General features: G+C 35.5%; 1 protein-coding gene across 1 annotated transcript; it reads left to right on the forward strand.

Moving 5' to 3' along the window:
- The first annotated feature begins 24830 nt into the window (after positions 1 to 24830).
- On the forward strand, positions 24831 to 91822 carry LOC149529584 (uncharacterized). Its single transcript, XM_089810189.1, has 3 exons — positions 24831 to 25282; positions 25534 to 25688; positions 91267 to 91822. Exons 1-3 carry the CDS (start codon positions 25138 to 25140, stop codon positions 91489 to 91491), a joined length of 525 nt encoding a protein of 174 aa, XP_089666315.1. The 5' UTR covers positions 24831 to 25137; the 3' UTR covers positions 91492 to 91822.
- The last annotated feature ends 52357 nt before the right edge of the window (positions 91823 to 144179 follow it).

A 144179-nucleotide genomic window follows, 5' to 3' on the forward strand; every position in this document is an offset into this window, starting at 1 on the left:
GCCATTGCAAATATCTGTACCAACATCTAGTACTACAAAAGTTGCAAGGGCACCTCACTATGGAGACCCCGAATTAGATGAGGAGATAGTCATACCAGGCTATGACTCAAAAACTATAACCATTGATCAAATAAATGAGGTGCAGGAAGCACTAAATAGGAGAAAAAGACAAGAGATACTTAGGAAGGAGTATAAACAAAAGCAAACACTACATGAGATTAAGGACATGTTTATGGATGCCTTTAGTTTGCAATCACCAGATGAGTCAAAGCATATCACAGAGCAATTGATAGATATTGTTGACCATGTGACAAATGAAGACCAAGAGACAAATGCAAAACTTATGGAATGGTCTGAAAGAAAATTCTAGGGAAAAGTAAATGAGCAAATATCAAGTCAAATTGCACTTTCCCAGATTGAATTGGCAAAGCTAATTGACAAAGTGAAAAAGGTACTTGAGAATACATTCTCATTGTACAAAAAGTTGTGTGACTTTTCATACTTCACACAGGAGACTAGCCAAAAGACAATGAGCTTGGAAAGAAATTTAAATATTTCTAGCATGCAGCTACCTAAAGATCCAGCTCAAAGTGAGAAGCATTTTACCCAGACGCTTCACACTCAAAAAGAAATAGATGTGTTAACAGCAGAAGAGGCCAATATCAAGGCAAAATTGATACAGCTCCAGTCCTCCATTACCCCACATTTAGAAATACTCCATAAAGAGCAAGTCTATGCTAAAATTGTTCTCAAGAAAGACCCTAATCTTTCTACATCAGATGGACTTATTCATCTTGCTGCAGAGACTGCCACCCAGCATAAGTCACTAGAAATTGCTTTAAATAATTGGGATGCAGCTCTCAGGATGATTATGGAGGTAAACAACACATTTTTGGCTAAATATGGTCTTAAACCTTAAACATTCTTTGACATAAGTGTCAAAAAGGGGGAGAAGAAAAAGATATATAATAGGGGGAGATACAAATATTATGAAGATGAATTAATGAGGGAGAAAAGATAAAAGTAGGAGCATGATATACAGATAATGGCACAATCAACTCAGGGGGAGTTACAAAATTTTTGAGGTATATATTGTAAGTTACAAATTTTGATCAAGTTTTCTTTAAACTCTGTATATACCAAATAGATTAGTAAATGTACTCATAAGGTCAGTTAAGTGTTTTTGTCACTCATGTCAAAGGGGGAGATTGTTAACTTCATAATGTTTTTTGACACTTGAGTGCCAATACACTTACCTACTTTCTATATTGGAGCCGAGTACACCATGAATGCCGAGCCACAACATGAGTCGAGTTAGGAAAGACTTCAGGTGCTGAGTGATCTTCATGTGCCGAGTAGTTTTCAGATGCTGAGTGAAGATCAGGTGCCGAGTAAAGTTCAAGTGCCAAATGACTTTAAGTGCCAAGCAGAATAAAGTGTCGAGCAGAATAAAGTGCCAAGTGATATTCAAGTGCCGAGTCATAGATGATATCGAGTAATACAGAAATAAAACAAGTTCCGAGTAAGCCAGTTTTGTTTAGGTGCCAAGTTATCCAGGAAACAGCATGTGCCGAGCATCAGTAATGCTTCAGGAGCTGAGTAACTTAGAATTTCAGCATAAGAGTTTGTAATTGCACAAACTATGATGCAAACAGTTTTTGTAGCTGACATAAGGTAAATATCGAAGGATTAAATGATAAGATCAAATCTTTTATCTTTCCTATGCAATCTACATGCATCCAATAAGAAAAATGACGAAGGCATGCAACCAATGGAAGAAGTGCAAACAATGAGCGAAAAATAGAGATTGAATATGGATCGAAGATCCATATCTAACCCTAAATCCTCAAATGTCTTTATAAGGAAGACAAAATTTCATTATAAAATATATGAGCGGATATACAAGGGTGTATAAGGAAATCTACTTTCAGAACAAGGGTTATTAGATCACAAAGGATCAAGATCAGAGAAAGCAGAACAAGTGCTTGCATTTAGCAATCAAGGATTGTAATCTATCAGGTTCATTGTACCTAATACTTTCTAGCAATTGTATTAGAATGAAAATCCTATGGTGATAGGTTAGCTTAATAGCTATTTCGTAGATCCTTTAAATAGGTGATTAAATCTTTTAACAGGGTGACACTTCATGTAAAGTGTTTGTAAATCCTCTAACCAGGTCACTATTAACACAGTGTAAAGCCTTTAACAGGGCAGACCATCATAAGTGGTTGAACAATATTGCTGCAGTAATTTTTGTGGGTATCATCCCCACCCCAATTTTACCTTCTTATTCTTGGAGGGTTTATGGGTTACCAAATTCCAGTGTTATGTGTTGTTGATGCATGTCTTAGTTTCATGTTTACTTGTTGTATTTACATGCATGCAATTTACTTCCACCTAAAAAATTTATTGGTTAAAAGTGTGATACTTCTGATTCACACCCCCCCCACCCTCTCATAAGTATTCTTCCTATTTGAGTATTCCAACAAACAAGACTAATCTTGCAATGATGTGCTGAGTCAAATTCTCACAATGAGAAAAAAATTGATTTCTCACAAGAGGATTTGGAGGAATTTTCTCCAAAACCATAAAATAAACAAAGTGAGAAGTGAGAATAAACTCACTTTTAGCCAATATATGTACTTTTGCAACATGATATATAAATTTAGATTATTTCAATTAAACAATCTAATTGGCTCCCTTAACCCAAATTAAATCAAGTGATTCCTATGAAAAATTAGCCAACAACAAAATAAAGATTAAATCAAATAATTAAATCCTTCAACCCATTAAACAACATTTAATTTATCTTTTTCACAACCATTGTCGAATCCTATTGCATAGACACGCTCACGAGTCTAATCACATAATGCATTATGAATTCAGATTTACCAATTATCGAAGGACTAAAATGACAATAAAAGATACATCCCCCATACAATGACGATATTGGATCAACATGAAAGGTCTAATCACTAACTCCACATGTCACTGTTGGGGATATAAGTCCTACACAATAAATGAACAAAATCAAGTGTAGATGTACAACAATAATAGTTTAAGCGATAATTACGCAAAATTACGTAATCAAAGCATTTAATCAATTTCATTTAAATAGTCCATTTTGAATAAATTATTGAAATGAGCAAGGTAAATATTTGTAGCACATAACCAATGAATTCAAGATGGAAAATTCATTTATAATTATTTAAGCATGTAATAATGGAATTAATAATACTTTTTCAACAACTTAAATGATAATATACACATTTAAGTCAACATGGTCAAACACATGAGTAAACACTCCTACAAGAGCATAGTCAAATGTAGTAGGAAAAATAAAACACGGTGGAACCATTGTTCACATCTTAAGGTAATCACTGAAAAACATCATGATAGTAAATCAATCTAGGTAACCATTGGTACAAACCTCAATGAACCCATCTAGTACATCATAATCTCATAATCCTAACATAGTCGTTCACAAAGAAAGAGCATCAAGGTTGCACTCATCAAGATGACTTATATAAATCTAATGTGAGAGGAACTACATCTTGGGTTCAAGAGAAATCCATGCAATTTCATTAGAGAGGTATGCCTTAGAACTAGGAAACACCACTTGGTGAGTCCCAGGGGTCGACCTTAAAGTTATAACAAGCAAAGCTAGGTCTACACTCTAGGTGCTATAACATACTCGATATGGTTAATGTTGTACCAATAGTATTATTGTGTGATAGCTCTCCTCGAATACCTTTGTGGTGCGTCAAATCCCATTTCTCGATGCTAGGAGACCTTCTAAGGAAGTTTATAATTCACTTGTAGAATGGAGTGCCCAAATTAAACACCTTGTTGTAGTGGCCAAAATCCTTTCTATCCACTGGCTCAAGGGGCCACCCATGCCCGTGAAGACATCCCACATTCTCGCGGTCCTTAGTAGAGGCAACAATCCCTTGGGAAGTGATGACCCTTGGGAAGCAGACCTTAGTAGCCCTAAGAAGTGAGTGTGTTGTAAGGGGGAGCCTATGGTTCCAAGATCCTAGGTTGTCTACTCTAAATAAGTGCAACTAAACTTTGGTTTGAGTGGGAATTCAGTGGATACAGTCTTAAAGCCTTGGTTGTGATGTGTCTTTTAAGTTTAACAACAAGTAATCTTGTCTATTGTGTCGTGTGTGTGTGAATAACATTAATAAAGATAATCCCAAATTTACTTAAACACATTTAAACCTTGTGCAATTTCAAACATTGTCAAAACATTACAAACCTTTTTCCAAAGACTTGAGACTTTGAAAACATGGAGACTTGTAACCTTAGGAGTCATTGCATGAATTAGATTCCATCCTTTCATAGCATACTTTTGCATTTTTCATCTTTTGAGCCTCATACTTGCATTCCCTAGGCCTCATTTTGTACATTTTAGTCCTCATAGAGCACTCCTTATCTTTTATAATGCATCCCTTAGGCTTCATCTTGCATCTCCTAGCCTTTACCTTTCAACCCTTAATCTTCATCTTGCATCCCCCAACTTACATTCTTGCATATCCTAATCCTCACTTTGCACATCATAGTCCTCAATTATAATGTCTTAACTCACATTTTTCATCCTCATTCTGATCATGGCATTATCCCCTGTCAAATAACTCTCTAAAACAACACTATGGAAGTCACCAAGTCCACAATCACCCAAGTTTCAACCCACTTTACCAACTGTGCTCTAAAACTACCAACTGCGCTCTAACTATACCCCATGCACATTTGGCTCTGTTTGAGCAAACTCAGTTGCTAGAACATCCGATTTTGACTTCTTGATAGCATTTTAGGAACCTAGGATTGCCACCGGATGCCTGTATAGGTCCTCATTCTAATCATGCCCTAGATATCATTCCTGCATGTTGTAACCCTCATTTTGCACATCTTAGGATTCATTTATCATGTCCTAACCCTCATTTTACATCTCTGGTCTGATCATAACATCATCCCCAGTCAACTAGCCCTTTGGCATAACAATTTGACAGTCACCAAGTCCAGGATCAATAAACTTCCAACCCAGCATCCCATCTGTACTATGAAACTACCAACTACACTCAAACTGGTCCCAACTGCACCCTAGGTGTAGTTGGTACTATTAGAGTTGATGTAGGAGCATCATTGGTTGGCTAGCAATCTTGCATGTTGGTGTGGTTTAACCTTGGAGTTGGAGGACTCGGTCAAATAATGAAGGGTGACTCAGTCAATACTAAGTTGGTTTCATTGTTGTGTTAACTGAGTGACTCAGTTAATGAAGATGTTTGACGATGCTTGGGGCACTTAGCATATATTAGGAGCTTAGTTTATACTAGGAGCTCAGTTTGCACTAGGAGCTCAACAGTAGTGTTGCCCGAGTAGCTCAGTCAATGAAGGGGCTTGGTTTCTATTAAAGGACTTGACACATACTAGTGCTCAGTCAGTGAAGGAACTTGGTTATGTCTAGTAGAATTCTGACACTTGACATGGTTTTCTCAGACACTTAGTTTGGTCTTGGTTCCTATGGTTTCTAAGTTGTTAGTGGGCCAACTTTTGGCATTTAATTTGTGTATGGGTATTTAATTTGTGTTGCAGTCAACTTGTGGCTTATACAAATATTTAATGTAAGGGTTCATTTTAATTTGTAATGGGCTAGGCCAACTTGTGGCTTAGTTGGATATAAGTAAAGGGGTTTTGTGGAGTCTTAAAATGATCATTAAATCATCTATATTGGAGAAGAGGATGAAGTGTAAGAGAAAACTTTGAAGGGCTAGTAGTTGAGGAATGGTAAACAAGGAGATTGCTTGGTGGGCTTGCAAGCACAAGTTGAGATTTCCTTGAGTTTTTCTGCTAGAATGTGGATTTGGACTAGCTAGGATTAGTGTGGAGTTGGATCTTAAGGGATCTTTCCAAACTATGATTTCTTTTGTATTTGTCCCTAACCCTGAAGGCCTTACAGTTAGGCATATTGCATGTAAACAATTATTTTATGAATCAAGTATTGTGATTTGGTATCAGATCTTGCATTTGTGTTGTGTTTCTAACGTGTGGTTGTTTGTAGGGATCTAGATTACCTCTAATAGGGGTACCCTTAGATTCTCATTGCATCAGATGGTATCAGAACACAATTTTTCTTAAGTGTGTAGACTAAGCGCCAAAGTTGAGGTAGTTTACACAAGGACTTGGGTGAAGGCTGGAAGAGAAGGTTGATCTTGTGGAGGTGATTGATCTTCTAGATTTGTGGATTTATTACTTTGGGTTTGCAAAGGATCTTGGAAGATACCTCCAAGAAGATTAGACCCTGGGGAAATTGATGATCTTAGTGATGTTATGGAGGAAAGGATCTCAGAGAAGATTAAAGTAGAATTCAGATCTAAGATGGCATTGATGAAGAGTGACATGATTGTCAAAATTGTGAGTGCTTTGGGTGGTGTACCTCGACATGTAGGTACTAGAGATGGTTATGAAGAAGTTGTTGAAGACTTTGAAGTTTCTAGATCAAGTGGTGAGGATAGAATTGATCATGTGGAGAGACCTATGGGAAATAGGGTTGGTCGATTTTCTAGGCTTGGATCTTAGTTGAAGTTTAAGCATAAGATGGAGGTTTCTAATTTCTATGGTACTTTGGAGCCCAAAGACCTAATTTATTGGATTGGTGAATTGGAAGACTACTTTGAGCTTGAGGGTATTAGAGATCCACTCAGAGTAAGGTTAGCACACACTAATTTGAAAGGACGTGCTACTCTTTGGTGGAAAGAACTATAAAGAGATAGAGGGGAGGAAGGTAAAATGAAGATCACTAGATGGAGGTTTATGGTAACTAAGTTGAAGGCTAAGTTCATTCTTGTTGATGATGAACTGGAGTTGTTCAAAAGGTTGCATAATTTGAAACAGAAGGATATGTCTATGAAAGATTATACCGAGGAGTTCTACAAGTTGACTATTTGGTCTGGGCATAGAGAATTGTTAAAGGAGAAGGTAGCTCAGTACATTAATGGTTTGAGATTCAATATCCTAGATGAGGTTGGTATGTTGAAGATTGATTTAGTTGAGGATGCTTATCAATATTCCCTAAAGGCAGAAGATAAGTTGAAGAGGAAAAGTCAAGGTAATTTCAGAGGGAAGGAGAAGCAGGATAACTCGACAAAAGCTAAATAGAGTGATGAAGATGAACCAAAACATGTTGATCAGAAGAGAAGGATAGGTAAAGGTGAGTTTAAGGGTACTTGCTACAAATGTGGAGAAGTAGGACATAGATTTTATGAATGTTCTAAGGCTAGTGATAGAAGAGTTGTTTTTGTGAATGAGGTTTCATTAGATTCTGAAATGTAATTCTTCTTTTTACTTGTCCATGACACTAATATATTTCCTCGATAGAATTCTCATTTTCTTTTTCATTTCCTATGTTCAATTTTCTGGTTGAATTTGTATTTGTATATATATATGTCTTGAGATAAAAATATTCTTTATTTTCATACCATAATCCATAGTCTTGTGCACCTTTGAGATCTTTGAATATCCTTGTTACTACTGTCATATGTGAATCCTTAGAATTTCATGCAAATCTATCAATAATACTAATTTCATGTGCAATATCAAGTCTTCTATGAACAACATATTGTAGCTTTCCACTCATTGATATGTATAATGATTCATTCACTTCCTCACTTTACCCTAGATTGTTCTTCAATAATATCCTCTTATCTATTTGCCTATCCATCTTTTGACAAACAATCAAACCATCTAACTATCTCCATCATTATGTATTGTAACTCTTACCCAATAAGAGCCTTATTGACATGACCGCGTGCCATTCTCAACATTTTACAATTGCTTATGTTATGAAGATATGATATTTAGAAAAAAATAATATGTCAAGCAATTTTACATCAACAAAAAATAGTATAACAATATCATCTTTATCAATCATCTTCTTATCATCAACAACTTGACATCTTTAATAACTTCATCAACTAAATCAGTTATGCCAACACTTAAATATTGAAATGGTTTTTCTCATCAATCACTCTCACTTATTCATACCCTATCATACACTCTCACTTTTCCCTATGACAAACAGTTAAGTGGGTACTAAAATATAGGAGTTAAAAACAAAGTCAACTAAAATAACTTAATTATTTAAGAGATGAATGCCAACTATAAAAGTGCAAATGTTTTCCAATATCAGAAAATTTGTCAACATCAAACACATTTCCATCCATTATGGTTCCCACAATAAAAAAATCCTATCTACTTAATAAACCTTTTTTTTTACAAATATTTGCTATTATTATTAGGCCCACCCAACTAAATTTACAAAACCTAAAGTGCATATATCTCTCATTCACTAGTCAATTGGTCTTTAGGACATTTTGATTATAGACTTTCACAATCTTTTAGAAGTTTCTTATGATAGAGAAATTAATTGAAAGAATTGTGTTAATTATCACTATTTTTAATGGAAAGAATGTGTTTCAAAGTCATACTTAGTTATCACTATTTTTTAGTGGATTGGGTCTAATACTCTATTTATTTTCTCCTTGTGTTATGTAGAGCCAAAATGATGTGATTTAACTTGTAAATTGGACATCAAACTTTGTGTAATTTTTCAAATGACTAAGTGTTCCAATATCCCTCAAATACCCTCAAAGGTTCTAAACCTTAATCTCTCCCTTGATATCTTGTTTCAAAACCCTAGAAAGTGTTTTCATACTCTAGAAAATGTGTTCTAACTACTCAGAAAACCCCACAAATAGATCTTTGCACAAAACCCACTCTAGGTACTAAATTAGGCCTAAACCCTCACTTAGGTCTCAAAACCCTATTTTATGCCTTTTCCACTAGATTCTTCCAAAAAAAAATTACTTATTAGGATACTCTTTTATAAACTCTATAACATATGTCAAAATCAACTATGCTTGTTTTGTCACGTCTATATGAAATAGCCCAATTTGTCTTTGAACTAGGCCTAATTAGGCCATTTTTCTATTTTTGGGTGTCTACACTACTATGCTCACTTTAACTAATATGTCACTATCTCTTCAAGATCCTACCATTCACACCTCACATTCTCCCTTGTCCTTGGAAGTGACTCCATGTCAAGAGGATTCTCAAAATGATGAAGATATAAATGTCAAGATTAAGATCAAGCACCCTTTCATCTCCTTCAATATGTCACCTTTCCATATCCTATTTATTACCCATCTCCCAAGTATGATGAAGAAACCACTTCTAATACTTCTAATAAGATTATCAAAGACCAAAAAATAATCACTATGCCGATGTTATCCAAAGAAACTTGTCAAGGCCAAAGTACCCCCTTTTGTTCTACTTCTCCACTTCAAAACTATGCTCAAGCTTCAAATGCTCCTATCAAAGCTACTCAAGAGTCTATTGATGGCCTTGGTCATGTAGCTCACTCTAAAGATGCTTATATTCTTATCCACTATATATTGCATCTCTTAAGTCTATCCTTGGTCCTTATCCATCAAAGCTAAAGCCTTGAAACCTTCCATCCATATTGGGACCTTATGATCCTCAATCTCCTACTTACACTACTAGCTCATCCCCTACTTCTCCCATTATACCTCAAGACCAACAAAGACACTCATTCTTGACAAATCTTCATTCATCTATCCATATGCACCAGTCATATGAGCCTTATTCATCCACAAGTCCCAAGTCTTTTGGAAGCAATTTGGATCTACAACTTAATAACAAACACAACAATCCATTGAAAGTTGAAGATCATTATGTCCCATCTAATTAACATGTGAATGCAAAGCAGGAAAAAAATATTCAAGAAACCAAAATGGTCCACTAACCAAAGAGTGAAATCAAAGCAAATATGGGTTCTTAAACCCATCATTGAAGAAATACATTCAAAATCATCCAAAGAAAAATCAAAAGCTATATGGATTCCCAAGTCTCCTTCGAAAGACTTGAATATTGAAAACAAATCAAAGTTGACATTCGAGCTTCCAAAGGCTTTCACTCCATCTTTGTCCAAATATCTTCCTCAAAAGCTTCCAAAACCTTCCACTCCATCTCTCCCAAACGTCTCTTACCATCACATATATCAAAACCTCAAGCCATTTCCTCCATGATTTCTCAATCATTCCATCACCCTTCAAGGTGTGTGTCAATGTTGTCTTTCCCACTTTCTCACCTACACTTATACCATCTTTTGAAGCCTATGCTTACCTATTATCCATACTCCTATTTTTCCAAGGCATTAACTCTTATCCTCCATAACACCTTAGCACCTTATCAGTATGTTTAAGCATGCCTTTATAGGTTCTTGGATTATCATGACTTATCCTTCCAATAGGAACATTGTCCAAATTAAAAAATCTTGAACTCTTTCCGAAAATCAAAATAGAAAAATCTTAAAAAGAAAAAAATAATAATGAAAAATTGCCTTGGCAAAAACCTGGTAAATGGATACCTTGGTAGAAATAGTAAAGAGAAATAAATTCATCCTATGGTAAAAATAGCTTCTTGTGGCACCTTGGTTAGGTACCATGATGAAAACCTAACAAACATGCACCATACGTAATTCTTCCATAATCGATCTATCCCATCTTTCCTTTTTGATCTTGACAATGTTGAGCTATCCATGAGAATTGGCTATCTTATCTATTGCTTACCCTGTCATGATCCTTCTTACCCCAAATCATTCACCCATAGCCTACATATCAAACTCCATCCTATCGCTATCCTATGTAGTTAACTACTTGGTCTTGATCATAATGAAGAATAAAACATGGTTCTTAGAAACCTCTCAGTGGCATGTCCACTCTTTTAGGATGTACACTTTCATGACATCATGTCATTATCCTATATTTAAAATTTCTTGTTGGCTTCCACTGCTTATCCAATGTACTATCTTGCTTATTGATTTTAACTACTTATCCTACATGTTATCTCCTTTCTTTTCTTTCTTGGCTTATCTAAAACCTGCTTCATATGGCTATTTTACTCTTTCCCAACTTGGGTACTATTGGGGAGTCAATCCTTGAGGATCACATTCATCCTACTCCATACATTCTTGCCTATCCATCTTATCCACTAGCTTTCTAGTCCATCCTTCCCTACACCTTGCCAGACACTAGAACAAAACAATATGATCTTGCTTAAGAGCTAGTCAATCCTACCAATTGGTGAAAGCCTGGAAATAGGTGCTACTTGAGACCCTTGCATCTATGTCTATCAAAATTTTTCTTTGTGCTCATGAACTATCCATCTAATATTTCTTTTCCTTTTCTAGCTTGGAATTGTCTCTTGTCTTTGTTTAAGGGAAAAAATTGTCATGCTTATCAAGGTCTCTTACTTGCACTAGGGTTTATTTTGCATCTCTCCACAATAGTTATTTTTAACACTCCCCCTCTTGACATCAAGTGTTTCTCAACACTTTACAAATACTCTTCCTAGCCTAGGATATTACAATACTTCTGATTGGTAGACTTGACTCCTAACAAGACAGTCATGTGACTTTCACAAACACACTTAAATTGAAAACTTGTTGGCTTATTTTTCTTTGTGTATTGGCCATGGTGATTTTTTTTTTAGTGTTCCCTCCCTAATAGTCTCTTGAGGATGTCATGAACTAGAGGACTCATAGCATGGGACATGTTTTCCTTTGATTTTTGTCTGCAGGTGTTCTTTGTTAGATCTTAGGTGTCTTGAGTATCTTGCTTGGTCCCCTTGACACTTAAGATCTACAATGTATCATCCTTGTCTTTTTTTTTCAAGTGCATGCTTATGGTCATCTCAACATTTTGTGTCTCGATGCAAGCATAATCTTATTATATTAAACCTAGGGAATCTAACTGCACTATCATCTTGACCTTTATGTCTTTGATGCATAGGTTGGGTTCCCACATACCTATCCAATATAGATCATATTCATAGTTATGCTAGTGATGATTGTATGATCTTGCGATGTCCCTAATAAGGCTTGATGATAAAAATTAGGACCTATTTATACAATACTTACAATTGCGCCTTTGTATACTAGCTTGCATTTTAAGGTTCATTATAGCTTAGTTTTGCATTTGAATGTTGAGATAGTATTCTTCATCTTTCATGGACATATCAGCTAATTGTGTTCACCTCCTATCACTTCTTTTTGACCATATCTTATCATTTTACCTTGGTTGTCACTCACCTCTTTTACCATCTTGTCGTCATAAGGGGTTAATCTCATAATCATATCTAATGTATCCAAGTGCTAAGTTTTCAAATCATGAGTCATATTATAACATAGAGATAACATGTGAGAGAACAACATCAAATACATCTATGAACATATCAATATAAGTTGAGTATACATGAACATGAGGATACATATCAACATCACTTGGGAACATAAACATAAGTGTTGAACCATAGAGATACATCCATTACATTAGCATAAAGGAGCTTTAAAATAGACAGTACAAATGCTAAATCTAAAACTGAAAATCTCATTTATAAATGGTGGAATATCAAATGTCTATACCAAATCTAGATATATGTTTCAACAATGAGACATCAAAACTATTACAATGACACAGAGCCTATGCTAAACCTAAGACAATCTAGTTGAACTTCTTGCATTTGCCCAAAAGTTGCACCCCTACCTACTTTTGACACCTTGGATCCATTTTAAGGATTGAAATTGAAATCAAAGTTCATTTTGATGGTGAAAATTTTATTTTAAAGTTCTTCCTTCTTTTAAGAAGTTGGCTGACCTTTTCAAGCTTAATATTTGAATCTTTCTAAGGCATTCTTCATTTCTTCATCATTTTTACTCTCTTAACCTCTCTCATATTTTCATTCTATTTCATTTCATTTCACCTTTCTTCTTGTTTTGACTTAATTCCAATGCTATATCTTTCTTGGTCAAACTTAGTCAAATCGGGGCATATCTTCACTTCTTAGAGGTCATTCTTTGGTCTTAATTGCTTATTTGTCATCATGGAAATAGATTTTATCTCAATTTGATCAAATCTATCTCATTTACTCATCTCCTCTATCTCATTTTGATTTTGAATTTGAGGGAGCAAGAATACGCTATCATTGTTTTTCATTGTTGTAAATTGCTTTATTGCTAAGGCTATCTATTTGTTTTTAATTCATCTAGTTTCTTTGGCTACCTAGCTTGACATATCAATGTTCATCTCAAAAAATGATATTTTCTATCTCTCTCCTAATGCTTAGTTCTATTGCTAACTGATTGGGCATTCAGGATTGGCTATTTCTCTGTACTTCATTCTTTGGAGTCAAATATCTCCATCAACTATTATCATGTTATCTTCATTATTTTCTTAATGTGTTTCGAGATCAATCACACATTGGTCAAGAGGGAAAAATGTAATCACCCAAAAATGGTCATCTAAAGCCTTCTTTCTAGTATCTTTGGTTAATTTATCCATTGCTTAAGCTTGATAAAATCATCACTTTACTATTTAGTCAATTATAACCTATGGTTTGACCACCTTATCCTAAGTCTTTTATTTAATTGAAAAAACTTTCTTCCTTTTAATTAAATAAAACTCCCAAAATCTTAGTTATCCTAAGTGTGCACATGAAAAACATTATTCCTATTTTAAAAATAAAGGAAAAGGCATTTTTGTCTCACATGAGGTGCACACATTCCAAAGTGGATGAAATATTTATTATCCTCCACACATCTTTTGCCTCTTAAAGTCAACCATTGATCTTGCTTAGGTGAGATGTTTATGCACATGGATAACTCAAGATGCATTCTCCACCCTTGATTATGCCTCTTTTTCCGCTTAATCTCTATCATCCATTTATCTTTAAAAGAAGGATCTCTCCTCATCCTCTCAAGTTTACACTCACATGCTAGTGTTATGCTGCAGGTTTTCTTGGTGACTTAAGTGCTTTGAAGGACTTGGAGCATTCTTGTACTTTGAATCTCATACTTGCAATATGAAATTCTTAGTTTAGTTCTTCTTTTGTGCTCTAGATTAGTTGACATATCTTAATTAGGAGGATTTGTAATACTCTCATTCTTGTTAGCTTAGCTTGCATCTTGCATTTCATGTAGCTTAGATCTTGCATTTATATTGCATCCATTATGAATTCTTGGATACTAGCATCCTTGCTTTTGTCTTTGAATCTTCTATTCTATGGTGCACCTTGCAAGGGTTTGCATAAGATACATTCATGTGTGAGCCAACATCTCATATCTCTGGCACGTCATAGTTATGAAGCTATAAGTTGCCTCTTGAGATGCTCTTTATCATATTCTTGAGAATAAGGATTTATAAAAGTGTATCCACATTTTTGACATACGAGACCTAATAGATCCTCCTTGGCATTCCTATTTCATGACACAAAGCTCAAGGTAGGACCTACCCACTTGGATCCTCCCTTTCCTTCCTTCAATCACTTAGAATCTCTTTCCCACACCAAAATAAGGTTTTCTCGAGATCTACACCTGATTTCATGTAATCAAGACTTGTTTTAGGACCTCAAGGGATTCTTGATCTTGAAATTAGGAATGTAGTACATCCTTGATGATTTAGTGTATCCTTGATGACACACCTTATCCCTGATTTGGACCTATTTGTGGGTCCCCTTCTCAGGCCTTGTGATGGGGTTGATCGAAGGCATTCATTTTGAGTCTAGTCAACCAATAAGAGAAAGTTTATTCCCAACCCTTTATAAGACCATCCATTTTCTCCATTTAGCATCCATTACATGTTGGAATATACAAATAGGAAGATTACTTCTAAGAGGGTGGGTGAATCAGAAGTAACACACTTTAACCATAAAAACTTTTAGCTAAAATTAATTGCATGCATGTAAACATATCACATAAACATAAAGTAAAGACATGCATCACAACACATAACACCAGATTTTGGTCACCCAGAAACCCTCCAAAATTAGAAGGTAAAACTGGGGTGGAGATGACACCCACAAATGATCACTACAGCAATATAAGTTTGACCACTTCCAATGGTTTGCCCTGTGAGAGGCCTGCCCTGTTAAAGGCTTTACACTCTATTAAAAGTGACCTATTTAAAGGATTTATAAACACTTACTTGAAGTGTTACACTATCAAAGGATTTATCATCTTGTTAAAGGTTCTACAATGTAGCTGTTAAGCTAACCTATCAACAGTTAAAGGTTCTACAATGTAGCTATTAAGGTAACCTATCAACATAGGATTTTCATTCCTAATACGATTGCTAGAGAGTATTAGAATGTATTGACCTAATGACTTACAATCCTTTATTGTTGATTACAGGTTCTTGTTCTGATCCTTCTTGATCTGATATCTGTGTGAAACCCTTATGCTTTGTTCTGCGCAACTAAATTCTAGAATGTTGATCAACTTTCTAGGTCTTTACACCCCTGTTGTCATGCATTCCATGCAATACACTGTCTTCAACAACTCATAATTGTGGGGTCTTGACCTCCTTATGAAGGCTTCGAAGACTTAGGGTTAGGTTTGAATCCACAATCTTCTTTTCCCACTCAAATCTTTACACTTTTCCTATTGGTTGCATGCATTCTCCATTTTACTGATTGGTTGCATGCTAATTAAATAAGTAATGCAAAAGATTCATTCTCATCTTTAAGATCCTTCATGATTCATCCTAAAAATGGTTTAGATATGAGTTTGTGAAGGCACAAACTCATATGCTGATTCTGTGTTACTCGACACTTACTTACTGCTGATGCTCGACACATATAGGATTTCTAACTCACTTGGCTCCTATAGTAACTCTATCTTGCTCATCATCTATTCACTACTCAGCATCTATAGTGACTTGGCATCACTTATCACTTGGCACATGTATTTTTCTTAGCACCTATTGGATTTTTGACTCAGTACATACTGTAGCTCGGCATGTATAGTGTGCTCGGCTTCAACTTGAAATTGGTTAAGTGTTTTGACACTCAATTGTCAAAACCAATCTAAGACCAACAATCTCCCCCTTTGACATGAGTTTCAAAAACACTTAACTAAGCATTATGTATCTGATCTCTACGAGTATAGTATACATCCTATTTGGCATATGTACAAAACTTTAAAAACTTGTTCAAAATTTTGTATCAAACTATATACCTTAAAAAATTATAACTCCCCCTGAGCTAATGTGCCACTTCTTTATCCAAAAAAACTTACACTTTATGCTAGATTTGTCTCATGTTGATACTTCTTTGCCTTGTCTTGTTGTGCCTTAACTGACCTGTTATGTCTGCTCTGTTTTTGCCTATACTGTACTGACTCCCCAATTTATTCAGTCTCCCACTTTTATTATGTCTCCCCCTTTTGGCTATCATAGGGTATTTTCTTTAAAAATATATTATCACCCCCTTTTGATTTATTCTCCCCAAAAAGAATGTAAATATATTGTCTCCCCCTTAGTTTATTCTCCCCCTTTTTGACACTTATGTCAAAAGGATCCTAAGGATTAATGGATTATTTAGCCAAAAATGTTTTGTTTACCTCCAAAATTATCTTCAGAGTTGTCTAATGCAATTTCTAGTGCTTTAAGCTGGATAGTTGTCTCTACTGCAAGGTGTACAAGGCTGTCTAATGTTGAAAGATTTGGATCTTTCTTCAAGACATTCTCTGCATAGGCTTGTTCCTTGTGGAGTACTTCCATATGAGGGGTAATGGAAGATCGAATCTGTATTAGTTTGGCCGTAATATTAGCCTCTTCTGCTGGTAATACAACTAACTCCCTCTATGTTTGAAGAGTTGTTGCAAAATGCTTCCCACTCTGAGCTAGATCTTTTGGTAGCTATGAGCTAGATACCTTCAAGTTCCCTTCCAAACACAATATCCTCTAGCTAGTTTCTTGTGTGAAGTATGAGGGATCACACAATTTGGAGTATAGTGAGAAAATGTTCTCAAGTATTGTTTTAACCTTTTCAATCTTTTTAGCTAGTTCAACTTGGGTTAGTGCTATCTCACTAGATATTTTCTCATTTACCTTCATTTCAAACTTCTTCTTAGACCATTCTAATAATTTGACATTTGTATCAAGGTCTTCATTTTGTACCTGGTCCACTATGTTGGATAGTTGCTCCATAATAGGCTTAGTTTCATCAGGTACTTGCAGGCTAAAAGCATCAAGAAAGATATCTTTAATTTCTACTAATGCTTGTCTTTGCCTATACTCATTTCTAAGTATTTCCTGTTTCTTCCTCTTCCTAGTGCCTCTTGCACTTCATATATCTGTTCCAAGTTCATTGTTCTCGAGTCATAACTTGGTATGACTATTTCCTCATCAAGTGCAGGGTCTCCATAGTGAAGTACCCTTGCCACCTTGGTAGAGCTTGAGCTTGGTGCTAAGATTTTCAATGGTACTGCATTAGCGCTCAGCTACTTGGTAAGAGTCCCTGTAGTAGGCAAGTTAACCAATGTCTGTATCACCTCTTGTTCTTTCTCCTTAGGCGATTTCTCTTCTTCCTTGTCTTCTTCTCTTCTACCTTGATCAATAATGGTGATCAGAGGAGGTGCACCTTGACTTTGTGCTATAGGATCAAATGTGTCTATCTGTCCTATCTTCTCCTTGTCTTTCTCCTCAATAGTAGCAGTGACTATAATTATGGAATCAACTTTAGCTATTGCATCTTGTGCGTGTTGCTCTTTTGGTTGTCCACTAGTAGCTATAGGAGTTTGTGAAGGTGGTTCTTGTGTATTCACCTTCTCCTTTGTAATCTCAGCTACTACTTTTTGTAACTCCTCTACACTCACCATAACAGGTTTGAACATAACTGTGATTGCATAGTTGTTTGGTGAAGGATCTTTCTGAGATCCTTTGTAGTCAATGAATTAGTGTTCTAACCTAAAGTGTTAAGAACATCCTTTACAGTTATAGACTCTGTAGGTGTAGGAGTTGCATGTGGAGGACTAGGTAGTGGCAGTTGCATGTCTTGGACACTCTATTCCTGATGTTGTTCCTTAGTTGTTGCCTCCTCACCCTTCTGTGTTTCTTTCTCCAATGTTTCCTCTTCTTTCTCTTTCTCTTCTTCTCCTTCCTTTTCATTTTCCTCTTCTTCTTCCCCATCATTTCTTTCTCAAAGGGATCTTCTTGTCCTTGCTTTATTGTTTTCAATCCATATATAACTTTCCACATGAGTGTGGACTTTTTTACAACATCTTCAATATTATTTTGCAAAATGTTGAAGGCTCTGTATTTGGGTGCAAATTTGCTCCCATGTTTCTTATTAGCCTTGCTTATTTGACCTTTAGTTAGGTCAGGCATTACACGATCCAATGTTGACTACCTTATTTCCTTCTCCATATTTAGGCAGTAATGTCATTTATTCTCAACAATTGAACTCAACTCCTTAGGCATAGAATTGTCCAATTCAAGTGGAGTAGTCTTGAATTTGGCCATCATAGTGTAGATTGATTCTTCCACTATGTTCTAATCTTCTCTAGATAGATTATTGAAGTCAATTGTTTTCAAACCACTCAAATCTACATTATCTCTAATATTATCACAAATATTTTTAAGATTTGATTTGGTAGTGTGCCTTACCACTCTGAATTGATCAGTGTCAGATTCTGTCTTTTCTTCATTTGACTCTGGTGGTGCCACATATTTTCTTCTTTTCTTTTCTGTCGGCCCTCCCTTTTGTGTGGCTTTCTTATTTTCCTATTCTTTTGACACTTTAGTAGTTTCCCTTGTATCTTCCCTTGTTGTTGGTTTAGCAGGGCTTGGCTTGGTTGCCTTCTTCTTGGCTTTGGGTTGTGTAGCAGGTGGCTATTGTACTTTCCTCTTCTTGGGCTCTGCCTTGGGTGCATCTTGCTCGACACCTTCTTCTTCTACATCCTCACCCATTCCTTGAGTCAATTGTAATGGGTCTTCCCCTTGCTCATCTTCATCTTCTTCTGCTTCTTCATCTTCCTCCTCCTTAGCCTTTGTTGCCCCTTCTTTGAATCTAGCCTTTAGCTTCTTCACCAATATATCCTTCTTCTTGATGGTGGAAGAAGTCTTCAATTCCATGTCCACTTTTAATCTTACTACATCATAAGTCCCAAAATGCGGTGCATTCTTGTCAATTTCTTCTGCAAGCAAAGATGTGATTGTTGTAGATGCCTCACCAATGTTTATTTCATAGCTAAGGGGTCTTAGCCATCTAATCCTTGGTATGGCTAACTGTATATAGGTGTAGCCTATATCTACACGAAAACAAACATCATTCACATGCTACTCAACTAATGAAACAAGTATCCTCAGTCTTTGCTTCATGGTAATCTTAAAGTCTTCAAAATAACTAGTCATAAGTGCCTCAAAATTGGTTCCCATTTGCTCAATATATTCATTCACTTGGGCAACCACTGACCTGTTTGTTTTCCAGCTAACTTTTCCAAAGAATGGAAATTCATTCTCTACATAGAAGAATATGCAAACCAAATTTGCACCAAATTTGCATTGTGCACCTTTACTTCTCCTTATGGCTCTTAGGTTTTCATTGATTTGCTACAGTTGCAGCTCTGCAAGATCATAAGTATGATCCTTCTTGACTAATTTATAGCCAACATCTACTACAATGCATGGAACATTGTTGAGTCTGCTGGATTGATAAAATTTATGGGAAATGACTCTAACAAAAAAGTTAATGAGGGGATTCTGAATGGTGTCTATGTTCATCCCTCTTTTGTTCCATTTTGCTCTAGTATTTTTCTTAATTACTTCCTTGGAGTCTCTTCTAAGAGTCTTTGGCCAATCTAAGGTTGGGTACCCTATTACTCTGTGCAAAATTCTCTTTGAAATTTTGACTGGGCCATCTTCTAACCATAAGCTTCCATCATGGATCCTACTCAACACTAATTTGATCCATTTCATTTTGAAGACAATAGGGAATTCAAGGGCACGGGTCAAACCCTTCGTTTGGACAATTTTATATTCATCCTTCAAAACTCTATTTACACACAACCTGTCATAGGCTTCCTTGATTTCCATATCTCCAATAGCTCCTATCTTATAGTTATAACACCTTCTGACATCTTGGACCATAAAAACTTTGGGAGGAATAAAGGATAGGGCATTGATTGGGTCATTTTTGTAAGCAACTTCGGGAATAGGATGGAAATCTGGTTGCTTAACTTGGTTTGACACTAATTGAACCTCAAACGACTCTTTCTCCTGAGGTTTCCCAGAACTAGAGGCCATTTCTTCTTTCCAGGGTTTAATCATGAAGAAAACTAGAAACTACGTAACTTAGCACTAGTATAAATACCTTGAACCGATGAAATTATGCTGAATCATGGTTGAAATTTGCTCAAATGTTGGATTCTCTATTTGAAAATTTCTTTGTTCTCTTCTTTGTCTTCACTCTTTGATGGAAATGAGGAAAAATGATTCAAAATGCAATCAAATACCCTATTTTGCTACATTTAATGCTTAGTGTGATTACAACTATTCACTTGGCTTTTTAAGCATTTCTGCATTACTCGGCTTCCATTTTTTTTCAACCACTCGGCATCCGCTAAAGTTTCCCTCACTCGGCATCAACTAAAATTTTCTTTAGCTCGACATCCACTACTAACTCGACATCTTGAGGCAACTTGGCAATACTTGTGAAAACTTGAAGTTTGAACTTTGCATCTCTAGTCATGTTGATCTCTCCTTTTCAGTACTTGCTTGTCTTGGAACTGATGTATGATAAAGCTTTGTATATTAGTCCCATACTCTTTTTTAGTCGGATGAAGTGTGACCACTTGACCTTTTGGGTGAAGTGATCCCTCCTTTGGATGTGCTGCCTCCATCTCTTCTCTTCCTTGTTCTGTTCATTTCTCCTCTTATGTGTTCAACATCAAATTTTCCTTTTCCTTTGTTGAACTCATAATTGGGTGCCTTGGACTTGGTTGGGAAAAACTTGCTGATGTGTCCTATCTTTAGACAACTAAAGCATGTGGTTTGACTCAACCACCTATTGTAATTGCCATTGAAATGTGTTCTAATGCAATTCTCAGGAATGTGCTCATACTCCTAACAATAGTGACAACTCTGCCTAGTATTGTAGTCCCAATTGTAGTGATGTCCATGGCTTTTGGTCTTTGCTAGTTGGTTTGGTGTCCACATAGGCTTTGATCTACACTCAAAAGCTATATGACCATACTTCTTGCAATTGCAGCAGTGACCCTCAAATCTTGGTGTCCTTATAGTTTTGGTCCTACAATCTTTTGCCTGGTGTCCTTGCTTATTACATTTGTGACAACGACCCTTGTTCTTGGGTTTGTCCTATTGATTGGCCTTCTTACTCCAACATACATTAGAGGTATGTCCCTTTTTACCACAGAAATGACAAGTGGGTTTAGTGTTCCTACCTTTGTCACTTCTTTCTTCTGCAATCTTTGATGACTCTCCTTCTTCAATGCTAGTGAAACCTAGTCCTAAAGTGTCATTGCTGGATCTTGGTGATTTCAACAGTTATTCAAAATGCTTGATGGCTTCAATAGATTTTTTGAAGCTCTCTACAATCTCCTTCTATTTTCTCAAGTCATTCAACAACTATTCATTTTGCATTTTCAGGTGGAAATCTCAATGTCCTTGACATTTAGCTCATGATGTGCATTCATCATTTGGCTTAGGGTGTCTAGCTGGATGTTGGAAACTCTTCTATGGCTTCCTCCAAGTTATGTAGAATGAGTTGTATGTCAATCACCTGGTTCTCTATGACCTTCCCAAGTCTGTAGACTTCCATCTCTAGATCTTTTCTCTAAGCTATAAGGCTTCTCCTTGTGAGAACTCAACTCTAATACCAATTGTTGGAATATACAAATAAAAAGATTACTTCTGGGGGGGGGGGGGGGGGGGGGGGGGCAGAGGTGAATAAGAAGTAACACACTTTAACCATAAAATTTTTTAGCTGAAATTAATTGCATGCATGTAAACATATCAAATAAACACAAAGTAAAGAAATGCATCAAAACACATAACACCAAATTTTGGTCACCCAGAAACCCTCCAAAATGAGAAGGTAAAACTGGGGTGGGGATGAGACCCACAAATTATTATTGCAACAATATAAGTTTAACCACTTCCAATGGTCTACCCTATGAGAAGCCTGCCTTGTTAAAGGCTTTACACTCTATTAAAAGTGACATTTTTAAAGGATTTACAAATACTTACTTGAAGTGTTACCCTGTTAAAGGATTTATCACCTTGTTAAAGGTTCTACAATGTAGCTATTAAGCTAACCTATCAACATAGAATTTTCATTCCTAATACAATTGCTAGAGAGTATTAGAATGTATTAACCTAATGACTTACAATCCTTTATTGCTGATTACAGGTTCTTGTTCTGCTCACTATGTTCTGATCCTTCCTGATCTGATATTTGTGTGAAACCCTTATGCTCTGTTCTACTCAACTAGATTCTAGAATGTTGATCAACTTTCTAAGTCTTTACACCCCTGCTATCATGCATTCCACGCAATAAGCTCTCTTCAACAACTCATAATTATGGGGTCTTGACCTCCTTGTGAAGGCTTCGAAGACTTAGGGTTAGGTTTGAATCCATGATCTTCTTTTCTCGCTCAAATCTTTACACTTTTCCTATTGGTTGCATGCATTCTCCATTTTACTGATTGGCTGCATGCTGATTACATAGGTAATGCAAAAGATTCGTTCTTATCTTTAAGATCCTTCGTGATTCATCTTGAAAATGGTTTACATCTGAGTTTGTGAAGGCACAAACTCATATGCTGATTTTGTGTTACTCAACACTTGCTTGCTGTTGATGCTAGACACGTATAGGATTTCTGACTCTCCTATAGTAACTCTTTCTTGCTTGGCATCTATTCACTACTAAGCATCTATAGTAACTTGACATCTATAGTGATTCGGCATCTATAGTGACTCGACATCACTTATCACTCAGCACATGTATTTTTTTTGGTACCTGAAGTTCACTCAGCACCTATAGGATTTCTGACTCGGCACATACTATAGCTCGACATGTATAGTGTACTCGGCTTCAACTTGAAATTGGTTAAGTGTGTTGACACTCAATTGTCAAAACCAATCTAAGACCAACATTACGTACACATTCCAAGCATCTAAGATCCACAACCAAACACTCAAGCACTCAAGCATTTAAGAATTCAAACCATTTTCAAGTACATTCAAAATCCTTTTGTAAACTATTGGAGAGGATATTTCTTACATTCAAGGTGCTTTCAAGGAGCCTCAAGGAGTTCATTTGGGGGCTTCATCATCTCTTCTATGTTCACACCATACCCTTTCATAATCTATCTTCCTCCTTTGGTGATAGTGAAGCTTATCATCAAGAGAGTGTTTCTACATTCATCTTTCTTCTACATTCACATCCTCTTGATCCATTCAATTGGAAAAGTGAGTTCATTACGTTCAATTTGAGATATCCTGCTATTGTAAGGTGAATTTATGCATTTACTTTATATTTCTAACATTTCAATTATTTCAATTGCAAGGTTTATTCCTAAATTGGGGTTTGACCAAGGCAAACTCCCCATCAACAAAAAAATGTTTTTTTTTCGTAGGTTGCAGATTTTAGAAGGGAAAATAAAACATAGATTCAGATACCCTTTTTACAAAACTTCAAAGATTTACAAATTGTTTTGCAATTAGACATTGAAGATCAGGGACATAGTGTGACCCTGCTCCTCTAGATCGTCCTTGCTCTTCCAGATTGACCTTGATTAGAAGCCTAAATATTTTTGGGTTCAAAGATCTCTCTGTTTCAAAATTGGAACATGATTTTCTCACTATTCGGAGTTGCATAAGAATCAAAAAACCATATCCAATATTTTATCTCACTATTTAAGCTAAGTCATTTGTTTGCTATCTTTATTTCAGCACATCTAATTTTCATTGCGACAATATTAATTACATTTCATAGCTCTTGCTACATTAAGGTTTTTAAGAGGTTTTATATCCTGTCTCTAATTCTATAATCAATAGATTTTTGTTTGCATTAGTGCTCCTTCATCATTTGGTTTGCACTAATCTCCTTAGATCTAATTACCTCCAATCTCATTAACTTTCCTTTGAGGTGTAGGGTTGACAAATCTCTAAAATATGAAGTAATTGAGACCTTTTTTTGATTGCTTCACATTTTACCCTACATAGTTACAAATTGCACTGCTAGAGTCTCTCGACCCAAACCTCTTTCTAGGGTTTCAAAGAAGTGCTTTGGGTGAGAAATAAATTTTCGTAGGGGTTGGATTTACAAATCCCTTTACTCAGCTGGATCTTGCATCACAGGCTAGTGTTAATGGTGCCTTAGGGTTGCCTGATTTTTTCATAGCTTGTTTACCCAAGGAGATTTTATTGGCTAACAAGATTAGCCATATATTTTGTGCCCTATCCCTTGCCAGATTATTCCTCTGGTAGTGAGCCCTTCTAACTCTCCTTGGCACACCTAGTTCCCAACTTGTGTCATTTCCTATTGATGGAGGAAAGAGCTTGCCTTGGTAGATTGATCTAGGGTTTTCGTTGTAACCTACTCGACGTCATTTCTCTCCTATATACGAGAGTCTCATGTTGTCATCAGTAGATGGAGGTTCTTTGGAAAGACCAACAACTGTTATAAGTAGATCTTTAAAGCCAGAAAGAACAATGAACTTATTACCCTATACATTTTGATCATATGTTCTGTATAGCTTGAATTGCTTGAATTCATAGATTGCATATAACTTGCCGTACGAAGTATCTTCATATTATATATTTTTTAATAATTGTTCTAGAATATTTTAATATTTTTGAACTCATCAATTTTACTTGTTTACTAAAATTTTAGAACTCTCCTCATAAATAATCCTTATTACATATATTGCTATTTTTTTTTTTTTGTCACAAATGATATTCATAAGTTATTAAAAAGACTTTAGAAACAGATTTATGAATTTTCGTTGCAACAAATTTACACAACCATTGACAAAAAAGTTTACCATTCTCAAATAGAGAAACCCTACAAACCATAGCAACACAACAATATTACAATGTTTACAATGTGACAAAAGATGACCAGACAGGGAACCAAAATGAGGTTCTCTCCCCTGCCAAATCAAAACGCCAGTCCCACCATTTTCATTTGAAGAAGCGCACAGAGCTATTTGTTTATTTTCGAGTAGACAGAGAAGAAGAGTCCACTGGTTTCTCTACAATGGCCCTGCGTTTTTTCTTACGCCGGGGCCTGTCTGCTGCTGTGTGTTACGGACAGAGGCTTTCTCCGATCAACTCTAATGCAACTAACCGTTTTCATTTATTCGATTTGCCCAACATTTACAGGGAAAATGCATCGGTTCCACGTGAGCATTCGTTTTACTCACATCTGTTTTTAAGGCATTGCTTTTCTCTCTTGTTGCAAAATCCTTTCTTTGAAGTAACTCAATAATTTCCGTATAAATCTGCGGGGCAAGGAAGGAAGTATATTTCTCACGGTTTGCTGCTTTTACTTTGAGTGAAAAATTATTGTATGGATTTTTTTGAATTTGTTTCGCTGCCGTGTTTCCCTAAAAACTTGCAGTAAGAGTTATAACTCTTTATCATCTTTTCGCAGTAGCTTTCTTCAGACCCCTTTCCACGACCTCCATAAGGGCAGAAGCTGCTGGAGGCCAGAAACGTGGCTCTGCTGAGAAAAGAGCTCGCCAATCAGAGAAGAGGCGTATTCGCAATAAGTCGCGCAAGACGCTAATAAACACCCGCATGAAAAAGGTTCTTGTGACGCTTGGGTTCAAATTTTCTGATTTTATTTTGTAAATTACTCAATGCATCATTGATAATCAAGGCTCTTTGTCCTTGGAACTCTCAAGTTTCCCATTATGGTCAATGTGAAGGCTTTGCAATTTTAGGAAATTTTAAGTCAATATTAGATGCATCCACAAGGCTAGAACCCGTCTTATCCATTTGGTTCTATCCCTTTTTCATTCATTAATGGAAACATGGAACTCTGTGCTTTTAGAATATGTAGTATGTATCATAGTTGGGCAACTTAATTAGACCTTGTGTTTTTCGGACATGATATGGATCTGCAAGACTTCAAGTCTGTGTCAAAGACAATCGAGTGTACATCCTGCTGGCACATCCTGGATGGTGCTGTGCGTGCAAGCTGTGTGATTACATAGAAATCGAATTTGTAATAAACTGTCACGGGCACTTTTGGTGATATAGCAAATAGAATAGAAAATAAAGATTCGAACAATCCAAATCAAATTGATGATAGACTTTTTTCTTTATTGTAGTGTCAAGACTTAAAAAAATTACATTGCAAAAGCTTCCAACAGATTAGCACTTGCATTATTGCTGCAGTTGCTAGCACTTTTTTCTACCTGTTACAACCAGGAATTTCGCTAAATCAAGTTTTCTACTTCATTCATAAACTTGCTTTTAAATTCAAAACCACCTATGAGATGTCCTGGACAATTCAATTTACATCTCTGACCAAAATACAGATCTTCTTGCACAAAACCCACTAGAAAACAATAAAGTCCATAAAGTTAATCCATAGACCTTCAAATGACTGATGATGACAAACAAGACCCTGATGATCTAACAACCTGTCGTAAGTTCTCAGATCAGACCTCTGCAATGAGGAGATCATTAAGTTGGAAATCGCTTTCTCTACATCTCCTTTGAAACTCCATTTATCTCTTCTTTGCAATGATGCCTACAAATCAACTTGTTCACCAAATCAATATGAGCTAGCCCACCTAGGTTTCTTTACAGGTCCAATCACAACATAATGGAAACTGAAAGGAACTACTGTCACAAGTATTATAAGGGTAACCTCTCAACACTTGCTCCTTATCTCAAAGAGAGCGCAATTATTTAGGCTCAGAAAGGATTGTAAAACTCTGTTCGAACAATAACTTTATCCCTCTTTTGTGTCCACTCAAGATGGAAGAATAACCTTTCTCGCAGCATTGATTAGCTTTCTGTATTTATAAGAACTTGCCAATGTGGCCTTGAATTTACCAATACAAGAATGCAAAGTCAACATCGTCCCATCCAAGATGAACCAGCCCATACTAATTCTTCATCTTATAATCACAGCATTTCTCTCCAAAGATAATGAGCACCAAGAGATGACATCTCAAACACAGTCAGAAGTAAGTTGTGATTTCCCCTTCCCTAGAATCACAATGGCAACAAGTTAGGGTTAGGGTTACATCTTTACCAAGTAAATATCTCCTTGAAACAATATGGTCCTTGATTTAGATCCCACAACCATAACCAAGGGAACATAATACATATACATATCCAAGGGAACATATAGATATATATGCTTTCAACTATTAGGCTTAGATAATAACACATAGTATTCTTACAATATTTATATTACCATTTAAACATAGTAGGGTGTGGGAAAAGAAGGGAAGGGACATGATAGGTCCGCTTGAAGCCATCTTGCACTAAGCCCAAGAGTGACACTCACCCTCCTGGCCCTGACGGACAGGCAACATCGAAACCCACTCAGTAGGGTGCTTGTAGCTGCTTTCCTGATCTATGCTTCATCCTTATGGTGAATAGCCATCAGTGTAGAGTCGGAGAGGAGATTGTAATGTAGGCTTCTTGAGTGTCCTTTCTTAGCCCAAGAGTGGATCTTTGTCCTCTTGGCCCTAGGGGCAGGCAACAAGTGGAGGTTAGTATCGGCTTTCTTATCTTTTGCTTGGAGTTTGGTGTGGAAGAGTTGAGTGAGCTCTTTCCAGCATTTGAGCTAACACCAATCTAGTAGCACCTTGACAAAGACACAAGACAACCTATCATCTACCATGGAGCTACATTTGATCTGTATTGTTTTGTCTCCCATTCACGTCTTTCCCTTCTTAGCCCAACATGGTACTGACTTGCAATTTCCAATGCCCATCCACTGTAAGTACATTTTTATTGCAATGGGTACAATGCAAATTTTGCTTACCTTTTCCCTTTGTAGTAGTGGTAGTCTCCTTGCTCTTGCCTTTGCTAATTTCTTTATTGTACTAATCGGTCTAATCCCCTTGCTGTTGCTCTTGACTGCTTGTTGGAATAAATTCCTTTTCTTTTTCAACCAAATATAGTGGACCTGGGTACACATTTTATCAATATCCTGGGGAGGTCTCTGTTGGTGACCAAACAGCATACCTATGTACTTCTTCAAGACCTTATGAACCATGACATCCCTTCCTAACTGTTCCATTTTGTTCTTGAGCTTGAACATTTTTACCCTTGCCTTTGCTTCAAGTAATGCCAATTCATTGCCATTTCTTCCTTATGGTAAATAGGGTACTGTTTTCCTAGACACCCTTTAAAATTCTCTCAGTTGGAGATTTGTGACGCTTTAATAATCACCAAAGATGTGTATAACTCTCATAGTAAGGAAGAGCACGTTGGGACAACTTCAATCTTTCAAACCAAATTTGTTGATGAGGCAGCATTTTGTGGGTACTGAAGTCAATCCCCATTTGGTAAACCTACATATCCTACCTCTCAGAACTCACCTTTTATCCTAAAGTTGAATGCTGAACTTTTCCACAACTTTATAAAATTTCCCAGAGGTACATTCTCCTTTCACAATCAGCTTTTTCAGATTTTTTTCCTCACCCGTGCTCATGTAGAATCCTAAACTTTTCCATTAGGATCCACATAATAGAGCATCTGACAATTCTGCAGATAATGGTCATTGAGGATCTTATTTGGTGAACTGGAAGTGGTTATTGACAAGCCTTTTTGTGAGAATGTCCATTTACAAGATATGTCCAAAAATGAAAAATGAACCTCTGCATGAGGGTGAACTATTTGAAAACAATGGCGTAATAGTTGATGAGACAATACATTTGAAGATAGAGGACGATCCTGAACATAGTGTAGCTGAAAATGAGTCTAACATTTAAGAACTAGAGCAAGGTGATGTTACTATAGGGCCTGATTTGAAGGACCACTCAGAAATTCTATTTCAGGTTAATGATTTTGGAGTATATAATTTGGAGGATAAGCTGGAAGTATCAAATGATATGGTCATTGCAGTGTTAGTGCATTTTGATAACACCCATTAAAACATTGAAGAAACCACGTGGGAAATTAAAAGTGTTGTAAAGGAGAAGGGAATAATAAATGGAATCAATAGTGCAAACCTTCACACTCTTAAGAAGGCACTGGAAAGAATGAAACCAAATTACTTGAAGTTGCTCAAAGACAGGGACATGGTTATCAAACATGTTCAAGAAAAAGAGAGGGAGATAGATGAGTTATGTCTCCCACTAATTATGACACAACACTCATTATATCAGTCTGGAAATCAGGGACAGCTACTCACCAAGATGATGGTCAAGAACGTAAGGCTAAGGAGATCATACAAATAATAAAAGGGATTCACACCCTTGGTGAGAAGGAAGTAGATCACACTATATACACTTCACCTTATCAATTTGAGACACAATATGCCAAATAAGCCCTTATGGACCAGCAAGAAGTCAACCACAAGAATTCTGATTTTTATATCAGCAGATATACACATACGCACTTTCATTTGGATAAAGATAAACTGAGTGATACTACTTCGGAAGCTAAAGTGATGGTGATCATTTCATTGATGGAGATGTTGATTTAACTGATGCTGAAAATTCGTAATTGCCCTTAACATATAATGATGGTTTTCACAAGTTATCTTGAGATTTGTCGCTGAGTGCTCAAGACATGGCAGCAATTCACTTATTGGTTGGTGATTTTTTTCCTCATCCATACTTTAGTCATTAGTGGTTGTTCGGTTTGGTTACACATTGCATTTTCAGATTTGGCAAAGACTACAGGTGATATTGAGCTGCATGAGTATGACTCGAGATTAGACATGTTGGTCACGTAAAGATTGACATAAATTGTATTTGATTCCTCAATAAAAAATGCTGAATTGCCAGTGATTATCAAATCATCAACATATATGTCTGGAAGGACTATATCACGTCTTACCATATAGATTTGAGTCAGGACTCCTTTTGGGAACTCTAATATGTGAGGTACTTATCAAATTTCATGTACCATGCTCAAGGAGCCTGTTTTAAGCCATAAGCAGTTTGAGTACTTGGCGTTTATTGACAACCTTGAATCTAGGAGGCTGCGTTATGTAGATCTCTTCGTATAACTCACCGTTCAAGAAGACACTCTTGATGTCCATTTGGTGGACCTTCCAACCACATTAGGCTGCTATGACTAGGACTAATTTGATGGTGCATATCTTTGTTGTCAGAGAAAAGGTCTTCTCCTAATCAATTCTTTCACACTTAGAGAAGCATTTGGCAATGAGATGAGCCTTGTCCTTATTCAAATATCAACCTTATATTTAACCTTATACATCTATTTGCATCCAATTTGTTTCTTCCCTAGAGGAAAATTTGATAGAACACAAGTGTTATTTTTCAGCAAGTTGTGATACTCAATTGTCATAGCTTGTGTTGGAATAGTTAGAATAACTTTGGGGTGGGGGGGTGTGAATCAGTTATCCAAGGTCCAAATGTACAAATAAAACTTTTCAGTACTACAACATATGCTTATGCATTGATTCATCCAATATCTTAAACATTTGCATATTGCTGTCTTAGGTCAAAATAACTTTGCAAGAATGTAAACATGAAACATCCCAAAATCATTCACACATTTTTACACAAGGATTTAATGTAGAAACCCAATTTGGGAAAAATCACCAGTAACATGCTAACAATTTTCACTCTTCTAAAGTGAGCCCTGTGAGGAGCCAACACTGTTAAAGGTTACAATGCACACTGTTAAATGTGACTTTGATTAAAGGATTTCGATCACCTTGTTAGGAGTGAGCCTTATTAGAGGACTTTAGAACATTCCATTAGAATGTCACCCTGTTAAAGGATTTATTCATGTCTGTTAGGTCAACCTTAATCCAAAGGATTTATCCAAACTGGTACAGTTGTTAGAAACTAACAACAGGACTTGATCTGATAATAAAACAACTCACTTGTAGATTTCAGATCTCACATTCAATCCTCCATTCTGCTTGGCATTCAACACCTTCATTTCTAATAGCTTGTTCACCCTTCAAGCCTTTATCTCCTTAAGCCTTCTTGCTTAGTATGCCAATTGCAAGCTCTTCCAAAGCAATACCCTAGACTCCTCGTCTTTTTTTTCGCTCACACTTTGCTTCTGGCCTTGTATCTCCTTATATAGAGAATTTTGATCTTTTGCCCACAATCGTCCATTTAGGGTTAGGTCAGATTCATTGAATCTTCCCATCTTTGCATCTTGTTCCTTCTAGAAACTTCTCTTACATCTTTGAATTCGTCTCAAAATGATTTATCTTGAATTTTGTGCCGCCAGCCCATCAAACTTATCTTCAACACGCTTCACACAATTCAAAAAATCAACTTTGTTGGCTCAGATTTGTCAATCTTTGATTAAACTCGTTTTACTGTCACTCGGCAATAATATGTTGTTTGCTTAGCAAACACTGTCTTTGATACTCGGCCAACATTGGGTTGCCCGACATACACTAAGTTTTGCTCGGTTGCTACTTGCATTCTCTGACGCTCGACACATACTATAATTTACTAACGCTCTGCATATACCAAGGTTACAACTGTTTTTCTCCTCGGCCTGAACTGACTTGCTCGGCTTCCACTGTTTGCAGACACATTTCTTTGCTTAGTCTTCTTCATATCTTTGCTCAAATATCCTTTCATTGTAGCCTTAAGTAGAGAAACAATACACCATATCATCGAAGTCTTACTTGGTCTTAGTGCTCCTTTTATACATCATATAACTCAACTTTTCACTGGGTTCTCTTGTTATCTTTTCTTTTCAAATCCTCTTCATCAATCAATCAAATGATAACATTTAGACCAAATTAGCAATTGCCTCACCAACAAGTAGTAGGTTTGACATCAGTGGCAAAATAATGATTGTCCCATGATACACTCTTCCTCATTTCTATACTTAGGCATCCCTTTCGCTTTATTGTATGTTTGAATGCTCATACACACTGTGAATGTTGGCCATGAGAGAAAAACATACAAAATCAGAAGGTTTGTTCTTCTTTTGAGTAGTTTTACCCTCTACAAGCTTATTATCATGAAGATCACAAATCATCTTAGCCCACCATTTAGGCTTGTTGGTAAACAGATTTGTCACTGTGATAGTTACTTCTAAAACTGACTCTATTCGCCCTGTAAATAGTGACAACTGTGCCAACAGTTGGAGAGATTGAAACCAATCATTACCAGATTATAGTCTTCCTCTGCATTTGAGAGGGGCAGCTCCCTCGTAAGATAAATTTTTGATTTTTCAAACAAAGACAATTACAACTCAGAATAAAGGAAGGAAACTATTGATGACGAATGCACCACATGACTTCAATGTTTTCATAAAATTGATGTAAGCTGCTAATGAAAAACAAGAAGAATTATGCTTGAGAGCTATCATCAACACAATGCTGATTCGATAATTCATGAGCATTTGCACAATACCGTGAAAACACCAATTACAAAGAAACAATCAACATTTCAACGTTTCAGATATATAGAAAGGAGAACACAAAATGTACTTTATTTATTTCTTAGCACTAAGAACATAAGAAATGATTGATTACAAGAACAACAATTGTACGCAATTTCCAAAAATTGCCTTGTTATAAAAACATAAGTGTTCCTTGTCTCCAAGTCCAAAAAGTCCCCAATTACCTTGAGATTCGAGAATTTATAGCTATTCCGAAATGACCACCCTTTCGGGTTCATAACTACCTCAAAAATTAGAGTTTAGATATTTGAAATGCATATTACAACCAACTCTTAATCTTTTTACAAATCCCAGGTAAAAATTTTAACTTATGAGTTACAAGTGACATTTCTTGAACTTAGAATATGCAATTTTAAAGATATTCACGTGATTGGTTTTGCTGACTTAGCTTTCTATCTTCATCTGCCTCTTCTTCGTTTGTCATCAATTCACCACCTGAATAGTTAAATGTCTACAAGGTAGTTATGCCTGCAAAATGAGTGCAGCTTCTTTCCTCTATCCAGGAGTAATCTTGATAGCCAATTCATCTTCCATTGAGAACTTCATCTCACCATAGCACACACATCAATCTTGAATGATTTTGGGTTATTTAAAAGTTTGAAATCTTAAGGTGATCATTCCATTTCATAGCTTTCTAGATCATTTAAGCTTGATACATGGAGATTTCTGCTGATGAGATCAACCTCTTAGAAATCATAGCCAACACTCTCTCCTTAGATTGTAAAGGATCCTAATTATGTTTGAAGAGTTGGACGAATTACTCTGCTTTACATCCATTGGATACAATCATAATTTGTATAATCTTGATCATTAATTCTTTCACCTTTTTGAGAAAGACATGCACTCAATGAGCTTCCACCATGACTGGAATTCAATCAAACATTTCTTCATTTTCTATTTAATACAACCATGGTATTTAGATATCTTTGCGTATTTGTTGAATTTGTGCATTCATGCCTTACAAAAATTTGGTCAAATCATTTCAAGTAAGTGGACTGTTGTAATAACCCTCCTCAAATCTGCCCTCAAAAAATGTTGATGAAAGCTCAAGGAATTTCATCAAACAATTCATATGCAAGGGACGTATGACTGATATAGTTTTTCAGCTGGTTTTAAATGACTCTTTCTCAATTTGCATCAATGAGAATCTTGTGCTAGAAGACTCCAAATGGACTACACAATGGCCTAACATGAGTGTGCTACTAATTTTTGACAATATTCAGTGCATATATATGATCTAAGCATGAGAAATGAACAGCTACAACCAACTAGCATTTTAACAAACAGTTGGTGTACAAACTAACTAGCTGATAAATAATGATATTGAATTGCTTAAATGACACCAGCAACTATTATCTTCTTAATTTGCAATGAAATTTCTAATACAATGCTAATGAAATATGGCCAAGACTTTTGGCATTTACATGGATTACAAAATGATAATGCAGGTATAATGCACACTTACAGCTGAAACTTATAACACCCTAAAAAAAACAATACTAATAAAGGAACCTAGTTGTAGATGGCTGTAATAATTTTCTTCAATGCTGCCCCTTCTGTTTTGCTTTTCCGATTTGCTTTTTCGAACTGCTTTTTCGGCTTGCTTTTTCGGTTCCGCTTTTTCGGGCTGCTTTTTTGTATCTACTTTTTTCAGACTGCTACCCTGTTGAATCTCAAGACCATATCTTTCAATGGCGTCAAGATTTTCAGCTTGAAGGGATTTCATCCTTCAAACTATTGAGACATGATATCCAGAAAATTTTCCAATTTCTTTGATTTTCCCAAGCATGCTTAAATGAGAGCTATCCTCTTTCTTTTAATCCCTTCTTCACTTGCTTCACGTTTCCGTCTTGCCAATGTGGGATAATACATGAGTTTTAATATTACTTCTTTTTTTCCTTTTACAAAGTCCATGTATGTACTCAAAAGAGGAACTCTTGATTTTTTTTTTTATAAAGTGACTTTATAAAATATTTTATAATTCAAGTCACTTTATTAAATTAATTAAATATAAAGTTACCTTTTAATATTTATTTATTTGATAACTTTATAAATAATTAACTTAATACCACTTATTTATTTAGTTAGAATAATTAATTAGTCATCCTCATAAAATATTCATTATTTTGGACAACCTAATTAATTAAATTAATTAAATCAAATTGCTTCCAAAATGGGGACATGACAGTTTGCCCTTCCTAAAATTGCTTGTCCCCAAGCAATGGCTGAACAATAAACCAATCAATCCGCCTGGATCCCAAATGTAGTCATGAACTATACCACTGTTAATTAATATAGGCTCCTACAATATCTTCTGCAATATAACCAAGAGGAATCCATAATCAAACTGACAATTACAGCTCAACCAAATTCCAAAATCACAACTGCCATAGTCAGAAACCCACGAGACAGAAACTCTTAGAACATCAGAACTCAAGTAAAGTGGGCAAATCAAGCTGCCAACACAGTATATACCAACAACGCATCCCATTGGCCTATACGGAATGTATAATCCAACTCTGCAACAATGGTGAACGCTCCCGAATGAAACTGTACCAAGTATGAAAAATTCACTCACTGTACAACTCCTGTAGTCAACACAACTTTGCAGATCACCGGCCACTGTCTCATAACCATAACTCCCATGCACCACTGATGGCGAAAAGACATCACAAGATAAACAGCAAAAAATGGAACCCAAACCAAATTTGTCTGCCATCAACTCCTCAACACAAGGATCAAATGCTAACTGATGTACATACCCTGCAGTATAATGCTGATAAAAAGAACCAACCTCAGTCAACAACTCACCATGAACAAGTGATACAACCCACTGTGATTGATCACCAGCTAAGTCAGGAGATGTCATAGCCAAAGGAGTAGAATCAATAACAACAACCGCTAAAGCATCACTCCCAAACTCTTGCTCTAAGTCATGTATTATCAAGCTGTCAACCGCAGAACCTATCGCCATGTCATGCCCATCACAACTCTCATCCTGTGGCATTAAACCATCCCATAACTGATGACAAGCACTAGGAATCAAAGTATATCTCTGTATCATCATCTCATCAACATGGTCATCAAAGGTAAATTGATGAGCATACCTCACAGTGTAATGCCGATAGAATGCGCCAATCTTAGTCAGTGGCTCAGACTGCAACCCAGATGAAACTAACTGCAATCGATCACTAACCAAGCTGGAACTGACTACTACCTCCAAAGACATTGCCAAGGGAGTAGTATCACTAGCAGGAACCATGCCAACTGCCGGCTCACCAACTTCACACATAATCTTTGATACAACATCTCTAGTCTCTGTGCTATCAGTACTAGAGGCCACCACCATGTCAGGCATACCACAACAATCTGTTGCAACACCCAACTCAACTGAACCTGACTCTAGTGAGAACGAACCCGATATGCCAATGTTAGTATCAAGGATGGATGCATCCCCATCTCCATTGTCTCTGACAATCTCGACCATGGACATCCTCGGATCACCAAACACCACAACTTGTGACTGTACAGAATTTGGTAAAGATTGCAGTCGCTCTAACTCCATGGTCACCTTAGCCAAATGAAACTGTGACTCCTCGAAAGCCAACTGTGTACTCTCAAGAATCTCAGAAGTCACCTCGAGCTGCTAAGTAAGCTCACTCACCTCATCTTCCTTGGCCAATAATGCTTCGTATGCTGTACTCCCCCACTCCATAAGATAATCTCTGTCGGCTACCAACTGCATATAATTCTGTCTCAAAATCCGAATAGCCTCCCATAAAGAGTGGATCTCCGTCAAGGAAAGATAACTGCCTCCCTGCTCATTACTAGTAGGAGAACCCCATCCATAAATTGCTAACAACTGACGAGTAGCATCGAAATGCTCGCAAACGATAGCAATGTCTCGCTCACTAACTCTCAGCTGACTAGACACATGATTGTGCTGGCTGGTCAAACTCCTATACTCTACCCCTGGTACACTGTCCAAAGGAGTAACCTCATAATAGCTATCGTCTGTAATACTGCCATCCAAATTCTACAGTCCAACTGCTGAACTTGTATCATCAAACGGAGTGACTGAAGCATCAACATAAACCTCCGTATCAAAGGAAACTGTTGAGGAGACTAAGTCCTCAAAACTGTCCACAACATCTCCCTGGGTGTCATCTGTAAGGATCATATCCTGGGACTCTTTTGTAAACTTTGTCATATCTGAGAGATCATCAACCCATTCCAACAAGAATGGTCGACTGGATACATGAACAATGCCCAACAAAGGTGTGTAAAAACTAATTCCAGCATCAAACAAGCTGCTGGCATGGGTGAGAACTACACCTGGCAAACTACTAATCAAGTCCATGATGGTGCAACAGATACTACTACCAAAGAATGATAAATATCTCCGGTCAAAACGATCCCAAGTACTAAGATAAGGATCCCAACATCTAATCCATGAACGGAAACCAACTGGCAATTCAAGTAAACTTCTCACCTGAGTAATGTGAACAATACCAACTGACTTCACGAACTTGTCTACAGTCTCTAAATCCGGAGTGTGAATGCTAGACATACTCATATCATCATCAACATGTGACCCGATTGTAAAAGGAAACTGAGCCCTTGCTATATGTGCTAACTCCCGAACTGAACTCACCTCAAGACAACGCTCATCCACATGTCTCTCAGAATCCTGGAGAGCCAACTTCATTGCCTCCATGCCTTCCTTGATCTGCTGTAAGTCGTCACATGAAGAACTTGTTGTGACTCCTTTCTGTCTTTCTTGCAGTTGAATCATCCAAATGTGATTCTCAATCAATCCATGTATCTTATCATGATGGGATAAAGCCGTGACAATATTCTTGTCCCTTGTCTTCAGCTGGCTTGCCAAACCAAGTAAAGAGCTACTAGCCTCTATCTCATGTGAAGAAGCATCCAACTGTGCCTGATACTCACTTTCTGCAAAGTCCTGAACTGTACTATCCTCAATCTTGACAGTATCCTCAACTGCTGTAACTTCATCTAGCCCAACTGTACTGGAATCACTATCTGTGTCAATCACACAATCCGATGTGCCTGTGATATCACCTTTTGATGCAACTGGCTCAACCTGCACAACATCTGTAACCCCTTCTGCCTGTGAAGATGATGTAGATAAACCATTACCTGAAGATGTGCTAATGTCTCCCTGTATCGAATCAGCATGTTTATTAAACTCCTCATACAAGTTTCTGCTTGTCATAGGGAAGGTACGATCCTTAGGCCTATCAAAACGTTCAATCAGTCTCTCCTTAAACTCCACAAATGAGGTAATGTGTGCATGACCCATAGTGACCATACCATGATGCCACCACTCGTGTGCTAACCCATCTAGGTGAATTGCTGCATACTTAATAACTTCTTCCTCAGGCATAGGGTTCATTTGAAAGTATGTGTCAAGCCTTTGAACCCAAGCTCTTGCTGTAGACTTCCCCGAGCCATCATAATATGGTAACTTAAGTTTTCTTACTTTCTTCCGTAGCTCATAGCTCTGGTTTTTGTCATGTCCACGTGGCATATGCTTCATCCGCACATCTATATACTCCCTAAAGGTAATTGCAGCAATAAAATCTGGACCTTCGGCTTCCCAATCTCTCCTCAGCTTGTCCTGTATATCAGTGATTTGGGGCCCTGGTACGGGCTGCTCTGGAGCACTAGGAGGAAATGTGGGAATAATGGGCCTCGAATTCACTATCCTAGTTTGCTGGGGTGCATGACCAAAATTGTTCCCAACTTGTTCGCCTCCATTATGTGTCCCATCTTGATTATTACCATTCTGATTATTTCCTCCACCCACATTAGCATTCAACCCCATTTAACGAGCCATCATCTGCATCATAAGCTCCAATCTTTGACTCTGTTCCTGTGCTCTTTGCTCTGCTAATCGCTGTCCCTGTGCTAAGGTGTCTAATAACTGTAAGAATCTTTCCTCTCCCTGATTTGGATTGGTATACATTTTGGCAAACTCTTTCCCTTTATCTCGCTGTTCCAAATTCCCTATAAGAATTCCACAGGATGGCAGGACTAATAGCTCTGATACCACTGTAATAACCCTCTTCAAATCTGCCCTCAAAAAAATGCTGATGAAAGCTCAAGGGGTTTCATCAAACAATTCACATGCAAGGGACGTATGACTGATATAGTTTTTCAGCTGGTTTTAAATGACTCTTTTTCAATTTGCATCAATGAGAATCTTGCGCTAGAAGACTCCAAATGGACTACACAATGGCCTAACATGAGTGTGCTACTAATTTTTGACAATATTCAGTGCACATATATGATCTAAGTATGAGAAATGAACACCTACAGCTAACTAGCATTTTAACAAACAGTTGGTGTGCAAACTAACTCGCTGATAAATAATGATATTGAATTGCTTAAATGACACTAGCAACTATTATCTTCTTAATTTGCAATGAAATTTCTAATACAATGCTCATGAAATATGGCCAAGACTTTTGACATTTACATGGATTACAAAATGATAATGCTGGTATAATGCACACTTACAGCTGAAACTTATAACACCCTAAAAAAAACAATACTAATAAAGGAACCTAGTTGTAGATGGCTGTAATAATTTTCTTCAATGCTGCCCCTTCTGTTTTGCTTTTCCGATTTGCTTTTTCGAGCTGCTTTTTCGGACTGTTTTTTCGGCCTGCTTTTTCGGTTCCGCTTTTTCGGCCTGCTTTTTCGGCCTTGCTTTTTCGGGCTGCTTTTTCGTATCTACTTTTTTTAGACTGCTACCCTGTTGAATCTCAAGACCATATCTTTCAATGGCGTCAAGTTTTTCAGCTTGAAGGGATTTCGTCCTTCAAACTATTGAGACATGATATCCAGAAAATTTTTCAATTTCTTTGATTTTCCCAAGCATGCTTAAATGAGAGCTATCCTCTTTCTTTTAATCCCTTTCTTACTTGCTCCACGTTTCCATCTTGCCAATGTGGGATAATACATGAGTTTTAATATTACTTCTTTTTTTCCTTTTACAAAGTCCATGTATGTACTCAAAAGGGGAACTCTTGATTTTTTTTTTATAAAGTGACTTTATAAAATATTTTATAATTCAAGTCACTTTATTAAATTAATTAAATATAAAGTTACCTTTTAATATTTATTTATTTGATAACTTCATAAATAATTAACTTAATACCACTTATTTATTTAATTAAAATAATTAATTAGTCATCCTCATAAAATATTCATTATTTTGGACAACCTAATTAATTAAATTAATTAAATCAAATTGCCTCCAAAATGGGGACATGACAACTGTGATAGCATTGAACTATTCTTCGATGTGTCTACTTGGCTGCTCAGATGCTTCTTACTATGAATATATATCACTTCATGTGTGATGTACACGCATCTATATTTGCATCTACATCTTCAAATTCATTTGTCAAACAATTCTTGTGTCACCCTTTGCACATTGTCTTAATGGAACAAAATCTCCACTTGGCCTGCGAGATATAGGATAATCTCCGGCCAAAGTAGCGGATATTTTTAGAGGCTCTGACTTGGAATACTACATGGTACACATCCTTTACATTCTCGTCATTTCACCGAGCTAGTAGACTGTCATGTAGGCTTCACATTCCGTGGCATCTTATCAAAATAGTCTCTTTATGCATGAACTTTCTGGATGAATGGCATGTCGAGAGTTGAGAGTTGAGACATTCCATCATAGATGATACATGATATCTTCCTTTATATCACAGTTAGAGATCGAAGCATTTTGTTAAACATATGGCGACCAATACTGACTATACAGATATAATACTATGCACTTTGTTTAGAGGGCGTTGGGATGAATGTGAAAATATTCTGTCAAACAATTCCAGTTGCATTTGCCGCTGCATATTGGGGAGGCGTCTTGGCCCTCACATTGTTGCTGTCAAATACTGCACATGCCTTGTCTTATGTTATTATATTGGGCTTCTGCACCTTGTTACTTGAATCCACCGCTACATTCAAATGAAATGGATGATTCATCATCACTCTTTTTATGCATTCAATGTTCTCAAATGTGGTGCTTTGTGTATGCCTTGTCTATAATCAGGCTAATCATTCTGTCAAATAGTTCATGTCTTGGTTCATGGTCAATCTGTGGATGTAAAACTTGGATTAAACAACTCCCATGCTTGGTCTATGTTCTATCAAAGCTGCAGATCTGCAATAAGGACCTTTAATTAGATGGTTCATGTGCCTGGTCATGCCTGCGGCTTTTATTTACTTGAGAATATTTAACTAAACAATTCATATGCCTTGTCTTGCGTGCCCTCCACCATATTATTTGTATATGCCAATGCGCCAAGCAATTCATGTGCTACGTCTGTGCTTCAATTAGCTGTTGCGATAGTAGAGATGAAAGGCAATTGTTAAATGGATCATGTACCCTATCTATTGTTGACCACCGTTCTGAATTCCACAGGATGGAAGGAAGTAGAAGATGGGCCAAACATGATAATCAGTGTGTTCCATTGAATATTTTTCTTCTGCTCAAAACTTTCCTTTCTCATGGCTTGGCAACACAATTTCAAAGAAGTAACTTGGACTCACACCATGAATATAATATGACTCCAATGATCATTCTGTCAAATACTTCGCATGCCTTGTTTATATGTATCAAGGTAACATGAAGACATCAGAGTGACAAGAGCTATAATACTGTCAAAGACTATTACTCTAATTTTCTTCCAACATATGTAATTTTGGTTACATCTTCTCAAGATCAATGTAATTATGTCGCAGATCGGAAGGTGATGCTTGGATCTTGGTGCAACCTGCAAAGACTCCAAATTCTACCTTGACTGGTTTTAAATGTTTCACGAGTTGGGAACTAAAACACTCTATCATATAGCTATATAATTGTAAGTATGGCTTTCCCTACCGATGAAACTAGTCTTCTAGATTATATCTGTGCACTTTATTTCTGCCGGTGGTTGTTTTAAAGTTGGAGTTTGGGTTGGAAAGTTTGGGCTAGGATTAGGTTAAAAATTTTGAGTAAGTAGAGAGAGAGAGTATATTTAGTACGTGGAGAGAGAAAGTTTTGTGTGAGGGAAAGCAATCCAAACCCGAACTTCTCTCTAGAAGTTTTAGTACGTAGAGAGATGTAGTACGGGGAGGAGAGAAAAGTACGGGGAGAGAGAAGGTTTGAGTACGTGGAGAGAGAATATGTTTTGAAAACATGGAAAATAATCTCTCTCTCTCTCTCTCTCTCTCTCTCTCTCTCTCTCCTGCAATTAATTTAATTAACTCTCTCACAAAAATTATCCGGGTAACAAGGCTAGAGGGTAGAATTGCCAACATCAAAAGAAAGAGGTGCAACGAGATCAAGTTCATCAAACAAAAGACTGAATGAATCCTGAGAAAAACAAGGTGGTGCAGTTGCATATCTAGGTGATCCTGTAGGAGAAGGAACTTATTAAGGTGCATAAAAAGAATAAGTGAAGCCCCCCATTTGATGGACCTAGTGGAAGACAAACATCTAAGTCTCGATCCTTGAGAGATTGATCCTTTGAATCCATAACTGGAGGAGAGAGTTGAAATGATCCTCATTCCTTGTCAAAAACCACATCTTGATTGAAAATGACAATATCTATCTTAGCATCGATGAGAGAATAGGCCTTAAGATCATCACTCTATTCAGTTAGCAAAATATTTTGACTCTTGGCATCCAACTTAGTGCTCTTAGCATCGAGGATCTTGACAAAAGTTGCAGAGCCAAAATTTTTGAGATGATTGAGTATGGGCTTAAGACCTGACTAAACCTCTTTTAGAGTCATTTTCTTGACAACCACTCTAAGAGAGCGGTTAAGAAGATAGACAACGATGTTGATTGCTTCAACCCAAAATGTTTTTTGGAACTCTCTTGTGTTCAAGCATAGACTAGACCATTTGCGGGATCGTGCAGTTTCTCCACTCCACAGACATCATTTTGTTGAGGGGTGTAGGGTGTTGTTAATTGGTGCTTTATGACATGTTCTTCACAGAAGTGGGAGAAGGCAAAAGAATAAAATTCTCCCCCATTGTCAGTTCTAAGAGTAACAATATGTTCACTGAACTCTTTTTATATAGATGCTTTGAATTTTCAAAACAATACAAACACGATTTTTAATAAAGAACATACACCTACATTTTACAATTAAAATCATCAACAAAAAGCAAGAAATACATGGACCCAGTAATAGGAGTAGCGATAGGTCCACAAATATCAACATTGATTGGTTGTAGTACCTTAGAAGCTCTCTAGGAGTCGCCATATGAAAATGGAGCATGATGTTGCTTCGTAGCTTGACATGTTTCACAAACTCTAAGGTTTTGGGTTTGGATCTTTGGTAATCCAATGACAAGATCTACGCGGACAAGTTGAGAAAATGGTGCACATTTAAGTGCCCATATTGTTGATGCCAGAGTATACTAACAAAGGAGTGCTTGGTTGCCATGGCTAGCACTTGAGAATAACTATAGTCAATAAGTCCTAATAGATTGCGATTTTCAAGACTCACTACAAGAATAGATGGAGTCTCCTGAGCAATGATACTGCACTAATGTGAATTGAAGGTCACGTCTAGCTGAGGAGAATGTTGAGTTCCATTCTTGGAACATAATTTACATTGAGGAAAAGCAATTTCCTCCCACCAAATTGAATCTATATATTGCTCTTTTTGACAATAGTGTACTCTTCCCCTCCTCCAAGAATTAACATAATCTGTGAATGGTTGAAAGTTTGTGAACTAATCTTGATGAAGAGTGAAGTAGTGTGAGGCACTTGATCAATATATTAGACATAAGATTTCACATGGTTTGTAAGTTTTTTAGCGATGAAGGCGTAAAAGGCAAACTCACTCTGCTTAGTGTGCTTTGCTACATTTTCTTTAGGCTGCGAACCACTTTGCTTGGCTTGTATAATCAAGCGTTTAGGACACTCAAGTTCTATATGACTAAACTTATGGTAGTAGTTGCACTAGATGCTCCTTTTTGAGCCTTTTGATGCTGAAGTAGAGAATATGAGATTTGGCTATGAAGGCCTGTTCTTTGGAAGATGAACTGGTACCATTCCCAAATGATTGTTTTCAATGATCTTGTTGTAAAAGCATTTGGCATAGTTTGAAAAGCCTTAAGTCAACATCAGTTGAAGCAATGTTGAGTATCTCAACAAAGCGCTCATAGGAATACAATAGATTTTTCAAGGTGATCACCACCATGTCTTCTTCTATTTTGCGTTCAATTGTATCTAACCGTTTTCAAATGTCCTTGAATTTATTGAGATAATCTTGCAAGGACACCTATTTATCCATCTTGATCGTGAAGAGCATGTTCTTTAAGAAGAATGCAAGAGTCTCATCAGAAGTTTCATGCAAAACTTTTAAATGTAACCAATTTTTTGCAATTGTTTTGTTAGAAGGAATCTACAACGATAGATCATCAACAACCAAGAGATTGATGAGCATAACAATTTCCCAAATTTTTTTATCACATTTGTCAAGCTCCTTGCCTTCATTTGTGGGACGATCAGTCTTGCCCAAAACAATTTTGTCAACATAGTTGTGTTCAAAGATCATCATCTACATTGCTTCTAGGCATTGTAGTTACAATTGTTGAATTTGGGACTCTCAAGCAAAATATTCGACAAAGATGCCATCACAAAAAATAGAGGTCAAAGCTGGTTGACTGAGCTACAACATGAATATCAAGGCAAAATAAGTACTGAATAAAACTGAAATAGGAAGAATGCATTTATTTCGAGGTGGAAAAATAAATTTCTTAGCAAAAATCCCAATGGAGGAATTTTTGAAGACTTCGTAAATTTTGAGAGAAACCCAAAAACCCTCTTGAGAAACCTACGAAGATTTTGCAATCAAAATTTGAAGGTGACCAAAAAACAAGGGGTTTTAATGAAAAACCTTAGTTGGTGGACTTGAAGGTTGAAAATGGTAGAAAATAGAGATTTGATTGGCACGAATAATAGTGAGACGATTGTCATTTGTAGATAGACTGCATAAACGATCTATGACGATGAAAAAAACCCACAGAAAGGACTGTCATTGAGAAAAACCCTAGCCTTTTGTAGCAAAAACAAACACAATGATGATTAGAATCATAGTTCAAAATCTCGTCCTCTGCCACTTATCAACGAGGCAAAAAATAAAGTTCTTAGCAAATATCAGAGATAAATCAGCAACTTCTCGGGAAAATATTGGGAATTTTAAAAATGACGTAAATATAATGAGAAATGCATTTTTTTGCAAAATTCAATAGGATATGCATCTAATGAGTCAAGAAATGAGTAAACAAACCAAACAACCTGATCTAGACATATATAAAAACAATATGTAACAAAGTTGCATCCTCATGTGAATGGTGATGACTAGTAGCCATATTCAAAGACTTTGAACTCTAAAGAAAACTATAAATAGAAAATTGTCTTTGTAAAAAGATTAGAAAATTCAAATGTCAAGTAAAATATGATACTAATCTACATCTTCCTCTTCCCCTTCCCACTCAAAAGAAAAAGAATTTAGAAAACTTATTTCTGAATCTGGAATCTGCTTCAGATCCACTTGTCATCTATCTACAAGGCCGCCAAAAACTATATCTCTCTGTTGAAACCCTTCTCTCCTCCAAACACTCAAAATTCTAAAACAAACAATGAATGGGCAAGTTGTTGGGTATCTAGTTTCATTGGTGTCGCCCAAGAGTAGTAGTTAAGTTACGCAAGATGTTTGCGATTTATCGCAGAGAAGTGGCCAACTTATCGGTGAGAATTTGAGGTCTTCTCGGCTTGAATTTCTCACTAGAAAACCTCAAGTTTTCTTGTTTTGGAAAAGTTCTTGCCAGAAGTAGATATATGGACCACTTCTTAGAGAGGTTTAAATCTATGATTAGAATAACCATAAAATGTAAGAAATGACCATTGGTTTGCAAAAAAACGATCCAAAAAGGGTCGATTGGAAGGACTAAGGTTGTTGACTAGAGATGGAGTTGGTGACTTGTAGAGGTGTTGAGTAGACATAAACAAGAAAAACACGATTACAATCTAGAAAACAACCATTTCTAGATCAAAAAAATGGCATCCGACCCTTCTTTATTAGGAACGACTTCTATGGAAAAAAGGTGATGGTTTTATAGAGAAAACAACCCACAATTTGTGTAAGGAAGACGTGCGACCAGAAAAATCAAAAGTCAAAAACATGATATTGTGTTTTACTAGGTCGCAATGCAAGAGAAATCTTTACTAGGTCGCAATGCAAGAGAAATCTGTCTACAAAAAAATAGCCTCCAATCTCGTTGATGGGTTTCAAAAACCCTTGTTTGTTCTGAAAAAATAAAAAACTAATTTCAAACACAAAATTATAATTTTTTTGGAAAAGAAAATGTTAACCTCACCTTGGTACCATATTACACAAGTAATTGATAAAATATTGGATAAATTTATCAATGTTAGTGTATTTTCAGTCGGATAATATTGCACCGAAGATATTTGTATGTATAATATATATTAAATTCTTTGTGTATATGTGAAAGATATACCTAATTCATTATATATATATATATATATATAAAATCTTACTCTTAATTATGACAATAAGCAAAATTTTATTGATAACGAACGAGAGTACCTCTTAAAATTATGTATATATGTGTTGTGAAGTTTTCACACCATCGCCCCAAAACTTTGGGTACCCCCCTTTTTCAATCGCCTTGGCAAATTTTTTTTCTGAAGTCCAAAATTTTTCGATTTTAGAAAATTTTAAGTCTTGGATGCCTTCGGGCTTAGAGGGAGAAAGGTTAGACTTATTTTCACCCGATTTTAGCTTGATTTTCCAAAGTGGTCAATTTCATCCTTAGGCCAAATAAATTTCAAAGAACAACACTTGGCAGGATAAAATTGTAAATTTTGTACTTAGACGATTTTGTTTGAAAATTTGGATGTAATTGTATAAATTTGGATAATTTTCAAAAAAATGAAATTTTGTTAGATTTAAGTTTTTTGGAAAATCTTGAATTTCTTTGGTGAGAAATTTTTTTTCTTTTGTGAAGATGAAATCAAATTGCAAAATCGATTTTAGACTCTAGAAATGATTTTATTTTTGTAAAAATTTAAATTGCTTGGCAAAATTGATTTGAATTGAATTGCAAAAAATTGGCTTTTAACGGATTAAAATTGCCTTAAAAAATTTTAAGCCTTTAATGAAATTGGTAGTTTAATATTGAAAAATAGCTTTTAAGTTTTGGCTAGCCAAAATCCGATTTTAATGACATATTAATTGCTAAATCATCATTAAATAGAAACATTTAGCATCTCCAAGGCATTATTTACTTTCTTTTTGCAATTTTGGTCTAACTGGCAATTTTTTAATAGTAAATTTCATCTTGGTAAAGTTAATTTTTGGCTAAGCATTTAATTGGCGGCCAGTTTTGTGTTTTAATTAATTTATTTTTTGCTCCCAAGGTTCCAGTCGGCCAGCTAGGAGGGAGAGGCAAGTGGGGTGTAAGAGTAAGCTCTTTCCCCTTATTTCTTCATTCCTCACTCCTTTTTGGTGCTTAGGCGATTTTTGACTAAGGGCAAATTTTCTCTTCTTTGAGCGATTTTCCTAAGGCAGATTAGCGTCTTCTTTGGGTGATTTTTTCCAGCTAGGGCAGATTGGCATTATTGTTGGCAAATTTCTTCATGGTGGAGATCTCTATGTTTGCCGATTTTCTATGATTGAGGGCAGATCTGCACCACTGGCAATTTTTCATGATTAAATGAAATTTCCCATGATTGACAATCTTCTCTAGGGCAGATCTGAATTTCCCATTTTTGGTGATTTATTTTTGGCAAAGGAGAACATTTTCAGAATTGCAAAGTTGGGGGGCAGATTTGTTATTGTTTAAGTTAGATTTTATATTTGGTAGAGAGCTGCTATTTTTGTGGAGCTGCGAATTTTGTGGGAGCCGAATTTTGTGGGAGTTGAAATTTGTGGAAGACATAATTCCATAGTAACACGGGGACGCGTCCCCCCCCTTTTTGCCCGACGTCTCGGAGACTTCAACGCACCGGAGACTTGGGGACTCCGTCTCCCCGTCCCCAGCGGTGCCACTAGATTCCACCACCTCCACCGAGGATGGGGGACATCCTACTATTCACTATTTGCAAATTCAACTATTTATGTTTAATGTTCGATGTTCCAATTCAATGCAATGTTTCAAGTATTCACTCTTTTACATCTTTACATCCTATATTGCAATACATATTTTCATAACTAACATTTTTAAATACCATATGCATAGATATATACACCCCTCTTGTCCCCTACCGCCGTCCCCCCACCGTCCCCCCGCCGTCCCCAAATTAAGGCCCCTCTGCCCCCCCGTCCCGGAAACTTGTCCCCCCGTTTCGCCGTCCCCCCGTCCCCCAGGGTGGTGTAACTATGCATAATTCTGATTTTTTTGAGGGCTGCGATTTTCTCCCAAGCTTGGACAATTTTTTTGGGTTGAAGAAGAATCACATGATATTGGGCAAATGGTGGACAATTCTGAGAGCACTAAATTCTGATTTTTCCAGCTAGGGCATCAAGGTTTGCAAGGGATTTGAAATTTTCAAGTCTGATCCTAAATTACAAAAAGAAGACCCGACTATTGGTAAAGGTAATTTCAAATCATTTAGAGTTGAAAGGGGTCCTTATGTGGATTTCTCTCTTTTGTTCTTGTCTAGACATTGTCTCTCTTGGTTCTTTTCGCATTTATCATCCACCACTTCACCATCCCATCATAGGTTGACAAGATGGTAGATGTTAATGCAAGCAAGAATCCTAAGGGAACAAACACTAAGAAAGACAAAGAGGATATGATGCCCAAAACAACTTTCTTCTCGGAAATGAGGCGAATAACTGATACCAATGTTGGAACAGTAAATATGCTACAGGTAAAGGACATACTAAAGGAAGGACAATCCCCCTTAGCAAAGAAAATATATAGAAGGCGGTTGCACATCATAGCCTAGGCATCGACACTTCCATTACAACCATGATGAGCGACGTCAGAGCAACACTTGATTTTGAGAATATTAGAGAAGAGGATATCAATGAAACAAAGCTTGGATCAAGACTGGATGAGCTAGGAAAGGCTACTATCAAGAAGAAACATTTGGGCACCCTTTCCTCTCTCAACGCCCTTATTGGTTACGCAAAAAAATATGAGAAGGAACATGAGAAGACGCTACAAGCAACAAGCAGCATAGTGAAATCAGTTGAAATCAAGATGAAGTAGACACCTTGTCCTTCCGTGGAGGAAGTCAACGAGAGGCTAGCTAGGTTCATTGCCTTAGCTAAAAGAATGAAAGAAAAGGGGAGATTTATATTAGAAGATCATTTGATGTAAGCTCAAGTGGCAATTTCCCTTTCTTCTAGGATAGGACAAGTGTCTATTTTTGATTGGCCACCATTTTGGTGCTTTCTCATTGGTTGCTGCTTCTCCACTTTTTTCATTGGTTCATTGATGAGGTGGCATCTTCTCATTGGCCGATGGGGTAGCAACCCTAATTAGGGTTTCTAGGATTTAGTCTGGATCGTCGGTTTTGCCTCTTTATCTCTACCATTACATTTTGGCCTCTATATAAGGCCATTTCACTCTCATTTGTGAGGGAGTTATGTTGGAGAATTGTTGCCAAAATACTATCAAAATCAAAATTGTTCTCTATTCATTGTTGTGACTTGCATGGTGGATATACATGATCATTTTGATGTATTGCATGGTTCTTCTCATCTCTCAAATTGAAGTAGGATTTCATTCCATGTTGTTAGAGTAGAATTTGATGGATAGTTGCATGGTAACATTAGTAGATGTTTGATAGGGATCTATAATTAGGCCACTAGCATCCTAGCGGCTTGTTGGGAAGCCTTGTGTGATAAACTAGTTCTTTTCCTTTGAATCACTGCATCTATGGAGGTGGAGCCACTGGTAAACTATCATTAGATTCGATCCCCGTCCATTTGCTAATCTTTCCATTCATAGGAGTAGGAGTAGAATAGCAAGTAGTGGAGTAGTCGAAGTTTAGAAAAGCAAGTTAGGGAAGTATAAGTATCAGAGCACACTCACTCTCCATCACTGCCACTATCAACATCATCTAGCATTCATACCGAATCACCATCACCATCATCTCAAAGTCCAAGTTATCTTCGAATGAATAACGTAAGTCCGCCAACGTGATTACCAATAAATCACATCAATAATTGAGTTAGTATCCATAGGTGTAAGGAACATTGGAGTTATGCTTATGTCTTCATGAGTATTAACTTTTCAAGAGAGGAATTGTGTGTTTGATACTCCGTATCAGATATTCAATTGCTAATATGTTATGTAGTGGTACAAAACTCGCATCAACAATATGCTTTGAGAAGGTAACTTGAAACACACAGAAATATAGGTGTTATTACAAGTTACAACAATGACAAATCTATTAAACTTAACATGGTATCAGAGCAAGGCCTGGGAGGAGACTTGTCATTCCCTACAAATTAGTATATAATGAAACATTGTTATTTGCCTATGAGAATGACTTGACAATGAATGAAGAATTTTATAATAAACAATCCATGATATTTTGGCCTCTATTGTTCAGCTTAAAAAAATGATTGCAATATAGTTGTATCATAATCTTGGATGAGACTAGTTCAAATTGTAAGGGAATTAGGAATTTGTTTATTGTGCCTGAAATTATCACATTCGTGTGAGAGCTTATGTGATGGTGATGTACCTCTCTACATATGGATGGGCCATTTTCTTAAGGTAGAATAATAATTATTGAGTGGAGAAAGTGGCATGTGATTTCTATTGTGTCTAATGGAGGCTTTAACTACCATGAATTGCTTACATAAGGAAGAACCACCTATAACAAATATAGCGCTCAATATGGTTACAAAAGCAAGGGTTTTTGTTTTCTTTGGAAATATGCACACTTCAGATCATTTTGCTTTTGAGTATCATTTGGAGGGAGATGGGAAGTGTTGTCTTGCATTTTGTCACCACAAAATGTAGGTAACAGTACGAAACTTCTCTAACTTAGTTTCGTTTTTCTTTGAGTTAATTCATTATTTAATTGGATGACATTGATCAACCAATCAACTTCAATTGTTATAATGGATCCTTTTACTGAAGGTTTCATCAAGTCTTTTTAATTTTTCTATTTGTCGAAGCTATGCCTGATTTTTGAAGCTGTCATTGTCCTTTTCTTCATTTTTGTTTGTGTGTTTGTTAGCTTTTGGTCTTTTGGCTTTGCTCAGATCATTGCTTTCGGTTTTCCCTTCGATTCGATCTATCTTAGAACTTAATCAGAGTCGGCAATCGAAAGATATGATCATTTTAGTACCCAAAAGGTGGGCTCTCTAGGTGCAACTGCACAATTTAAAATATCATGTTAAATTTTAAAGTTGACATTTACTTTTTGAAAAATATAATATAAATCCACTTTATGTTATGTTTTTAAGCTAATTTATCACTTAAGTGACTATAGTGCACTTTATGTTATATTTTCATGTTGAGTTGCTTTTTAAATTTTTCACTTAAGTGATTATATTAACTATATAGTTTGTTTTAATTTTTGAGTTTTAATTCAAAACATTTTAGTAAATATTACTTTTTGAATGATATTTGCATATTATATATTAAACTATATAGTGTAAATATTATTGATGTTCCAATTAAATGATATTTCTTCATAAATTTAATAAACGAGTGCTTAATTGGTCATTTAAGTTTTGCAAACATGTCTTTTAACCCATTTGCATGTAAAATATGCAAAGGCTCCTAGAGAATGCGTTTTGAACTAAAGGCATGCAAATGCTTTAAACTTAAAATATGCAATGGACCTCCTAGAGTGAGCTTATGTATATGCAAGTTTTTAAAATGTGCAAAGGCTCCTAGAGTGCGTTTTGCACTAAAGACGTGTATTTGCAAGTTTAAAAAAAATTGCAATGCCCCTCCAAGAGTGCGTTTGCATCTTGAGGACATATTGCATATTTTTAAAACATGCAATGGCACTAAGAGATTGCATTTTACATGGGCAAGTTATATTACATGTTTTAAAATATGTAATAGCACTCCAAGAGTGCGTTTTAAACTAAATACATGTTTTTAAAACATGCAAACACCTATAGAGAGTGCGTTTTGCATGAGAAAGTCAAAAAACATATTTTTAAAACATGTATTTCCTCTCCATGGGTGTGTTTAGACTCTCAACCCATGCATTTGCATCTTGTCCAAGAGCAAAAACGTCCATGCTTGTGCTCTTGAAGAACACTTTTTTGGTGATTTTGCCTAGATTTGTCCATGGGATGTCTTGAAATCTCTTCCCCAAGAGGCTTTTTTGCATTTCCATGCATTCTCCTTGCAAAAATCGGTGCATTTTATGGTATTTTGAAACCAGGTTTTTGGAAAAAAAGGTCCACTTTTTGGTAATTTTGATTACGTTTTTGGTTAAAGAGGAGGCGTTTTGCCTTTTTGATCCATATCCTTGCTATTGAGAAACATGTTTTTACATTCCAAGGGTAAAAAAGATTCATGTCAAAGCTCCAAGAGACCGCGTTTTTGCTAAAAATGGGGTTTCCTTGAACATTTTGCCAAAAACGTCTATGCATTGGTGATAGTTGACCACGCTTTTAGGCATATCCATGAAAAATGACTATTCATTGCTCATTTCGAATTCATCATTGCAAGGTTGAAGAGATCAAAGTTTGTTTTGAGAATTTTTCAAAGTTGGAGCTTCTTTCTTTGTAATGTCCCCTTCTTCGCACTAGACCTATTGGCGCCTAGTTGGTCTATCTTTCCATTCGGATAGGCTAACGACATTTGTTTTAGGATGTCAGCCACTCACAAAAGTCTCTTAGTTTTAGTAGAGGAGATATTTAAGTGGGAAGTTCTAAGGCTAAAGTCACATTGCTTTATTAAGCTGATTTATAAAGTAGTTTATTAATTTAAAGTCACTTTATGACAAAATGACATTAAGTGACTAAAAGACGAAATAGTCTTTTATCTCACATTGCTAAGTTGTACACAGCTCCCCGTACTTTGTGGTTATAAAAGAAAAAGAGAGCAGTTGCATAGGGATTGTCACCACGAATTTATGTTATTTTCTAAATCCTAAGATTTGGTTAAATGTGATTGGATATTTCTTAAGGACAAAACCCCTTATGGAAAGGTGGTGAGGTTGGACGCAAACCTACTACTCACACTGCACTTTCAAGACTGAGATTCAAAGTAATACATTGATCTATAGGAAGTTGGAGTTCATGGCAGCAAGAAGTTTGGGGTGTCTGAATTAAGTAATGTGTGTTGGCACGCACAGGTCTTAACTGGCAGTTTGGTGCTTGACGACAGGCAAGGTGAGTAGACATCTCATAGCCGAAGGAGAGTTTAACATGGGTAGAGAAACCTTTATACTAGACTTACTCGAAAGTCGGGATGCCTACAATAGGGTATTTACAATTGGTGGTCATACACCACAACTTGCAAGGAGTATTAAAGACGACAGAGTTAGCCACTAGTAGACTGGTCACGGTAGAGGCATCTTCACTTACAGAGGGGTCGCGGGCTAGAGATATTATGCTAAGTTTGAATCCAGTGAATAGTGTGAGCGTTGGAGTGATTGGGAGTTGATAGTTCTGGAGTTGAGACCATTGGAGGCATGCTGTGAGCAACAGTGCAGACTTCCAACTCTATATTTTTTAGACCAGGTTCCATTTATTCACTCCATTGTGTTTGAAACTTGTGTTAGTGGTGTAAACATAAGTTAGCACGTTGTAATACATTCAGTTTTTATTCCTTTACGATTCAGGATAACTATATTATTATATAAGATGTGCTATAGTGGAGAATAGTATAATCTAGTACTGTTATTTCTCGAGTTTTCAGATTGTTTTGCAAATTCTTTTGTCATATTGTTGTATTTCCTAGATTCAGATTTCTTATAGCAGTATCAAAACTTAAAGACCTGGGATACATGCCAACCATTTGACAAAATGTCTCTAGTCCAAATTTGATTTTCTTTGACCAAAACAAATTCGGATTCTTACATTCTCCTCCATTTTTGGCTCATTAACCTTCAAGTAAGTGGACATTTTCCATCTTGTTCATTCATTTGTGCTTATCTTGCTGCTTTATTGCATGTTTTAGCTTGATGTTGCACACTTGTCCATAGAGATGCCATGAATAGTGCGATTTTTTTTTAAATATGATGAAAATTCTCATTTTCACACTTCTGTTGGATTTTTCCCAAACTCCAAATTCGAATTTGCACTTTAAAGTAACTTGCCTCTTGGCATGATTGAGTTTAAAACCAAAGGTACACATTTCTTTTGTGTTTGTTTTCGTTGTTTGTTTGCTTGCTTTCTTGTTTTTCTTCATTTGGAAGAAGTTGCAAGTTCTTTCCCAAGAACTTGAGCAGTTTCACTTCACTACACTTTCCATTGTCTCGTGCAAGTGCATCATTTCATTCTGTATCCACTTTCCATGTTGTAGCACACTGTATCTCATTCTCCACACTCAATTACATGTAACCTCACCCTCGATTTGCATTTACATGCATTGTCATCCTTCAAACCCAATTGCATGTCACATTTACATGTAATTCACTTTACACGTAATGACATTTTGAGAACCCGTTTTTGACTAAAGGTCACTCTTTTGAAGTGGAAATATATCATTTACACGCATTCCCATGTGTCCAACATTCACTTCTCAAACCTTTACATAAGGACTCATCCTTTACACATGCTTCCATCCTCCCAAGTTGTACTTCAACCTTGCATATGTGTGCCATCTCTTTTCAAGATCATCTCACTAGATCTTTGAAGTATTCTATCCATACTCCAAACCTTTCTTGCTGATCAAAAATCAACGCTTTTATGAAATCAAGATGATGTGTTCACATTTTAGGATTTTCATGTTGCAGCACAAGAAATGCCCTCATACACAGAGTCCAAAGGAAAGATGAAGTACCAATTCGACAAAGAGTTAGCTCATGTGACTGCTTCTCAGGTTTCGTCACCTCTTGATAATGTTTTTGACATAGAGATCAGGCATGTTGACATGGCTGATTTCTTACAAAGGGTTGAATCTCCTTCAACACATGAAATGAGGCACATAAAGAAAAGTAATATACATTTGGTATCTACTTTCCCTATGGCTGCCTTGGAACCGGAATTGTTTTGCGTTGTGCACGAAATTTCAGTCCAAAAACTAAGACAATAAAGAATGCAGATGGAAAGGTCAATAACCTTGATTCAGAGGTTATTGAACAAATCTTTAAAGTTCTTCAAAATGTAGTGTGTGGATTTGTCTAAAGATATGTCTTTAGAGTTGTGGAATGAAAAGAGGGCGGATTGTCAGAAGTATGTGAGTACATATCGGTTAAAGGTTAGAAGAAGCAATTTTTCAAGATGGCCTAAAACCATTCATAGGTCAAACTTTAATTTAGAATACAAAGACTTGATAACTCTTCTCAACAGGATATGCAACCTTAAAGATTCCAGCGACTTTGAGCCTTGGATGTATAAATTATTCTCTAGATCTTTGATAATGAAGAATCTATCTTCTGGGGAGAACTTATTAGCACTGCTATTTGTGAGCATTTGCTTAATGTAGGAACCTCAACACCATTCTATATGAATTCCTACCTAGTTTACATAGCTACATCAATGAGATCTTTCTCAGGACTTTCCACCAAAGGGGATCAATTACAAGTTCCTACCTGGGACTACTATGATCAAGTCACCCTATCGCACAACAAATATCGTTTTAGGAGAGTCCAAGATGCATTCTTTGGATATATTTGATGTTTGTTTGATAAAGAGCTGATAACCAAGCGAGTGTCAAATGAAGCTTGGAATATATTTAATCAGTTTGGTGCTATCTTTCTACAGTTTCCAACTTTCACCTACTTGAGGGTTGGTTACTTCAAAGGAGAGCCATATACTCTGCCAAGATATGCCACGGATAAGATAATATTAATGGAACTAGCCAGACAACTCATGGAAGTACAGTCTTATAAGAAATCTCTGCATAGTCCAGGTTTTGGTATCACTATAGCCAAACCCTTGGTCAATTTAGTTTATAAGGCAAAGAATATGGAGACAAAACTTCAACTTATCACATAAATAAGATTCAAGGCTAGGTTTGATTTTGAATATTAAGGAATGCATTCAATGATTAAGAGGGCGTTCGCTCATGTTCATTGCAAAGAGGATGTATGGATTGACCTGCGCACAAAACTAGATATTATGAGAATGGATTACTACAGGCTCACTCTACAACAAATCTTTGATCTTAACCTGCTTGAAATTCCATCTAATCTTCAGATAGAGGATGATGGTGATTTTCTTGATCCAAAATACCATCGTGCTGGCTTTGATAAGCAATGTCTTTTTCCTATATAGTGGCAACAGAAAGAAGGTATATCCATTTTCGATAGATTTCAATCCATCTTGGTGAATACCAATAAATGGTTGAAAATTAAAGGTCTCAAGAGAGTGAATCCCAAACTTGGGTTAGATTGTGGAAGTTTTGGGTCGCTTGGAAGGAAATCTCAGCTGGAAATCTCAAACAAAGATGGTGCATCTTCTTCTATTGCAATGCAATCTCTTAAGTTCAAGTTAAAAGGTGGAAAGGGGTCTAAGTCATCTTAAGAACCCTCACAAGCACCTATGCAGGCTCAAGAATTTGATGAGGAAGAAGCTGAAGAAGAAACTGCATCTGAAGAAGAATTTGATGAAGAGGAAGGAGAGGTTATGATCATATTTCCTTCGCAACCAATAAATCAGCAAGGTTCATCCATTCAGGAAACAATTTTTTTTATGGTGTCATAGATTATGACTTGGATTCATTCTCCATTGTTTTCACATCTACCATCCTTGCTTCCGAGGTGAATATATTGGTGCTTGCTATCTCCTCAACAACACCTCCTATTCTCATAGCTGAACAATGTGAGAACTTTGGGAAAGAGGATTTTCCTACATTCACAGAAGGTCAAGTTTCCCAACTTGATACTTCAATAACTAGTTTTGAAGCATTTATGACGGAGTCTTTGTGACAAACACCTCTTGGTACAACAATACAAATTGAATCTTGCATAGTTACTACAAAAATACAATTAGGATCAATGTGGATGGTTGTTATTGCTCCTGAATCAGCGGATAACGGTTTTAGTTTGCTTGCTTGGTTGGGAAAGATTACTATGAAGAGAAGGAAGGTTGTGCTGCCCCCAGATAATCTTCCTATTGAGAAAACCAAGTCTAAATCTTTGAAAGATAAGATTGTTTCAAGGATTGTAGTTGATTCTGATAAAACTAAGTTTATGGAGGTTGTTGAGCCATTGATGGACAAACCGGTTGAAGAACTTATCCGTTCAGATTATAAGTTCACCAAAATCGTACTTGGTAAGCAATCTTGGTTGAATTGTCTACAAGATGCTCATGATGCACTTGCTAATGTATCAAAGAGCAATCACGAGTTGTGGGAGAAAAAGAATCAGCTTAAGCAGGAAGTTGTGTGCCTGAATAAGGTTATTCAACAACAGCCTTCCATGATCCGTTTCTCTTGAGATCTTGGACAGCTCGAGAGAAACGGATCATGGAAGCAACGAAAACTTGGTTTGGAGAATTTGTCTCCGAAGGAGTTCATGGCATCACAGATAAGGTCAGAATTCTTGAGCGTATAAGAGAGACTGAAGAAATGTTGCTTGACTTGATTGCATCTTTGAATCAGGAAGTTGATACTCTAAAAGAAATTTTGAATGATTGGGATGAGATCGCCAAATCTGATTTGGATGCCATGGTCACATGTGATGTTGTTCCATCTTGTGAAATGTTCTATAGATGTCATGGACTCATAGGCTATAAAGAAGAAACATTAAGGAAACTTGTAAGAAAGTTGCAAGCAATCTTAGTAGAATGTCAAGCAATAGAAACTGGGATCATGTGCGACTTGGAGTGAATGGGATGTCAAGTTCTTGATGAGCATGATAATTTGGTTGCAATTGCGGAAATGACTTCGGAATATATAGTCAGAGTTAACGCTGATTTAGATTTTGAAAATTTTGGTTCTCATACAATGAATAAGTTTGCTTTGTACAAATCCTTAGCAGAGCACTTATATGATTCTCTTGTGGCAAATTGCAAAGTTGTGAAATCAACGTATGCCGATAGTATGAGAATAGAAGCTTTATCAAAGACAATGGAGATTTCAAATCTTCCTACAGGGCGTGATATTATCATCATGTTCAAAGCACTTAAAAATAATCCTTCGGATTGTTTCACTTCTTAGCCATCTTCTTTCTTCTCTATTTCATTTTTGTAAATTGAAGAGGATGTATTACATGAAAATGTGTAGTTACATGTAACACGATTTACATGTGTAATGACATGTAATCCACTAATTTCTCTTGTTAGTTAGACTAGATCAAAGTTGGTTGAGTTGCTCCCACTTTTTGCCCCATCTTTTTCTCAACTCCTTTGCCTCTATAAGGAGTGCCCCCCTTATTGTAAAATAATTTTTTGTTGTATGCAAGAGAGCTCTGAAGAAATTGTGCAAGCATAGCTTTGTTTGTGTAGTGTTATTTTGAAAGAAAAGTGAATATAAAAACAATTGAAGTTGATCTTTGATTGAGTGTAATTGTTGTGCAATTTGGAAGCTTTGATTGTGATTTGCATTTGTTATAGGTGATTTATGTGTTTTTGCATTCTTGATAATTGAGTATAAAGAGTTAGGAAGCAAATGGAGCTGAAGCTTTGACTGGGAGCGGTTGTAGACATATATAGACTAGGAGCTTTGACTATAGCTTGCATCTTTTTCTTAATTCACAAAATAGTTAGAATTCTTTACTTCTAGAAGTCTTAGTGCCTCAATAGTAAAGGTTATTCTTATAGAGTAGATTAAGACTGGACTTAGAGCCAAAATGGTACACTTTCAACTAGCCTTTGAGTTAGTGTTAGTTAATTGGTATCATTGTTTACAACTCTAGATAGAAGTGTAGTTCGAGGCTTCATCTTGCCCATTGCTCGCTACACGGGTAAGTGGATTCTTTTTTGAAAGCTAAGAGGAAAGATTATTGGTATTACCCTTTCAAATCTCTCGACTTCTTTCTTACCTTGAGTTGATACAAGGAATGGTGAGAAGGGGGAGCCTTCCCTTTAAGGTAGGAGAGACTATCCGTCATGGCTGGTCATCCTATTTTGTGATTGGATTTTATCCAAAACTGTCAGTTGCAAAAGACCCACCCAATAGGAATCACGATCTAAGAAAAATTGCAGAGGCGATTGACAGATCTTTGTATGTCATTGGAGAACGTGAGTGTAGAAAACAACAAAAGCATGAAACTAACACAAAAGTTTCTTCGACATAAATGGAAATTGGTAGTTTTTGGCCAAAGTCCTCCACCATCAAATAATATTGATTTCAAAAACTTTTTTATCTTTGAAATGTGGAATGACAAATGGTGATCATCTTGAAGATGTCATACACATTCATAATGTGGAAGAAACCCAAAACTAAGAACTTGCCTGATATACAATGAGAATTCAATAGGAAATGAAATTGAAGTAATGCCTATGTTGCAAAGACCAAATGTGAATCCAAGAGTGTCGAGGAGGGAATCTTATTGAATTTAATAAGCATAAATAGTGGAGTATTTAGGGAAAGAACTCAATTAGTAATAAGAACAATAACTGCGGGAGGGAATATATGCACTGTGATCAAGCATGAAATGAATAAATATTTATATGTTGGAACATCTAGATTATTGAAGAGTAGTCGATATTAATAATGTTAAAAGTTATCAGCGATAACAACAATGGTTGAAGAACAACAAATACGATGCAACAAATATTGTTGAAGAAAATAAAAGATACAATATTCCTAGTATCGATAATATGAGTTGTTGTAATTTGTCAAAGCATCATGATCAAACAACCATGATGAGTAAAGATATTAAGGGACATCATCTCTCTATGGAAACTCAAACTTACGCCAAGAATAAAAAGTCTTGTGTCATTCACCAGTGGAACCATCATGTCAATAATAATGAACACATCTCTTATTTACGTGGCATAAATTACACATTTAGAACCAACATAGAGCAATGTCTTGATTCTAGATGTCGTCCTCTATAGTAACCATTATAGGATAATTGACACCAACATGTATTTGAAACATGTATATAACTTGCAAACATCATCCAACACCACAGAGCGCAATTCCAACAAGGAAGTGCACAAAATATAGAATTAGTATTTGACCAAATCAAAGATGAGGTATTATCAGAGACTTCAATATAGGCTCTTTGAGGACATGGCAAATGAGCAGTAGTTTGGCCAACGTATGAAATTGTATGTTAGACAAAATAATTGAACTTCTGAAACGACTTAATCCCCTGCTTTGGAGAAACAACTCTATAATGTAGCAAGGTGTTTGGACTAAGGCTTATATAAAGAAGCTAGATGACTTTATTTTTGATGAAGAGAAATACTGGGAAGTGATGTTTTCATTTTCAAAATGCACATCAATTGGAGATTGATTCTCATTATTCATATTTATTATGCATATCAAGACATTTGAAGTTTTGTTAACATTCATATATATATATATATATTCGAGTTGTTTTTATTCATTGTGCAAATCATTGGAAGTTACATTCAAAGTGTTTGAAGTGTTGAAGATATACTCAAGGATTTCACTTTGGGCAGTTGTAATCCGTTGTCAACACTCACTCCAACTATACAAAAGAGAGTCATGGGATGGTTTGAAATTTGTGTCGTGGTCACAATCTGGAGATTATGCATCTTTCAAGTTGTTTTGACTTAAAAAAAAAAAAAAAAAAAAAAAAACGATAACATGCATATAAAACATTTGTCCTATGGCACTTACCAAATAAAAATATAATGAGTGGAGAATAATAACCAATGTTCCATTCCCATCTTTAGGGGGTAGATATCAAAGAAAGGACACCATCAAAGTTCACATATGAACCATCCTTTGATTTGATGCATATGGACCTTCATTGGAGCAACTTGTATCAAGGATGTTGACGTGCAGGGATATTCTTCCAGAAAGAAAAGAATGATGCATTAGGAATGTTGTTGAGGCATCTTTGCGGGTGATAACATTTAGGATTATGAAATAAATTCAAGATATTGGGATCTTCCATTGAGAGGGAGAAGGCTGCAATGAAATTTTGTTCAAATATTAAGATGGTCATTCAGATGATCTTATGACAATAGGTCCAATGTAGTATTAGATCTAGCACTTTTAGTTGCATTTGAATCATGAAAGATGATAATATTCTCTTGGAGCAAGATATCTTCCATGATTGAGATCGTGTAAGCTTTCGTATTAGAGTGAGTAGCTAGAGGATCTACTTCTGTTGACATCAAAGGATCTTGGACATTTTGTTTCAGAGGGAAGTCAACCATGTTGAGATAATTTCTCTAGTAATCAGTCAAGAGGACCAAGATTCATGGGGTGAAGTTCTATGTTGAAGAATAAAACTAAAAATAAAAATAATGTGCTAGCATGGGGTTGAGTTGGTGGAACATATCTGAATAAGCTCTAACATTCAGAGGGATTTTGAAAATCCATCACAAGCAACTTTGTACGAGGAGGTCAGAAAAGTTGATATCAGATTCAGAGGGAGTTTGATAGTTTATTATAAGTAACATTGGATGTGGAGGTCAAAAGGTTAGCGTTTCTTCATGAAGAAGAATTTCCTAGTGCAATCCCTTATTACATTCTTGTCTATTAGAGATAAGTTTGAGGTGAAAACCTTATTCTTTGATATGTTTCATGGTGGATGTCTTGACAACACCACATGATAGTATCCATGGTGACTTAATGATACTATCATGTGTATGGGCAACCCTCCTGTGTACATCATGAGGAAGTGACAACTTCCAAATGATTATCACTTGTATTTGCAGAAGTTATTGGAAGGTGATGATCTTAAATAACTTAAACCATGATATACATTTTATGTAAAACCATCTTCCCCATGATATATACTTTATTGTTGCATTGTTGATTTCTCCACGATCTTATGGAAAACCATCTACTAACATGAAGCTTGCCTCCTCAGTTATGACCATTTATGGTATATTTGTTCAATCCTTGGTCTATTAGAGGACGAAAAAGAAGATCAGGATGTTAGGGATTGGATATATAGAGAGGAAGATCTAATTGATGAGGTTATACTTGTTACAGCTATTTCTCCCAAGAGATATAGAAAAGGTTATCAGTTTCTTAAGAAGATGGGCTACCCTGGACACAGACCTTTAAGTAATAATAAGCATGCCTTTGTTGAACCTATGAGTTATACCAAAGGTCGCAAGAGTAAGGACACAACTGGCTTATAGGCTATGGGGTCGACAACAATCTTCCTATCTATGATGAAGAACCTCCTACAACTAGCGATTCGGATGATGAGGTTCAACCCATAGTTACTACTACTCTAGGGGATGATTTCATTCTGTCTACCTTCATTCTTTGGGGAGAAGAAGGGTTTATCCTACTTAATGATCACACCGCTGAGGCTTCCACTTCTAGCCGACCTAAATTTGATGAGTTCTACACAGAAGACCCTAATAGAGAGAGAGAAGAAATATTGCGCCACTTGAGGCTTGTAATCAAAGTACTAATTCAAATGAATATGAGTGGGACTCTCTTTTTGACATATCTCATGTTGTGGGTGTAGATGTTTTACATGCTTACTCTAACCAAACCAACATAGTTAACGAGTTTTTAATAGGGTTTGATGAGTCAAACTCTTAACTTGCTTTAGTGGACCACATTCATGCTCTTAGGTCTTACCCTGATTTAGGTACCTTTGGAGATTTAGGTAAATGTTGAAATAGATCATAAAAGGCTTTATCTTGTAAATCAACAATTAAGTGTTCGATGTCATTAAATTGACTATCTATAAGTTGTTCGTATAGATATATGATAGGTATTTGGTGAATATCTTGCCTTGATATTCTAATAGGACATTACCGCATTGAGTACTTGGAATATCATTTAGTTGATTTTCTGGTAGGCAGTTACTTAGAGTATTTGGTGAATATCATTTGATTAATATTCTGATAGGCCAATACTCATGTTACCTAATATGATATCAATAGTATTTGGTGAATATCATGTGTTGATATTCTGATAGGCCAATACTCATATGATATCATATAATGGAAATCTTCTGATCAAAGGTTTCCTTGATGTGTCATTCATAAATATTCCCAATAGTGTACTATTTACATATATGTTTATCCTCCCTAACTAGGAGGGAGTGTTAATGTTAGTGTAGTTTTAGTCGGATAATATTGCACTGAAAATATTTGAATGTATATATGAGATAGATATCCAATTCATTATATATATATATATATATATATATATAATCTTACTTTTAATCATGACAATAAGCAAAATGTTATTGATAACTAATGAGAGTTCAAGAGACATGTCTCTACGGAGACATGCCTCTTAAAATTATATACTAATGCTTTGAGAAGGTAACTTGAAACACACAGAAATATATAAGTGTTATTACAAGTTACAGCAATGACAAATATATTAAACTTAGCAAAATTAATGAATGAGCAAGATACTCATTTATAGTTTGCATGAGACGATGTTTCCATATAGAAACGATCGTAAGAATTAGAAACGTTCTAAAATGTACAAGATGAACAATATTTAACCATTGAACACATAGAAAGATATCTACGAAGATATTATTCTAACAGTCTTAGGGGTCATTGAATTTTAAGAAAGAAGTTTGAAATATAGTGAAGTTAAATAAATCCCGCAAAGAATTTTTAAAGCCCACCCTAAGTTTTGGGTGGAAAAAAGCATAGTCTCTCTATAGATATTGCATTTTCAATTAGGTTCTTTCAGATATTATTGTGAAAAAAATAGTGGGCCTCACTAATATTTTGTTGGCATCTTTGCTTACAAGAGTGTTTAGTGTTTTGTTGACTGTTTGGTGTTTAGAGTTGAGTCTTGACATCATAGTCACTATTGCAGATGTGGACATTTCTAGGGGAATGAAATGAGTGAGAGGCCCTTATTGAGCTAGTGACCAGGCTGTTCAATGGTTAGAAGGGAATGAGGAATGATTAGAAAGTATAGATATTACACCAATCTCCCTTAATTTGCAAGCTAATGCAGATAAATAGGGGATACATTTGTCTTTAGGTTTTGTTTCTTTAATAACATTTAGTCATTATTGTTTAATTTTGTTTTAATCTTCTGAGTATATTAAATTTAATATGTTTAACATGAGATTCTAAATTTTTTAATCTATTCAATACATAGAAATTAACATATTTATTATTTGCAATATTTGAATTGGTACATTAACGTATTCAAATTTTAATATTTTGAACTAATTAATTTATTTTTTGATTGGCAAGCTTTGGGATTTTGAGTTTGACCCGTGTTTAGGAGAGATCACAAGGGGGACTTCCACTCCAGCCAACACATTGAACTAAGAAGCCAGTTATTCGACTTAGAATCCACTTAATTCCTATCAACTTGGAAGCCATAATAGAAGTCCAAGAGCACCACTTGGAATTCCATCTATAGATGTCACTTTGGGGATTCGAATGTGGTTCTCCATCTTGAGAACCTAGAACCTTATGGCTCATCCCAGTAGAGAGCAACCCCGTTGATAATTATTTTATTCATTTTAAAAGCATAATCCGTAAAGTAATACTAGTTGAATTTAGTAATAAATTTAATATTAATTTTATCCTTGTCAAACAAACACAAACATGTACCTTATAATGTAGCTTTTGCAACTAATTTTTTGGATTACAAATGTTCAATCTGTTCTATATGTAAGCGTAATGGTGGACAAGGAACTTCACAATGGGAGAGTATTTCCTTTCAGAGGTTAAATTCCCATTACATTCACATAAATTAGATTTGTGACAACACCTTGATTTACTTTCTACACATATTAACTACAATTGAATTATCAAAGTATATGTAATACACTTTTACCCTTGTACACACCTTCCAATTACAAAAAAGGAAAATACAATAATTCAGCTTTGTTTCCAAAGATAATAAATTTCAACTATAGAAACAAAAAGTAAATAAGTGTACAAGTGTTGTATTATCTATTGACTGCATAAGCTTACTACCATATGAACATACCTACAAGAGTCTTCACAAGCATTTGTTGAATCTTGTAATGTTCCCAATTTCATTAGCATTAGAGTTTGAGGGTCTTCCGAGTCAGAGGTTTGGTTAATGGAGGTTCTTGTCTTTTCCATAATTTAGTATGTTCCTGTTTGGGCTTCGATTGGCTCAGATTGGACTTTGTTTGGGTTTAGTTTCATACACTTACTGTTCATAGTAAGTCTAGGGTTGATAGAGATGGACCCCTTCAATTTTTAGCAAGGCAATTGTACAAACAAAGGATGTAGTGGTTGACTACCTGGTTCAAACGACTTGTCAAAACAATGAGCATCTAACGAGATATCAATATTTTAATGACCTTTAATGATGTTTAATTAGTTAATTTATAAAGTTATAAATTAACTTTATGACAAAGTGGGGGCCATGTTGAGGGTAATGCATAATTAACACTCATTGATTTAAAATGTGCCTTATTAATGACATTATAAAGTCAACTCATTATAATAAAAGCAATTATCAATATCATTCGAGAGCCTTGCTAATGAAGATTCATGGTGAAATTTTATTAAAAAGCCTTTGAGAGCAATCAAAAGGTATTCTTGTGTATTTGATTTTGGAAAATTATAGTGTTGTTTTAGAGCCAATGGTTCTTGGATTTCAAGGGTTTAAAGAATTGAGAATTCTTTTGGATTTTTATGCACTTTGAATTGGTGAATTGTGTGGTTAGCTATGGCTTCACACAGGAGCCATGATTGAATTAAATGATGAAAGATTTGGGTGTTTAAGTCTTCAAAATTGCTTGTAGGTGTTAGGAGGACCAAGCACCAATCCCAACACAGCTAAATAGATCTGTGTTTGTGTAGTAAGAAGCAGTTGTCGATGTTTAGATGCCACGTGAGCCTAGTTGGTGACAGTTGCTGGTGTACAAGCTGTGGCGGTCATTTCGAGGGGCTGCGTTTTAGAATTTTGAGTGGCATTGGTAAGTATTGAGCCATGTTTGGAATAAGGGTGCCTACCATATTAATTATGAGCTTCAACATCAATCCTGGACAATTTTAGAGGCAGTGATATCAGCCAAGGGGTCAATTTATGCACATTGCTGCTATTGGTTCATTCCCAATAGTTTCCAAATATATTTCGCATGCTTTCGATTTGAGCATTGTAATTTGTTTTTCTTAGAATTTATAAACAGTCCATTAGATATCAGTTTGAATAATAAGGATTAAACTAAGCTTACATGCCAAGTGTTTACGGAAATGTTTATTGGTTCTAGATGCACATTTTGTGTGTAAAAATCATATGTATGCATTCAAAAAGTAAAAAAAAAAGGATTGCATTTTCTTATTAATTCTTTGCCCGCACTTCATAATAATCATTTGCAAGCACTTAAACTTCATTTGAAACCAATATAGAAAAATGATATAGAGGTCTAATGCAATGTGTTTGACAAAATGTCAAATATCTAAAATGTGAAGCAATTTGGTGTTTGTTCGATTTAGAATTTGTTGGGGTACTTACTTTGGTATCAGAGCAATTTTTTGCTATCCTACGGAGGAGGTCTCTTACATTAAGAACAAAGGGTTTATGTAAATAATGGGTAAAATAAAATCTATATAGGATCTCATGTTAGAGCTCATGCATGCCTTCCAAGATTATAATAAAAATTTACTAGGGCTTCTACAACATTCGAAAATATTTGCGAAGAAAGAGGCAAACACTTATTCAAATAACAATAAAGATTCTTATTTTTATGACAACAATCCTTTGATTGAGCATAATGATGGTGTTGATTTTAGGGCAAGTACAGAGGATGTTGTGGGTGTCACATTGAGTGTTGACTCGCAAGATAAGAGTGTGAAATATGAAGATTATTGACAAAATATGAACTATTTACATGGTAAGTGCATTGAATTACTATTTGGTCAAAATCTCTATGGCAACATGGAGTTTGTAAGAACAAATATTTCTGGTATGATTTATTCAGTTACTATTGGGTGGATTTATTACTCTACATCAATTTATGGTTAGTTATTAATATGCTTTGCATGAGCTCTCTTTTGATCCTTAGTTTGTCAGTGGCTTTATCTTAACGAGCCTTTATTGTTTTCTGGGACCATTTCTAGCTCGAGATTAGGTTGTCGAACCCATGCGAGAGTGAATATATATAGAGAAGATGAAATTGTTAGGAATGAGGAACATGCACAGTGCTATGTCAACCTTGAAGAAGGAGACCACTTGAGGGCACTGACATGCATTCATGAATTTCATCTAATCTGTATTGATAAATGGATTGTACATATTATCATGGGATTGTATTAAAGCACCCAGATGAACATTTAGTTGTTACTTGAAAGGGATGCCAAAAGATTGAGTCTTATATTTAAAGAGTCCGTAGAGGTCATAGTAGAGTTTGGCAGAATTTGGCTATCATGAATTTTGCTCTCGATATACCCCAAATTAGCATCATGAAGCTGCCTGTGAGAGTTTTTGGTCAATAGCCCAAAGACTAGCTTAATTTGGTCTGCTTTGACTATTTTGTAGATATAAAGATTGAGATCAACAAGTATGTTTTTAAAAAAAGAGAAAGTTGCCTTCAAAAGATTCAAAGAAAATTACTATGACTGCGAGGATCCAGAGGCTCCTTAAGGTACGCACATATTTCCTCTGATGTACCATTCAATTCTACTGATTCAGCTGATCCTTTAGAACTAATTGATGTGCTTGGAGATTTTAGTGTAGGTCAAAGAATACCTTTTTGGTAGAAAGTGTTCTAAGCTAGGATTGTCATTGCACCAAAATATAAACCTTTTAATGCTCGAAACCTATAGACTTATAGTCTCCATAGGAGACGGTTAAGTAATGTCACGAACTCTACAAGAGACATTGGCCCATTGCCAAAAATCCCCCTCCTAGTGTCACTCATGGTGGCCTATGTGGATTCAAACCTGTGACCAAGCTCTGATACCACTTAGAAGTTAGGGTTGCTGTCGCACCAAAAGATTGACCTTTCAATGCCCTTTACAACCAATATACATATAGAATCCATAGGTGGTGGTTAAGCCATGTTGCAAACACGCAAGGGACACTAGCTCACTGCCAATAAAAAGCATTGCAGAAGGTGAATACATTGCAGCATGTGTAGTTGCTCAAAAAGAAGTGTGGCTTCAATAGCTCCTTGCAGGATTGTTTGGTCAAATTGGAGCCAATTGCGATAGTCTCAACATCAGTGATCCTTGCTACTTGTTAAGCCAATTGTGATAGTCTTAGTATCAGTGATCCTTGCTAATTGCTAAAATGTATATTTCTTTAAGATAGACATATGAGGTGAAAGCCCTTTAAGAAATGTTGCTCTTTCCACTCATGCGAGGTGCCATGGTGGACGTCATGTTGAGACTCCATGGCGACATCATATTGAGTGAATCTGTGATGGGCACTTCTGCACATGGTTCTTTCCACTCATGGGAGTAGCCATGCTAGATGTTGTGTTGAGCAACCGCTTTATGTTGGGTGACTCCCTGATGTGTAATGTCCCCATTTTTGGCAGGTTCCTGCCGTTGGCCAGGTCAGTTCACCATCGCGACCTTTGTGAATTGACAGTGGGATTTGAGGGTCTCATTTGTGTGGGTATAGGCTTTCTAGCAGCATATGGTGTGTTTGGCTTCGTTTGAGGGACTTACTATTTATAATAAGTCAATCTGTTGGTCTCGATGAGCTCAATTGAGTTAGAGGAGTTGGAGGATGCTCTCATTTTTTATTTTGGGCTTCCAGTTTGAGCTCCAAGAATCTTGGAGGGAGCATTTATTTATAGTAAGTCACCCATCAGGTTCATTCATCATCTTTCATCATCAGGATCACTTTGGTGTTGTTAGATTTCGATTCTGATGCTTCTTCAGTTGTTTTGCAAGATGGGTGAATTATTATTATTCATCTAAATATGCCGAGGTTGCTATTTTTCACCTCAGTATCATAGCTCATTGGAACCGGGACGAAAAGTTTTAAATCATGGGAACAAGAAACAGTGGCCTTACGTGTTAGAATATTCAGCTATGGTGGAAAAGGTCATTTTCGGAGCCAAAAGCAATTAATAAATTAGATTACAATGGCACTTTATAATATTTTAATGTTGTTTGTGGGAAGCTTCTTAAGTGAAGTTCGTTTGGAGATTATAAGTATGAGCCCATTCGATGAGTAAGGCATCTGACTGATTATTTGCTTTTGTTGCCTACAAAGAGTTTCTGAGTTTACAGATTTCTTTTCCCTTACTGAAGTATAAGGGTTTGGAATTAAGAAGTGCCTAGTAATTAACAGCTGAGGTATTCTGAATTAGTTCTGAGAATTGTTTGAGTAAAATTATAGTATTTCCCGACTGTTATTACTGTACTTGGGAATTGCATTGTGGCTGGAGAACTTGTGATTTAGAACACCATTATTGTCTACTTTTTGGCATGGTTATAAGAGGAATGTACTGTGGCCATCGTCCCTGTATTTGGCAGTGATGTCAGACTTTTTGGAAGGCTGCAATCAACTATTGGAGGGCCGCGACCAGGTTTTAGAGCACTTGCGATTGTTCTGAGAGGCAGTTGGGTATCATTGGACACTGCTGTCCTTTTCCTGAGACAACATTAGGCATCAATACAGGCCTGGAACCAACAATTAGAGACCTACAATCATTAATTAGTTGCCTGCAAACTCAATCTGGGGACTGTGTTTCATGTGAGGAGTTCATATTTACTGTTGCAATCAGCGTTGAAGAATGTTGGAGTAATCACAGTTTCTGCACTATGTAAAGTGTCCATTAAGTTTATATAAATAACGTTGTAATTGCATTTTGATTTCAGAACTGGTTGATTAGTGAATTGTTAAAATTTAGCATTGTCTTTTCTTTACCATTATTTATATTCAAAAATTCAAAATAAGGAATGTCCCATTAACACTATAGCTCAAAGGGAGTTGGCATAGAGTGGGAATGTTTGCCAAGTGTTTGACAAATTGCCAAACTATTAATTCAGTCAAAGAAATTGGTGTTATAAAGTTATAGCCGGCAAAGGGTTTTTACGTGATGAGTACTTGTGCACATGCTTTTTTCGATGCCATGGTGGACATCATGTTGAGTGTCTCCATGACGTTATCATGTTGAGAGATTTCATGATAAACTCTTTTTCACAAGTGGGTGAAGCCATTGTGGGTGTCATGTTGAGAGACTCCATGACATAGATATTTGGAAAGATACCTCCCTAGGTAAGAGGGAGTGTTGGTGTTATAGAGGCTGGAGTTATCTTTCCCTCTTCATTTCAAATTACATAAATAAGATCAAAGGACCGACTCAAGTAGAGTGACAGATCATATTCTATTGAAGCCAAATCAACACAAAGTCGACAAACTTCGTAACTTCAAAGAGCTTAACTCTTCATTGGCTGCCCCTTCATTATTAAGACAATGAATGGACAAGACAAGTTTATCTACTTCAGGAGGAATTCACATACAAAAAATAGTTTGCTATTTTGTGCTTCAAGAAGATCAATATTATTGTCTGTGTATTCATATCTAGATTAGTGAATTTTTTAAAATCAATATTCTTCTCTTTCATTAAACATAAGTGAATCTTTGTGACTTCTCTTTTCTCCCTCAAGTTGGAGGGTTTTCCTAGGATAATAGGTTGTGTCCACTGTTGTATCTGTTATTTTTGCTTTGTCTCATTTATGGCCATAAAAAATCTAACATTTCCCATGACTTCTTGTGTATCAAGTGCATATGGATTTGAGATGCGAAATTTGAAACTAAAATATTTATCCACAAGATTCAAAACTCTTGCACTCTTGCACAAAAAGCTTTCTAATCAATATTCACAAAATATGTCAAAACACTAGCCATCATCGAATAGTATAACATAAAATCCTTACAACTTGCTCAAAACCCTAGCCATTGTTAAATAGTTTAGGGAAAAAAACCATACTCACAACGTGCTGAGAACCCTAGTCATTGTTGAATAGTAAAGCAAAAAAAAGATACAAGGTGTAGGCTTCATAAAATCCCTCAAAATAATATCTAGTTGTCTGCAGAAAAAATTAGTTCAGCAATTGCAATTTTTAGGATATATTTGGCATGATTTCAAGTTGCATCTGGTGCAACTTGTCGAACCAAGTCAATGATATAAAATAGTTACATTTTTTACGTAGTTGTGTTTTGTTGATAAAAGTGGCACAAATTTTCACTAGTGACAATAGGCATGATTCCTGGAACAAAAATTAGATGAAAATTCCAATGCAATTCATTAAAAAAACAAGGTTGTGATTTCTGAAAATAAATCAACACATGATTGTCTTTGACTTGTGATGTGTAATTCCCCACTAAGGGATCTTCAAGGATAAGCTTAGACAAACATAAGATATCATGGACTATCATTTTTTTGAAATAATTATACTAAAAGATATGCAAGCTACACAAATCTAGAGCTCAAACTTCAAGATTAGGTCAAATTGTCGCATGCAATTTGCACAAACAAAAGACTTAACATGTAAACAAAGAAGGGAATGGACTTCAAACACAAGAGACATATTACATGAGGTGATTGGCTTCCTTGAGGTTTCAACACTCAACTCAAATATTAGACCATTCTCTATGTCCTAGGTGTCATAGATGGGCTTGGGAAAGCACTAGCTTACACAAATACCATCAACATGACTCAAACTCACTTTAAACCTAACCAATATCCCTCTAAGGGTTGTTAGCCACTCCAAGCTCCAATCGTTAGAGATTGTAGCTGTGATAAAGATCTTTATCTCTGGGCATTAATACTATTATGGTCACCTTCAGTTGAAAAGGACATGTATGATAAGTTGTAATATTAAATATTAAGACATATGTCATACAACATGCGTTTTTGTACATATTTCAATACATTTGAAGTTGATTATGGGTTGTGATGTGAATATCAGGATTTAACTGTGTGATTTTTGAGTCAAACTCGATGACCCATGTTTCATGAGTAGTGATTCAACATGAATCCATCTCTCATGAGAATAAATGGAACACTTAGCACTCATTGGATCTAGGTGATGCTCACAGGGGTGAAGCACCGGGACTTCCCAGGAGGTCACCCATCCCAGTACTACTCCAGCCTGAGCGCGCTTAACTACGGAGTTTCCTCCACAGTTAAACCCAAAGCTTGCAACCCCATTTGCAAAACCTTCACCAAGTGTTGTGCCTTATGAACCATTCATTAGAAAGCCCCTTAAGCTCATCAATTGATAAGTAGGAGATGATTTCCACAGTAGTCAAATTGTGATGTGAATATCAGGATTTAACTATGTGATTTTTGAGTCAAACTCGATGACCCATGTTTTGGTGAAGGTTTTGCAAATGGGGTTGCAAGCTTTGGGTTTAACTGTGAAGGAAACTCCGTAGTTAAGCGCGCTCATGCTGGAGTAGTACTGGGATGGGTGACCTCCCGAGAAGTCCCGGTGCTTCACCCCTGTGAGCATCACCTAGATCCAATGAGTGCTAAGTGTTCCATTTATTCTCATCAGAGATGGATTCATGTTGAATCACTACTCATGAAACATGGGTCATCGAGTTTGACTCAAAAATCACACAGTTAAATCCTGATATTCACATCACAATTTGACTAGCTGTGGAAATCATCTCCTACTTATCAATTGATTATGGGTTATTTTACTATATTTTTAAGTTTTGGTTGCTAAAGCTTTTGAGTTGGATCCTTAATGTTTTTGGCTTTCAAATTGTGTCAGATTTGTTATTCAAGGTTTTTACCCTTAATTTCATGCTCTTCTTGAGAAGCAACTTAAGAAGAGCATATAGTGCAAATGGTTATGAGATTATTTGTCTAGCATTGTGATTGTCTATTTCAGCCTCTTGGCTGTACTACTTCATGATATTGTTTCTTTGGCTCTTATCATTCCTATTCTCCTTATTGGCATTGCTTTTGTTTTTGTCTATGCTCGTGATGTCGACCATTCTCATTAATTTAAAGTTTATTCTTATTTATTTTGTTCCACCTCGTGAGTCCGTTCGTATTTCTTCTAATGGAAGAGTCTTGCTTACTTCTTGCTTCGCTTCTTTTCTTTCAAAAAATTGCTTCATATCCTTCGAACAGAATCAAGATGGTTGGAAGAAATATCCTACGCCATGGAAGCATTGGGCTTGAAACTCAAGATTGACAATATTCTTGTGAACTGTTGTGGGTGTTTGGCTCTTAAAATTCTCTGTCATTTCATAAAATTTGTGTATTGTTTGTGGAGACCTATCATGGAGATAGAATATTGAAGCAAAATTGTAGATTGAAACATGTAGTAGACCATATCCTTCGTATCTGTGACCAAGCTATTCTATGGGTAGAGGGAAAATAGAGGACCACAATTTTGAAATTTTGGGAATCAGGGAGTAGGGCTGGTGTGCTGGGTATCAGCAGAAAAGGGAAAATGCGATGATTGAAACAATCGATTCTTGTTCCTCTATCTAGCAATGACAAGAGAGTCTGGGAAGTAGTATGTTGTCAAACACATAATTGCAACAATGAGGAATGAGGAATCTCTAGATGTAGTCAAGAAGGAGGTGACAGTTCTGAAGGCCCTTTGTGGTCATCCCGACGTAGTATGCCTCCACGTGCAAACGATCTATGATTTGGGTAGAACAAAGAAGTGCTTTCTCGTGATGGATTTTTGCAACAATGCTTTAAACAATGTGCTCGAAAATAGGGGCTCTAAGTTTCTAAGACGAAAAAAAGATCTTCCCTATCTTCTGTGATGTTTGAAATGCCATTTGTGCCATGCATTTGCTGTCACCTCTAATTGCACACAGGTCCACGTTGGCTATAGGTGATGTTATCTTCAACACCATTATGTAGAATTTTCTTCAGCAAAGGAGGTATCATGTGTATTCACCCAAGTTGAGATTCAAACGATGAGATGCAACAAGAGCCAACAATCAGTTTGTATTATTTGGACAACATTCACTGTGATGATGAAGTGCATTGTACTGTTAATCTTGGCAACAGTTTTAGTATTCCTGGGCATTGAACAATGTTATATTAGGCTTGGACGAATATCAACAAAATCTCTAATGTGGAATCTACATTTTAACTACCTTATTACATCTGTAGGCAAATCGGAAAGGATTAAACTAGCACAAATCCTATTGGTCAAATTTGAAGGCAGATCAAGAGAAATTAAGAAGAGGTCGCTTAAATGAGTAGTTGTAGAGTTGGGAACTACACTTAGTTGTGTGTTTCAAATATAAAGAGATAAGTATTATATTGAGAAGAAAGTTTTTTTTTGGGGCACTAATTTCTATACACCTCTTTACGATAGATTGATTTTATCTCTCTTGGTTGCAGAAGAGGATGCAACAAGATAAGGATTACATATTCAGAGGGAGATGTTGAGATGAGGAAGTTGCTTACTGAATTGAATTAATGATACATTTTTTGCATATGAGATTCAAAGGGAGATGTTCAGCTTTAGAGGGAGTTGTTCTTTGTTGAGAGGGAGTATTTATTGTATTCCTTCGTTTTTTATACATGCTTTTAATGCTTGTGGTATTGTAGAATTTGACTCTTGTTGGAAACAAGTCTTAATTGTAATTTTTATGTTGATTATGAGTTTTTATTCATGTGAAACTAATGATAGTTATAAGGCCAACCTGATAACTCTTTCACCTATGAGTGATTCATAGTGAGCATCATGTAGAGACAGTCCATGATGTCATCACATTGAGAGATTCTATGATGGGAGTTGAAAATCATGTTGAGAGATTCCATGACTGTATCACTTTAAGAGAATCCGTGATAAAATGCTGGTTGTAAACTTCACTAACTTGTCATTGTGAGATATTCCATGATAGCATCACGTTGAGTGAGGCTATGATGAAAGGTGATTGTGATTTTTTATAAGTTTGTCATGTTAAGAGATTCCATGACAACATCACGTTGAGTGAGTAGTTGAATGTGATTTTTGCAAGCTTTTTATGTTGAGTGATTTCTTAATTATTAGTTATGAATATATTTTTCCATCTATCATGTTGAGTGATTCCATGGTTATGAGTAATTGTTATAGGTCTATCATGTTGAGTGATTCTAAATTTTGTTCTTAGTGTCATGTTGAGAGATTCCATGACAACGTCACATTGAAAGAGTCTATAATGAAAGCTGGTTGTGCTTCTTGCAGGTTTTTTATGTCGAGTGATTCCATGAATTTTATAGGATCTATGTGATTAGATTTTATCATTGACATTTAGGTTGCAACCAAGTGCAATTATTCAGCTAAAGATCTGTCTCTCCTTAAGAGGGAGTGATGGAAATTGTAGCTGTGATACAAATCTTTGTCTTTGGGTGTTAATACCGTTATGGTCACCTTCGGCTGAAAATGACATTTATGATAAATTGTAATATAAAATATCAAGACATGTGTCATACAACATGCATTGAGGCATGGAAATATGAAGAGTTTTATTTGAAAATAAGGACTCATATTTTGGGAAACTTAAGAGAGTTTCGGTTGTAATGTGAAGAGTCTCTCTATGTGTTATATATATCGCACCAAGCAACATTTATGATCAATAAAGTGATATTTTTGTTTTGTGGCTGGGTTATGCCTTTCATCTAGAAGGGTTTTCCCAAGGTAATTTTGTGTATCTTTTGTTTCTGTTTTGTCTTTTCCTTATTGCTGTTTATTTAATATCTGGAGACAAATATTTAACACCAACTAGCATCTTTGTTGGGGTCAAATTAAGCTCCCAGGACCTCAAAAACCATGTTGAACTCAGCATGAAGAGTTAGGAGCCAACAATAGACCTAGGTGCCTTGACATGACATATACGTGCCACTAGGACTATTGCACAACATCCCCTAGTCCTCTAGACGTATTGACATCTTGGATGGGTGCTATTGGCCAAATTTAAATGCAAGTGTCCATTGGTGACAAGTGTCTATGTTGTCCTTCAAACACGATTTTGAGCAAACCCATTGAATTGTAGGACCCTTTGAAGATCCCAAACACATTGGTGAAGACTAAATACATTGGTGACACCTGAAACAAGGGGAAACAAAAGGTTTGGGGACAAAGTGCACTAAAGCATCTCGGGACACTAGGCACCACCTACAAGCAAGGGGAGGTTTGTGGACTCTAAACATATCTAATCCACCCTAAACTTCCCAAATTCATTTCTACTACACTTAGGCAAGTCCTAGTGACCTTAATACCATGTTGGGATGCTTTTCAAGGCTTTAGGGATTGCTTGAAACCTAAGTTTCCGGATTCGTGCAGATCCCTCCCTTTGAATGCGTATGCATCTGGGCACAAATGCGAAGATGGGATGCACCTGGATGTGCAGAAGGAACATATTCACTCCCTATATTAAGAGAATGCATGAAAGGGTGGATGTCATTTCTGAGATTGGCAATCCCTAGTTGTGTCTTGTGTGCTTAGAGTGGTGGTGGTATGAGTGCATGATTCTTCTTGATGCAAAGCATCATACAAAATCCACTCATCCTTCTAGGATCATGCTGATCCAATGAACCATTTGATCAATTTCACATTTCTAGAGGCTTTATCAACAACTTTAACTCCTCTTTCCATCAAACCATCACGTGCCATCATTGGATCTATCTAGGATCCATTCATACTCTTTCGTCAAGATATCGACTTCCTTACCATACATCAATGCAAAACAAAACATTTAATCATACTAGCATTATAGATCAGTTAGCATCAATACATTCAAGGTCCTACCCACAATTCTGATTCCTTATCTGAAGATTCCCAAGCTTGTCAATAAGTCCTTGCCTTCATACTTTTAGCATTCCATGCTTTACCTGCATACAAGCTTTAACCCAATCCTGGTCTATACATCTCCAAACAACATTTAGCAATGCACAGTTCTTGTCCCTCTCTTATCCAAGATTTCCACACCTTGTATTATCTGCATTCAAACATTAGTACTGTTCAATCTATGACAGAATAATACCCATCAAGTAAAATCATTCAACATTAGATCACTGCTTTTCCAAAATCATATCACTTTCCATTATCCACCTTGACTCTATTGCATTTACTTGCTAAGTCCTCTCAATCAATACTTAATGCTCCAAGTATCAGGTCAACATCAAACAATCAGGAATGTCCTCCATTATTGTGACTGTCATTAACATGACAGTCACAATACACATGCAACTTGTCAACACTTGAAACTTCAAGCTACCTTTACAAAGTTGACAATGAACCAATAAAACACTTAACACATCCCCTATACCCTTAAGGGTTGGTTCATTTTTGTTAATGTTTGGTAGCTTCAGTCGGATAACTCTATGGTTATTCATATAATTATATATGAGATATATTATTATGTGAGATATAAGCTTATTATATATATATATATATATAACATAATTAAGTTTGTATTATTAATTATCTGTTTATTGAATGGACATGTCTATTCATTCACTCATGCTTAATATAAATGAGAGGATGTTGCATATGGAAAGCATATACCTTATAGGCAATGCAATTACATTTGCAAGCGATCCTCATTCCTCAACATGGTATCAGAGCTTTACTTGCAGATGTAAATAAATTTAAAACAGAAAAGACCAATCTAAGTGAAAGTTGCTTACTTTCACTTCAATGGCAGAAATGATGTTCATCGAATGAATTAAAGATATTAAGATTTAAAGAGGAATGTAGTCAGCAACAAATATATAATTAAATAAAATATATGGAATCTAAATATATGTGCGAATATGATGACATGATATAAAGATGTTAACTCACATATCCTGGACGTCTGTATCTTCAACAATTGTTGTAGGACTATTGGTGGCAATGTATAATAAAATTCACTGTAGTCAAGTATTTACATGCCGTCAATCATGGAATTTCATTGGCACTCACAGAAAGAGCAATCCAGTTGACCCTTTGATCTTCTTGTGAAGGGGAAGCAAATGATTGTTCAATCCGGTCGGTTTCAGTTTGAAGTTGAGCACATTGATATTTGCCCAAGTCCTTCATTTTGTTTCATTATCTGCCTTTGGTTCATTCACGCGAGAAGCACAATGTGACAGGAAGGCATTTGGTCCAGTCGCCAATTGAAATCGAGGGCTTAATACTTTTTAATAAAGTGTTGTCAAGCTGTGATTCCAAATGAACAACAACTACAGGTCACGTGGAAGGGTTAGAAGAAATGGAAAATAGCATGATAAAGGAGCATGGATGTGAATAGGATGTTAATGTAGTAAAGGTATTTATATGTTTTATTTGTTGAGGTAAGTATTAATTGTTTATTTCTCATGAATAGAAGTGAAGTTAAATTGAGAATTTGATCATCTTAGATTATTTTGAAGCATTAATAAAGGTGGTAATATTATGTTGAAAGTATAGAAATAGAGAAAGGGAAATTCATGAATGCATACAGTTGGACCATTTGTTTAAGTGCCAATATTAAAATCAAACATTACAATGAGTGCCCTACTTGTTGATATGGTATATCATGGGAAATACATATGTAAGGCATGTTCGGTAAATGAATCAAACACACGAAAACACTTTATATTAAAGGTGGTAATGAAGGGATTCAACTATCAAATAAAGATAAGTATTGAGGTCAGTTTTATTATTAATGATCATTTTATAAATATTATCTTCTAAAGTTTAGATAAAATTATATGGGTATATAATTTGATAATATATGTGGTAATGAATTATGTGTAATTGCATTAAATTCATTCATTCAAAATGATGTTTAATATATGTTAAAGAGATTTAATATTGGAGTATGCAAGGAAAATATTGAGTATTACTATTATATTAGTATCTCTCTTAATTATACGTACTAGAAGAGCTATTTGTCTTGATCTTTTCCTCCGAGAATGTTGTTGCAGGAAAAGGGAGATTGAGATTTAGAGGGAAAATAACATTTCATTTGAGGAAATCTTGAAAGAGAGGGAGAAGACTGAGGATGCTATTTGGTTAACCTTCAGTGAACCCGATCTTATTGATTGAGATGGAGTAAACCATGTTGAGCTGGTTTCTCTAATGTTCAATAAGTTGTCACAGTCATGAGGACTGTGACTATGTATGGGCCTATCCCCTGTGTGCATCATGAGGAAGGACGACTTCCAAATTATAATCACTTGTATTTGGAGAAGTTGTTGTAAGTTGACAATCTTACAATCAACTTGTAATATGAGATCTAATAAATTGAGTAAATGGTGAATGTCTTGTATCTCAACATTCTGGGAGGCCATTACTCTTAGAGTACTTGGTGAATATCATTGATATTCTGGGAGACCAATACTCTTGATATCAAATGTGGTATCTAAAACGTTTTGAGTAAGTGGTGAATATCATTGATATTCTGGGAGGCCAATACTCTTGATATCAAGTGTGATATCTAAACGTTTTGAGTAAGTGATGAATATCATTAATATTCTGGGAGTCCAATACTCTTGATATCAAATGTGATATCTAAACCTTGTTTTGAGTACTTGATGAATATTGGATGTCAATATTTTGGGAGATCAAGACTCTTGATATCTAATGTGATATCTTACCCTAGTTTGAGTAATTGATGAATATCATATGTTGATATTTTGGAGATCAATACTCTTGATATCGTATGCGATATTGAATTGTAGAAAACCTCTGAGATATCCTTAAATTCCTAATATTACCAATGGTGTAATATTTGTCTTGTGTTTATCCTCCCTTGCGAAGAGGGAGTGTTAATGTTTGGTAGCTTCAGTCAGATAACTCTATGGTTATTCATATAATTATATATGAGATATATTATTATGTGAGATATAAGCTTATTATTTATATATATATAACATAATTAAGTTTGTATTATTAATTATCTGTTTATTGAATAGACATGTCTATTCATTCACTCATGCTTAATATAAATGAGAAGATGTTGCATATGGAAAGCATATACCTCATAGGCAATGCAATTACATTTGTAAGCGATCCTCATTCCTCAACAATTTTGAAGACAATTTCATTTGATACCAAAAGCTATTAAACCTAACAATGTCTTTGTATTCTGCCCTCTAGGTCATCAGATTATTCCCACATGTCATAATCTTTCAACCCCAAACCAATTGCATTTCAAAGTGCATTGAGTCTACCTTAGAATCCTAGAATGTCACAATTTTTCGACGTTTCCAATCCAAGTCAGTATTAAAATCACCTTATAAACCCAAAGATAATCCAAATAATTCATTCCATGACCTTTGACCTCCAATAGCCTTATGGCCTTGAAAAGTTTATTACAAAGTTTGGAGGAGGCTACAAGAGGTCGAAGGTGATGGAATGAGTTATTTGAATCATATTTGGGTTTATAAGGCAATTTTGAGTCATGATGAACAATAATGTAAAGGCTATGTAACCATCTGTAAAAGTTATCATAGTTGTCCATTTAGGTCCGAAATAATGTGGTCAAAGCAAGTCAAGTGACCCAAGGAAGGGTGCATATGTAATAAAAAGTCATTACAGTCCATCTTAGAATGTTGGGAAGGTTCCTGCAAAGTTTGAAGGCCATTCATGGCAAAAATGTAAAATTGCATATAAAGTTGCAAAAAGTGCAACATGGCAAAGTTGCAAAGGGTAGTTGGTCAATGTAGGAGTTGGTTAGCCAATGGGAAACTGTCAAAATTATCATAAAAAGGTTGTAAATGGTCGAATGCCATAGATGGTTGTCAAGTTGGATGTGCGAGGACAAGCAAATCAGAAACACCTCTGACTGTCAACCAATTTTCTGCAAGAAACCATATAGAGTCATGTTGGATTTTGCACAAAATCCATTTTCAAGTTTGGATGGCAAGGAATGGAGGAGGGACTTTATATTAAATCAACATGATGTATTCATATAATGTTTCAATGAACTTTTTTTCCAACACCCCGAGACAACAACTTAACTAGAAATCACAATGTCATGGTCTCTATCACGACAAGTATCATGATCTCTAGTACTTCGGGACAACAACTTAATGAAATCAGATCATGATACTTTCGTTATCATGACTTCCAACACTCTGGGACAACAACTTAATGAAGTCTGTCATGATAACAGGTCTACCATTTATAAGATCATCACCTTACAATGGTTACCTTCTGTTTATATATGTCAATGAAAGATCGTCACCTTTCGTTACATATCATATGAAAAATAGTAGCCACCATGAACCAAGTTAGAGTGTGGTACAAAGGCTTTCACCTCAATTTTCTCTCACAGAGAAGAATACATTACAATGAATTTCACTTAGAACTTCTCTCTCACAAAGAAGATATCATTCACAAAGGATTGCACCTCAAAAATTCTCCCTCTGAACAATGGTCCTGGGAAGTCAGGTCCTATAGTTACTCCCTTTGAGACTCTCTTCACCCAAGAATGCATGTTGGACTCCTCTTGAATCAAATATCGATCTTTCGACTTTCTGGTGATAAGTCATTACTTCCTCATGATGTACACAGGAGTAAGCCCATCAAAATCATGCAGTCACACATGTATTTCTAGACTTCTGCTTAATATAGAAGAATACTCATTGTCTCAATCATCAAAGATATTTTCTTCAAAAGTCTTATTTTGTCCAGCCTGATCATTAGACTTACTTTACCCAGCTTGATCATTAGATGACTAATAAATTCTAAATCACAACTTCTCCGAAGCTATTGCCAAAATATTGAGTTTGCATAATATTTGGTAGCATGTGTAAAGTACCAACCTTCTTTTCTTGCAAGAACATCCTTAGACATAAAGGAAAAAATAATCAAGGCAAATAACTCTTATAGTATGTATAAATAGCAAAGAAATGAGTAGATAAATGTAAAAGATAAGAATACTTATATGCACATGAGGGTCCATAGACATTTTAGAGCACAACATCTCCTTTCTAAGTGGGAGTGAAATATTTGTTATTATTCCCTCCACAATGTAAATTTCCACTTATTCCATTTCTTTAGAATTTCTATTCACTTACTTATCTTCCCTTTACTTCCATTTGATGGTATTCCATAGGGACTCGTAAATTCATCTGATATTTATTTTTACTTAACATTATTGTGACTGTCCAACTCTAGTACTGATGTCTACTTGCCAAAGAGTAAGGTGATGAGTGGGTTGATTTGTGTCTATTCAGGTTGATGCTAACCACATGAGTCATTTCTGATTTGCTGCACATATTTCTCAAATAAGGTGAATCCAACATGTTACCCACTGTGCAATATGTCATCCAATGATGGATATCATGAAAGTTACATAACTGGTTCAGAAATTAGTTGCAGCCATATTTGCTCACTGACATACTCTTCACCGAAGTCTTCAAATATTCAAATGGGTTGCACATTCTTTAAGCTCATTACATATGAAGGTTCTGTAATTTCAAGGTCATAGAAGTATGAGTTGATGGCCATCTTCACAGATGTGGTTGGAATAGGCCTGAAAACATGCCGAGACACTAAGATTGAGATTTCCTGGTCTCCATTTGTTCTAAACTTTGAAGATAGATTTACACTAAAGTTAGACGACACGGTCGCTTTCTCAAGTTGCTCCACCATTACCAATTTCAGCAATAAGCTTTCCTCATGGTCATAAGTTTTGTAGCTGAGATTACTTCAGTCAGACTTGAAGTTCCAAAGATTGAATTTCTTACCAAGAGGTCAAATGAGATTCATTTTGTGTCCTCCAGCCCTCCACAAGTATTTTCATAATCAGCTCAAGTAATTGCAAGAGTATTTTATCTCCTTTAATGTGCAGACGCCACAGGAAAACATGAGTTTAAATCTGTCTTCATGGAAATATTAGGCCACAGGTACAAGTTCTAATGCAAGAATGGATCCACTGGCAACTCTTTGTCAATGGAAATCATCTTCACACAGAAACTGTATTTGGTGGATTGGGTAATAAGTTCATGTATAAGTTCACAGAGGGAATAAGTTCATGTATTATCAAGAAAGCACCCCCATCATGTAATGATCCCATTCAGGAATCACTTAATTTCTCTTCATTCTGAACCCAAATTTGTCGCCATCTTCTCTCTATCAATATGCTTGGATGAAATTGTTTCATATATTGTTAAATTTGTATTGAATATGACAGATGTATGACTACATGTATGACATTTTTCCAAGTAATTGATACCATGCCCACGAGAAATTCTTTTCTCTCTCTTTATTCTCTGTAGTTTTTTTTCTATTCCCTGATAATGTAGACTGTATGTTAATGATCTTTGATTCAATGGGTATAGTTCTTGACATAATTTCCTTGGGGACTATTATGTTTATGCAATTCCCTTAGTTGATTGCTTCAGTGTTTAATTATCCTTCTTGTGTACGACTGCTTCTTGTCTGAAAACTTTAATAAAAAAAAAGTGTAGATAACGATCACAATACAAACTGTTATCACTGTCAATGTCCATATGATATTTGTACTGAATATTGCAACCAATTGGATTCTCTCTCTCTACACTGTGACTATTCTCCTGCGTAGATGATTTTCATCCTCCCAAAATGAACTTCTGTGATTTCATTTCTTAATGCGGTGAGGGTGTAGTATCATGTCCTTTCTCTAGTCGCAGGTGCTCTGCCGTATACTGCAAGTAGCCTAGGGTGCCCAAAGTGAATTATTAAAGAAATCCTAGGGAGCTGAACAGTTTTATATATTTCACCAAGCATATGTCTATAGCCAGGCAGTGGTCATATTATTGATGACCATATTTCTATTCATTGCCAATGTATCTGTTCAGTCATGGCTCAACTAATATCGAGGTTGATAATAAGTTATTTTTCATGATAATTAATCGCGCGATGACTTTATATATTATCAACCCCCCGTAAGTTTATTTAGTTTAATTTTTCCTTTATATGGGTGAGCAACCACTGAATGAGTGTGTCAAACTCTTGTCAGATTTTATCGCTGGTGTATCTGGCATTTTGTTGATTATTCCCAGTTTATATGTGTATGTCACTTCTAAACATTTAAAGAGCTCATGTTTAAGATATGCCCATTTTCTTTGTTGCCAACTGCGTTCTCTTGTACGGTTTGATTAGATTGTGGATATGACTGATTCTATTCCCTGATGTGTTGGCAGCATCTGCTATCTATATAGCCAATTTATTTAATATCAATGATTTGGGGGACTGGACTTTTCTCCTAACTCTATGCTTTTCCCTTCAACTTCCTTATTCAACCATATCTGCCGTTGGCTTATGCAAGTATTTTTAATACCATGGATATTGTAATTTCTATGCATCTCCCTGTAATTTGCAGATATTATAATCTCTTCATATAGTTTGCTCACTGTGTATCTCTTTCCCATTGTCGTATCTGACTGCCTCTCTTCCTTTGCTGCTGACAGGACTGTCTATTCAGCATTGCCAACTATTATCTTCCCCTTATATAGTGCGAATGGTCTGCTTCCAAATATTAATCTCTATCTCCCTCAATCAGGGCCGTGCATAGTTACTGCCAGAATATCCTCCCAACATCTTATGATTGCTACCGCAATGTCTTTAATACCAATCACTTCTGTTTGAATATGGCGAAAAATGTCGACTGTGTATTCTGGGTGATGATTCGATGCCCCTTGTGATTTCTCTCACGCTATATAACCTATGAGAAGTCACATATCCAATTGTATTGCATTCCATTGATTCACAGTTCATTCTGAATCGATGTCTTCTCTCCTTTGTTATTCATTTTTTTTAGAGCATCCGATGAGCCTCCCTTCTCCGTTAACGAATAGTTATTGACATGATATTGATGTTCAAATTTGTCTTTCGTAGAGATTATTGATCTGGAGCTCTACTATGCATCAATATTTGCAAGTTTAATACTATTTGCAATCTGGCTCTTATACCATGTTGAATTATCAGGATCACTGCAAATGTACTAACATTGCCATTGTTATAGGTGTGTTCCAAATGCAGATTTGGATCTCATATAAATATGAGAGGAGACATGTCTCATGAAGAGACACGTCTCTATTGTTTAATCATCATTAATTAATAATAGATTAGCAAAAATAATAATACGTATAACTATATATATATATATATATATAATTATATACAGTAATATATATTATTTAACATGGAAAATTATATATAGGAAATGATGATTTACCAAAAACAATGATGTATCTCAGATCGAATCAATCTGACTGAAGCTACAACCTTAACAACACAAATGGGTAATAGGGTATGCCAATCATTATCAGATTGGTAACCGGGCTGTAAATACATAACACAAGGCAATTGTCCTAATTAGGAATGATGGGTATGATTGGTAACAAAATGGCCAATGTGCCATCTCCTATTAACCATTATCAGGGAAGGGTAAGCTCATACCTATGGAACCAAGTGGAGTCGGTGCTTAGTACCTTCATCATTCAACAAATGTTATAGGTACCTATGCATGTACATCATAGACGAAGTGCATATTTATCAATTTCCCGACCAGGGTCAATATAGTAAACATAGACAATGCACCATAATATAAACACATTAATTTGGGGTTAATTCTAGACATCAATTTTTGTAAAAAGTTTGCCTTATCCTACGGAAGGTAGCACATTTGCACTTTAAAGAAAAGAGGGAGAAATTGTTGGTTTTCATAGAGCAACAGCAGCAAATGTTTTCAGAGTACAGAGCATTCTCTGAAAGCTCAGTCAGCAAAGTCAGTACGTATCCTTTGGTACAGTTATTTGTCATCACTGGAAAATTTTATGAGAATGAATATATAACCATTTAGTTTGTGTAGATGGCCCTGTATTGAGTCGGTATGGAGATAATCATGAAAACAGCACATGGGGATATTAGTGATCTTGTATCAGTATATAAACATGGAGATCTGAGTAGTAAATGAACAAAAATAATAATATCATTTAGTGTCATGCCCGATGCATTTGGGGCCTTGTCTACAAATGTATGCTAGAAAATCTTCAGCGATATATAATAGAAGAATTTATAAACCTTGAAGATGGTATTATGCGATGGTGACACATGCAAATGGTCGCTGTGTATATTCTTGAAATTACATATTTGTGAATAGCACTTTCCAGAGTTTTAGAACCTGTTTAATCATAATAGTACACAGATGGAAGCAATTGTTTTCCATTATATCTATCGGGCTCCACAATAACGTGATCTATATACCTGGACCGGGGCTCTATCGGGCTGCACAAGTTATTACCAAGCTATGCTGGTGAAGTATATTGGAACAGCGATAACAAGCTCTATAAAAATTGATGTCGATGGTGTGTTTCTGGGAATGATATATTTGAGTCAAAGGTTTCCGAGTCTTATTTGCCATCTGTCATTTATACAGAAACTTGAAGGTTGGTTTAAGAACAGTTGTTAGTTGATAACCGATTATAATATTGCTGTCATCACAAAATCTTCTAATCCATTTTGCCATTGATGAATAAAGGAGTATCCATGCTGGGAGAAATTTAGTGGTAGTTTGAAAGTAAACATAACTTCTTAATTACCTACAATAAGCTGACCCTTTAATGAACATTATAAATGGACCTTCATTCATTTGATAATGGACAGATAGGATTTCTGAATAGAAATATATTGTGTAAATCTGATAAAAGAGTTATACGTGATGAAGCGTATCGTTAAGTCCAATTCCAATTCCAATTCCAATTTCAAATTAAGATGCATGTGCATCATTAAAAGTTTATATCTGAAATAGAGTGGGAGAATCAGTGAGCAAGTTTGTGTGAGAAAGGCTTATCTATCAGAAAAGTGGAACAGTAAAGTTGTGGCATTCTGAAGATTGAAGATCAGACATAACAGCATCTAAAGATTGACATGTTTCTAAGAAAGAGGTCTGAAGATCAGGTATAACAGTTCTAACAGTGTTTTCTGATTTTGGAATTGTTTTATCTTGTTGGATCTGTTCTAAGAGAGTAATTGAGCCTATATCAGATCTTAAGGATTTGTCAAGTATATTTGCAGACTTATTCTCTCAGTTTGTATCCAAGATCACAAAGGAATTGTTGCAGTCTATTCAAGGTTAATTGATTGACTATTCATTTTGTAATGAGAAATGTCAGGAGTTGTAATCAGTTGTAAATTGGGGATTGTAATATTCTTAAGGTTGGGGCTTTGAGAATCTGTGATTTGGTGCTCTTTTGTTGATTGTGTTCTTGGATATGTTAGTGCCCACAGATTTTGGTTTGTCTCAGATTGTGCAGGCAGAAAGATAAGTTCATGCGTTGGGTTGGTGCCCTAAATGGCATTGTAAAATTTGTAATTGTGAGGCTGGACTAGGACAGTGAATCCTAGCAGCATTATTCACTGTGGTTTTCCCCATTCTAGGTTTCCACATCATTTTCTTAAATTATATGCTTCAGTTTGGTACTTTCATATCTATATGCAGTTAGTATTAATTGATTAAAGAACTGAATTGGATAAGAGTTCAAGTTTTATTTCCTTCTAATTCACCCAACCTCCTAATAGTAAATCTGTGTTCTACAATTTATTCGTGCATGTTAGCAATTCAACACAACTTCAAAGATATGATTTTCTTTCTTCCTCTTTCTTTTGATCTTTATTGAAAATTAGCTATTATAAAGTATTCCCAACTTCATATTTTATCAGATCCATGATCGAAGAAACCAAAATTTAGGATTCACAACATTACCGTTTGCTTCATCATAAGTATCCTACCCTTATGTGCAGATTTTAGAATACCATTGTATAAGTCCCTTTATGAGAACAACAGAGAATGAACAACTTGGTGCATTTGCATCTACATTGTGAGCATGTCAAAACACTCACCAACAATTCTTTGGATTAATTAATAGTTTTCTGCCTTCCAAAGTTTCTAGGATGGGGATGATAGCGGACTTGTTTTTGGGATGGGTTTTTACAGCATTTTTAGGAGGCAATGGATTGCATCTATTATTGAAAAAGGATTTTTCTAGAATATAAGAAAATTTCAAATTATCACATGATAGTTTTGTAATGGTAATTGTATATCAATAGTGAAAACAAAGTTTACAATATATAGTCAATTACAATACAATATATTTAAAGGAAATAAACGTAGATAGAAGTTGGAAATATAAACTACCTATACTAACTAAGATGATCATCAAAGAAACATTACGTTATTATAATATCCCCCCTTAATGTTCATTGTTTTAGCCTAAGTCATAGGGTTCGCCCAATTTTCGGCTTCAGGTTCGAAATTCGGCGAACCTCAAAAAATAAAAAAAAAATCGTTAAATTTGTCCAGAAATTTGTATCGCAATATTTCCCTTGTCATTTTGCATTAGGGTCAAAGTATCTAATTCGTGTCTAACGGTCGAAGCATTTCTGATGGTCAAAACAAACACTAGAAGTCATCTTTGGTGGTTGCGATCTCTGAAGTCGCCATTCATCTCTGAAAGTTGTGTTGTCTAAAGTTGGCATTCATCTCTAGTGGTTGCATTGTTTGAATTTGTCGTTCGTCTTTGCCCAAGGATCTCCCACAGCATCTCCGCCATTTTTAACTTGCCCAGTTATCGATATTCAAATGTAATATAGTTATAAAGTTTTTATTTTATTTTTTAGGTTTCAAGTTTATTCTTATTCAAAGTTTCTTGTAATATATGTTTTTTAAATTAATTTTTATGAAAGTGTTTATTAAATTTGATGCAAGCAAAAGATGTATATTTATTTATTTATTAGTAATATATTAATGTTTTGTTTGTTTAGTTATGATTATTAATTTTTTTTATTACATCATTTTAAATTAATTTTAAATTATATAATTTTAATAGTTTTATTTTATGCAAACATTTAAAAACAAATAACATACAATTGTTTTTTTTGAAAATTATATAAGGTGATTTTAATGTCAATTTTTTTTCCAATTCTTTTGCCTTGTCGAACCTTATCCAAACTTCATAGCTGTTGAACTCGAACTTGAACTCGAACCTTGTGACTTAGGTTCTAGCTACCCTACAAAGACAATCTGCAGGTCTTTTGGTCACAGATGCCTAGAAGGCTGCCCCTTCTCTTCAGAGCGCTTTGCAACATGGCCCTGCTGCTGAGATCCTCCCTGATTTTGCAAAACTTCTGAAAATGAGCAAGATAACCAAAATACTTCCAACATGATGTTTGAAAACAAATTTGTCCCTCCATGCAGCCAAAGATACTGAGAAGAACTTCTCAAATTGAAACCATGATTTTGAAGAGAAAATTGCGAAACCAAATCCTACATTAATTGAGAAAAACAAATACGAATTTGTTCAAAAAATCCACAAAAGCTTTTGCTGCTGAGCACTATGACCCAAAAGAGAATGCAAATAACCACTATTTTTGAGGAAAAAATCAACAAACCCTTAAATGGTTTATTTTGGAAAAAATGAAAAAAACACTTCTACTGGCACGACCATTCATGCTGATTTTTTTGAAAAAAAAAACTGAAATTAGAAATGATTTTTGAGAAAAAAATATTAAATCCAGACTCGATTTTTAAGGAGAAAAATGAATAAAATAGACACGATTCCAATCAAAACCCAGAAAGTAATTGTTTAGGAAAATATTATAAAACCTAACAGTAATTTTTTAGATTTTTTGGATTTTTTTCCAGAAATCTAGATACAACACATTTTTTTTGGGAAAATGTAAAAAACCTGTAAAATAGCACAATATGTTGGAAAATCATGCAATACCCTTACCATAATTTATAATACCTTTATGAGCATGGGTAATTGAATATGAATATGATGCCCTCTCCCTCCCTTTTTGGATTTTTTTTTCTAAAAATCTAGATACAACACATTTTTTTGGGAAAATGTGAAAAACCTTTAAAAAAGCACAATATGTTGGAAAATCACGCAAAACCCTTACCATAATTTATAACTCCTTTATGAGCATGGGTAATTGAATATGAATACGATGCCCTCTCCCTCCCCCCACGCACACAGATAAACATATATGTGTGTGTGTTTGTGTTAATACAAACATGCTAGGTTGGTGTGTATATTCAAACGAGGGATTTATTGTTGAATTTTGCTTGAAGCATTGAAGATTGCATGTTCTACTGTCATGCTTATTGGCAAAGATAAATAATTAAGTAAAAAGATAATTGGCTATGTATAATATGGAATTGTTCTTTAAGTTGTTCATGCAGGGCATGGATACATTTTTGCATCATGAGAGTGATATCTCCCACTGATGTTCACTTAATTTATATTGAACACTATAATGATTGTGGCATGCCAACTTTCTTTTTAGCGGTCTACGTTTTTGCATCATGAAAGTGATATTTCCTACCGACGATCACTTAATTTATATTGAACACTATAAGGATTGTGGCATGCCAAAATTTATATTGAACACTATAAGGATTGCGGCATGCCAACTTTCTTTTTGGTAGTACCTCTATACTAAATATGTTACCCACTCTATGCACCAAGATAATCCCTGATTGTGACTTCAACTATGAAGATGCAAAGATATGGAATGGGGTTTTATGTATTTTGTAGATTTTATGATCATGATAAATAATTATTCTACTACTTGCTCAGACTTATAGTTTGGTGGTAGTTTGCAGGAAACTTAACCAGTGAGGTTGAGTGAAAACACACATCATGTGGTCTGGGGGATGGGGTCAAGGGGCATTAACTGTCATGGGGTTTAAGGGTAGTTCCTTGTTGTGTTCCTTGTTGCAATACAGGGCGAGGTCAAGGGGTAGTATTGTTGCCACCAAACCCAAATGAATATCTTCAAAATCACACAACCTTCATGGCATACACCATTTTCAGATCTCTGATGGGTATGTTATAAACCAAGCATGTAACTAAAATGTGCTTGGGTAGGTTGGGGGTGGCTGAAGTACCCAAATATCCCAAAAAAAACATTTGTGCGAATTGGGGACATTTCCATCTTTTATTTTGTTTTCCAAAGTAGGGAATGGGGTGTGGATATTTCCTACCCATCCCTACATCCGTAAATGTGCTGTATGCAAGATGGGATCATATTTGGTAGGGGATGAGTTCGCAGGGAGTATAGCTTGTTTTGTTTATGTGTACAGCATGTCTAAGGTCATTATAGTTATAATGTCTTTGCACATTATTTATGTCTGTCATATTGCATGTTGGTTGGCTTGGAGAAGAACTCTCTTGCATGGTAGATTGATCCCATTTTGGTTTACTTATTATGGTCAGGATAGTTTATCTCTTGGGAGGATTTTAAGGTATATAGGCTGTTATTTTTTTCTATTAAATGTATTCAAGCTGTTGGGACAGAGATCTATTCTTTTACAATGCATAAGTTTACAAATACAATTGTTTTTTGAGAAATAGTTTGGGGTTCTTGCATTTTAAACTGAATTGATTGTATGGATGAGCATAGTAGGACAGTCTAGTTTAATTGCACAAGTATAGTTTACAAGGAAATGACAGGTACAAATAAACTGAATGAGCTGATACAATGTTGATAGAAAAAAAGCAATTTTCGCATTCATAATCTGAAAAATCTTTTATGATATGATAATGTGTCAGTTTGTGCTGAAAATGCTCAGGTACCTGATTGCTGTCTGATCAAGTGTGAATATCTTTGTTTTGTAGGTTTTTAAAGCTCTGGATGAAGTGAAGGTATCTTCTTCACCTAGTATGGAGGATATCAAAGCAGTTAACAAACTGATATCAGAAGCACAGTCAACTATTGACAAAGCTGTAAAAGGTGGTACCCTGCACAAAAATACAGCAGCTCGCAGAAAGTCTCGGCTTGTCAGAACAAGGAAAGCAGTAGAAATATATCTTGGCTTTAAAAAATCAGCAACAGATGAATAAGAAATTTTGATCTTGGCACAGAATGTGAACAAACACTTGTATGACAATGGTTTTATGTTCATACTTGGTTTTACCTGTAAGTACTGTCACCATTATATGGTACCACCCATTGTTTCCTACTCATGCTCTTATGGTATACTGGCCATGGTCTGTTTTACATGTATTTTGCTGTCATGTGGCTCACTTCTTATACATCCCTCTCCCTCACTTTCTTTTTAGGACATTTAGATGGTTGATTATCTAATCTGATTGTTATTTTGCATATTCTTGAGATGTTACTGGTATGATGAATGGTTTTGTATATTAATGGAACATTTATTGACATTCTGAATGTTTTTGTATCATCGTATGGGATGGTTGCAGACTGTCGTGCCGCCCCATATTTTCCTACATGTGCTGGTATAATATAATAACAATAATACCCTTGCTTATGTTTACAGGTCTTCTGGTATCATTCTACTCACTCTTATCATAAGTCTCTTTTTCACTTTCTTTTCAACAGCATTTTAGATGGTTGACCATATTACATGTCGATATTTTGATATGTAATCAGGTTTTGGATATTTTGGCATACTCTAATATTTTATTTGACATTTTTGGATGTTATTGCATTATCTATAGAATGCTTATCAATATTGTGTAAGATTGGTGCTTGCAAATGAGCAATTTTATATACTAAAGATTTATTAGAATCTTAGATGATTACTCGGCGTCATCGTACATATTATGTTTATGGATGGATTTTGCTATATTGACATTATAATTACAGTAGAGGATGTGGATTTCACTTGGTAGTATATGGAGGATGTCTATTGATTCTAGGGCTAAGAACAAGATCACAAACAGATTTAGGCTCCCAAATCCCAAGATAGAGGATCTCTTAGACATCCTAGGTGGAGAAATGTATATTTCCAAGATAGACCTTAAGAGTGGAGACCACCGAATATAGATCAAACAAGGAGATGAGTGGAAGGCAACATTCAAAATTAGTAAAGGACTTTATGAATGAGTTTTAATGCCTTTTGTTCTCTCCAACACATATGGTACTTTCACAGGGCCCATGAATGAACTCTTGGAGCCTTTTATTGGTAAGTTTGTAGTGGCTTATCTTGATGACATTTTAGTTTTAGTTCTGAAAAAAGTGCTAGCTTACGAAGAAAGTTTCTATGTTTTTTTTTGTAGTCACCAAATGGATCCTAGCAAGGTTGAAGCCATCTTGAGTTGACCTATACCAAAATCAGATGCAGAGTTAAGTAGTTTCCATGGATTGATGAGTTTCCATAGGAAAATATTAAGAGTTTTAGTTGTGCGTGTATCCATCATAGACACCAAAGAGCGATAAGAAAAGAAAATTTGTTGAGACAAAGGAAGCTGAAAGAAGTTTTCAGAATTTGAAGAAAAGAGTTGTAGTAATAAGGTATTTGCCTTCCTTAGTGGAAAGCTCCTTTTATGTGCTAGAAATGTATGCCATGGTTCACTCAAAAAAATGGAGAGAATAACTTCTTCCTAAGGAATTTGTGGTCTATACTAATCATCATGCTCTTGAAGTTAAGAAAAACTTAGTTATAGGCATGTAAGTGGGCGAAGTACTTACAAAGTTTACTTTCACTAATAAACACTAAAAGGGGAATTCCAACAAATTGGATGATGCAGTAAGTAGAAGGGCATTGATGGTGCGAGATATCCAATTGTTTAGTGTATCTTTTGAGGCATCAAAAGGTATGTATTGCATGTGTGATTGTCTATTTCTGGACCTGCAAGCACAGTTTAATATATCATTGCATCATGGGTTAGTAATCAGCAAAATCACATGAAATATATATTGCTCCAGATTTAGAATGAGTTTGATTTAATTATGTTTTGCTCTCATATTAGCATTATAAATAACTGACTAAACATTTCTAAAATGAAAGATTTAATCTACACACAAATATGCAATTTTAGTTCATTAACTATGAATTCATATGCAGTTGTTCAAGATTAAGCCATGATTTGCATTCCTACATAATTGATTAAGGTACCAAATGAATTTAAGACACAAAAATTGAAGCTCTAGATGTAGACTGGCATTATTTAGCTACTATGAATGAATTCCATTTCAAAATGAGGTTTTAGTGGTTGCTTTTTATAGATTTGAGATTGATTTGGATAGCTGAGATTCACCTTTGAGGTGTTAGTTTTTTTGGGATCGCTTCAAATGTAATATCACTTTATCATATGTGTTTTCCAAATGATAGTGATCTCTTATATTTGTAATGAACATAAGCTATGAAGGGAAATGTCTACTTGTTAATTTGATTTTCGATTATATATATCATATAATAATAAACTTTTATCCCAAATATAATGAACACATAAACTATATCTCATAAATAATTATATATATTCATAGGTTTATTTGATTGAAGCTACTAGACATCAACACTCCCTCTTAGCTAGGGAAGACAAACACAAGAAATTATATTACACCATTGGTTGTTAGTAATGGCAAGCTGGAGGATATATTTGATCAGAAGATATCCACCATTTTGACATCACATTTGATATCATGAGTATTGGCCTCTAGAATATCAACAAATGGTATTCACCAAGTACTGAGTAACATTTTAATATCACATTTGATATCATGAGTATTGACCTCCAGAATATTAGCATATGATATTCACCAAATACTCTGAGTAATAGCTTGCAAAATATCAACATATCATATTTACCAAGTCCTCAATAAGGTAATGGTCATGATTTTCACGAAATACCTATCATATATCTAGCTATACAAACAACTCATAGATCGTCAAGTGAATGACATCTAACACTTAGTTGTTGATTTACAAGATATCATTCATCATGATCATTTCAACATTTACACAAATGCATATCATGACTTAAGTTATTGTAAGATCATCACCCTCCAATAATTTCTGCAAAAATAAGTGATGATCATTTGGAAGTCATCACTTCTTCATGATGTACACAGGTAATAGGCCCATTAAATCATGTAGTCATATGCATGATACCAAAAGTTTACATGAAGTCCAAACTCCCTCTGATTCTAATATGATTAAGATCTTCAAAAATCAGCTGAAACATATCCTCTATCATCTCATTCACTTGGATGCGTTAGACCTCTGATCATCAATCTTCTGAACTTCTTTACCTTTGAAGAAGTGTAAGATTCCCTCTTTTTTGCTACAAGAAAATCCTTGAAAAGATCACGACAAATAACTCATAGTATATCAAATATTTTCAATATTTTATCTCAAAAAATCTAAGGCTATCAATTTCACTTATATTTATAACAAATTGTTTAGAAAATATATTTTTACTTTATAATCACCATATATACTTACATAGAGATTATATCAATATCCTATTCAACAACTATATCAGTTTCTCATAAGATGATATGCTAATCTTCTTTCTTTGTAGCCGCATATGCCAATGACCTTTAACATGTATCTAAAGTCTAGGTTGGTGGTGTTTTATTATTTTGACCTCCTTAGCAGTTATGACTTAGCTTCCTCTTATTTGTGATTTAAATGTAGATGTCCCTCTATCCTATCTCAAAGGTGATTGTCATTTATGAGCACTGGACTCCCAATGATGAGTAAGCTATTCAAATCAAATATTTCCTAATAATTTGGCTGCCCAAGATGACACGTCTTCCTATCATATTAGATCTTCCTTTTGCATTCTCCAAAAAACACCATCATCAATACAAACACCCAGTTAGTAGTCCATCTATGCACTTCATGCTTTCTACTTTGACTATCAATATAACTATTTTGTGTTGGTCCCCTTCCAGAGGCACTTGCTCTCTTTCCCAGACTTTGACTTTGATATACAGTACAATGTTATTCCCTCTACAATATGTGATATCAAATTGCATCATTTCAAATCTTGTATGCCAAGGCATCAACCCCGATGAGAGAGATGAGCATAGACCAACTACATGGGCACAAATTCAAATTGAGTTACTAGACCTTGATTGACTTGTATCTGCAGTGGACAATCTTGACCCTACTCTCATCTATTGTAGATTCTCTCAAATACCAATTCGTTTAGTGCCAAATTTAAAATGTGAGATCTTCCTCCGCAAAGGTCGAGTATCTTTATACATGCTCGCCTAGTCAAAGCCGTAACAATGATTGCGACATTCATAGATGGTTTATCATTAACTGACCATGGGTGATTCATAGATGTTGATGAAATCACAAATGCCTCCCCTTTTTATAGCTCATTTTAGATGCATTTTATAAGTGTATTTGTCATCTTTTGTACTTGATGATACTCAAGATCTTTCCTCGTTCCTTAATTATGAGGCTCTAAACAAATATGAACCAATATATTTCATCTATTATATCATCGATGGCTTTGACTCACATTCCTTGAGGTATTCTTTCGTCTTCTATTATTATGTTAGTTCTCAGATAGATAAGATAAGATAATATTTTTAATGTCCAACAAAAGACCACAACGAGGGTCTATGGGATTGGAAGCTTACACCAAGAAAATAGCAAACAAACAGAGCACCAAATGGTGACCAGAAAAGAACAAGTACAACAAAAGAAGAAAGCACGAGACATCACAAAAAAGATTAGGTATTTGTCCTCGTAGGGAAAAAGTCCAACAACGACTGATCAGTGTAGCTACCAAAGGTCCTGTGATGAAGCTGAGTGCTACGAGAGGAGTGTCGTTGGCAAAGAGGTCTCTTGCGGGGTCTCACAAACTAGAATGGCCCGTATTAGGGAAACTGTACGGATGCTTCACACCTTGAACCAGAGTTAAAGGCAATAAGAAGGTTGTAATAAGTTGTGTTTGGGCTTGATTCTTGGAAAATAGAAGCTGTAAAGTATGATCACAAAGCTGCAAGGACTCACGGGGATAGAGCGCATTGCAACATTGATCGGTGTACCTGAAAAATCTAAGAGGGATCTATAATCTCTAAACAGATAGTAAAATATCCCTCTAATCTCGTAGTATATGGGGCATCTGAAAAGAAAATGAGTCTCAGATTTTGCCTCAGCTAAGGTACAAAGTGTGCACACTCGATCCTCTCTAGCAATATGGTGATCGACCTAGATCCGGAGATTGTGTGAGCCTACCCTGAAGAAGCCAAGGGAGATACACAGGGCGTGTGTCCAGTATCTGTGTAAATACTCAGGGCGAACAATAATCCCATCCCAAATATCTAGGAAGTGCTCGGCGTAGAAAGTCATCCTCGAATGTAGTCCCCCTAGAGGATCCACCCAGGTTCGTATGATATACTGCCTATAAATGTCATTTGACATGCCCGTTCAACTCCTGCTGAGAGGGGAGTAGATGAGCAAGAGCATTTCATGAGAACTATTACGGAGGGAGATGATCGATGTCGATCCCAACTGAACTCAACAGGATAGTAGCTTGAGCATACTAGCAACGGGCTCTAGTAGTTGGATCAGAGTCTGCAATAGCAACTGAGGAGCAATAGGCTAAGTAAGGGTATTTGTGTTGGCCTTCAACCGGGTCTGCAAAACCACGAAGACAGTGGAGAAACTAGATCAAGTAAAAAATGATTGTAAGCTTGAATGGGTAAGCTCCAAACTCAGTCAAAATAATACTGTGGGGGATAGATCTGTGACATCTGATAAGCCGATGGAGGAGTAGAGTCTGGGTATGCTTGATCATGGCCCAATCCGAATTTTAAAAGGGAAGGACCCCAAACCACCACACCATAGAGCACTGTGGGTGTTACTAAGGAATCCAAGAGGGATAGCTTAGATGATGTGTCCTGAAAGTGGTGTCTGAAGCATTGTCTCTTGAGCATGGCAAGGGAACCCAACCTTTTACCGATCTGAGGCTGAATGGCTGATCTCAAGTTGAAACGAGATCCGAAAAACTTTACCCCAAGGTATGTGTAAGATGATGTAATCTGAACCTCTTGATCTTGAAAGTGAAAATAGAGATGTGAGGTCTTCAAACCGTTTGAGATGTCATAGATTTGAAAAATATTTCAAAAATTTGATAGGTCTAGAGAAAGCCTGCTCTGATACTAGGTCTGGTTTTCAAGGATCGTTGCAAATGTAATAGCACTTCCTTTATCATATGCATTTTCCAAATGACAACAACCTCTTATATCTATAATGAGAATGATCTATGAAGAGGCATGTCCCTTCATAAGACATGTCTATTTGTTAATTTCATATACATACATACATACATACATACATACATACATACATACATACATACATACATACATACATATATATATATATATATATATATATAGGTTTATTCGACTGAAGCTACCAAACATCAACACGAGGGATAGTTGAGATTGATTTGCAAGTGATCCATGTGATTAAGACACATTGGTTGAAACAAAACCACTTGTCATTTTGTGGTGAGTGATATAATGAGACATTTAATTAAATCTTTTGATTAGTTATTTAGACATGGTTTTTTTGAGGTTTGATTTAGTTGATTAGGCCGAGTTTTAATTAATTGATTGATCTTTTGAAAGCTTGATCAATGATTCATTGATTTAAGATGAATTATGCAAGTAAATTAATTATATTCTCTAGCACAATTATTCAATTACTTAATCTAACGCCTTGATTAGGATTTTAGAGAAAATTTGATTGAGTTGAGCTTTCTTTTTAGGTGATTAAATTTTCCCCTCTTTGAATCAATGTACCAAAAAACACGTTGATTCAAAAAATGTTTGATTTGTGATAATCTGATTCTAATTCTTGATCAAGCGAACAATTTGATATGAAGCTTGATGAAACTATTCACAAATTGATATTGAATCTAAGATTGAATTTGATGTGATTGATGACTAATTGTGAGAAGAATAATCAATTTGTTGTGATGTGATGAAATAGATCAAATGTCTAAGATTGATGTTGTCGATGATGAAAAAATTGAGACCAACATAACCAATTTGGTGTGTAGCGATGAAATTGATTACTTCTAGAAAGATTTTGAAATCAATGATGGTGATAGGGACAAATAACTAGTTTGATGTGAAGTAATGAAACTAATTAATGTCAAAATTTTGAACAAGATAATCAACTTGATATGGGTCCTAATTAAGTCAATTATTTGATGTAGACACAATCAAATTGATGTGGTGCAATGAAACCGATTTGCCTTATTGATGTAATGATGTTGAATCTAATGAGACCAAGCAATTTGTTATGGTACTTGAAGAAATTAGTTTGCTCTAAGATTGATAACTTGACTGCTTTGAGATTATCTACTTATTGTGATGCCTAATGAAGTTGACACCCTTAGTGATGAGAGTTTGTTTGATTTAATGATACATGGATTTAGATGTCTAATTTGATTGATCAATCAATGAAGTTAATTCAATAAGATTCTTTGATATAATTATTGTGAATTTGATGAATTTTAATGTAATCATGCCCCCTTAAGAGCAAAATCAAAATGAAAAACTAAGACAATACTGATTTTGACTATTTTGTATGATGAGAAACTGATTTAGATTGACAAGAATTGATTCAAATTGATTTTGTGTTGATTTGAGCATATTTTGACCAAGCTTGATAATATTTTACTTTGATTATGACCAAATTTGACTTTGGTTGACTAGTATTTGACCAAATTAGACTTGATAAAATGATACCCATTTGATTTATATAGCCAATGATATGATTTTGTGCCTTAGTTGACCTTGTTTGACCTAGGTTGAACAACCATTTCAGTTGCAACACTAGGCAAATTTGTCTTCTAGTTTTTGATTTCTGATCTCGAAAGTCAGTTTGATAGGCATTCATCATCTTGAGTTGAAAACTTAGAAGTCAAAAAGTTGACTTAATTGACCAAAAGGTATAAATATACCAAAATGTTACCTTTTTCACTATTTATTTTGACTTTTATCCTTCGTTAATTTATGAACTCTGTGAGAAAATGTAGATTTTGATAGAGAAGCATCATTTTGAGAGTGTACGACAACACTGAAGACTAACTTGATACCCACACCCTATAAGGGCTTGATTCCATTTCCTCATTTTTTTGATTTGAGTGGATTTTCCATGTTTTAAGCCATTTTTTACATATTTTTCTAAAATTTTGTATTGTTTGACATCTAGGGGAGAGGAACCACTACTTGAAAGTGTTCTAATAGTTGTGATAGGAGTTGTTGACTTGCTACCTACACTTAATGACTTAATGCCCAATCTTTTTGATAACATTTTAACAATACTTGTGACTATAAAGTTGTTAGTACAATGATGGCTACCCAAAATTGTATAAAATATACTCTTAGCTATAAAAAAAAACCAATGATGTGATGCCACATCAACTGTGCAAGTATGGGTACCCTTTATGCAAGACCATTGGTCTCACTTTTTATTTGGGTTGTATTGAACAACTTGGCAAAAAGCATGTTGATGTGACATCATAATGGGTGATGTGGACTTGAAACCTTAGTTATAAGTAGATGACTCACCATTTAAATTGCTTTAAAAAATTGGGAGTGATTTGAAATTTCCATGTAAGATTTTGATAAGCACAAAGTTAGAATGTTCAAGTACCGGGTCCTCTCTCCTAGTCGCAAATCGTATCCCATTATGGCCAAAATTTAAGCTCATATAGGCTCATATCTTGTTTAGATGCCCGTATCCTACCTTATTCATTTTCGTATGAGGGAAGCCCTCTTAGTTATACCCTCATCTGTCCTGAGTCGTATAACAATAGTCGACTCATATATCTCTATAGTCTGGCTTGTTTGGCGTATTTTGGATCATATACAGTTACATACCAGATACGATTCCTTGATTAGACTCATATCTGGGAAATTTTGGTTTCTACCTTGTTTTGCTTGATCATTTTGTTTTGTAAACATTGTAATTGATGTTTACATGTAGCTTAACACTCTGTGATTTTAATATCTTGGTACTGATATGTTTTTGTTGTCTTCCTCCTTGCAGACCATTTTTCATGTTGTTACATTTCATGGGAAGTATGCACAAATGATTTTGCATTTATCTACTGAGGACCGAGGTGCGATTAGACAATGTTGACTCTTGAGATTGTTAAAGTTGCCCAATATTTGGGTAAAGAAAGGGTTGTTGACTACTCTTGTTAAGGAATATAATTTAGAGCATTACACCTTCCATCTACCTACTAGGAGGTGACAGTGACCACAAAGGATCCTCTTACGATGGCCACAAGTATGGATACTCTAGAGAGAGTGTTTAGGACCCTTCCCTAGAGAGAGTATCAATATCTTACATGGGATCATATGCAGTTGCGATATAAGACCCCCACTTTAGTGTGCTTGTTGGGATGATTGGAGAATTCATCATGTTTGATAGGATTGTACAAGGCATCCCTTCAACTGGGGCATTCTTACAGATAATACATCAATTTTCTTGGGGGACTTTCTTGTTGGTCCACCTCTACCATCATTTGTACACGGTGGTTTACAGATCATGTCATAGTGTCTTTGCTAACATATTATTTCTTAAGGTGTGGGCCTGGGAGCACATCACAATCACCCTATTTTGATCTCTATGGAAGTTATGTTCAACAACCACATTTGGGTAGTTTGGACTACTTGCATTGGGTCATGGATGACAATGTCATTATTATGCTTGGTATTCTCTTATTTTTTCTAACTCGAAAATTAGAGATTCCCTTTCCATAATGTCATCAAATTTCTAACTGCTCAAAGCTTTAGTCCCTAGTTGTTAGTTTAGGATAAAAGGAAATCGAGCGACAAGTGGGTCCCAAGCCATAGCCATAAATCTATTATAGGTGTCCTTCGCTTTGCCACATCAATCCACCTTGCCTTGTTTGTGGCTCGACATAAAAAGTTGCACAATTTTCAAATTGGAATGATTGTTCATAAACACACATATCATCTAAAGTTAATATAACTTTCAAATGGTAGATTTTCAAGCATTACTCTTAAGGAATTCAGTATGCTATTTTCCCTAGCTTTGTTCTCAACATGCAGTTTGTGAAGCATAGTGAATTAACCATCAGAGTGAACTAGCCAAGGCAAAGGACACTGAGATCAAGTATGGATATTTTAATTAGTTTGTGGGGAGATACAAAGGTAATAAAGATCAAAACTCCCAAGAATACCTACTTCTTGAGTGTCACATAGTACATGTAGGAAGTTGACGTTCAACCATGTAATATCCTAAGCTAGTAACCATTTGTGTAAAATTGGACCGTTTAAACATCACACACTAAGGCTTGATTTCTAGGCTAAAAGTGTTAAATAGTCAAAGTTGGCTTATTTTCTCAAGCTTAATTTCTCCCATAGTGCGTGATGTTTAAGGGTGGCTATGCAAAACATTATCATCCAATTGAGCGGGAAATTTGAATGTTTGGAGAAAAATGTTGGCAAAGATTAATTTGGAACATATTGTACAAGCCTTGGACATTCCCCGTGATCACATAATGGAGATACTTACAAATTTCAAAGATCATAGGGTCTTTTGGCTCAACAATGTCGCTAAGAATTGACTCAAGATAGAAATGAAAGCTAAGTCCCAGTTTCCTATCAAATTGAATAAATTTTATTTTAAGGAGCCTATTGTTGATCTGATTACATTGCTACACTGGGTATTCAATAACCCTAATTTTGAGAGCTTTGAGTTTTGGATGTGCATATTCATTCTATGGGTCTGTAGGAAGAAAAATTATATTCACTAGGCTTGTCTTATGAGTTCCCACCTCCATACACAGATGACAGACTTCCCTAGATAAATATTTTTCTTCTGTGCTAATGTACCTCATTGCTAATTATAGAAGTACTTGGTAGGGTTTGACTCTATACCTGTACAATCCATTTGAGCTCCCATTTATAAATTGTTCCCTTCCATCTTCATCAGGAGTGGATAGTACCAGGACCAATCTTACCTCCTTTTTCTAGTTAACTCAAGAAGTAGAGAAGAAAAGGAGGAAGATAACCCCTAATAATGATGAAGTAGAAACTTTCACTATACTCTTTCAAAGCTCAAAGAAACCTAAGAGGGCTAAATGGATGTCTAGGGTTGTTGTAGATGCTAATACATAAGACCATGCCCTAGACATAGATAATCCCATTGGAGGCAAAAATATGCTTGCTATCACATAGTCTGACTACATTTTTTCATGTGTTGATATGAGACCTGCCAACCTGAATAGTGAAGCCTATCATACCAATTTTTCATGTTAAAGCCTTGACTAAGAAATCCTAGGATTTGAAGAAGAAAAACTGTGAGCTACAAGATACTCTAACATAGCTTCAATCTCATAAAGAATTGGAAACTTCTATCATAAGCTCTCTCAAAGAAGAAACCTTCACTCCTATAGCTGTTCAAGATACATAACTTCTCGATTGATTCAAGGATGAAATTGTTATGATTTAGACTTTATTACAAAGGATAGAATGGGTGCATGAATAGGGCATTATACGCATAACTTCTCTCTAAAACCTATATAAAAGCATTACAAGAAAAAGAAAATCTCTAATTTCGGAGTTACAAAAATAAGAGAATACTATAAGAGCAATTGGTATGTGTTCACTGGGAAATTTAGGAGCATATTGGAATTCAAACCTACGGTATTAACAATCGAGGAAATAATAGACAATCCCATCGAGATCAAGTCTTCATGGCTATACTCTAGTGAACAAAAGCTTTCCTTGTATAATGATTTTATTAATTACTACCTCAACTATACCCTTGATTAGTATGCCCATCATCTGGTTGACATTAGCAAAGACTTTAATTGTTTGGATATAGATTTGGCAGACAAATTTGAAGAAAAGGTTTTGGAGATGGAAGAGGTGAATAATCAATATAGTGAGTTTCTAGCTAGAAAGATTCGAAAGGTACTAGGTGTCACAAAAGTGTTGGATCGACTCAGTTGTTAAGGTTATAGCTTCTATCGGATTGATTTTAACATGAGATACCTTGTTGATGATAAATCATCTTTAAGATAAATATCTTATATATATTATACATTATTTATTATTATATAATAATATAATAATATATACTATATATTATTATATAATAGTATAATAATATATTACATATATGGTTAAGATGAGTTACATATATGATTATTTAAACTATTATATTAATATGTTAACTAGTGATGTTTAACTGTAGAGACATGTTTCTTCATGAAACATGTCTCCTCTCATATTTATAAGCCTTCATTTGCATTTGGAACACAATCAAACAAATGACATTGTTAGTACATATGCAACAATCCTAGAAAATTACATGGTATCAGAACTAGACTGTGAATGTAATCAAAGGGTGTGTGCACAAAGTTGTGGTGCCAAAAACATGACACCTTTTTTATTATTATTATTATTATTAAATTCTAGTTTTGAAAAGCGCACATGTTCTATAGCGCGTACATGATTTTAAAAACAAAAAATAATTATAAATGGACTACAAACCCGCAACCCATTTCATTTTCACTTCATTTGGCAAGGATTTACTCCTCATAGTGCGTACGTGAGTTGAAGGAATTGAAGAAATTCGCCACCCACATCCTCAAAATTCCTCCTCATCGCCGAAGTTCAAGATCGAGATCATGCCATATGTTTTCTACTCTTGATTTTGTATTGCTTTATATGTTTTTGCATTGTTTTGTAGGTTTTTTTTCAATTTTGCTTTAACTTTGTTTGTTTATTTAGATTGCAATTGGTTTCTTATCAAGAAATGTGAATAATGAACCAAAAAATCCCCAACAAGATCAAAACCAAAACCCTTTACAAGATCCAAATGAAAACCCTCCACAAGATGAGAATCAAAACCCTCCACAACAAAAATAAGAAATTTTGCAACCTGCACCAACTGGAAGACCTCCTCTTGGCACACAAGGCAACATAATAAATGAAATAGAAAGAGGGAAAAATGAATTAGAAGCACTCATTGGTAGGTTGAAAGCTTGCGGACAAACCAATCCAATGAGAGCACAATTGGCATCCTCCCTCAAGTCCATTATGACTCATATAGCTTCTATTAGTGGTCAGTTATATATTTGGTGTGCTAAGAGGGATGAACAAAAAAGATATTATGCAAAAAAAATATCATATCAAGATGTAAAAAAAAGAAATAGCAAAAGGTAGCATTTGTGCATTGTTTAAAAAGCCTAGTGAACAAAATATTGTTAGAGAGACAACTAAACAGTTCCCCATCCATTGGTGCATACACGATGGTATTAGAAATAATTTTTGGGATAGATGGTGGATGGTCTTTAATGCCCCTCCCTACAATAATCATGAGGTTCCAATGTATTTCTTAAAGATATTGTATTCTGAATTTGTCCTTGGGGAGATCCCCAATTATTTTGATATATTAGAATCTTAGGGTAGAGGTGGGGCATCATCATTTGAGATGCCGAGGGCATGTCATGACCCTAATGTAGTTAGGGCACCTGTTGTCAAGCCACAGGGTGAGCATGTGATTATTCCTTCAGTTGTGAAGGAACATGTATAGATCAACACTCTAGGGACTATTAATGCTTTGATGCAAACCCTCATTCATTGCAAGAGTCCATTAGTTGAGGAGGAGCCTTTTGTGCATTGCGGTCACATGTGCACATCATGTGAATCCTTATGCACATTTGGTAGTCATGCTGGAGATAGTATGGATGATGGGCTAGCCATTGATCAGTTCCTGAGTTAGACATTTGGCATTGACACATGGGTAAATTACAATTATAATAAACTAATTTGATCAAATTTCATATGTATAGTGAATGACTAATTAATTAGCATGTATTGACATTGTTCAAAATTCAGGGTAAGAGTGTTGGTAGCCCTGGTAGAGATCCCCCAACCCCATTTTTCATCCCGTTGATGAGTCCAGAGGTATGTATCAATTTAATCATTTAAATTAATATATATATTTATTAAGTAACCATATGAAAGATTGACAAAAAAATTTATGCATGTGCATTAGTTCTCTACGGGACCATTGACATTCACTAGGGACTCCGAGCCTAGATCGTGGAGTTGCTGCAGCGATGGCTAGTTTAGAGCCATTGAATGAGGTATGAAAGATTTTTCTTGGTTTTAGTTGTTATTTATAATAGTTAGTGTCAAAATTTCTAATGTTATTTATAAGTGATTATATTGATTGAATTGTTGTAGGGCCTTGTTACACCCGATTGTCCGTGAGCCTTTGAGGTGGACGTACATAGTGGTTATTTGATGGCAGTAAGAAAATAATTAATTTTGTGTGTTCATATATTTGATTTCAATGTATAATAATTATTGATTCATATCTTTTTTGTTTGTATCAGCTCGAGTTAGAGAAGAGCCTAAACAAGAGAACAAGCAAGCGTGTGAGGAAGACCCCATCATCCCCATCATCTCCCTCCACACGACGACTGAAGACCTCTAGGGATTTGTTTCCTTCCCCTCACAGGAAGAGAAGATATAGTTGATAGACACACATGTATAGACATTAGTTGACATATATGTTGGATTTTATGTCAGTGGACATATTCGATATACATTTGATGTATATATGACATTTTATATTTGATGTATGACATATATTTGATGCATGGCATTATTAGACTTATGACATTATTGGTTAATATATGATATGTTTGTTCATGTACCACATTATTGGTTATTATAATATATTATGTGTTTGTTAATGTATGACATTATTGGTTATCATTTTATATTATATGTTTGTTCATGTATGATATTATTGGTTATCATAATATATTATATGTTCGTTCATGTATGACATTATTGGTTATCATAATATATTATATTTTTCGTTCATGTATGACATTATTGGTTATCATAATATATTATATGTTCGTTCATGTATGACATTATTGGTTATCATAATATATTATGAGGTTGCATGGGTACTTGTACGCACACCCCTAGTACTCATAACCATGTACCCAAGTATCGGGTACACATATCCCAAGTACCAAGTACTCAGTGGAGAGCATCATAGCTAAGGACCTTGATTGAGATTGCTGATTATTTTTTTCAGTTATTTGTATGTGTATCAACTTGTTTTTTATCAAGCTTAATTCAATATCTAATCAGTTTGAAACTTTGATAGAATATTGATTAACAATAAACTTTATCACTGTTCAAGCATAAGTTTATCATTTCCAATATGTCATCATCATATGATTTATGATCATGTTCATGTTTAAATTTTTCCTTCTTTATTATTTTTTTATCAAGCTTAATTCAATACCTAATCAGTTTGAAACTTTGATACAATATTGATCAACAACAAACTTTATCAGTGTTAAAGCCAAAAATTTATCATTTGCAATATGTCATTGTCATATGATTTATGATCTTCTTGTTCATGTTTAAAGTCTGCCTTCTATGTTATGCATCTAAACATTTGTCATAAATTATTATTACAAACATATAACAAATCTGAAACTAAAAACAATACATTACATTTGCAAACTTTATCACTGTTCTTGATTTGAAAAATCATTGTCATGACTCATAAGTTTAGGTTTTATATAAATATAAAAGTATAGTTAAAAATAAAATTTTACATACCCAAGTACCCCCTTCCCCTATTATAAAAAATAGGTGTACCCATACCCATACCCGTACCCTAAGTACCCCAAGTACCCCTATCCCTATGCAACCTTGTATATTATATGTTTGTTCATGTATGGCATTAGTGGTTATCATAATATATATCTTGTTTTTATTGTTTACATTTTAAGTACATTTCATGTATATCATTCTAATGTGAATTGCATCCAAAATGATGTAGAGTGCTCACACCAAAAGCTAGTGGATTCCCAACAAGAACACTTTTAAAGAAAACTACCTTTCCCCCCTTTGTAAGTGCCTTCAAAGACTCTTTCCAACTTGGTTACAATATTGAACAAACTTCTACCCAATATCACAAAACTACTTGATCACTTTCCTTATTCAAGACTTGAGAAGCAATAAGGGAAAAATGAGCAAATTTAAGAAATAGATCATAATCAACTTCTTGCTTCAAACTAACATCTTAGCCACTTCAAGGAACACCTAATAACTATCTCACAAACTTCAGTCTGTCATCTATTCCATGCTTCCAAGAGATTCTTCAACATCCTATGACTATATTTTCTTTGCAACAACATGTATTGCTGATTTTCAGACAACTCTTCACAAAGGGAAGTGGTTATGTTTCAAACCCATGAAATGACTATTAAAACAACCAATAATATCATTAACATCTTCCACTAACTCCATTCAGTAATAGAAAGCAGCTATATAAGGTGTAATGACTCTCAAAACACTTAATGAGTCAACTTATTAACAAAACAACAAAAAAGGAAAAATCGTTAGGACTAAGGCAATTTGGGTTTATAGGTGACCTCAAGTTCCTTGACCTTACAAATAAGGATTACCTTATTACCATAAAAAAATAACATGTTCAAAATGATGTGTATGATCACCCCTTTACCTTCTATTAGAAGTCTCCATCATTGGATGAGATGACATATCCAGTTACCACAATCAAAGATTTCTACCCTATAGCATTTAGTGTCTCTTAGGGAAAATTTGGTTTAGTGTGCTTGAGAATGTTCGAGTGATCAATAGGATGGGATGAGCTTGGGGCTAGTGTTCTATCCACTTGGAGCTAATAGAACAGATAGTTCTATCCCACGACGAAAGGTGAGAGAGATTTGGTAGTTGACAACTTTGTACTAGCTAACACTACAAGTTTCAACATCACCAGAGATGGCATCACAAAATCAAAATAGAGTAAGATCACCAAAAAACAAGAGAGTTATTGTAGGTCTCCGCAACACGGTCCTATAGCACCTAGAATTGCATTCATACCTCACACTAGCTCCGACATATGCCCCATCAAAGATCGCTACCCTATGGCATTTAGTGACTCTTAGGAATGATTCAGTTTGGCATGCCCAAGAATGTTCAAGCACTCAAAAATATGGGAGGAGCTTGGAACTAGTATTTACCCAACCACTTGGAGCTAATGGAATAGATCGAATGAACGGTGAGGGAGATTTGGCAGTTGGAAATTTTGTATTGGCCAACACTACAAGTTTTAGCATCACCCGAGATGACGTTGCAAAATTAAAATGGATTAATATCTCCAAAAAGAGAGAGAGGTTATTATAGGTCTCCAAAACATGGTCTTATAGCACCTAGAATTACATTCACACCTCACATGAGCTCTAAGATACGCCTCATCAAAGATCGCTGCGCTATGGCATTTAGTGACCCTTAGGGACGTTTTGGTTCAGGGTGCCTGAGAAAATTTGAGCACTCAACAAGATAGGAGGATCTTGGGCTAGGGTTTACCTAGCCACCTAGAGCTAACATAATAGATAGTTTTACCCCATGACAAATTGTGAGGGAGATTTGGCAGTTGACAACTTTGTACTAGCCAACACTACGAGTTTCAGCATCACCTGAGATGGCGTCACAAAATCAAATGAAGTAATATATCCAAAAAGTGAGAGAATTATTGTAGATATCCACAACACAGTCCTATAGCACCTAGAATTGCATTCATACCTCCTACGAACTCTGAGATATGCCTCATCAAAAATCACTGCCCTATGATATTTAGTGACCCTTAGGGACGTTTCGATTTGGCGGGCCCAAGAACGTTTGAGCACTCAACGAGATGAGAGGAGCTTGGGGATAGGGTTTTCCTAGCCACTTGGAGCTAATGAAATAGATAGTTTGATCCCACAAAAAACGGTGAGGGAGATTTGGCAGTTGGCAACTTTGTATTGGCCAATACTACGAGTTTCAGCATCACCCGAGATGGAGTTGCAAAATCAAAATGAAGTAAGATCTTCAAAAAGAGAGAGAGATTATTGTAGGTCTCTGCAACATGGTCCTATAGCACCTAGAATCACATCCGTATCTTGCATGAGCTCCAAGATATGCCCCGTCAAAGATTGCTACCCTATGGCATTTAGTGACCCTTAGCGATGTTTAGGTTGTGTGTGCCCAAGAACGTTTGAGTGCTCATTAGGATAGGATGAGCTTGGGACTAAGGTTTACCCAGCCACTTGGAGCTAACATAATAGACAGTTTGATCCCATGACGAATGGTGAGGGAGATTTGGTAGTTGGCAACTTTGTACTCGCCAACACTACGAGTTTTAACATCACCTGAGATGGCATCGCAAAATAAAAATAGAGTAAGACCTCCAAAAAGTGAGAGAGGTTATTATAGGTCTCCACAACATGGTCTATAACACTTGGAATCATATCCATACCTCACATGAGCTCTGAGATATGCCCCATCAAAGATTGCTACCCTATGGCATTTAGTGACCCTTAGGGACATTTTGGTTCAGCATGCTCGAGAATGTTTGAACACTCAAAAAGATAGAATGAGCTTGGGGCTAGGGTTTACCTAGCCACCTAGAGCTAACAGAACAAACAGTTCAATTCCACGATGAACGGTGAGAGAGATTTGGTAGTTGGCAACTTTGTACTAGCCAAAAGTATGAGTTTTAGCATCACTCAAGATGACATCACATAATTAAAATAGAGTAAAATGTCTAAAAAGAGAGAGAAGTTATTGTAGGTCTCTGCAACATAGTCCTATAGCACCTAGAATTGCATCCATACCTCGCACAAGCTCCGAGATATGCCCCATCAAAGATCGCTTCCCTATGGCATTTAGTGACCCTTTGGGACATTTTAGTTTGGCATGCTTGAGAACGTTCGAGTGCTCAACAAGATAGGACGAGCTTGGGGCTAGGGTTTTCCTGGCCACCTAGAGCTAACATAATAGACAATTTGATTCCACGATGAACGGTGAGGGAGATTTGGCAGTTGGCAACTTTGTATTGGCCAACACTACGAGTTTCAACATCACCCAAGATGGCATCACAAAATCAAAATGGAGTAAGATATCCAAAAAGTGAGAAAGGTTATTGTAGCTCTCCACAACTTGGTCCTATAACACCTAGAACCACATCCATACCTTGCACAAGATCTGAGATATACCATGTCAAAGATTTATGCCCTATGACATTTAGTGACCCTTAGGGATGTTTTGGTTTGGCATGCCAGAGAATGTTTGAGCACTCAACGAGATGGGATGAGCTTGGGATTAGTGTATATTTGACCACTTGGAGCTAAAAAAATAGACAGTTTGATCCCACGATGAACAGTGAGGGAGATTTGGCAGTTGGAAACTTTGTACTGGCCAACACACTGAGTTTCAACATCACTCGAGATGGTATCGCAAAATCAAAATGAAGTAAGATCTCCAAAAAGTGAGAGAGGCTATTGTAGGTATCTACAACACAATCCTATAGCACCTAGAATCACATCCATACCTCACACGAGCTTCGAGATATGCCCCATCAAAGATTGCTGCCCTATAACATCTAGTGACCCTTAGGGATGTTTCGCTTTGGCGTGCTCAAGAATATTCAAGTGCTCAATGAGATGGGAAGAGCTTGGGGATAAGGTTTACTTGACCACCCAGAGCTAATGGAATATACAATTCGATCCCACGACGAACAATGTGGGAGATTTGGTAGTTGGCAACTTTGTAGATGACTGTCAAGTAGATGATCAATTTACAAAGCAACCAATAGGAAACGTGGTCATGGAAATGAACTCAATGCTCATGAAGGTTCAGAAACACTAAAAAATAAATTATTTCCAAATGCTCATCCTTTCACCAATTCCCAAACTCCTACCATTCAGAAATCAACACGCTATAGGAGGTCAAATCCTTCATGGTACTTGACCTAGGGTTTGATTGGAAAAATCATAAAATACATCCTCCAATCTTGAAACCCTAGAATCTTAAAAAAGACCCTACTAACTACTAGTTCCCAAGTGGCCATGAAATTTCAACCAAGGAAATTGCAGTTAGAAGCCCATTTTTGCTGTGTGCACCAAAATGCTATCCTAAAAACCTAGTTTCACTAAGAATGCAATAACTCGAGTTAGAAAATACGTAGAATGATGAGACCAGAAGAAAAAGAAACATGATTCAAATATCTATCTCAAAAATCTATCACATCTAGTTTGAAAGTTTGTACATTTCATGCAGAGTGCAAACAATAGTAAAAATGGCTCGAAAACTAAATTTCATTCTTTGCAATTTCTTCCAATCTATATATTAATGCCCTCTAGACCTCAAAAATGAGGTATATATCTCCTATGTATATTTTAATGGTTAGAATCAATATTTTAATAATTATAACGCTTTTCCCACTAAGTTGCAATTTTGAGCAACTTTTACAACTTTCAACAATGGAACTTTGCACAAAAAGTGCATTTTTTACATTTTTCACTTGATTCCACTTCTGGGACTCGGAAAAGGTTCCAACATACCTAAAACCAACTAAAAATAACTCAGTCCTAGAATTTTTTGACCAAAAACATTAAAAATTCCAAATTTTCCTAATGAGCAACTTTTACTTATAAATTGAATAAAGTGCCTTAAGCATACAAAATGGTGTCTTTCTTTGACAACCATGGACTTCCCATCCAAAGGTTTTTTATTATAGCCTAAGTAGGTAAAAGAAAACATGAAAACCAAAATATAAACCAAGTGCCTTGATGCTTTGCACTAGGAACATACCCCCAAACATGAATCCAAAGAGAGCAAAGACCATGGACACAATGAGATTGGTGAAATGCATCAATAAAACTCTTCATGTTTGCAAGCTTGCAATCAATGGTATCCAATACCCATACTACCACACCTAGGTCCAATGACACAACAAAAATGAAAAGGTGAGGGCCCTATGATTGGTGCAGGAGCACCTCTCTTATGAAATCATGTAATCAAGTTGTTTGGGTCATTTATGACCTCTTTCTAGTTTTCTTTCCATGTTTTCAATAAGTTCATGATTTTAGACTCCTAGATTTTCCATTAACCCTTTTCTATGGTCCATTAGCAATATTGGGTGTTTTATAAGCTCGTTGCTCAATGAGGTTACAAGGGCACAATTTTTGTATTTTGAATGCATATGCTTGTCATCTAGGGTCTAATAGTTGTATTGAGTCAATTAGGACTCATTTACATAGTTAAAATGCCTTTTAGGCATAAAAATGCAATAAAAGTTGCAAAAGTTGCTATGAAACTTTGCAAGTTTTTGCATAACTAAGAAAAATTGTTTCTAATCATGTTAGTGGGTATGCAAAGACTTGGCATGTTATTGGGTCTCAAAGACCCAATTGCAAGTGAATATGCAACGCTACTATGTAATTGGGTCTCACTAATTCAATTATAAGAATGAATTATAGATAATATGTAGTCGAGTCTTCAAGACTTTGCCTACAAGTGTCTATAAAGAATATATGTAATCATACCCTAAAGACTTGATTGAAAGTGTAGAAGAGATACAATATGTAATTGGGTCCTAGAGCTATATTACAAGTTGTAAGTTCAATACATGTTGATATGTAGTCAAGTCTCCAATACTTAACTATGATTGTGTTAAGAGGGTGATATGCAATTAGGTCTTCAAGACTAGATTGTAGGGATGCAAGACTTAATCTGATGACATATGAAGATGCTTAAAGAGCTTGTAATAAATTCCTAGAGACTTGATTACAATACGTGCCTATCAACATAGAAGGATGACCTATTGGTTGGGTCTTAAGGCCTGCCAACCACTTAGACATGAGAAAACTTGCAATTAGACCCAATTGCATTTGTTAATTCATGTTTATGACTTGCAATTGATGTCAAGGATCTTGACTACATATGAGAACTAAGAGAAACTATTCACATGTTGAGATTCAAATATCAACTTGTACACTAGTATTTATGAGGATAATGCAAGGGCATTCAAAGACATAAAAATGGCCTAAGAGACATGAGCCACAATGCAAATGGATTTTTGTGTAGATTTATACTTAATTCTTACCAAGAAAAAATCAAGAGCAACATATTGAAAGGTTATGTTAAACAAAAATAATGTTGATGATGACCTTCAATCTACCTTTGAACCCTTTTAAAGAAAGTCACATCTCAATATACTTCGTTACTTAAGATGAAAGAATATGTCCATTATTCAATTCACTTTCTTCATATGTTCTTTACTCTTTTCTATCCCCACATATATAATTCAAACTTCTACTACATGCAAAATACTTTCTAGTCTCCCATTATGTTTGGTATCATAAAAGGTGTTAAAAGATTTAAACTGCATGAATTATTATTCATAACTACTAACTGTTTTTCTATAGTCAACACTTGAGACCTTAAAACTCATTTCCAAAGCCTCAAACTTGGGATTTATGCTATTTGGAACATTCCTCAACATGTCCAATTGGTTTGGTGATAGGGAGAAGTAGGGATGAACCAATCACTGATTCATGCTTCTTGTCTACCTCCAAGACTTAGGGTGTCTTGCAAGATCACCACATAGATTTGTAGGACCTTTTCAAAGCTAAGATCCCCCAATCTAAAACACTAATCCACTATCTCGATAAGTTTTCACTTCTTTCTATCTGCCAGAGTACCATTCTAGAATGAGGAGCATTCAAAGTCTTCAACCAAAGTAGGTCTTTTTCACCATTCTTCTTAACCACTTGCAAGATCATGGAAGAGTCTCAACACATTGCAATGTACTTCTTTGGCATCTTAAAAAATCTTTCTATGGTTAATTTTCTACTCGATTTCACCCACCACCACCCCCCCTAGTTTTTTTTTTCTTTTCCAAAATAGAGCTACAAGGAAGAGCCCCAATTAGCCCTATTTCACCTAGAAAATAGGGATATTCTCCTTTGTATTCAACTAAATAGTCCAAATGGTCTTCATGTACCTCTATTCAATTTGTGAGAGCTTTAATAATTTCTAGGTTTTAAACCCTAGAATGGTCGTATAACACCCTTGTTGATTTAGAGGATTTTTGAGCGTTTGTACAAAAAAAATTGCTGTTTGGTCTTGTTTGATGGCTAAATGGATTGATGGAAGCCTGTCCTTCGACCCAAGGAACCTCCTCTCACTCCTCTTCCAACATACAAAAGAATTTTTCAAAAAATCTCCACAATCCTACAAGAAACAAGCTCTGCAACAACACTATTCCCTAGCCGGGCATGCTTTAGCTCGCCTAGGGAAAGAGCTTAAAAATACTTGCCAACATTTTGAAGGACCCTGCTTTTGCCAAAATATAGTACATTGAATGTAATCACTATCCCCAAGAGGCCATACAATTCCAATGGTGGGATAGTGAATTACACCATTATTTCTACAAGTTGAAAACATGACAACAAACTGTCTAAAACGGAAAGAATTTTATAACTATGAAACAAACAACTTTCAAAGCAAACTTCCTAAAGAAAATTTTTTCTAATTAACCCTATCTATGATTCCATTAGGTATAGCAAACAAGGAAGATGCCAAAAATGTCTTAAAACTCAGAAAATCAATAATTTTGCCTTCAAAATGTCATGCTACAACACTTGTCCGTATAAATGACAATTCCTTATGCCTATGTTAGGGTTAGGAAGGTATTTATATGTCTTCTTAAGAGTTTCCCTTCCATATTAGGGCTTGTGTCGGCCTTTTTCAAATTTTAAAAGGAAAAATCCACCATTTCTTGCAAAATCAACATTTTTGCAAAAATTGCAATATAGCAACTTTTGCATTTTTTTCTTGCTTGCTCTTTCTAACACTTCCAACTTGTTAAATGGGCTATCCCTTAGCAATTCCATGCTAGGGACCCTTCCCTAAGCTAGAGACTTATCCCTTAAGTTGCTCATTTCCCTATGGTAAGGTATTCCTTGACTTTTAGGCTAATTAGTGACTCTTCTAAAGACATTGTGACTTCCTAAACCCTAGCTATCACACCTAGGTCTAATGACCCTTATTGATGTAGAGCACATAGCCTACTTTTGCCACTTGGTTCTTAAACCTCTAAGGGTACCCAAACCCACTTCAAGATGATGTCTTGTTTACCAACCTTTTCCAAATGACGACCTTTACTTATCCAAGTGGACTCCACTCTCCTAAGGTCCTTCCATTTTCCTAGGGCTCTTGGCAAACTTGGATCAAAATATGGCTTTAGGGACACTTGCCCTCAACTAGGCCAATCAAGGAAAAATAAGTAAAAAGGTTTCAAGAATTCAAAATTAGACTTGATTCAACATTTCTAGGACTAAACCACTAGGATTCATGCAATTCCAAGGCCCCAACACCTTCAAAGGATCAATATCCCTAACTTAGGCCTAGAAATCCTAGTAGGTCAAAATTTAGTTTTCCTTGGAAAACTTCCAAACTTTCCAAAGGAAAAGGAAAAATTATCACCTTTTCAAATACCCTTTACCTATTTCTTTAAGACTTCAAAGGATCAAGGACTAACTCCATTCCAACATACCCAAACTCCACTTTAGTCTGCAGACCTAATAGACCTAATTAGGCTGGGTTTCCAAAGCAAGTGCTTGAAGATAGGTTTATAGAATCAACTCAACCCCATGGAACTCTTCCTCTCCTTCCCAAAACTCCATTTCACCCTTCACCTAGGTTCAGACAATTAGTTTGGAAGCCTAAATGCCACTTCTTCAATTCCTAGCTGAACATAGGGATGTTCAACCTAGGGCCGGCTGGTAAAAAATCAAACCAATTCCTCTAGGTCTAAAACTCTACCATATCAAAGTAAACTCCACTAAATTACATCCCCCAAAGAGGCATTAAATTCCATTTGTGGGTTTGCAAGTTAGAGGCACATGTTTGCCAAAACCCTTGAATTCAGGCCCGAATAAGCAACCTTTACAAAAACTACAATAACTTAAGCAAATGAAAAGGTATAACCTTAAAAAAAATGAAAATGAGACCTAGTTCATCAGGGATTCCAACCATGATAGTTGATCTCCTTCACCAATCTGTACACATCGGTACAACTCAAAAAAATAGAGAAAAATGCAAAAAACTAGAGTTTTATTCATGTAAATCTCACTAGTCCGTACAATTATGTTGTCCTCTCCATGTACAACATTTTAAAATATGTATTCCTTGTCTCCAATGGTCATAACCATCATTCAAATGGTTATTCCAATGTTCAACTACATTTCAATTATTTAGCAAGAAAAGTTGTCATTTTGCATTTTTTTCATATGTGGATACTCCATGAACCTACATCAGAGCTTCTAAAAGAGTGCAACTCACTCGATCCTATTAGTGTGCAAAAATCCTCATATGGTGCAATGTTAGTATTATCTATCAACGAAAAAAATATACAAACCATAGACTCACGTTCCTTACCTAGACCCATTGTAGCGTTACACCACTGTATGATGGATTTTGCATTTGTCAATATTGCTCCATCTTTGTACTTTAGTTCTTCACGAGCTAAGGCTCTTTTGATGCATGTGCTTGCACCATCATGATCTCCCTTTCCATGACTAGCCTTTGTGAAATTCCACATATATTGAATTCTATACAACCTGTGCATCCCGCTCAACTAATAGAACATCTGTGCATTCTTGAATTGAGATGCGCAATTGTCAGACCAAATAATGTGTTGATGATATGGTATGCCTTTGTTAGCCAAATATCCATAAAATAGTTGAAAAAAACCATGTAAAAATTTCGTAGGATGTGATCAATCATCGCTTATGTAAAAATGGTACTCCCTCAAAATCTTCCTATCATCATCTCTACTTGTAGGTGAATGCATGAATGTTATATGAACAAATATGGAAACCTGTTGAGAAGTATAATATTTTGTTTGCACCTCATTTTGTGGTTGTAGTGTGTAGTTATTTGTGAAGTCTACAACCAAAACAATGGTATCCAGTGGAAATGTATCCTTGCACAACTTGAATTGCAAATCCAGCCGTCGAGCTCTATGTGTATGCCTTGCATACTCGTAAATAATCTTTTTACAATTTTTTTTCATGAACTCATATAATGGAATCTTTTCAATGACTAAATCAAATCTTTTATCTTGTTTTCCATCTTTTAGAGCATATATCACTATCTTAAATTTAATCTACTATTTCATTTCCAATTGCATGTGTACTATCCATATGTTCACAAGTTGATAAAAGTTGCAAAGAACCACAAAATAAGCATGTACCATCCAAGCATGATGTCTTGTAAAATTGTTGGCCATCGCCTATTTCACATAAAATGTTGGATATGAATTCCCTTGAAGATCTTGGTGGCTCATTCATGTCACAATCCTTCAAAATAAACTTAGAATGCAAAAACACACATATGCCTAAAAACATCAAAATGGTTAGAAAATTAAATATGTATCCTACAACAACAAGTTGTGCGTGTGTGATTTATATTCACATAGAAAGGTTTACCCATCTCAAAAAATCTTTGACTTATTCAAATTTGAGGATACATACCAATAAATTTTGCAAAAAGAAGTGTCTGAGTTGAGTCCAAAAAATGTTTTGCATGTTAGTCGCGATTTTGGCTACCCATCCTCCTTCTTACAACATCTCTTTGATTAAGGGAAACACGTGTTATTTTTCCAAAAATCTTCGATCAATTATTTCAAAGCTTCACTAATTTATTTATCCTTTCGTGGTAGTCTAATACTAAATGTCCATAACTCATTTTTTGTTGGATCTTCCAATCTCTCATGCCTTAGCATGGCTCTCCTTAGAGTACGTCTACCAATTTTCAATATTTTTCTTTTCTTTCTCATGAGTCAAGATTTCTTCATTTGGGTACTTACTATTGTTGATGTAAGTAATTGTCTTGTGATATTACTATCTTTGGTGCGTGATTTAGAACCCACTTTGTCATAAGCACTCATTATATTTTTTACAATTCTTTTTTCATTTGAATTGTCCATCGTTCTTAGCCCAAGAATCTTCATGATAGACCTAAATTTCAAATTCCTCATCATTTGAACAAATAATTGGCATTGACTTGTCATATTTAATTCTTCAAAGAATAATCTCTACATACTATTAACTTTTCTTTGACAAGTACGCTTGCTAATCTTGTCAGGCATTGATTTCAAAATGTTACTATCAATATCAATCAAATATTTTGGTCCTCTAAAACTAATTCTAGAAGGTGTCATAATCTCTTCCATTCCCTCAACATTTTGAACATCAACATAAGGTTGAGTATTTTGCGTACCTTGAACCAAAGATGATGTGCCTTGGCAATAAGATGAGAAAGATGGAATATCACCTACTTGATATGTTGATGTTGTGCATTCAACATGACATGTCAGATCTACAAATTAGCATCTCTTCAACATGAAAGGATGATATGAATCCAACATTGAAAGATAGTGTAGCTTCACAACTCAATTGTCTTCTTGAGCATAACAGTTTCATTCATTATTTTTGTCTTTCCAATTCTTCCTCTTTGTTTCTTTGTATCGGTGGTTCTTGTTCCTCTTCGAAAGTCAATTATTCATTATTGCTTTGCAATTTTCTTTGTTCACGTAGTAGTTTTATTTTATCTCTTTTAATGGCAAATCTATCTCCCTCTCTTCCTTTGTTTGAGTTTTTGGTTTCTTCCTTGGCATGATGATGATTTCTAGATGTCAAATTATTCAAACATTTGAATTACTTACAATTTGTAAATTACAAATCATACAAATACATGTAAAAAATATAATTATTTCAATGAATACACAATATATATTAAACAACTTGCCAAATTTCTAACCATTTCCAAATAACAATTCATTCAAACATACAAATTTTAATGAATTCACTATATATTAAACATTTCAAATTATAATCAAATTTGTCTCTATATAACAACAAAGAATATTTAAAAAGGACTACACTAACCTTTTCTATAGAAAGAATATTCAAAAAGCCTTCAAATAACATATCTAATGATTGAATTTGGTGTTTTCTAGCTTCAAAAAGCCTTCAAATAGTGTATGTTAACTTCCAACAGCTTGAAACCCCTATTTTCTATCAGAATAATAGAATACACAACAGACAAAAAACAAAATATGGATTAGTAGGCATCCAAACTTGCTTTATGACCATTTTTTGGTGATTTGACATAGTGCGTACACGCTATAAAGCACATACGCACTATAGTGCGTATGCACTATGTGAAAATAAATCTCTCCCTATCCGACCATCCCCCATCCCCTACTCTCTCTCTCTCTCTCTCACTCTCCCTCTCCTACTCCCTCTCTCATTGCCTCCTCTCTCTTACTCTCTCTCTCCCATCCCCTACTCTCTCACTCTCTCTCCTCTCCCATCCCCTACTCACTCTCACTCTCTCTCTCCTCTCCCATCCCCTACTCTCTCTCTCACTCTCTCCCCTCTCCCATCCCCTACTCTCTCTATCTCACTCTCCCTCTCCCACTACCTACTCTCTCTCTCCCATCCCCTACTCTCTCTCACCCTCTCTCCTCTCCCATCCCCTGCTCTCTCTCTCTCACACACTCCCATCCCCCCTCTCTCTCTCCCTCTCACACCGCATACTCTCTCTCCCTCTCCCATCCCCTACTCTCTCTCTCTCGCTCTCCCTCTTCCACTTCCTACTCTCTCTCTCCCATCCCCTACTCTATCTCACCCTCTCTCCTCTCCTGTCCCCTACTCTCTCTCTCACACTCCCATCCCCCCTCTCTCTCCCTCTCCCACTGCCTACTCTTTCTCTCCCCTCTCTCTCCCTACTCTCTCTCTTCTCCCATCCTCTACTCTCTCTCTTATCCCATCCTCTACTCTCTCTCACCCTCTCTCCTCTCCCATCCCCTACTCTCTCTCCTCTCCCATCCCCTACTCTCTCTCGCTCTCCCTCTCTTACTCCCTCTCCCACTGCCTACTCTCTCTCACTCCTCTCTCTTATCCCCTAATCTCTCTCACTCTCTCTCCTCTCCCATCCCCTAATCTCTCTCGCTCTCTCTCCTCTCCCATCCCCTTCTCTCTCTCCTTCTCTTACTCCCTCTCCCACCACCTACTCTCTCTCTCTCTCTCTCTCTCGGGCTACTCTCTCTCCCCCTATCCCATCCCCTACTCTCTCTTTCTCTCTCTCACTCACACACTCTCATCCTCCTCTCTCTCTCGCTCTCCCTCTTCCTCTCCCTCTCCCACTGCCTACTCTCTTTCTCCCATCACCTACTCTCACTCTCTCTCTCCCATCTCATTCTCTCTCTGCCATGTCCTAATCTCTCTCACACTCTCACACTCTCTCCCATCACCTACTCTCTCTCTCCCATCCCCTACTCTCTCTCTCTCTCTCTCTCTCGAGCTACTCTCTCTCCCCCTCTCCCATCCCCTACTCTCTCTCTTTCTCTCTCTCTCACTCACACACTCTCATCCTCCTCTCTCTCTCGCTCTCCCTCTTCCTCTCCCTCTCCCACTGCCTACTCTCTTTCTCCCATCACCTACTCTCACTCTCTCTCTCCCATCTCATTCTCTCTCTGCCATGTCCTAATCTCTCTCACACTCTCACACTTTCTCCCATCACCTACTCTCTCTCTTACACACACTCCCATCCACCCTCTCTCTCCCTCTCCCTCTCCCTCTCCCACCACCTACTCTCTCTCCCATCTGCTACTCTCTCAGGCTACTCTCTCTCTTTCATACACACACACACCCACACACTCCTATACTCGCTCTCTCTCCCTCTCCCACTCCCTGTCCCATTGCCTACTATCTCTCTCCCTCTCTACTCTCTCTCTCCCATCCCCTACTCTCACTCTCTCTCCCATATCCTACTCTCTCTCACACTCTCTCCTACCCCTTACTCTCACTCTCTCTCCCATCCCATATTCTCTCTCTGCCACCCCCTACGCTCTCTCACATCCCCTACTCTCTCTCTTACACACATTCCCATCCCCCCTCTCTCTCTCCCTCTCCCACTCCCTCTCCCACCACCTACTCTATCTCTCTCTCCCCCATCCCCTACTCTCTCTCTCTCTCTCTCTCTATTAGGCTACTCTCTCTCTCCACCCTCTCCCATCCCCTACTCTCTCTGTTTCACACACCCACACACTCCCATCCTACCTCTCTCTCTCTCTCTCTCTCTCTCTCTCCCCTCTCCCATCCCCTACTCTCTAGATCTATCTCACACACTCCCATCCCCCCCTCTCTCTCCCTCTCCCATTGCCTACTGTCTCTCTCTCACTCTCTCCCTCTCTACTCTCTCTCTCCCATCCCCTACTCTCTTTCTCTGCCACCTGTACTCTCTCTTACACTCTCACTCTCTCCCCCATACCCTACTCTCTCTCTTACACACACTCCCATCCCCCCTCTCTCTCCCTCTCCCACTCTCTCTCCCATTGCCTACTCTCTCTCTCCCATCCCCCCTCTCTTTCTCTCCCTGTCCTCTCCCATCCCCTACTCTCTCTCACTCACTCTCTCTTTCTCTCCCACTCCCTCTCCCACTGACTACTCTCTCTCTCTCTCTCACTGTCTCTCTTTGCCACCCCCTACTCTCTCTCACATTCTCACACTCTCTCCCATCCTCTATTATCTCTCTCTCTTACACACATCCTACTCTCACACACTCTCTCTCTTTCTCAGTCTCACTCTCTCCCTCTCTACTCTCTCTCTTTTCCACCCCCTTCTCTCTCTCACATTCTCACACTCTCTCCCATCCCCTAATCTCTTTCTCTCAAGCTACTCTCTCTCCCCTCTCCCATCCCCTACTCTCTCTCTCAGGCTACTCTCTCTCCCCTCTCCCATCCCCTACTCTCTCTCTTTCACATGCACACACACACACACACACACACACACACACACACACACACACTCCCATCCCCCCTCTCTCCTCTCCCATCCCCTACTCTCTCTCCCCTCTCCCATCCCCTATTCTCCCTCCCCTCTCCCATACCCTACTCTCTCTCTCTCTCTCTCTCACTCACTCACACACTCTCATCCTCCTCTCTCTCACTCGCACACTCTCATCCTCCTCTCTCTCTCCCTCTCCCTCTCCCTCTCCCACAGCCTACTCTCTCTCTCTCACACTCTCTCTCCCATCCCCTACTCTCTTTTCCACTACCTACTCTCTCTCTCACTCTCGCACTCTCTCCCATTCCCTACTATCACTTTCTCTCCCATCTTGTACTCTCTCTACCACCCCTACTCTCTCTGTCATCCCCTACTCTCTCTTACATACACTCCCATTCCCCTCTCTCTCCCCCTCTCCCACTCCCTCTCCCACCACCTACTCTCTCTCTCACACACTCTCTCCCATCCCCTACTCTCTCTCTCTCTTTCACAAACACACACACTCACATCCCCCCTCTCTCTCTCTCCCATCCCCTACTCTTTAGATATCTCACATAGACTCCCATCCCCCCTCTCTCTCCCTCTCCCACTCCCTCCTCCCCACCTAATCTCTCTCTTACTCTCTCTCCCTCTACTCTCTCTCACACTCTCACTCATGCCCTACTCTCTCTTACACACACTCCCATCCCCCCTCTCTCCCTCTCTCTCTCCCACTTCTTACTCTCTCTCTTACTCTCTCTCCCTCTCTACTCTCTCTCTGCCACTCCTATTCTCTCTCACACTCTCACTCATGCCCTACTCTCTCTCTTACATACACTCTCATCTTCCCTCTCTCCCTCTCCCACTTCCTACTCTCTTTCTCTTAGGCTACTCTCTCTCTCTCCCCCCTCTCCCATCCCCTAGTCTCTCTCTTTCACACACACACACACACACACACACACACACATTCCCATCCCTCCCCTCTCTCCCCTCTCCCATCCCCTACTCTCTCTCTCTCACACTCCCATCCTCCTCCTCTCTCTCTCTCTCTATCTCTCTCACTCTCCCTCTCTCACTCTATCTCCCACTACCTACTCTCTCTCTCTCTCTCTCTCTCTCTCTCCCATCCCCTCTCTTACTCTCTCTCCCTCTCTACTCTCTCTCTGCCACTCCTATTCTCTCTCACACTCTCACTCATGCCCTACTCTCTCTCTTACACACACTCCCATCCCCCCTCTCTCTCTCTCCCTCTCCCTCTCCCACTTCCTACTCTCTCTCAGCCTACTCTCTCTTTCTCTCAGGCTACTCTCTCTCTCCCCCCTCTCCCATCCCCTAGTCTCTCTCTTTCACACACACACACACACACACACACACTCCCATCCCTCCCCTCTCCCATCCCCTACTCTCTCTCTCACACACTCCCATCCTCCTCCTCCTCCTCTCCCTCTCCCACTTTGTCTCCCACCACCTACTCTCTCTCTCTCTCTCCCCATCCCCTACTCTCAATCTCTCTTTCCCATCCTATACTCTCTCTCTCTACCACCCCTACTCTCTCTCCCCTCTCCCATCCACTACTTTCTCTCTCTACCACCCCTACTCTCTCTCACACTCTCACACTCTCTCCCATGCCTTACTCTCTCTCTCTCTCTCACAAACACACTCCCATACTCCTCTCTCTCTCTCTTTCGCTCCCCCTCCCACTGCCTACTCTCTCTCTCTCCCCCATCCCCTACTCTCAATCTCTCTCACCCATCCCATACTCTCTCTCACACTTCCTCTCTCTACCATCTCCTACTCACAATCTCTCTCTCCCATCCTATACTCTCTCTGCCACCCCTACTCTCTCTCACACTTCCTCTCTCTCCCATCCCATACTCTCTCTTTGCCACCCCTACTCTCTCTCACTTCCTCTCTCTCCCATCCCCTACTCTCTCTCCCCTCTTCCATCCCCTAATTTCTCTCTCTCTCTCTCTCTCTCTCTCTCTCTCACACACACACACACACACACACACACCCATCCCCCCCTCCTCCTCCCCCCCCCCCCCCTCTCTCTCTCTCTCTCTCTCTCACTCTCGCTCTGCCTCTCTCCTTCCCTCTCTATGCACTATTTAGGTCTCAATAGTGTGTGCACTCTAAAGCATGCACATGCTATTAAGACTCAAATTTAAAAAGCTTTAAATAGCATGTATGCACTATAGTGCACACGTGCTATAGGGCACACATGCTATTCAAAACTTTGCATTCTACCAAGCCTAAGGCTTGGTTTTTCCTTGGAGATCCAACCCAAAGGTTTGGAGTTTGTAAACTGGTCTGAGACATGTTTTACTACAAACATAATAAAAAATGATTGATTTTTCTTGTGTGCTCCCCTTCAAGTTTCCTCGTGAATGAGCATTGATAAAATTAGGTTACATTACATTGTAGGTCTCTATGTTAGCTATATAACCATATAATTAATTTTTTATTTGAACTATTTCAAGCCTTTCAACTATAATTTCTTTTGAATGTATGTCTATTTTTTGGTCAAAAACCAACATGTACTAATTGGGCTGTAAATTTTAGCTCGTTCATCAAATTTTGCAACAAATTAATTTTTTAGAAACTAGACTCCATTCTACACACTTTGAAAAAAAGAAGTTTTGATTTTAGAATAGTTTTCAATCATTTCTAGGGAGAGCATATAGATATTTCACATTCTTGGGATGTGTCTAATTAAAAAATTCATAAAAGAAATACACATTATAAAATTACCTGAAAAATATGGGATAAACTACATAGTGTTAGGTAACTTTTGACTAGAGTGATTAAAGAATTTCAAACAAAAAGTTAAAATTTTATTGGGCCCACACTTTGTACACTGTTATGTTTTTTTGGAATAAATAGTACCACTTTCTATGGCCCCCTTTTTTGAGGACCTAAAAGTAAACCATTTTGAAACAAATTAGTAGTTTAGAAACTAGATTCAAAAGACTAATTTTTTTTTGTCATATCTTAAAATTTTGAGCGTAACTATCTTCATATTCTTGTTGAAGTTCTATAATTGCTAATTTTAGAAAAAGGGTGTCCACTTATACCCCAATTTTGGCACCACAACTTGGTGCACTTACCCCAAACAATTGTAGCAAGATTATGTGTCTGTGATGAAAGATATAGATTTAGCATAAAAATAAATAAGAAGTGACAATGGCTATTAATCATAGTATATGATTTGATAGCAAAAGGGAAAATATAAGACAAGACTTAACAAATGATAGCAGACAACATGTACATGGATTAAACTGGTAATGAGAGAATTGATCATAGTTATGATTTCAATATACATAGTCAATCGTGAACACAACATCATACTTGGGAGAAGACTTTTAGACTTTACACATCTTGGTTAGGAGATAGAACACAATGGCATACAAATATAGAGTAGGAATACATATATGTGATGATACATATAAACTTATCGAACAGGGAGAATCCAAGAGATATAAACTCAATGATCACAAAAGAAACATTCTCGTAGACCCAGTGGAAAGTTGTAGACATATTACAGTCACATAGGTCATAATATATAATCAAAACTTCATGAAATCAATGTACAACTATAAATCTATAAAGCACTATCTAGAAACGATAGGAGGGACAATGACAAATATCAAACATAATTGGAATGAAGAGGCATCTTGAGCATTTAATTTGAACCACCTTCAGCATGGGATAATCCAACATATCATCTTCAACACATAACATATATTAGACATCAAACAAGGCATAGAAAGATATACAAGAATGTAGCTAAAATAGAAACCCATCCAACCACAAGTACAGGAGTCAAAACAAATAGTAGTAGGATGGATGATTGCAGAAAATAGATGCATAGATATAGATTATTGAGTGGTCATCAAAAGATAATATTAACTAGAAAAAATTTACCCAACTCAATCACCCCTAGCTCACTATGGAAATGGTATAATAATCATAGTCTCATCACCAAATAACTTTGCTTCACTTGCAAATTTTAGATATTGAAGTAAGGCACATGAAGGGAAGTTAAAGAAAATAAAACCATTATCTTGGAGAGATATGAGATGTTAGAAACTCAAAGATAAGTGATCATTGGACCCCACAAACATCCAGGTCATGAGCATTCAAGTTGTAAATGATCATAATATGACATGTACAATAATAAATGACGTATGAAGGCAATGTTAATGAGTGCAAAGTATGAAAAGTATTTCATATGCTGGAAATCAATGGAGAAGACATGATGCATAAAAGGAGTGGAAATTTTACATTGTGGGGGGTAGATAATTTCCTTAACCAATGTTTCATTCCCCATGGGAGGTGTTTTTGATGTGATGAGCCTTTATTGGATTTATTATTATCAAGGAAATTCGTGTGTAGATAAGTATTTGTTGTCTTTGAGCATTACGTTTATCTACTCATTGTATTCTCTTAAAATTTATTTCTATATGTATTGTAAAAATTCATTTGCCTTGATCTTTTCCTTTATGGTTGAGAAAAATCTTGTAGGAAAAGAAGGTTGGTACTTTACTCATGCTACCAAATTTGTGCAGAAAATAATTCATTAGTCATTTGATGATCAAGATAAAGTGAGAATCTTGAAGTGAATATTTTTAATGATTGAGATTATGAGTGTCCTTCTACATTAAAAGGGAGTATGACACTTCTTTGAAGGAAATATAGTTTAGAAGATTAATACTCAGAAGGAGTCTTGAAATACATGTGTGTGAATGCATGATTTTGATGGCCTACTCTTGAGTGCATCATGAAGAAGTATTGAATTATTAGTAGAAAATCAAAAGATTGATATAAGATTTAGAGTGAGTTTGATAGGCATCCTTGGGTAAAGAGAGTTTTTAACAAAGTAGCTACATGACCTGACGTCCAAGGATCATTGTTCAGAAGGAGAAATTTTGAGATGCATTCCTTTGTGGATGATATCTTCTCTATGAGAAGTTCTAAGTGAAATTCCTTGTAATGTGCTCTCCTTTATGAGAGAGAAGTTTGAGGTAAAAATCCTTGTTCCACCCTCTAGTAGTAGCTATGGTGGTTCATGGTGGATATCAAGTAAGCTACTTCATCATGTTGTTATGATATATAATGAAAGGTGATGATCTTTCATTGACATATATAAACATAAGGTAACCACTATAAGATGATGATTTCATAAATGGTAGACCCACTAGTACATTTGGCCTCTATTTTTGACAAAAGTTTTTGACAAGAGGCTAAATTTTCTTGTGATTTTTATTTATTTATGCTCCTGTGTTCATTGAAATAGCCATGAACATGAGATGTCGAAATAGAGACAAAAATGGGATTATATTTGAAAAAAAAGTGAATGTTGAAACACATTTTTCATTGTTCATGGGAGGAGGTAGTTTCGCATACAGAGCTAGATTTGCATACAAATAAAGGCAGTAAGTTTTTTTTTGAGGTAACTCATTGCAATGCATGAAAAAGTTGAGAGAAACATTTTGTATATACTTAGAATCAAGCATTATTTAAAATCCCTATACAAAAACCCCATAGCCTAATTTAGGTGATTTATTTTCTGAATTATGCTTATTTTACAAATGGAATATATTTTCTCCTTGCGTAAAACCCTCTAATTTTTTTATAGGTAGACAAGTGTATTTTTTGGTAGGGGATCCCCTGAAGACATACCCAAATGCTACCTTTCCCAACTCATGGGTGAAATTGTCCATCACAATTCCAAGCTTCTTCAACTAACTGTTATTAGCAGTCAAGGTATATGATCATCCTCAACCTTTCAAAGGGCTTCACACCTACTTCTCTCCACTTCTTCCTCCCCTAGGGTGCAGTTTATGCAAATTTGAAGAAACCAATTGTTGGAGTAGTGATGCAAGAAGAACAAAATACCCACAAAATTGTAGTAGTAAACCCTCGCCAAAGTAGAATCCCCACAAAATTGTTCTTCTCAAATGTGACAAGGGTGACCTAGAGTAACCCGAGAGCATTCCTTTGAAGATTGAATAGAAAACCTTAAATCCAAGGTAACCCAAGAGCATTCCAATGTAATATTTTGCGTGATTTCAATTGAATAAAGCCTAACATTTGGTAAATAACGTGGAGAGGTGTAGATAAAAAAATTTCAAGTAATTTTTAGGAACCCATGCAAGGAAGACTGTGCATTTGATTACTAAAATGTGACTAGTAAACTATCATAGGGTAAGGTTTTTGAGTGTGTGAAGTTGTAGCAAGGCTTTATCCGCTAGATGGGTGGTTAAAATATGGATATAGTATTGTGATAATAGTATAATAAGAGTATATCAATGTGTGAAAGATGTGTATTAAGTCTGAAAACAAGATTTTTCGATTGGATACAAGAAATTGCAGATTTGGAGTAGACTGCCATAACACAATAGCAAGGCATAAAACTTGTTTTTATTTCATTTGATTAAAGATATTTAGTGTGTCAAGGTGATTGTAGTTTCAGAAAATCAATAGAGATGTTTATAAGTGTCTTTAATGGTAGGGGTAAGGAAGATACTATATGTTCAGGTTACTAGATGGTTGTGTTAACCTATATGCTAATAGGAAAGTGCAAACTTGTCAAGTTTGGGTTATGGGTAATGTAAATGATCATCACATCATGATAAAAGTGTCTATAATGGTAGGGGTAAGAAGATCCTATATGTTAAGGTTACTTGATGGTTGCATTAACCTATATGCTAATAGGAAAGTGCAAACTTGTCATGTTTGGGTTATGGGCAATGTAAATGCTGATCACATCATGATTTCTTGTAAAGTATTCCAAAGATGTAGCTTTTCATCAGAATGAACTTGTGGAAGGGCTTAGTATCCTCCTTAAGTCATGACAACCTTGATTAGATTTGTCATGTTTTGTTGTGAAGGATGATTGGCCTGGAATAGGATAGTGTTGTGGTAGGTCAAAAAAATACAATCACGATGAATGCAAAGAATTAAATAGGGAGAGAGATAATGAACTGTGAAAGAGTTTTCAAATGATATTTTAATGATGTTTTATGTGTATACAGGTGAAGATTGAGAACTAATCTTGTGATAGGGAATATGTATGGACATAAAATCCTTCAACCAAGTGAGAATAATGTTCTCATGCAATTTGTTAGTTAGTGGATATAATGTTAAGGTTTGGTAATCCTATGGTCTTGATTGCAGAAGTTATGGATGATACCTTAAGAAGATAATGTTTAAAATTTCTTATGTAAAATTATTATCCGTATTTTTATCAAGGGTTTCAATTTATGTCAAATTTTTTTGATTGATATTGGGATTATTCTTTTTTTTTTTTTTTTCATTTTGATAATGGATCATTAAATGTGTTTGATTGAAAAATGAAAATGTTTAAAAGTAAAAAACAATCATATTCTAGTTTATTGATTGTGAAAAGCTAATATGAAGAATCGTTTAAAAATAAATCATTAGTCCTCTTTCTTTGAATGTATTTACCATCCAAGTTCAAAATCTTGTGCTCTTTGAGAAACATCTTGATCTTGAAATGAATCCAACATTGGTTCAAACCACTTTGCATCGAGAGTTATACCAATGCACCCTCTTTGTTTCTACTATGTGCAAGAAACATCATTTAACTTGTAAGATCGTCTAAAAATTTAATACTTAGATTTGAGTCCTCGCTGATCCATGAAAGGTTCACAAAGGAAGTACCTTCATTGAGTTAGCCTTCCTGTATAGTACCTCTTTTTATTCAAAATATATATTTGAAAAAGTAGGTTGAGACCCTTGAAATGTTGCCTATACATATTGAAAACAACAGAATGGGATAAAAGTATTTTGTGAGCAATTATGTAAGGTTAAGTTGAAGAGTTGCCTTGCTTACAAAGAAAGTGAGAAAGTATTGAACATATTCCCTGAGCTTGGATACCAAGGTCATAACCATGGATAGAAAATCCCCTATGATCATTAAATGTGATCCAATGCTTCACTGTCTCTAAAAGCCTTAAAATAAGCCTTTGAATAATTGGAAAAACCATCACTGCAAAATGTTGAATACAACTATTATTATGAAATGGTTGCATGAATGAATTATCATGGGTGCAATTATACACAACAAGTATACATTTTTAGTATGTGTTTTTAAAGTGTTATATTATAAATTATAGAATGATTTTCCTTTCCAAAAGTATGTTCTTCAATTACCTCTTTGGCCTAGAGATGCCAAGATTTGCATTTGCAGGATTTACTTTCCTGGATATATCTATGGAAATTTTCTATCACAAGATATTCCCCTACTAGAGTAACTAGCTTTTTTGTCTATGTCTTAATTGATTTTATTGATATATCTGTGGAAATTTCTTGCCACTTCTCATGGAGGCATGCTATAATAAGATGATCCAAATGATCTTCTAGATTTTTTTTTTGTTCTCCACTTTTCTCTCAAATCTTATAGATGCTGAATATGTTCTTTACCCAATTCTATTCATAATTTTGTCCATACATTCATCCCTTGCACATCCCAATATATTTTGGAGATTCCATGGAGCTACAACAAACATGATCACCACCTTCAATTCCTTCAACACATATTTTAATATCTGGAATCCATTGCATTTTGTGTTTGTGTAGGAATATTTTTAGCTAAAAGAATCTTATTCTTGATAGTTTGTTGTGCTTAGATATCAATAGATGGCCATAATATCACCAATTGTATATTTTTTGGGTATTAGTTTTATAAATAATTGTATCAATTGTTGATGGTTGTGTACACTGTAACCAATAACCATAAGTTTTATCTTTGGGAAAGAAATTATGTGTTAGGGAAGTTATGATGATTTTAGCCTTCCCTGTATTGAAAAATTAAATAAATTATAATACCAAAGCTTTATGAAAAATACATTTATCAGTATTAACCGTGTTCAGTTCCTATTATTATTCCTTTTGCTGTAATCTGGTAATGTAGAATGAATAGCAAACTAAAGCATACCTTGTTGTCTCCTGATGTTTTTCAATGATGAGAATTATGTCACTTTGATATGGTTTATATTTTGAAATGTTTCTGAACATATTTTAACATTTTAGTTGATTAGATCACAAAGTACATTGATCAATTGGATAGAATCTTCTATTCAATTTTGCACTAAAGTAATATTCTTAAGTTTCTCTTTAACCCAAAGAGTGCACATTTATTTCTTCCATCATTCATAGCCAATTCGTTTATCTCAAAGCTTACATACTTATACCTAAGGCTCAATTGTTTCTATTTGGTTCTATTATACTTATAAATTTTGCATGTTTCTATATTTGGTAGAGGTATACACAATCATTAGCTTAATATCTGATAGAGGTGTTTATGAATGTGGTGCTCAATGTAATATGCCATGGGTGCCTCTAGTCAATTTACATACTAATCACCAAACTTCTTTCTTTATAGATGTGTGCATGTCCTACTCTTTCAACAACCTCCATATAATCTTCCACTTGTTTTGGTAGAGATGATTTTTATGTGAATTGAGTTGCCTATACATTGGAGTATTTGCTATTGGAGACATTGATTTTTATCATCGATATTTCTATTTATTAATATTTTCCTTGTTGTCATTATAGATCTATTTGTTTCATGTATTTCTGATTGATACTGGTCCCTACCATAATCAATGATTATATTATTACTGTTGATGTAAAGATATTCTTGACTGGTCTTGTAAAATAACTGAGGAGAAATAATGCAAGGTTAGATAATATATGATTAGTTTATGATGTGAATATTAATGAGTGTTAAATGTTAATAGATTTATATATTATTTTCAATCCAATTACCACCCTACCAAAAGGCATAGTAACTATTAATGTTGGACGATGAACCCAAAATAATGGGTTTGACTTTTGTGGGATGAATTGCAAAATCTTGATTTTGGATTTATAAATTGTTTGCACAAACATATTACTTATGTTCGTGCAAACATAATTCCAAAATAAGTTTGCTCAAACATGTTTCATATAAATGAGATATGTTCGGGCAAACATACCTCATCACTATAATTGCCCGAACATATTTTACGGCCATTCCATCCTCAAAAATGCCATTTTCTGATTTTTACCATTCATTTTTATGGTGTCATTGCAATTTGGACATTGGAGTGAACATGTTTAATTGGTTACCCTGCTGCATCATTTTCCATCATTCTCCTCCAAATTCTTGTCGTTGCGCTATTTTGGGTATGTTTATATGTTATTATTTAAATTATTTAATGTTTCAAAGCATATTTTCATGTTAATTTAATATTTTTATTGTTTATTTATGTTACTTAATTCTATTAATTTAACGTTTATAATTTTTAATGTATATGTTAGTTATATATTAGAAGAATATTAATATAGCATTAGAAAATAAATTTAGAAAAAAATTCTGTTAAATTATATAAATATTAAAAGAACAATAGTTTAGAATATTAGAAAAACATTAGAAAATATTAAGAAAACATTAATCTAGAATATATAACAATAGAAAAACATTACATAAAAAATATTAGAAAAAAACATTACATTTAAATATTAGTTTTTGTTAGAAAAACATTAGAAAAAACATTGCATTTAAATATTAGAAAAACATTATAAAATATATTTAAAAATATTAGTTTGGAAAATATTAGAAAACTATGAGAAAATATTAGAAAAAACATTAGAAAACATTAGAAAATATTAGAAAAATATTAAAAAAAAATAGAAAATATTTTAAAAAATGTGATTCTTGAAAATTAGAAAATATTATAATATATTAATTTAATGTTTATAATTTTTTTTTGTATATGTTAGTTATATATTAGAAAAATAATAATGTAGCATTAGAAAACAAATTTAGAAAAAAATTAGTGTTAAATTAGATAAATATTAGAAAAAAAAAAGAAAATATTAAGAAAATGTTAATCTAGAATATCATAACATTAGAAAATATTAGAATTTTTTTTAAAAATATTAGTCTTGAAAAATAGAAAATATTAGAAAAACATTGTAAAAATATTAAAAGACCAATAGTGTAGAATTATTAGGAAAACATTACTAAGTGAAATATTAAAAAAACTTTAATCTACAATATTAGAAAAATAAATTAGTATTATAACATTAGAAAATATTAGTATTTAACATTAAAGAAAATAAATTAGTATATAACATTAGAAGATCTATTAGAAAAAAACATTATAAAATATTTGAAAAAAACATTACAAAATATTAGAAAAAACATTAAACTTGAAATATTAGAAAAACATTAGGAAATAAAAAAATAAAAAAATTAGTGTACAAAAAATTTAAAAATATTAGAATGAGCTAGATCTCCACAACCCTAACACAAACTATAACCCTAAAAAATAACACTAACCATAACCCTAACCCTAACTCAAACTCTAACCTTAACTCAAACTCTAACCCTAACTTGAAAACTCTTTAACCCTAATCTAACCCTAGAGTTTCGTAATTGAAACGAGTTAATGTGACCCTAGGTAGAATCGTAACCCTAATCTAATCCTAGGTAACTAAATTTAACTAAAACCCTTAGATCTCTAACTTAAACCCTAATCCAAATCAAACCCTAATCATGAACCCTAATCTAACTAAAAACCCTTCAATCTAAGATCGCAAGTCTAGAAATCAAACCGTAACCAAAACCTAATGTAACTCAAACCCTTTAATCTTTAAATGAAGGTTCCCTATATATCTAAATCAAACCCTAGAATCTAACTCAAACCCTAATCTAGAAGGTAACCCTAGAAATCAAACCCTAAACAAACCTTGACTCAAAGGTCGTAATGTAATCATAACTAAAAACTTGAAACCCTTTAATGATGTAAAAAGCATCAATGAAGTAAACCAAATGTTGGGATACATGCTTATTCCTTCATATCCATGAAATAAGTTTCATTCTTAGACATCTCATGAGGAAAAATAAAGCATTTTCCAACACAAAATCATCAACCCTTCCTCATTTGCATATCCTGACTTCTATACCCGAGTACATTATTCATAACTTTCAATCTTGACATTTTATTTCAAAACCCTTTGTAGGATTTGTTTCAAATTAGGAATACTAAAACATATCCAAAGCTGAGCCAAAAATAATCAATCCATTACACATTATAGTCTCAAACATTTAAATTTGATTGTAGCTGGGCATCCTCAAATATGCAAATAACCACTTTTACCAAAACTAGAATAACTTCTTCAAAACTTAATAAAATTGTTCCAAACCAAAAAGAGAAAGAAGATTATTCATCCTACTATTAAAATGTATAGAAAATACAAAGGTTCCAGGCTGTACATGGCTGTACAAGACTTGGAACCAACACTAAAACAATTAAAACCAATCAAAATGACAAGTTCTTAAGAAACCAATTGTTTCAAAAAATGACTTTTTCTTGTTCTCATTCATCCCTCTCTATTTGGAACGACCAATACAATGATTTTGAAGTGATTGTGGTGGTTTACAACTTTCCAACCACCTTTTTAACCAACCCAATACATTCTTTTAACCCTTGTACATTTTTCAATGCTTCTTTAAGCACTCCCATTACAATGTAGATGTGTTTTTTTTTGTAGTTTTTTTTTTTTTTTTTTAATACATCACAATGCAAAGTTAGGAATTTTAACCATTTCTTCAACATGGTTATAGGAAATTCTAAATGACTTAAATATTACAATATTATGAAATTCATCATAATGTTTGAAGGGTCAAGATGCTCTCGCATCATTTAATCTAATCCTAAATGAAACTCAAACCCTAATCTAATTCAAACCCCAATCTAAATGAAATCCTAGAAACAAACCCTAATCTAACACAGACCCTAGAATCTAATCATAACCCTATAAATCAAACCCTAGAACCAAACCTTTATCTAAATCAAACCCTAATCACATGTATACATACCCTAATCTTTAACTCAAACCCCAATCTAGAGAAATAAAACCACACAATCAAACCCTTAGATCTAATTTCCTAACTAAAAACTCAAACTCTAATATTTACTCAAACCTTAATTTCCTTTTAAATCAAATGTTAACCAAACCCTAATATTTAACTCAAACCCTTTAATAATGTAAATTGAAAGTTCCCTTTAAATCAAACCCTAACTCGAACCAAGTAAGTTTAATGTACAATCATAACCCCAACCAAACCCTTTAATCTAGAACTCAAACCATAATCTAAATCATTGAAACCTTTAGATCAAACCCTAATATTTAACTCATATCCTAATCTTAATCTAACTAGATAACCTTAGAACCTAACCCTAACCGTAACTAAAATCCTAATCTTTAAAACCTAACTCAAATTGAAACCCTAATCTAACTCAAGATACCCTAACTCAAACCTTAGAATGAAATCCTAATCAAATATGAATCTAACACAAACCCTAATCTAATCACGTAGGATCCCTATAAATCAAACCCTAACCAAGCCCTTAGATAGATCTCTATTTATTGAACCCTAGAATCACATGAGGTAATCTTTAACTTTTAGAAAAACCTTTAATCTAAACCATTTGAACTGTAATCAAACCCTTTATCTAAGTAATTACCATGAGTATACTTGATAAATCCTTTATAATGTTAACAAGTGAAGATTAGACCTCTACTATCTAGGTTGGAGCCAATGAAATCATAGTACAGTAGCACAAGTGGCACAACATATAAATCCAACAACCATTGAAGGTGAACAACTTCTTGAGTTAACTTTATATTCAATAATTTTTGAATCTTACGATAATAATTTATTATTTTAGTATGATTTGTGTTAGTACGTGCATCAACTATATTTTTTATAGACCCTCCAAGTGGGCCATATTAAAGGAAAATGCCACTAAATTCTTTCTATTGTGAAAGTGACCTTTCCAATTGTTGTAGTTCAAATAAGTATTGAAAACCATCAATGAAATAGAAAATAATGGGGATGAATGTTAGTTTAATTTATGTTAATAAATCAGATATATTAAAAATTATTGATAAATTTTAAATCTCATTAAATTATTACATGATTTATTTTACATTTATTATTCATCTATATTTACTAGCAGTTCATCATGTGATTTATCCTAATTATAATATGTAATTCATTGCTAATACTTAAATAAGCTTGGGAGAAAGGTGATATTATCGGGTGACTCCATGATCTTGAACTTATACCCTCTATTATTAAAGTTAAATTTGAATTTAAACCAGTTGGTCCATCTTATCTTCCTATCTTAAGTTGACAAAAAAAAAAGGTATAATTTGATGCTATGTGCTATAATTTAATGACATTCAATACATGCACTCTCAATAGCCTAGCATAATTCAAAATCCTCCCATATAGAAAATGTTAGTAATCAATAGTGACACATGTAGACTAAGTGATCCAAATATAGTAATGAATATGCATATACCATATTAGGAGGACTTTTTCTATATTTGAACTTTATATAGATTTTTTAGGGTAACTTTAAGATAAATTGTTACATGTCTTCTTGTATTACATCTATAAATGTATCTAAGTTTTCATAAATATTATCACTCTTAACATAATAATTAGCTACTTTGATAAAATAAGATTAATTAAAAGTCTGATACACCATTTAGTACAAGATTCTAGCAAGACAACCTAGAAATATCTCAAAAATATTTCATTTTGAGATGTTTTTGTTAAATATGCAGTAATTTTGGCCACAAGATAACTGAATACAAGATGATTTTCTTTTCAATACTCAATTCTTTAATCATCATAATGCCAGTCATAAGGAAACAAAATATAGAAATCAAAAGGAGAATCCACAAGAAAAGTTCCAAATGGTCAATACCCAAAGTATGGTAGTGGTGAATGATCTCATAGATGCTTATTATGCTTATGATTATGGTACCACGTTTGTAAGACATGTATATGTGATGCAAGTGTCAACTTATTCAAATAACTTATACTCGAGGAGGTATAGACAACAAAAAACTATAATCAAATAAATATTTTTGATAACTTTACTTTATGTCAGTTCTACACTTTTTTTAGTTGTGAGCCTTATTGTATTTCTAAGGAGTAGCCACCTTGGCAGTGAAGCCTACCAAGACTACCTCATCATGTGTTGTAGTGAGAATAATCAAAATCTATTTGTATAGGGTGTTGGGCCCCCTTCAAAGCCTATTTGACCTTATTCAAAGGAAATAGTAAAATAACAATATAAAAGCACAATATGTGAATAAGAAAGTATTATTTTAATGTGTGTAAGGTTAAATCTACACTTAAAAAATTAGTTTATTATCAAAATGGTGTCCTAAACCGTTGATTGCATCCTTTGATAGAGTTATATACAATCTAAGGAAAATGAAATTTTGGCATCACATGTGTCTATTTTATTCTGATATATTTTGAATTTTATGCCATTCCAAATTTATATAAGTATTCTTATCTTTAATTTTCATTTGCAAAGTAGCAAGTACATTTGTCTAAATTATCAATCACTAATTATTTTTCATTTAAGTAGGCTAGTCTATGCTTACTTGCATGTATTTTATATAAATAAGCTAGGATAGCCTTATAGAGTTCATATTTTGTATTTCAAATAGATATTAAAGATCAATAAAAAGTAAACCTGGGAAAAAAAATAAAGTAGCTATTCAAAAGAAAAAAATATTTTATTAAAAAATACTTTTAGAGGCCTCCTAATTGAAAAATCAAATCTTAATTTTTATAAAGTTCAAGCATGAACTAGGTAATATTTAAATCAAACCCTAATTTCTAGAATCATAGTTTCTTAGATCTAAATCAAACCCTAATCAAACTAGGTAATATAACTCAAACTCTAATCTAAATCAAACCCTAACTCAAACCTTAAGTACTTTGTACAACTGTAACCCTAACCAAACCCTTTAATGATCTAGAACTCAAACCATAGTCTAAATCATTTTCAAACCCTAATTTATTATATCCTAACTCAAACTCAAATCATAATCTAAGTTCTCAAACTAGATCTAATGTTACAATCCTAACTGAAAAATCAAACCCTTAGATCTAGAAATGTCACTTTAATCTAACTCAAACTCTAATATAAGATTTCAAGTAATTGAAAACTCAAACCCTAATTTCTTTACCTCAAACTCTAATGTAATCCATAACTAAAAACTCAAACCCTTTTTAATCTAAATGAAATCCTAATCAAATCCTAATCTAACTCATTGAGCCCTTTAAGTCAAACCTAGGTACTAATCTTTAATTCCTAAAGTTCTGAAAACTCAAGTTCCCTTTAACTCTAACTCTAACTCTCATACATGTGATCATATAAATTTTATTGATATGTATGTTATAGATTATCTAGACATGTGATGTACGTGATTACATATATCTTTTAATTTAAATAAAACATTTTGTGTACTAGACTTAGAGAGACATGTGTAGATGTTATATGTATATATTATATACAATTTACAAATTTTATATAAATTACCTCCATCAAATGTTGTATAAATATGACTTCACATGATTATCTTTCTCATCATCCTCAGGGCACTAATGTGGTTCCTATTCTGGCTCCTCATGTAGTTCATTGTGTTTCTCATGGTGGGGCTCGTACTATGGCTCGTGGTGGGGCTCATGCTATGCCTCATTGTAGGGCTTCGTGGGGCTCATGTTTTGGCTCTTGGTGTGGCTCTAGGTGATGTAGGTCTTGGTGTGGCTCCTGGTGTAGCTCTTGCTAGAGGTCTTGCACCTGTAGCTCTTGCTGGAGGTCTTGCTGCACCACCTCCATGCATCAATGTCAATGCATTATTTGCATTTTTAGAGCAAGAGGTTGCTAGATTAGAGAAATCTATATTATCCTTTGATGATGGTCTATACAGAGACATATGTGCTACTATATATAGGAGTTTACAGGATTTGACTACTAGATTTAGAGCTCAGCATTCATTTACCCCTGACATATTAGCTTCCATATCTAGGGAGCTTAGGGCTGAGATTTTTGGAGATGCATCTTTTGATGATGTCAAGAGGGTGGCCCCCAAAGATGTCATCAAACTAGATCTCCTTCCATCATATGAGGGTACACAGGGTAGGGTGAGAGGCTACCGAGTCACACGATGTAGAGAGATCCTGTTATTGCTAGCATGATCTATCCTCATTTTTAAGCCACACATGGTTGTTATCCTAATAACAACTAGATACCTCTTTATTTTGCACAATAGTTGTACACTGAGTTCTACATGGGGCTCAAAGTCAACTACTTAGATATTCCAGATTATTGCAGATAGGGGCATGTTCAGATTGCAGATTGTGATAAGTATTGTAGTGCACAATGTCTACCACCTCCAGATGTGAGATATTTCATTAGATAGAGACTACCTCCAGTGACTCCAACACTAATGCCTATTGTAGATAGAGTTGTCATTGCTTCCCAGAGGGGAGAAATTGATAGTATTGGACATATTGCATCTATGGCTACTAGTATCACATCTGTTTCTCTTGGTCACTATATTCATAGTTGATGGAGTTTTCCAAGTTGACCATCTTTAGAGGCATCTAGTAGCACTTCAGGCACCTCCTCTGATGAGGCATATAGAGCTCCTGGACTACTAGTACCAAGTGATGCTCGTGTGCTTTTAGGATAATACATGCATATGGATTTAGCGTTGTAGTTTTTTGGAGGATATGTTGTAGAGTATTAGTTATATTTCTAATACATTGGGGATGCCAGTTCACTTAGTGATGGATGCCATTAGACACCATCAGAGCCTCATAGTTCCACAAGCACAGACCACACCAATGATAATTAGTACACTTGTGCATAGATCACAACATTCTGCACCGGGCTCATGAAACTCTACAGGTGACTAGGGAATACAAGTTGGAGATGTTAGGACCATAGCTGAGGGCCTTGATGATTTTTGTGAGCAGTTATGAGGGCTATCTAAGATTGATACTACTCTAAGCATGGGATTGACCTAGCATTGATTCTACACCATTACCCAACCAGTTACACAATCCACTTCACTCATCATTACTAGCAGTTGGAGATTGTGGTGCTAAGGGTGGTTCAATAGGTGTTAGAGTTTTAGGAGATGATACTGGAGTATTAGGAGACATTGATGTTTCAGATAGTAGAGGTGCATTGATAGATGATATGATGGAGTCTACTAATCATCCTCCACCTCCAGAGACCCAGGTACATATAAAAAAATAAATTATTTTTAAATTTAAATATATGAAATTAAAAAAAATAGTTTAGATAGATATTTAATTTAAGAACTATAATAAATCATGCAGGCATAGGTCGCCGATCACATGATTCCATCTAGTGTTGGGTCAGGAAATGCACATTAGAGAGATGATTCTATTCAGGTACCCAGTAGTGATCAACTACAAGTTTTAAATAGTTTATAAAGTTATTTATGTTTCAAACTAGATATATGCACTTGTATTTAATTTGAATGTATACACATGTATATATATGTTAAGATAGTTCTAATGTGTGTGTGTGTGTGTGTGTGTGTGTGTGTGTGTGTGTGTGTGTGTGTGTATGCAAGGCTCAGTTGATGCAGCTTGGCCACAAGATGTACAAGAGACTCAATCAGAGCATCATTCTATTCATATGCATCTTGAGAGGTCCCTCTAGTAGTAGTAGATTTATATATTTTACGATGTATTTATATATTGTAGACTTTGTATATATTCTAGAGACTTACGTACACATACATGTACTTGAGTACCTTGATGACATGTATGTATGTTTCACTATTTATTTGACAATTTAGTACTTCAGTAGTTAGATGGTCACATGTATATATGAATTTTTATATTTTTCTACATACATGTTTTTTCAAGACTTAAAGTTTGCATATGTATGCATTTCAATAGAGATATATTACATGTAGATGTTTATTCTTGAGACATGTACATGTATGTGTATTTTTTTGTATTATAGTAGAACATTCTTGAGACGTGTACATGTATATGTGTATTTTCTTTTTGTATTATAGTAGAACATTCTTCATGAATTAGATTATAGATTTTAAACTTTAGATTTTATTGTGATCATTATAAAATAATCAAATTAACTTCTCTTTACCTACTTCAATAGTTAAATATTCAAAGAAGTTCCAAATTGATCTATGAACCTAATTTATAATTTTGAATAATAATAATAATTTATAGGGTGATTGAATTGAATTAATATAGGTGCTTAAACTACTAAATTAAACAAAATGATTTAGATTACAAATTTAAAACATTATATTTATTTGTAATCATTATGAAATAAACAATTAGTAGGACTAAAAATACATATTTGGTTAATCAATTAGTAGGAATAAAGATGCAAATTTGTTAAATAAATTAGTAGGAAGTTAGAAAGATACATATTTGTTAAATTATCAATTAGTAGGGCTAAAGACATTATTTGAAAAAACTTTTACAAAATATAATATTTAAAAACACATTAATAAACTAATTTAAACTAAGAGTATGACCCTACAATAAACTAACATTAATATATATATATTTTTAACAAACTAATGATAACTAAGAGCGTATGATTGTACAATTTTAAAAACAAATTTAATTCAAGATTAAATTCAATAATTTGAAAAGAAGTTGATAAAAGAATTTAAAAAACATATTAAATTATCTTTGATACATATCTATCTAATGATTGTGTAAGTTCCAACTAACTTACAAAGATTAAGCCTATTTAGAACAAGTTATTATTAAATTCATCCATGGTAAAATTAATATTATTAATTTATATAGTTTTTTAATAAACTAATGATAACTAAGAGTATGATCCCACAATTAAAAACACATTTAATTCAAGATGAAATTCAATAGTTTGAAAAAAGTTGATATTTAAGAATTCTAACATATTAAATTATCTTTGATACATATCTATCTAATGATTGTGTAAGTTCCAACTAACTTGTATTGCCTATTTATACCAAGTTGTTATTATTAAATTCATCCATGGTACAATTAATATTATTGATTTATATAGTTTTTAATAAACTAATGATAACTAAGAGTATGATCATACAAGTAAAAACACATTTAATTCAAGATGAAATTCAATAGTTTGAAAAGAAGTTGATATTTAAGAATTCTAACATATTTAATTATCTTTGATACATATCTATGTAATGATTGTGTAAGTTTTAGATTGCGGAAAAAATAGGTTTTGTAGGGACCTAAAACCCTTTAACAAAAAAGCTAAAGATAGATAATTAAGCACATCTAGGTTTTACAAGGACCTGAAGCCTACAATATTAAAAGTAGAAAATCTAGGTTTTATAGGGAACTGAAACCACAAAATAGAACCAGAAAAAAGAAGTAGGTTTTACAAGGACCTAGAACCTAGAGTTCAACAGACGGTTAAAAAAAACCAACTAAAAGACCAAAAATAGAAACCAAAAACTAGAACCACCAACAACATCTATTGCAGTTCCTTAATCAGTTTCACTTCCTTGCTAGCCTCTGGAGTATTCTGGACCATGTCTGTAGAAGAGATCCTGGTACTTATAGTAGCCTTAGTAGCCTTCTTCCTCGAACTCTATCTAGTTCTTTTGCTTGGCCCACTAGGAGAAAGGATTTCCTCATTAGTTTTTTTCCTAAACTCAACTATCGCACAAAGGCTAGAGGTGACCTGTTCCATCTTATTACCACTTTCTTTGATTAGGAGATGAAGTTCATGTTCATATTATTTTATCTTTTCTAGGATGTTTCTGACCTAAACTTCCATCCTGAGAATCTTGGCCATATCAGCATCCTGGTCCTGCTATATCTTCCCAACTCTTTTTTTCCAAGTCATTAACTCATTATACATCTAAGAATCTCCTTGGAGAGAGGAATTAGCCTTGAGTTTAGTAGTATGGAGGAAATAAAGCATGAAACCCATGCTAGTAGGGTCATCTTTCTCCTTTTCCATATCAACCTCCATATTATCCTTCTCCTTTTCTTTATCTTCCTCCACCTTTTCTTCTCTAACTTCCTAGGGATGTTCAGTTGGGTTTTTCTCCTCTTCTCCAGAATTATTTGGCTCAATTTTTTTTCATGACTTTCCTCTACCTTGGCCCTTCTAGATTCACCTTTTCTTCCAGAATAAGCATTCAGATTAGAACTAAAGTCCCCCACATTAGTATTCTATTCATTATCAATATTCACATCCTCATTTTTCTCCGAGTTTTTAGATTTTGTGATTTCCTCGACATATTTTTGAGGATTTTCCTATTTTTGACCCTTATTTTTCACACTACCCCCTTCCTCACACTTACTCTTCCTTGAATACATCTCATTGATAGACCCTTTCTTTTTCTCAGAGGTCAGGGAAGACATGGTAGCCTTACTTTTACAATAATTTTCAATTAACAGAATTAACCCTTCATGTAAATTAGGACATGAATCCTTTTTCCTATGGGCTTGAAGGCTTTGGAGTAAAGAAAATCTCAAATAAAATGGGAAGGAAATCCTATCCTTATATCGAAAATGATTTAAAAAGAAAAAATGAAATTTGTGAACACGTTTTGCCCTACCATCAAGGATAAAGTACTCATGGATGCATGAGAGAACATCCCTCCAAATGAATTTAATCTAGTTCAGCTCATAGAAGTCACCATTTTTCTCTAATTTCTTCTCCTCCTCTTCAGTCTTCGAGAACTTCTTGATAGCCGTATTTGATATACTAGTCTCCTTGCTAAACTTAATGCCATCTTTTGGAAGCTCCATGACTTAAGTAATGAGTTTTTCAATAGACACACTATAATACCATGCAAAGTAACCCTTTCACCAATCCAGTTTTAAACAAAAACCTCTGTGATATGGGGTTTAAAACCATGAAGGTGCTCTAGGTAAGGAGTGACATTTCCCTTCTCCAAAATTTTCCAAACCTAGTCTTTAACCTTCAACACTTTGTAATTCTTAGGTTCCTACTTTTTGGGTTCCCCACCCATATTAAGGAATTATTTTTCACTACAAAAAGTCAAAGTATTGTAGAGAAGGAAAAAAGAAGAAATGAGAAAAGCTGAGGCAATCATAAAATTGACAAAAGTTCTCATTAAATCACTTATGTTCCAAACACATGTGTTACTCATTTTTTTGGTACTTCATTGGGAATATAACACCATCC

Source organism: Cupressus sempervirens, chromosome 11, assembly GCF_028749045.1.
Source record: "Cupressus sempervirens isolate cs-2001-9-10 chromosome 11, ASM2874904v1, whole genome shotgun sequence".
Taxonomy (NCBI): domain Eukaryota; kingdom Viridiplantae; phylum Streptophyta; class Pinopsida; order Cupressales; family Cupressaceae; genus Cupressus; species Cupressus sempervirens.

Bases quoted from the DNA above. Each gene is read 5' to 3' on its own strand.
- LOC149529584 (XM_089810189.1), top strand. From the start codon at position 25,138: ATGGCCCTGCGTTTTTTCTTACGCCGGGGCCTGTCTGCTGCTGTGTGT. The intron at 25,283-25,533 runs GTGAGCATTCGT...ATCTTTTCGCAG, and splicing joins GGAAAATGCATCGGTTCCAC to TAGCTTTCTTCAGACCCCTT. The intron at 25,689-91,266 runs GTTCTTGTGACG...TTTGTTTTGTAG, and splicing joins TAAACACCCGCATGAAAAAG to GTTTTTAAAGCTCTGGATGA.